This window comes from Fringilla coelebs (genome assembly GCF_963513975.1).
Source record: "Fringilla coelebs genome assembly, chromosome: 6".
Lineage (NCBI taxonomy): Eukaryota > Metazoa > Chordata > Aves > Passeriformes > Fringillidae > Fringilla > Fringilla coelebs.
This window is the reverse complement of record NC_140034.1, coordinates 8244501-8388679: the sequence shown is the minus strand read 5'-3', so window position 1 is coordinate 8388679 and position 144179 is coordinate 8244501. Positions and strand designations below refer to the sequence as shown.

The 144179-nt window shown below is 43.9% G+C and overlaps 1 protein-coding gene across 1 annotated transcript; it reads right to left on the bottom strand.

Annotated features, from left to right (window-relative positions):
- Positions 1 to 56880: 56880 nt before the first annotated feature.
- On the bottom strand, positions 56881 to 125206 carry JAG2 (jagged canonical Notch ligand 2; the record flags this gene model as incomplete). The annotated part of the gene is made up of 26 exons (XM_084208034.1): positions 56881 to 59158; positions 61975 to 62131; positions 63151 to 63282; positions 63722 to 63967; positions 65158 to 65273; positions 65475 to 65588; positions 67806 to 67891; positions 68731 to 68758; positions 69385 to 69501; positions 70449 to 70562; positions 70938 to 71051; positions 72074 to 72187; positions 72749 to 72913; positions 73180 to 73330; positions 75687 to 75860; positions 76135 to 76181; positions 76702 to 76815; positions 77376 to 77489; positions 78332 to 78445; positions 80354 to 80473; positions 80860 to 80990; positions 91566 to 91626; positions 92585 to 92839; positions 99342 to 99396; positions 124264 to 124587; positions 124862 to 125206. 26 exons carry the CDS (start codon positions 125204 to 125206, stop codon positions 58686 to 58688), a joined length of 3981 nt encoding a protein of 1326 aa, XP_084064160.1. The 3' UTR covers positions 56881 to 58685.
- Positions 125207 to 144179: the final 18973 nt, after the last annotated feature.

Here is a 144179-nt window from a genome sequence, read left to right as displayed (position 1 = left end):
AAAAAACCCAAACCCAAAAAACTCCCATGCACAGAAAATGCCCATGTCCAGCCAAGGCAGCATCCTTACCAGTGTTAAAGTCACATTTAAAGCAATAAAACTCCTCACTCTGCCTCTGAAGAAGCAGCAGCAGAAATCTCTGATAAGTGGGAAGGGAGAAGAGTATTTTACATTCTCATGGTTCCTTGGCTCACTCCAGCACTGTTTGATTAACTGGGAGCAAGATTTATGTGCTATAAAGTGCTCTGGGGAGGTTGCTGATGCCAAACCTCTGCACCTGGGTTTTGAAAGCCTCTCTAAAGTTATGAGAATATCTGTATATTCTCATCTAGCAAAAGAAAGCCCCCCTGAAAACCAAATGTAACTACTGCTTTTTGGCAGAACAGCAGAGTGCAATTTCACCTAGGAGGGAGATTTGCAAAGATACTGACAACCGCTAAATGGCCTGGTCCCACAGAAATTTGATGTGAGTGAGCATTTCATGGCCATTTAGCCCTGGGGAGAGGTGTCCCCTTACCCCTGATTAGTTTGGATTCTTCCATAGAAGGAAGATTAAAGGAATATCCCATTAAATTATTTCAGGATTGTTATTGTTCTTCAATTTTAAATTATTCTACCCATGGGATTATTCTAATACAATCCCATGGAAACTTGCTTCAGAAGACAAAGGAGCTCAGTGTCTCTTAATGGTTAGTGGAGTCACATTCTTGTGTGACACCTGCCTCTAATATGATTACTTGGGAATGAGCAGGGCAACCAGGGATGTTATCAGCCTCTCAACTGACTTGGAAATTGATTTTCATCAACTATTGTTTAAAACTATTGTGCTGAGCATTGAAATTGGCCTGTTTTGTGCATAATTATGCTGTGCTGATGATGTTTTCAACCCCTTTTAGAAGCCATCAACAGTCTGCAACATTTGGGTGTTGTGCAGGCTTTGTCTGGAAATGGCATCCAGCCTTCAGGAGACTCTGACCAGGTGGAAGCTGTTCAAGGGGACCTGTTAACACCAATTTCCACCAAGCAAGGTTTCTTTCAGAAATGTGCTTCTGTTTACCACCAGCTGATGCCACACGTGGTCAAAGCCCTCATTTGATTTGATTCTTGTTTCAGGGTTGAACGTTGTGGACTGGGTCGAACTTTACAGCCTGCAAGAGCTGTGGTGGCTTCAGACTATCCATGAACAGGATGGGAGAAGAGAGAAGGTGTCTGCACTTCAACAAAGGTGGAGATGCAGCGAAGCAAAACAGCCTTGAGGAGGGGAAGCTGATGCAGACTGGATGCTCAGACATCAAGATTTTGACAAATCTGGGAGATCAGTGGCCTTGGGCAGAGAGAGGGAAGGGGGGAGATGATACTTTAAATGGAAAAGATGCAGCCCAAGGGATTTCTTTGGTCTCATGCCTCCACACCAATTCAGTGGTGCAACCTTAGTGGCCCATGCCTGGATGGCCACGAAGCACAGCTGGACAGGGCTCTGAGTCTCACCCTCATGCACTCCAGGAGTGAGGGTGACAGCCAAGAAGGTGGTGGTTGGGTGGCAAAATACTGGGAGAGGAAGAGGGTTTGGGGTGTGAGAAGATGCCTTGGGAGGAGTTGAAGTCTTTGAGACTGAGGTGGGAAAAAATTGCTTTTCCAGAATCAGTTGGGGTCTCACTTCTGGCGCACACTGAGGAACCTGCAGTGTTGGAGGCAGTCCCTGCATCATTGCAAGAAAACCTGAAGAGCGACCAGCAGGACTTTTATCTTCCAGCCTTTTTGTGGCTAGGTGCTGCCATTACTTGCTGCTGATCCCTCAGACAGGCAGGCAGCAGTGCCCCCTGCACCTCCCACCTCTGAACTCACGCCAAGCCCTTCAACCACACAAGGTACAAGAACAAAATTTGCATTTAGCCTTTGAAGCAAAAACAGTATCTCCAGGGCTTCACGTGGATTAGGTCATTAGATCTCTCCTGTTGGACAGGAGCTCCCTGAAGGAATGCAAGGAAGTAAGCACTATTTTGCCTTTGAAAGAAGTCAAGACCCATGGATTTAACCCCCACTTGATCATTCCAATTATGCAACCTAGTTCAAATCTAGAGAGGACTCAAGGAAAAGAGAAACTATGGCTCTGTATGCAATCTGAAGACACCCTCAGTTCAAATTAAGTGGTATTTGACTCAACAAGCTGGTCTGCAGGAACCCACACTGCCTGACTTGTTTCTGGGTATCCAGGCTCCCTGGGACTTGATGTTCATGTGAACAATAAGTGCATAAATTATCCAAATGTCAGGCACTTCCTGGCATTTACATGTACTGGATGCCTTGTACTCACTGCTCAGTGAACAGAGCTCCCTGCTGGGTGATGCTGATGCCATTGGAAATGACTGCAGCCATCTCCAGCCTGTTATCTGAAGACCTTGTGGGCACCTCATGTGTCATCTGAAAGCTTTTCCTGGCATGCTGGAGGAGAAAGGCAAGCCAAGTTTACCTGCATTGTCTCCAGACCTTTGCAAGTTCTTCTCACAGGAACAGAGCTACTTGGCAGCAGGATCACAAGTGCTGGTAGACCCCTTGGAAAAAAATCCCTCTTGCCAGCACAGACATCTGCTTTCTTTTCTTTCCAAGGGGGTGCAGAACCCAGAGTTTGTTCAGCAGGTCTGGAGGCATCAGCCATCCTCTTTCTGAGGCTGGAGAAAGACTGATTTTATAAATCTCTTATGGTGCTGCAGGTATACCTCAAGACCAGTTTCACAGATGAGTGGTCCATCTCATTTTGAAATGCAAAATAGGTTACTGTGCATGCAGAAGGACTTTTCCAGCTAAACAAGTAACCAGCTGATATGTTGGAGTGAAACAATCCAACACTCTCCCACAGCCATGAAGTGTGAGGAGCTAAATGAGCTTTAAGAGATTAATCTAGAAAAGAGATATTTCAGATGATGAGTTGATTTAGCCACTAGTGCAGTCTGGGCCTGTGACAATCCTGTTAACATGCTAGCTATAAAAATGCCCCCGCATCCATACCCACATTTATGCATATGTATGTATATTAATCTCCTAATTGGCCTGTAAATGAGATGTTGGTACTATCTAAAAATGAGACATAGCACACAGTAAGAAATGCAAGGATTTTATCTGTGGACTTATTTGCAAAATGTTGACATTTAAATACAATGCACTTCTAATTTTTTTGTAATCTGGATGCCTGGGTGGGGAAAAGTTGTGGTGGTTCTGCTGATGGAGTCCAGCAGCACAGATCAGCAGAGGACCCAACCCATGCAGAACAGTAGAACATCAGTTCCTCCTGTTTCCTTGTGAAAACTGGTGTGATTCCTCTTGCTGATGAAGTGGCAAACCTGTCTTCCAGGATTCCAGCTGGCATGGTGTAAGTCTGCACACTGTTCTCCATTGATGGTAATTTATGGAACTTTAACAAGAGGGAGTTTAACTGGTGCTAGAGAGCTTGATTTCTTGAACCTCAGACTGAATGTATGCAGTGAAGTCTAGCTATAAATAATTCCTGTGCTGTTTTATAAACTATTCTAAGTAGCAAATTTCATCTGTTAAGCTTATTTGCAAATGCTACATGCAGCTAAAGGAAACAAATGAACTGCTGCTGAATTAATTTGCAGCCCATCCAGAAACTTTTTTGCACTTTGTCTGGAAAGTTTCCAGGCAGCAGAGCATCTGGCATGCAAAAAGTGGGTGGCTTCCTAGGAAAGGGGGTTGGCTTTTTTTTTTTTTTTTATTTAATACAATTTGTTTACAAAAATATCCACCTTTGGCCAGATTTAATTCTGCCAACCTGCCTGGAGTAGCCCATTTTGAAGAGAGTGTGTTGGTTCAGACAGGCCTTTGTTATTGATAGGAGGAGATATGAGCCAGTGAGAAGACACAGCCCCTTCCTCTCAATAATCCTCTGAGGGTGAGAAAACCTCCTGGTGGTATCTTCCTCTCTCCTCTGCCACAGATGGGACTAAAACAGCTCCTCTAAATGAAGCACTGAGGTTCTTCATGATCCCTGGGAGGGCAGGAAGACAGTGTGATGGTTTTGGGGGTTGCTGGTGCCTGAAGGTAAGGGAGCTCTCAGTGTGTGCCTCTCACATGGGTGAGCAGGCAGATCTCCATTGGGCTGCAGGCAGCTCCTGTCTAGGCTAGAGCTTTATAAATAATCCCTCTTTTCTAGGAACATGCCCAATTTCTTATATCAGTTGTCCTACTTTGTTTGCAACGAGAGAGAAACAATAAATGGAATTTCTAAAACACTCCTTCTCAAGAAAAAACACTTGTCCCAGAAATGCAGCTACAAAAATTCTCCTTCATGTCTTCTGCACAAGTTTTGTTTTTTTTTTGTTGTTGTTGCATGTCTGGGTCAGGCCCCCCATGGCGTGTGCTGCAGCATGTGCAGGATGTGGCCCAGAGCCCTCCTGCTTCCATGGCCCTGAGCTCATGCTTGTTCCAGCGCTAATAACAACACTGCTAATAGGGATAATGACTGCAGAGCTGGAACAGTGTATCTGATGTTTTCACAGGTGATGTAACTTTTCTTGATATGGAGATGCCTCTCAAACCCCTTCAGCTATACTTTTTATTACACTCCATTTTCTTTTATCTTTTTTTTTTCTAAATACACTTTTGATTCTGGTATAAAAACAGCTGATGCACTTATTGACAGGCAAGTTCCCACAAGCAATTAAATTTTGGGTGCTGACAGTGGTGTCCTATAAATGACATTTCTTTTGAGGGAGGGAGGAAACACAATGAGAAAGAAACTATTTTAACTTTAAAAACAATAACAATAAAAAAATCGAAGTAATTTCCTAGAAGAGAAAATAATTGAGAGCCAAATCACTGCTTTAAGTACAATATGAAGCCTTCATCAGTAGTAAAAACATCTAACAAAATGACTTGAAAACCCTGCAAGGCTGAAGAGACCCTTAGCTGTGGGGCTGGAGGAGGCACTGGAGGGAAGATAGCACACTTGCCAGGTCCTCTCCCAGTGGCAAAGGACACTGTGGTGTTGCTATTGAGGCTGTTTGGAAAAGTTTTAAGCCAAAGTGTGATCTCACTGTGTCTGGAGCAGCCCCACTAACTTAATCTCAAAATGCTACTCCAGACTGTGCTGTGCCTGTGGATGGTGGGAGTTTGGTCTGTTTTCCCTGGAGTCACCCTGCAGGTGTGCCTTCCCCTTCCCTGCAGGAGCAGGTCCTGCAACACGCTGCCTGCTGCTGCTGCAGGAGCGAGGGGAAAATTGCATTGTGATTAATGCCCAAAGTTTTTGTGGATGCTCACAAGACATCACTTTCTGTGACCACAGGAATTCAAAGCTTAGTCAAGCTATTAGATCTGAAATGTTTTCACTGAGTTATTTTGCTTTTGAAAACAGAAACAAAGCAAAATCCTTATTCTTTCATCTGCTCCAAGAAGTATGCTTCTGAAGGAGCTACAGGAGGGTGTAAAACAGAGCAGGTTCCCAGGTTCTCTTCTCATTCCAACCCAGGGGCAATGCTGAAATCACCACTCTGGGGTGTCTCCATGTCATCCTGGGATGAAGGAGAGACAGTTTGAAGCTGCAACCTGCCAAGATGTCCACTGGGAAGGCTGCCCTTGGGTACACACCTCTGAGCCACCTCGGGGACATACCATGGAGCTTTCCAGAGCTCCCAGGGGATGGCACCCTCTGCTTGGCTCCATTGTTAGTGCTTGCAGGAAGCACTGGAGACGGCGTGGGCAGCGTGGGCTGGCACGGGAGGGGAGGCACAGCCACCATGAATGAGGCTGGAAGGTGCCCCAGCACGCCAGGCTTGGGCACGCTGCTGGGCTGGGGCTCCCTGGGAAAATCCATGGCAACATCATAGCAGGATGGACCAAAGCAGCCCCCACCTCGCCTTGGAGAGGGACAGCTAACAGCTTCACTGGGTGCTGTGCCCACCTACCAAAGTTTTGTGCAGCTCATTTGGGGCAGGGCAGCAATCGCAAGGGAAGAGAGGAAGCCACGTCCCTGCCTTGCTGGGGACCCCCTCCCTCGGCCACCGTGCCAGCCCTCAGCAGCATGTGGGTGAGCATTGCTTGGATTTCACCCAGAGCAGCCAAATCTGTGCCCTGAGGGAGCCCATTCCTCCTGCCCCACGTTCCCGTGTTTCTCTGAGTAACCCTGCAGGAATCAGGCACCGCGGTGTCGGCCGAGCTGCCGGCACCACCGGCACCGCGCTGTGCAGGGCCTCTCCCATCACCCAGCAGCCATGGAGAGTGTGTTCCCGCCAGCCAAGAGCGAATACCAGAGGCATGAATCCTGCCCTAACAGCTCAGGGTTTGCAGAGCTAAATTAAAATGATAAAGGGCTGCAAGGCCGGGCAGGCTCGCTGGCACGGGCTGGCGGCAGCGGCGGGGCCATCGGCTGCGCTGGGTTCTCGCCACCGAGGGCTCGGGCCAGGCAAGGGCTGCTCGTGCCCACTCCTCTGCTGCTCCTGGTGCCTTGGGAAGGTGTTAGCTGCCAGGACAGAGAGGGATTCACCCGGTGCTCAGCTCCCACCCTTGCCCGGAGCTTGGCTGAGCAGCTGTGCTGGGTTGAGCCCTGTTTCTGTACACCCGGTTTGGAAGACACACTGCGGTCTGCACCAAGGGACACCACTGGCATTTTCCTCTCCATCTTGCCTTTCTCTTCAACTTTTGATGTTGAAGGTTCAGGCTGGTTTTGTGAAGGGCAAAGCTTTTGGGGATTTGCCTTTTCCCAACACCCACCACTGCACTGGTTGGACGGATTCAGCTCATCCTCCCTTGGTTTAGGAAAGCTTCAAGATCCACCTCTTCCCTTCAATCTAACCCAATTTTGACCCATGCAGAGGTCCTATCCTTACACACTGTGTCTCTGGTCCCCCAGGAGAGACCCTTTCCCTTCCCTTGGCTTCCACAGCCAGAGGCTGTGGAAATTTCATTATTTTCCTACACCCCAACTTAACTGAAATTTGATGGTTTTCCTACACCCCAGCTTAAACTGACAGGTTTCTGCATGTGCAAATACTTTTGTCCACACAAAATTTCCTCAAAGTAGTCCCAAGGATAAGAAACCTTTCTTATCCTTTTTACCTTCTGTTTGTACCTTACCACCAGTGCTCCTCTTCCATCTTTGCCACAAGAGCTCCCCTTCCCTCTTGCCATCCACACCCATTTGTGGGTTTAGGTAATCGGGAGTAAATGCTATGGGAAGCATGTTCATATGGTCAGAATATCCCTGTGATTCCTGAACAACTTCTCTCTTTGCTGCCTGTCTGTAGGAACAAATTCCATTAAAATGCAAGTGGTTTTCAAAGGGCCTGAAGTTTTACTCATTTTGTATTGAGATCCTTTGCTGTTCTTAGAAATTTTTTGCCTTTCCAACATCTAGCAAGATGTAACAGGAGCCACAAAAGCCTAAGATACACACATTTATATTTCCTGGAGCTCACTGGCTGTTGCAGTGCCCTTGAGACATTCTCCTTGCTCTTCCTCCTCAGGGACATAACTGAGCTGCCTCAAGGACAAATATTCCAATTATAGACAAAGCAGGGAGCTCTCAGAGGCAGGTGTTAACATTCAGCTTACTGCTCCAGCTTCTCCAGTGCCTCTTTCAAGGTTTCCAGGCAGCAAATGCAGTCCCCTCTGCTTCCCTTTCTGTCCACAGCTCTTGCTGTGCTCTGAGTTCACATCGCTGTCATCTCCTGGTAAAATGGGAAACATCTGAATGGCACCTCTGCAATAGCAGAGCAGGGATGGAGACATGACAGGTGTGTGGGGCACCCTGAGCTCACAGGAGAGCGTGAGTGGTCACCCCAAAACCCACCACCAGATGAACCAAGGGTAGGGCTGCAAAGCTGATGGCTGAGGGGAGCAGCCAGGGGATTCACTCTTCGTCCCCACTCAGCTGTTGGAGACACCCCTGCCTCACCCACCCCCCTCTGCCACAGAGGACTTTGAATATCATGGATATATCACTTGTACCCACAGGACAGCAGTGGGACCTGTATCAAGCACCCTTGCAATGAATGTCCCATCCTGTATTCTCCTATCCTAAACTAACATTTATCAGTGGAAGAAGGGAGAAAATAACAACGGTGTCAAAGAAGACCAACCTTTTTTTCATGAACCATGGAATCCTGGGGATTAGTTCCTCTGTAATAACTGCTCCTGCAAATAAGTACCAGGTAAAAGCCCCTTTCATTCATTGGTAATATTCTGTCCTGCCATATTTTTCAGTTAACTTTTTCCATCACCGGGGATAGCAGGGTCAGAATTGAATGGACAAAATACCTGACAGGGAATGGGGCATGAGGAAAAACAAATCCCAGTTTTAATGCTGCGACCTCAGGCAAATCTCTTATCTGCCCCACCCTTTATGCTTGCACACTTCACGTGTCTTTTCTGTCCAGACTACAGGTGCTTTGGGACAGACACCATCTCCCAAAATTTGTTTGCAACAATTCCCCTGGGAGGGCAAAGAAGAACATAATAAGTGCTTAGTGTACCATGAAATTATTTAGTAAATAATAGGCAGTTGTGAGTCACTGCCGTGTAACTCCTTGTCTGGTTCTTGGTGAGTATTTTTACACACAACTAAGAGACATAAGGACTTACACCCTATCTTCAAAAGGAGGAACCTAAGGGTCTTGACTCACATGGAGTTAAAAATGCAATGGCTGAGGCAGGCAGATGTCCTGCCTCTCTGGATGGGGAACATGAAGAGGACAGCTGGGACCAGTCCCTGACTTCAGCTGTCCCACTGTGTAGTGGCAACCATGAGTCCTTGAGCTCCCATTACCTAAATCTTCTAAGTCCCTTCTGAAAACAGCTTCATTTCTTGACTTAAAAACTTACTGGTCTTTCGGCACTAAAATATCTGTTTATTTTGTTGGGTTAGGTTTTTTTTATTTTTATTTTGTTGTGTTTGGTTATTTTTTTCTGGCCTCTGAGCAGGATTTTCTCATCTGTATGATATAGTTTCATTATATAAAAAGGTTTGTTGAGGAGCAGCTGTGAATGAGTCTGCAGAGCACTTGAGAAGCATCCAGCTGTGAGGACAGTTTCCTCTGTGGTCACCTTATGAGTGATGTGTCCCACTGCCCCTTCCTTTCTTCACCTGCTGTTCAACTTCATTCAGATTTTGTGATAGCTGGGTGAAAAATATTGGGTAATCCTGGCAAATGCACACCACAGGAAATGAGTTTGTTTTAACCAGGAGCCATTTCCATACCTGATAATGTCGATGGGTATCAAGCTCATGCTGGCAGGTCTCTCCCAGTGCCTGTTTCAGCAGTGCAAGTGAAACTGCTGCCAGGTGGGCTGGTAGCCTGAGGTGGGATAAGGTGGGTTTGTCTTGGTGAACATGAAGATCTGGTAAAGTGTGGCAGCTGGATCAGCCAGATGTTTCACCAGGTTCTGAGGACTGTTTGAAGAGGTGAGATGTGGAACCAGCATGTTCTTTCTCTCATCAAAGAGCTTTGCATGTATCCCCACAGATAAGGGAGAAATCTTAATTGTTTTCATGTGATAATCTTGTCTGACCAATTAAAGCAATGCCCAGATTTTGTGTCTGTGTCAAAATGAGAATGTCTGTGCAATGGTGCCAGCAGGAGGACAAATTAGAAACTGGAAATGCACAGAAACATATGTTTCCCCCAGAATAAACGGGGGATATTCAGAAGGGGGCTGTGTCCAGGAGAAAGCAAGTACTTCATGGGTCAGACCCATTCCTTATCCTCCACGTATCCAAACCAAAGCAGCATCACAATCTGACTGGCAGGGCTCTGCTTCTATGTTGTCACCCCAGAAAAACCTTTTGCAGACAAAACTGGAGGTCCCAGGCCATCAAGTGCCTTTCATTCAGGCAAAAATGGCAGGGCTGTTCATCCTGGGTTCCTGTGCATTCCTCCTGCCACTTCTCCTTAAAAGGCATCACCCACCTGGCCCAGTATGAACATGAACTCAGCAGCCCCACACTCACCCTTGCATAGCAACTGCTGGATAGTGACAGATTTTCAGGGAATTGGTGGTTATCTGATACATAGTTGAGCAGCCACGTTCAAGGCTATAATTGATCCTTGCTCTCTTTTCTTTGTCACAAGCCCACCTGCTAACTGCAGCTCTTTCCATCAGGTTGTCCTCTAAAAAAACCAAGGGATTAATCTTGTGGCATAGCTCAAATTACACAGGAGTTATTTGGCAGAATAATATCTGTGCACTGAGCTAAAGAACCAACCTGGGAGTAAAAAAAGTCAAACAAGGCTGTTCTCTTAACGTTTAAAACCTAGAGAGATGGTGTAACAGGCAATACAGAGGACAGATTTGCATTTTTATTTTCATTTTGAAGGGGTTCTCTTGTGCTGTGACATGTGCTCCGGGCTAATGCTGCTTTACCTTAAACTGCTCCCCTCGGGTGAATTCTAACAGCTCGCAGCTCTCATGTTATTCCAGCTGTAGGCAGAATGTGTGGCACTGTGCTTTTTATTTGAAAAAGAAAGTCACACTGGTGCAAATAAATGAGACTGGAATCACTGATACTATGGATTATTTGCAGCTTGGGAAGTACATGAGGTTGAAAAAATACCTCATTTATGGGCAGGTCACTGTGGAGGTTAAGACCTGAAATGGAGTCATTAGCCATGTTCTATAGCTATGTTTGGTAATGTTTCTTAAATTATTCTTTCTACAGAGATAAAATCACTGCTTTCTTTTCTCCCTTTTCTGGTTTTATGATCACAGAATACATTAACATATATTCATTTTTTTTGCACTTTTATAGTTGCCTTCACATGTTTATGAACACAGATGAATTTAGCACGGAGGCACTTGGACACAGACAATGTTTCACCAGCTTAAAGGTGAGGAAAAAGACCTGGGGGTAAATAGCAGGGAAGCAGAAAGTGGCTGGAGGCAGCTGAGAATGCTAAGGAGAATCCAACATACTTCACAAAACTGCCACCTGGATCTGCTGGTCACCAGCACATGACCCTGAACTCGGACATCAGCACAGGGGAAATTCCTTAGGGAAGAAAGGACCATGGAGGCATGGCCTGGGAGCTGTAATTACTGCTTGACTGCCAGTTCTGCCAAACACTGATGTCAGGACAACAAAATAAAGGGGAAAATCCCCCCTGGCCATGCCTCTGTCTCCCCATGTGCAGAATCTCTCTTTTCACAGACCTCTCTGAGCATCTCAGGGAATTGTCAAAAGGGGAACAAGCCTGCAATAACAGTAACCCATCTACATCACAGGGATAGTGCTTTTAGAAGAAGAAAGTGCTTTTTTTCTGACAGCCCTACCAACAAATTCACTGCCAGAAGAGCTGTTTGTTGTGCAGGAATTGCAAACATTAAAGCCTGACCTCAGCCATGATTACATGGGACACTGCTGCAGTTGATATCACCTCAGCTCATGGCAATTGGGAGGTAAATTAAACCTCTGTTTGCAGAAGGGGCTGTGCATTCATATGCCCCTATAAGTCAGGGCCATATCGATTTTCCAGCTGGGGTAATTTCCAGTTTAATGAATTACTACTAAAGTGAGAAGAAAGAAGGTTTCTCCCACTCATTGCAATCACACAGGGGTGCTGGGGCTCAGCTGGCCAGCCAGAATCTGTGAGATGCTGTTAAACAGAGCAGATCTCCAGTTGTACATGGGACTTCTCCAGATTTTGAGCATTATTGTAGGTCAGCTCCTCTCAGGACAAAGCAGAAAGGTGCAGGGCCTGAAACCCCAGACTGAGCACCTTATCAAACCACCTCCAGTCCACACCTCCCTGCAATGGCTCATGAAAAGGGCTGAACACAGAGATCCTTGGAAGGGGCAGAGTGACTGGACAGGCTTTAGGCAGCAGAGCACCCCCATGGCATCAAAATCCACATGGCATTAATTCCTTTGCTATAATTTGTGAATTATTTGGGGTTTTACCTATTCCCCAGTTCCTCCCTTCCCCCCACCCCCCAAGTTTATGAAGTAATTTATGCATGTGCAGAGAGATTGACATTTAATAGGATGTTGGAAAAATGGAATTAAAAATTTCAGGAAGGAAAATCAGCTGGAAAATTACATTTGATCTTTTAATTGAGACAAATAGGGAGAAATGAAGAGATGTCAAGGGATGATATGGGGCTGACAGGGAAGTGGAGATAGAGGCACTTAAATGTCACATGAAGTTCTACAGATTTGTTTTACTTTGAAAAGAAGAAAATACTGGAACTTTCTTCAAGTTTTAGGTAATTTTCTGATAAATTTAATACCTGGTTTAGCTTTATGGGTTTTTTTGCAGACAATGCACCAGGACTCCAGATAAAATATGTTTCTGATCCATGTGTTGGGTTCCCCTGTTGTCATTGGAACATCTGTCAGATCACAGAACACATCTGCTCCCTGGTCAGTGACAAATCTGCTCATAGCTGCTAGAAGATTGTTCTTGCTTAAAACATTCTCTCACCTTTCATGAAGTATTCAACTACAGGCTGGGGAGGGTTAGAGAAATAATGTCTATATAAACTTTTAATGTCTATATATACTTTTCTGCTTAAAATGCCCTTTTTGCCCTAAATTTGGAATATATGTGAAAAGTTTTGGATTTTCCTAAGTGTAACATTTCCTAAAAAGAAGATGAATCTCCTTTTCTGAGAAGTGGAGAATTTTGATTTTCTACTTTTTTTCCTTTCAAATTACATCATGTCTTTGTTTTATTCCTCCTTTTGTCCTTGTAAGCCCAGTAATATGCAGTTATTGAAAAGTCACAAATGACAGGGCTGGTCACCCTCTTTCTCTCAGATTTAGATGTCCAGTGAAAGCTAAGCTCAGCCTTTTGCTCCTTCCTAGAGAGTGTGGGACAAACTGCCAGCTGGGTCTCCCTCTGCCCTCTGTAAATGGAGCCCAGAAGAGCAGCCTGGGTGAGTACCTGACTCTCAAATGGTTGAAATTGTGTCAGATGATTTGCACCCAGAGAGAGAGAGAGACACAGGCAAACAGATGATTGCAAGAAAGCTGAAAAGAGAATGCAGATTATCACAAAATCTATGTGATGTTGAGTGACAAGTGAGGAACAAAGGGAATTGGAATGAAAAGTAAAAAGGGGAAAGATAAGGAAGAGAATTGCAATTTCAAGTGCTTTAATAGATAAATATCAATAGCTTAAATTATTGATGTTTTTTGGTAAAAAATTCATGATTTCTCACAAGTCTACCTTCGTCATTATAGAATTTGTTTCTAGTTTTTCCCAATTTCTGATATATGTTGCAAAATAAATGAAACCCCTGCATCTACCAAAATAGATTCTGGCATTACTAACAGCTTCCTCTGTGTTTCTCTGCTTCTCCTTTCCAGCTTCAGCTGTTGTCATCTGCCTTCACACACACTTTGTGCTGCTTTCCCTGGTTCCAGATGGCCAGAGAGAAGACAGACAGATATCACAGCCCAGGCACTGTGGAGCAGCCCCAGCAGCCTGGAGAAGAGACAATCCATTTTTCCCTTTCTGGGATCATCCTGTGGTGTGTTTCCTGACTATGCAGGACGTGGTGTAGCTGGTAGACTGGCCCTTATATAAGTGATTATATGGATAAGCCTGTCCAGCTGCTCATTCCTGCAGCATGGAGTGTGGCCCTCTGTTCTTCCATCTTCCCAGAACTTCTCTCCAGGGCGCACAATGCAAGCCCTCCATTTTCAACCATTCTGGCTGGTGACAGGATGGCCTCAGTGTTGTTTTCTTCTCCAAAAATAGGTAAAAAATATTTGTGTTGGAGGGTCATCTCATGGGGCCCAATAAAGACCTACTCCCAATACTATGGAGCATGGACACAGTCAGTTTTTGTCATTTGGGGCCCATGTCTCATCACTCTCAGAGCCAAGCTTTTCTTCCCAATGTCTATTCTGAACCTGCCCTCTGTTAGTTTCAAGCCATTGTCCCTTGTCCTATCACAAGAGACCCTGTAGAAGTCCCTCTCCAGCCTTCTTAGGCGCTGTAAGGCTGCTGTCAATGTTACCACTGCTGCACTGGTTCCCATTCTTGGTTTTTCTAAGGCTGTAGTAGATTTTCAGGAAGTTGCATCATTTGAAAGGGTCACTGGATGAAAGGTTCAACTTGTAAATGCATATTCAAATCAGGAAGACTAAGTGCAAAGCAGGCCCCTAGACCTGTAAGGGAAATGTGAGTAGGATATGCATGATTTCAGGCTGCAACAAAAAATCCAGTCTCTATCAGCATTATGACTTGCCATCCTTCATAGTACTATGAATTTGGAAGCTGAAAGAAAAATAGGGAACTTTGGAAGTTCTCTAGTAGCTATTACGGGAAGTGGTATAGCTGTACTCAAATAAATGTGTCCCACTTCCAACATTCTAATATATTTTGTCATTTTTCTGGAAGAGGCGAGAGAATATAATGGAAATTAGGTTTCATTTTCCATTATTCATTTCTAGCAGTTCTAGTAATATCTGCAGAAAACCTGCTAATCCCAGCTACACACCCACAGGGAGACTCATATTAGAAGCATGTCTTAAAATATTTCCAGCCAGCCCACAGGTTATATTAGCATTATGATACCTCCTACAGATGCTAAGACTGGGCACATTGGGGTAGTCCTGGAACAAGCATATGCTGAGAAATGGTGCTTGTGCCACACCACTGGCAGACCCAGTGCCCAGGAGAGAGTAAAGGCGGGCAAGGATTAAGAAGCAGTGCCCAAGCTGGAGTCAGACTCCTTAGAGTTGAAGATAAAATCCAATTCTAAATGCACTTCTCCTCTGGCGTACTGGGCCAAGTTGCCTACTCTCTTACATTCATAAATGCTTTACGTCAGTCAGCCATAAAGAGCTTTACCCATATCTTCTTCCCTTTGAAATGGATATAAACCCAAATACCAGTGGATCCCTGCAAAGGCTCTTTGGCCATTTCTGCTGCCTTTGTAACTTCTGATGTCCCGCTGAGATCAGCCATGACCAATCTGATTTGGTGCTAACATGTAGCGTTGCCATGACTCTTCCTCTTGCAAACTCTTTTCTTCTTTTCCCAAAGTCAAATATGGAAAAGCTGTGACAGCAGCATGAGCAAAAGGATATTGGAAATAATCCTCTTCATTCAGCCTGCATGCAAGATTTAGTGGTGCAGTAGCATTGCAAGGATGATTTCCACGCATCTGATAACACTGTGACACCCTATAATAAAACATATACCTTCTGTTTCATTTTATCCATTTAAGCCCTTTGAGCAACCAGCAGTTGTTGAGTTCCCCACTCCTGCTATTAATAGTCGGGGCAGACCACTCTGCCTACTTAGATTTATTACATTTTAACTAATCTTGATTGAAGTCTTCGCATGTAAGGGCTCCAGGGCAGTCACTCACCAGGGTTACGCACAACACATACACACAGTTTGCCCTGAAATTAGCTCATTAGATGTCACATAATAACCATTTAATGTGAAAAAAGCAGGTTTAGGTTTCCCCTTTTTCATCTGAAACCAGGACAAGTAAACAGAAGGATCCCTTCTTTCACCATGATGGATGTATTCTGGACTTTTACCCATGCAAAAATCCCTCTGAAGTATGTGGGGAGATTTCCCTGAGCAGGGAAACTTGTGCAACTCCACAAGTTTTGCCTGCACTGGGTAGCCATGATTCAAAAGATATCACACACAGGGAAGCAGAGAAATTCCTCCCCATATTTTTTGCTGAATATTTTCTATGATTGATTTTATGTTGTGGGATTTGTTAATGACATGTGAAAGCCTGCTCAGGGGAAAATTTGTGGTGGAGTTTCTCAGCTGCAAGATGAGATTGAACAAGCCCTATGTACATATTGTACAATGATGATGAAAAGGGTGATGCTTTCCCCATGGCAAAGGGGATTTGGAGGCTGCCACGTCCCTCTGTCCCTCCTTCCTCCCCCAGGACAGCACGAGCAAGCTGAGTGCCTGGTTGGGAAAGGACACCTGAAGACACACTGAACATTTTGCTTTAAATGCACCTTTGTAGTTCCTGTAGACAAAATATCTTGTTGAATGTTCATGTTTCAGTTTCTATTACTCCAGTAAAAACTCATTCATGCTAATTTTCTAGGTGATATATCAGTTTTAGATGTTTTTCTGAGAAGCATCCAAAACCTGAAAGTAAAATAAAATAAAATTAAAAAAAAATAAAATACTTCCCATTCTGGGCAGGAACATCAACACTGTTAGATTCAACCTACTACAAGTGTTTCCAGGAACTGAATTTGCTGGTGAACAAGCAACACACCAACAATGCACCCTGACTGCTCACAGCCCTCTCTTGGTGACCTAGGCAACCTTAGGAGCTCCTGCCCCAGCAGAATAGACTGCCAGCCTTTAAAATCCCTCAAGATGCAGCTTATTGTGCCTGAAGTTGATTTTCTCTGGATGCCTGCTGCAACTGGTGCTGGGGGAAGGCATAGATGCAGTGGCATCGAGGCTGGGTCAGTAAATGCTCCAATTGCAAGGATAGGATAAATCTCTTGGGTTTTTAAAGACTGGCTTCAAAGTGCAGCTGGTGATCTGCAGCTCAGGCAGGGCAGTGGGTTTGTCCCAGCTGAGAGTTTTCTGGGCAAGTTGCAGTGGGTATGGAGAAATTGCACAGTGCAGGGAGGTGCAGCAGCGGGGCCAGAGGCAGTCAGCTCCTGGAAAAGGCACTGTACAGGAAAGCTGATGGGTTCAGAGCACATGGAGCTTCCTGACCACACACAAACCTCCTCCACCTCTTGTGCACAGCAGGTATGAGGCATCCAGGGTGCATTTAATGCATTCACCACGTGCTGCATGTACAGCCTGAAGGTGACCAAGGCCAGATCCTGGGATTTGAGGGTGCTGTCAGCACTCTGCAGGCTCCTGTGAGAGAGTGCATGTGAACTGCAGAGACCTTCCCATGCTCCCGGGAGCTGTGAAGAAACTTGGCTATTGCCAAAATTCTGCATTTTGGGGAAGGGCAGCAAGAGGCTGATAAGAAACTCTTTTCTTGAGAGTTTAGCAAAAATCCCAGGGGGAATGATAACCAGGGAGGGGATTGTTCTGTCTGAGGTTTGGCAATGAGTTTTGGGTCAAAACAAAACTCATTGGTTTGACTTTCAACCCATAAAGCCCTCCTACTGTGTGGGGCCAGGACAGAGGTGACAAGTTGTTTCCTCTCACTTTCTGCCTCTGGCACACTGGGGTTTCTGACTTTTCACTGGAAATTTTTTAGGTGTTGGGCATAGCCCTGATCCTGCACTGCATGGTGCTGACATGCAGACACAACACTGGAGAGCTGAGTGATGCTCACAGGATTGGTGGGGCTGGACTGGATGGCCCTAAAGGTCTTCCCACCCTGCTTGGGTGGTATCTTCTTCTTTGAACAACTGCTTTGACCCACAGGCTGAAGGATGATCATTCATGCTGCTCTGATGTGGGAAACAGGTAGAAAATTCATCCTTTTACTGATCTTTCTGTCCCTGGTTGTGCCTCTGCCTGCCTGGTCAGAGAAGGAGCCTTTCATGTAGAGCTGGTAACAGGTGGGATTTGTTGTCAAGAACAAAGGGAGATGTGGGAGTCAGTGTTAGGTGTGGAAAGGTGATGTGGACATTGCTTCAATGCTTGCATGGATGCTTTAAATAGAGCAAACTCTGTGTTTCAGTGATGTCTGCTGGGAGTAGCACAGTGTTTGGTTTGTGACACTGGCACACACCACACATAGCTAAAGGGACCTCTGCATACCCACTTGAATCATAAAAACATCAGCTGCAGGGGATTTGCATCTAATGTCTTTCTTGGCACAAACAGGACTTCCCCACCCCCAGCATCCAAATAATCCATCCCCTATCAGCTTTTGCCATAATATGTAATGCAGATCAGCATTCCCATCAGGGAAACCTGAACACTTTTATAAGCAATTTCATAAAGAGATGCTTCTCGGTGCCCACATAAAGCAGAATGTGGAACAAGAGAGACAACACAGTGATGAATCCATCCATCCACTGGCAGCAATATATTTGGGAAATTTTATGTCTTTTTCTGTCTCACCTATTGCAAAACTCTGTATCTTATCAGTTGCTCTAGACAGTATCCAGATTTCCTTTGTAAATAATTTTTAATTCACAGCCATCACTTTGTGACTGTTAATGACACTATTCACAAGATATTTTTACAGTTACCAGCAGCTTGATATATTCCAGTGAAAAAAATAGTCGAGCAGCCAAGCAAAGCACAAAGATTAAAACATTGTTTTAAGGCTGTTGAGACACAACAGGAATGGAAGAAGGTTTTGGTGGAGAAAGAGAGAAATCTCAGTTGACATTTTGGAGCAAAGGCCTGAGCCATGACTGTGATTTCTGCTGTTTTCTGGCAGCTGGGAAACCCTCTCCTTTTCCCAGGGTGCAGATTTTCCTTAAACATTGTGACTGCAGTGTGTTTTCCCAGGGTTTTGCATAGAAGGCAGGAGCCCATGGAGCAGTGCAGGGGAGGCATCTGTTGTTGCTGCACCTCTTCCCCAGCTGATGGGGTGCCCTGGTGTGGGATGGAGAACTTACCCCCATCCCAGCCTGCAGGGCTTCTCAGCAGTGCTGAACCCACAGGAAAACCAGACCTTGCCAAGGCTTGAGTGCAACAAAAGCCCTCCCTGAAGTTCATTCCTCAGCATGAAGTTGGCCATAGTAAGGAAATGTGTGTGGGAGAGCAGGCAGGGAAGGGAAGCATAGCTGTGAGGAAGGGGAGAGGCTGGGATGGAATATCCATGACCATCAAAAGCCTGAAGGAAAAGCTCCAGGGGTAAGCAGTGGGTACTGGGGCAGGACTGAATCCTCCAAAGGCTGGGGGAAGGCTTTTGCAATCCAGGAGAAAGAGCAATCAAGACCTGGCAGAAGTGTTTGTTCAAACTGTACTTTGATGCTGCTGTGGCCAAAGTACATTGAAAAGAAAAACCCTGTTTAAAAGAAAATAAAGAGCTTAACAGACCATATCAATTATATAATGACAATACTTATAAAACCATCTGCTGGTCTCTGAATCCTCACTTCGTCATGAGCAATTGCTTGGTGCATTTTACTTTCTAAAGAGCAAGAAGTTTCCTGCAGAAAGCAAACTCAGAGCTGCTTCCTGGGAGAAGCTTCTGTGAAGTGAAGCAACGTCCCAGTTGTTGAAACCCCTGCTGGAAGCCAGCACATCAAGGAAAAAGAACATTTCACTCAGCTTTTCCTCCTGGGAAACATTTTGGAGGAAACCTTCACCATGAAGCCGGAGCGTGCCCCCAGCTCTGGCCCACTCTTTTTAAACGTCACCCCAGGCTTTGCAGCAGGCTTGGGTAGGCTCAGCCAAGCTTGGCATGACAGGAATTCCTTAAAAAATGATCTGCATGCTCCCCTTGAGCCTCCTCATGCTTGTGCTCCCCCCGCCCTGGGGAGGCAGGAGGACTTTGTGAGGCTGCCGTGGTCCAGACAGATTCGAAGCAGCCCCACAGGGGTGATTGATGGGCACTGTGGTGGTGAGAGCACTGAAAATAATCCCAACACATGTTTCCCAGCACCTGGCAGCCAACCAGAAGACAGCACTAGCATTTCCTAAATACTGGAAAAATGACTGTCACTGCAGATGCCTCACTAAATATAACCTGGGTGATGTGGCAGCCTGTGAAAGGCTGGAGAGGGGCAGCTACCCAGGACATGGTACAGCTCTGGTCCCATCTGAGCCCCGTCTGCCATCCCTGCACTGAAGATCTCCAGCACTGCTTGTGGAACAGGCTTTGAAGCCACAGACCTGGTGGGGAAGTGTCACTCAAGGTGTAGGTGCCAATAAGATCCTGGAAATTAGAAATACAGAGCTCTCTGAGCAAAGCAGGCTCTTGCTGTCCATGGGTGGGAGAGGTGATTTAGGATGTCTGTCCATGTTTTGGTGTCTCTGGGAGGGGCTTTTCCTCCAGTGAGGCCAGGCACTCAGGACCATGGGATCCTTCATGGTGCCTGCATAGGAGCCAGGCAAGGCTCTACATGTAGCACCCAGCTGAGAGCTGGGCAGCTTGCACACCTAAAATTTCCTGGCTCTTGTGAGTGTTTTCACAGAGCAAAGTGCTACCCAGAGGTGAACCACAGTGTTTAATTTTTAAAGGAGGTGGGGATAATCCTCCTCAGTGAGCCCCTGTCCCCTTTGCCCCCTGGCCTCACCACAAGGATTACTTTTCCAGCAGAGTCCAGTGGTTCCTCAGGTGACTGCCAAGCATCAGTGCTGTATTGTGTTACAGGACAAGCCAAGGGGTAGTGCTGCCAGAGTTTGCTTTAGCAGCTTGCTGGGCCACCAGATGCATCCAAACACATGGTTCTGACTCTGATACCTGGGTCTCATTTTCCCAATCTGGCTTTTGTAGGAGACAATAGAGTTGAGGGGACCTCTTGGGTCATTCGTGAAATCTGGGCTCTGGGACAAGCCCTGGTCAAGGTGTTTCATGTTCTGAGACTCAGAAGTATCACTTTAACAGTCAAAATGTTAAATAACATGTCAAGGAGAAGAGTTTGTTTGCAGAAACTTCATTTGCTCTCCAGCCTGCTATCATCCTCCAGCAAGAAATGTCAGCCCTGGGCAGCTCAGCTGCAGACACCACCCTAAGGATCTGTGTCATGAACCCTACCAGGTGAGAGCAGAAATCAGAATTTTAAATTAATGTGTTTTTTTTTTTTTTTTTGCTGCTTACTCCCTCCATGGGACTCAGGAGGGACAAGAAAGGTGGTGAGGTGAGCCTTCCAGTCTGGGAGCACAGGAAGCCCCAGTAAGGAGGAGTTTCTAGCCAAGAGGTGAAACACTGGGTGAGGCTGCAGAACAAGGTGGTCACTGCAAAATATTCCATCTGCCTTCATCTACCTCACAGGAGCAATGGGGCACTGAAAGCATCCTGACCCTGCTTGCACCTGACTTACTCGGGTTGTTCCCCTGTTACCTGTGCTTAAAGGTAACATGTCATGACATCCTTCTGGAGATGTGCTGGCAGTGTTCTAACATGTGGAAAATGCTACAAACAAGGAAAAAAATCTTAAAGTATTTTCCTGGTTTTGTACTCTAGGAAATTATGAAAATATCTTTGGCCTCAGTTTAATTTCAGCAATGCAGAAGGAACATCTCAGTGGGAGATTTGTTTTTCTGGATTTGGCCTTGTCACAGAATCACAGAATCTGAGCTGTGTGAAGCTGCAAGTCACCTTTTCACAGCTCTTATTAATGAGAAGAATTTAAAAAAAAAAAAAGAAAAAAGACCAGAATAGAATGAAAATGTAAACTTTGTCCTTTCTAAATGTTTGTAGAGTGCCTGCTAGAGCAAGCTCAGGGATCCTGAAAACTTAACATCAGACAGTTAACAAAGGAAGGCAAGTGCAGAAGTCCATCTCAAATCCAAATTATCCTCCTGGCAGAGGATAATTTTGGATATCATTATCTGAAGCTGCCATCTTTTAGATGCAGCTCCCCATATGCAGCTCCGACCACTCTTTGGAAATTCTCACTTGTCCCTTTTAATAAATGATTCAGGCTTCAGCCCATAGAGATGAACAATTAATTTCCCACCCAAGGGGATGTGGTTTGAGGCTTGCAGGTGTTCTCTCTAACAGGAGCTGTCATAGGAACGGTTCCTACAGCAGAGTAGGCAAACAAACGGATATAGAACACAGTCCTGCAAAGGACAGCTGCTGAGAAAAGCTGTAAGGGCAGAAGTGTCATTTAAACAAAAATAGCTAATTTGGGATCTCCTGTACAGGATCCTTACGAGTTGCCAGTGTTTGACCATATTTGAGCATATGGTGATGGCTGATCCATTTTTGTCTCCAGCATTATCTGTACAACCCAGAATGCTGCGTGTGAATTTTTTGATGCAATGAAATGGGCAGAAGCAATCTCAATACAGGGATGTGCAGCTTCATAAGCACCTCCTGAACTTTTGGATTTCCTTTTTTGCCGTGTGCTTCCCTCCAGCCTGGCTGTCTGTGCCCACCTGTTGCCTCTGCTCTTATGTTTCAATTGTAAGTGCTTTGGGATGGGAAGGGTTATCTTCATGGGGGACACTTGTGCAGGGTCTTAAAGCACTGACCTTATATGTAATGGTCTCCCATAGCACTGTGGGAAGATTTGGGAGCTTTCTGGGTTGATAAACCTGAAAAGCTCTGTCTGTAGGTATGCAGGAAGCCCTGTGCTCACGCACAGGGGCAGACTGCCTGGTGTGGCATTTTGTGACCCCTGGAAGATGGGAAGCCTTGAGGTGTGAGCAGCAGGCATGGAGCTGGATGTGAGGGCTGCTGAGCCACCTGCATCCCAGCTGGGGGAAGGGACACATCCTATCCACAGTGCCATCTCCTGCCTGTCCCAGGGCTCAGCTGTGTGTCCATCCCTGGAGCTTGGTGTGGTGCTCCTGGGCAGGGTCTCATGGTGTGGGGCAGCAAGGGGCTGTGGTGTATGGAGGCAGCAGCTCCTGATCCACTGGGGAGAGTGGGGCTTTTGGGAGTGAAGAAGTCAGCTGAATTGCGAGTGATGGTATTCTGTCCTCTTCCCAGCATTCAGTAGGGTAAGGCCCTTCCCAACATTCAGAGGCAAGGCCCTCTCAGGGCCACACTCACATTTGTCCTGCCATCCTCCACCTCATCTCCTGCCAGTCTGCGTCCTGCAGAGCCGTTTGTGTTTCACACCCCTGTTTAGGGCATGGGGTGGAGTTGGACTCGATCCTTGGAGGTCCCTTTCAACTCAGGAGACTCTATGGTGGAGCAGTGAGCACAGAAATGGGTTCCTCAGCCCACCTTTCTGGTTCCTCCCTGCCCCCTGCACAGCTGTCCTGCAGGCAATGGAAACAAAAGTCTCCTGGCAAATCAGCTGATCTGGGACTTCATCACTGCAAATCTCATATCCTATAAGATTTCCCAGGATTTCCCTTCCCTCACTTCAGTATGCTTAAGGATGTTCTCAGGTGGTTTTGGGGAGCAAACCTCCATGGCTGAGACTCACAGCTCTGGATCCCTGCAGTGGGATGCTGGCTCCTGAGAGGCATCAGACGGCATGAAGCAAAATCAGCAGACAAAAAAGCTCCCTTTATCTTCACACTCATCCTCTTTATGAAGGCCCATTCTGTGTCTTCCCTTGCATTCAGGTTTTAGTAAAGTTAACAGGCACCTCAGGAGCCATTAGGATTTTAATATTCTTCCATTTTCCTAATTGTTTGCTTCCCAGTGCCTTCTCTTCCTGCCAGGAGATGGAAATGTTCCTCGCCTAGAGCCAGATTCCTCCAGCTCCCTGACTAATTTCCCTACAAATTTTGCAGCCAAAGCAGTTGGCTGGTAGACCTGTTCAACACTTGTACCTAGGGTGAACTTCATCTCCCTAGCTCCAGGTTCCTCCTTCTATCCGGTTACCATCTAACCTGCTGTTGTCTTTTTAGAGTCAATGGCATTAAGAAGGATCTATCTCATGCTGAAATAGGTGCCCAAAATAATTCCAGCCATCCTTTAATCTGTGTTACATGGCTGTGGAGGGAGCTCTGGTAAGACAGCAGTGGTGTGAACATCTAAAATACTGTGAGGTGGATCCTACTCTCATGTCACAATCACAAGCACTCTCATGTTCTCTGGTAATTAAAACTGCTTAAAAGGAACATAAGGATTTATGGAAAATCCCCAGCTGCATTAAGAAAAGTCATCAAAGGACCTGTCTTCTTTCTCATTGGTCTGATTGAAGAGTTCCCATTTCCTCATAATTCCAAACATCCTCTTGAACCTCCCAGTTCCACGGGCAGCCTCAAGAAATTTATGGAGTGTCTGTGCCCATTTTCTGGGAATATGCACACAGATGGTTATCTTATCTGTAATGAAGTATCCCTTTCTCTAGCAGAACTGCAGGTTTGGATGCCTTAAACAGCAGCTGTTGAGGTCTGTAGCCATGAATTCAGGGCAGGCTGATGAGCTGTACCTGTGCTTTGCACACCCATGTCCACACCAGGACAAACACAGGCAAAAAGGGCATCAAAGGGTCTCAGAATGCTTTGGGTTGAAAGGAACCTTAAAGTTTATCCAGCTCCAACCCCCTGCCATGGGCAGAGACACCTTCCACCAGACCAGATTGCTCAAAACCCCATCCAGCCTGGCCTTGAGCACTTCCATGGATGAGGCAGCCGCAGTTTCTTTGGGTAGCCTGTGCCAGTGCTCACTGCCCTCACAGTAAAGAGTTTCTTTCTAATATCTAATACAAAAACCTGTCCTCTGTCAGCTTAAGGCCATTCTCCCTCGTCCCCTTTTCCTACCACTCCATATCCAGTTTCTCCTGAAAGCCTCCAGGTGGGGAGGAGACAAAACTTCACTTCAGTCGTGAATCCTGCATTTTCAGTCTTCTCAGTGTCTATAAAACCTTGTAGAGTGGGACTTTGGCACATGTTAAAAGTCAGCTACCTAGTGAACCTCCCTCCTGAATAAGACACTAAACACAGGGCCCTTTGAATGGAGCATTAGTGTTTATTTTAAGTCTTCAGGTTATGCTCTTCCTATATGGCTGTCCAGAGAATTGGAGACTGTGAGTCTGCAGATGCACATGTGCACAGACACACAACTGGACCCCAAACTACCAATTACAGCACCAAAAAAGAAAGTTTGATATCTGCTAAGACACCCAGATGAAGACGAAAAAAAAAAAAAAAAAGAAAAGAAAATTTTAAAAAAGGAGAAAAGAAAAGAAAAAAAAAAAGGAAAAAAAAGTAGGCACAGAAGTGGCCAGAGAACTGCCCAGAAATAATAAGTGAAGTTTTTAAGCTAAGTTTGAAGACTAGCTGCAACTTGCCACACAGGAAAAAACAGAAGACAAAAGCACCATTATGCTTTCTTAAAAATGTAAGAGTACAGCACACACATTCCCTGACAAGGTCATTAAACATGGGTTCAGAGACCCACAGCAGCATATGCTGGGTACAATGGGTGTTTACTCTCTGACTGAGCGAGGTGCTGGTATGCATAGGGGTTACTGTCACCTGAAGAATATAATTTTTGGCCCCATGTGGATCATAACTGCTTGGTTTGGTTAGTGCACAGAAATGCAGCTAAACCCTCCCCTTCAGATATCTAATTTGTTTGGAATGACAGGCATGTCCTGACTAAAAATTAATTCTGCCAGGTGATATAACTTGTTTGAATTCGCAGGAATTTGCCATTTGGAAAAAGGAAAAAGGAAAGACATTTAATTAGGGATGGAGCTAAAGCAGCTAATTTGATCTTTCTATGGAAAAAAAAAAAAAAACAACTAAATTACAGGTTAAATATGAAGACTGTGTGCTCTGGGTGAAGCATGCTCCCTGCTTGAAGGTATGCTTTGATGAGGCTTCTCCAGCTAAGAAACGCAGCACACATTTCTGTGAAGCAATAACTTTATCTTGCTGTTTGTTGTCTTCCTGCCTCTGACTCTGAGCAGATGGCCCAGCCATGCCAGGTGTTTATCCAGGGGGCTTCACTCTGGCACTGGGTTCTTTGTGGCATGTGGCACAGCACCCACAAGGAGGGGAAAGGCAAAGCTCCAGAGCTTCCCACCCCATGCACTGGCTCAGCTCAGCCTGTCCCCTCTCCTTCCCAGGGGAAGGAGACTCCCTACTCCCCTGTCTTTTCCCTGGAGCTGGGCAATCTCTTTTACCCAGAGTGTTTTATCACCCCAAAACCCTGTGGCACAGCTCCTGTGACAGAAGTGGTGTGTGGGGAGTTGGAGGCAAGTGGGCACAGTGCCACCATGGTCAGGGCTGGCCCAAGCTTGGCCATGACCCCACTGCCCACAGCTTTGCTGTGCCCTGGAGAGCCCCAGGACAGCCTTGAAGGAGCATCTGTGTTTGCCACATCCTCAAGGATATCTCAGCCCCTGCTCAGGTGCAGAATGAGCCTTGCAGATTGGTTTGACCTCCTGCCCACAGAAACCCAGGCAAATTTCCTGTTGACTTCCAGCACCTCAGATCATTCATAGCACCAAGGACATATCCCAGCAGCAATGGCTTTTGGGCTTCTTCCTCCTCAGGGAGGGCTAGGACTCCATCGCTCCTTCTGCTTCCCCTGGGAAACCCAGTCCAGGAGCATGATTCAAGAGAGCTTCGTCACCCGCCACATCACAGTGCTTCAAATGCAGATGGCCTCAGACTCACTTCCCCTGGCCATGACAAGATGGTCTAGACCACTAAAACCACATTTTCTGGAAGTAGATTCTCAGATGGAGTCACTTCCTGACAGGGCTCTTTGTCTTTTATCAGGAGGAGAGAAATCAGAAAAAAAAGCTAATTATTTACTGGAGGGAGATTTTTTGTTTAAATCTTTTCTCTTTTCTTATTAGTGTCCTTCCAGTTTATTACTCATCTGTGGCTTTTTTACAAGTTGTCTTTCAGGTGAGGCGCAGTGAAGCGGTGTTACATTCCATACATGTAGGGGCTTAGCTGCAGTTTCATTGTGTATTCAACCCTGTAATTAAGACTCAGATGGAAGACTTTATGCCTCTAAAGCAAAGAAATTCTAGGTTTCTTGGCAAAACATTTGGCTGAGTACATAGAGAGCACCTTAAGTACTTAAATGGTCTCTACGTGAGGAAACCTGATGCCAGAAATGATGTACCTTAAAGGCAAGCTGTTGGGAAAAGGCAAACAAACCAGTGCTAAAATGCTTGATGTCTCAAGGTACACTCTTCCTGAGTATTATTTTTTTCTTGGAAGATGCTCTGTGAGAGGAATTGTATTCTCAACAATGACTTGTTGCTGGCAGCGGGTTGATGTGAGCCACATAAGGTGTGGGAGTCAGCAAAAAGCACCCAGCTGGTTCTCAATAAATTATGAGGGACTCGACCGTCGCCTTCAAGCAAATCAATACAGGGCTGTTGTGGAGTGCCAAGAGCAGGAACACTCCATGGGAGGCAGCCAGCATCTTCCTCAGGGCATGTCCATGCATGGCTGCAGTGCCTGGTCCCTTCAAAGGGGAAGGAGGAGGGCCATGGGACTGCAGGATGAGCTGCATGGCAGGGTGGGTGTTTCAGACAGTGTGGGGTGTTGGCACAGGAGGGCTTTACCCAGAGAAAACCCCCGCAGGGAAAAGGGTAAATGTGTCTCCTTCAGCCTAAAGTTCTGTACGGGACAGCCAAGGGCTGTGCTCCTGCCTGGGGATGGGCTGGGGCAGTCCCAGGGGGGAGGAGATGCTCTATATACAGTGGTGTTTTCCACCTGGGCGTGCACTCATCATCTTGCCCTGCCTCTTCTCTCTGTGTGCCACCCTGCAGCCCTCCTGCCTCCCCCAGGGCCTGCTGATGGGCAAACTGCTGGAAGAAAGGCTTTGGAGATGGGGGTCAGCAGAGCAGCCCTGTGACCCACCTCTCCAATTAACCTGCTCTTTTGTTTGTTGTCTCCTGCTGGAAGACAATGCCACTCAGTGCAGACTGAGAAGCTGGAATTGTTAGGTGGAAAGAAGGACACAGTCATTGGACTCAGGAGTATCACCCACCTTGTGCTCAGACTCCTAGGTAGAGCAACATGGGCTCACAGCCTTAGAAGCCACCACTGAGCTAATAAAAGGCAGCAAGAATATTAATGCTAACAGTAATGGTGTCTGGTTCACACAGATCTTCCAGCAGTTGGTCTCAAAATACTACAAAAAGGGATCAATAACTTTTTTTAATAGATGGAGAAACAGTGACACAGAGCAGTGACCTTGTCACTGTCATCCAGCTGGCTGCCACAGAGCCAAAAGCAGAATTAAATTCTTAGCCCATGCTTTCCTCAGCCTAAAACTAACTCAGCTTTGCCAATTTGACTTTTCACAGTGCCATTCTAAAATCTGGCAGAGAAAGGTCCATGTATCCTCTACTCACCTCCCCTGTGTTTGGAGCCTATAAAATGCTAAATGAAACAGCAAAACCAGAGCAATAAAGATTTCTATCAATGGGGACCTCCCACTGCACAAGGAATGTATTTAGTTTGACCTTCAAAAGTAAGCATTTTGTCAAAAGTTTGCCCGAGTTTTTTAGGGTGCTTTCAAGGAGATGGTCTGCATATCAGATGAGCCAGAATTTTTTGGGATGTGCAAATTACAACAGTTTTTTGGGGTTTTTTTTTGTTATTAGGCATCAGAGTAAATAAGTATAAGCCTTACATGGAGCATCTTGTTGGGGCATACAATGTATATGCTCCAGGGCACAAATATTTTACACACCCTCCCCTTTGATTTTTTTTTTTAATGGAATATGCAAATCATGCATGTTTCAGCTGGGATTGTCTCTCTTTGATCTGACTGTTCTCCATCCTGGAAATTCTCACAGCAGGGATAAACTGAACTGAGCTGTGCAGCTACAGCGAATTTCACTCTGTACTTTCTCCAAGCCTGTTGGGAGCAGCAAACTCACTGCAGAGACCTTGGAGGGTGGCAAGAGGTTCAAAATAAAGTCTCTGCGAAGGAAAGGCCAGGGAGCACTGCTCCAGGCCATTGCAAGGGATGAGCCAAAGGGCTTGGATACCATCCATGTGAGGATTCATCAACAAATGGGACAGTCACATGACAAAAAGCCATGATTTCCTTTGAATTGCAATACCTGTTGGCAGCATGAGGTGGTAGAGGCACTGATAGGAGGTCAGGATGTGTGGAGAGCAGCATTTGACTCTCCTGCCTAAGCCAAGACCTACACCAGTCAAATCCCTGTCAGCACCTGCTCTTACAAGTGTGTTATGTTAATGGCTCAGTTTGCTGCCTTTGCCCAGCACAATTGGCCCCACAGGGTCTTAAAAATAATTCAGGGTGTGAACTGTCCCATGACAGCACCTTCAGGTGTCCTGCTAAGCAGGGCAGGAGCTGCTCCATCCGCAAGTGAGTCACAGGAAAATGGTTTTAGGAAGCACAGCAGGGGAAAAGGCTGGGGTGAGAGCCACCTGCACCCAGCCAGGAGGGCAAGGCAGGGCTGCAGAGGAGAGGTCAGCTGGAGCAAGGAGCAGTGCCTTGGCTACGCTGTGAAAACAGCTCCCGCCAGGGCTTGAATTACCGCCTTTGTGCAAACACCGCTCGCCACCGCCACCAGCTCCCGTCTGATGGAGCAGATAGGGCTGAAAGGAAAACAGAACAGCAGAGAAAGCAACATATGGTGATAGGGGTGGGTTTGCTGGGTGAAACCTGCTCCTGCTCCCGCTGCAGCCAGGGGAAGTTCTGCCTCTGACCACAGCGACAGCAAAAGTGGAGCTCTGGGGACTGGACTGGACTGGAGGGGTGTTTTGGCACACAGGGAAATGTGTGATGAAGGGACATATCCATGGCCAGGATGACCACCCAGCTGTATTCCAGGCTGTGCTGCAGTGAAACAAGAAGGAATTTAGAAGTTTTCAGAGATAACCATTTGAGTTGTTTGCAGAAAAAAACTACTTATAGTGGGGAAACGAGGGAGGGAGGGAAGGAGGAAGGGAAGGAGGGAGGATGCCCTTCCTGAATTTGGAAAGCATTCCTGTTTATTTCTGCTTGCCTGTGGGGGAGAGGGAAGCTCAATGAATCATCCCAGCCACATAAAGAGCACAACTAAGATTTTACCTGAGCACGAAGAAAGCTTTTTCATGCCTCATAAAGGCTTATTGATTTGTCCTTTTCTATTTATGTGCCTCTGCACTTCCAGGAGCACAAGTGGAAAGAAAACATCCCTGAAAAAACTCACAACGCTATTAGCAGAGGTCTGACCCTCAGCCCCTTGACAGAGATGTTGCCTCCAGCAATGGGTTTGGTCCATCCTCTGCTACAAAAACAAACCAGCCCTGTCATGTGGAGTCCCTGGCGTGTGGAGCCCCTGGCCTGCAGCAGTGTCCTGTGCTCCCCACTGTCTCTCCCTTGCACACATTTGCCTGTCAGGCAAGTGCAGGACACTGCCAGGGGTCAGCTGGGGGGTAGCCAAGAGTTTGGCCTGCAATGTCTTGGGGCTTATCAATGGGCTGTTGTTCAGCTTGGGATTCCTGAGCTCCTTAGTCACATCTTTGCAGGTAACTATAAATCACCTTCTGCAGAACCTGGGGTTTTGCAATACTTGGCCCTTTGCAATTTTGTCTCTTCTGCAAATAACGAGAGGGGCCATTTTTGCTCTGCTTCAGACAGGCCTTCCAGTTACAGGCTCTGGATTCAAAAAAATTAGTTGGGCTGATTCTGCTTCCTTGCTGAAATTATTAAATTTCATTAAAAGCAGCTAGAAATACATTAAGTTTCTCTATGCTCTTGTTTTTCCATATAAGGAATAGTTGCCAGTGGGCTGGAAAATTGGCAAAAGCATCCATAAAAACATCACTAAACAGGCTCAGAGAAAGACTGGGATGAGGTTGCATACCTGCCCAAAAGTACATGCCTGGTCCAGGCCTTTCCCCTCAGGTGGGCTCAGTGGGGTTGCTGCTTGAAGCCCTCCTGAAGCCCCCAGTGCTGTGACACTGATCAGTGCTGCAGAAGCTGGTGACTTTTGGGGTGTCCCTTTCACCCCACATCAGATCCCATCCACCTCTCTGGGTCATGGAGTTCCGGAGGGCCAACCCTGCATCCATATCCTTTGTACTTCACACTGTGCAGTTTCACAGGGCAGCAGCTTGGCTGGGAACAGGGCTGCACAGCTAAATGTTTGTCCCAGGCAGTTTCAGCAGATGGTTTAGGAGTGCTGTGGCCATGGTAGGGCTCTGCCAGGGACAGGGGCCCTGCCCCCATTCCCACGTGTGCTTTGGGACCAAGGGGATGTACTGACCAACCATGGTGTCCAGCAGCCTTGGGTGACAGCAGTGCCACCCCATGTCTGTGGGGTTTGGCTCTGGGGCAGCTCATCCAATGGCAAAGTATTCCCACTCCCTCAGCACTGAGCAAATTAGGACAGAAACAAGTGTATTGGGTAAAGTAAATTTAACATTTACTGCCTCATTTTTCACCCAAGCTCCTTCCCTGTCTACAAATTGGCTAAAACCACGGAAAAACCCCACGCTACTGCAGCAAACCATCAGCATGGCTGTCATGTCTCTGTGCCTGCTCTGCCCTGCCCGTGGGAGCAGCTGCCGCATCGGCTGCCGAGGCTGCTCGGGGCTGGATTTATTTTTAAATTTATTTTTTATTACGGGGATAGTTTTGACTTTTCCACTTTTCAGGTTCACTCACCCTCTCGTCGGTGTCTCTCCCTCTCTGAGCTCACTTAATAATGCATGACAAGGGCTCGCTCTGCCGCAGCAGCAATAATGCAGCGCGTCCCCGCTCCGTGCGGGGTCGGGTTTCTGCCGCTCGGGAATTCGACAGATGGAAAAGCTGGGATTCTTTCCATGGCCCTCCTGCCTCCCAGGCCCCCAGGATAGCAGAAGATTATCGAGGGCATATCCCAGCACTGTCACAGGCATGGGAGAGGGAGGACCTATGGCGAGGGTGGTAGGGAGGAAGAGGGGGTATGAGTCATTATTTTAATGAAACTGGTGAAGATGAGAACCTTTCCTATGCTTGGGAAGGCAGTGCACTCATAATCATATTGCTAATTAAATCAGTTTGGCTTCCTTAAACTGATTTTCTTTCACTCTCATGACTCAACTAATTTAAAAACTCAGACACAAGGCCTCCTCACCTACGTCCCCAAAATGATGCTGGTGTTTCCTTTCCTTTGTTTTTCTTTCATCATATCAGAAGCAGTCCTCTCTTCCAAGGGAGTGTGAAGATGATGTACAATGCCTCAGCCTGCAGGGATGAGGCCAATAGTAGAAGCTCTAGTGCTTCTGCAGAGCACTGTGCTGCCACCCCTGAGTCACTGCTGCTTTTAGATATCCACTTGTAGAGATGCAGGGACTGGTCCATATGATCAGGTTCTTCCCCTGTCTATGCAGGGGATGCTGCTTTCACATCAGCCCTTTTTGTACCAGTTGCCCCACAGGTGCCAGCCTGATGCAGTAGAGGAGGAAAAGGAATTTCAGAAGCTGGTCTGGTGGTAGAGCAATGTGTACCTTATTTCCCAACCTGTAATCTGTGTTGACTGGGAGAGCTAGGATCTTCAGGTGATCAAAGACAGGACAGAAAAAGGTGGATTAGGAAAAGCAAAAATGAACATGAGGTCACTGAAAAGAGGAGCAACTGGGAGGATGTCACAGCCAAAGCTAAAAAAGATCAAAAAGACAGCTCATTTGAACAGGCTTGTCATACAAAAACAAAGCACTAATGGTAATTTTCTGCGTCATATATCTTTGTTTCTTTACACTGAGAAGTATGGGTGGGAGCAGCAGCATGCACAGAGCAGGGATATTGGGATTTAAGGATAAAGTGTCAGCACATGCTTGAGTATGCACAGGTGAGGCCATCCTGAAACATGGGTTGAAACCACACTCATCCTTCAGCCCTGAGGCTGCCTCCCATCACCTCTCACATTCCCTGACATTGGGGCATGATGGTTTCTGACTTCAGCTCCAAACCTTTGTATATGGGGAGAGACCTGGGCTTCTTTGTCCCCAGAAGTCATCTTTCCTTCCAAAAAACCAAAATCCCAGCTACCTTCTGGATTTCATCCCAGATTGAATAGCTGCTTGTTTCAGCAAGAGTCATCTGCACAGTAACAAAAATATTCATTTCAGAGCTGGAAACATTGCAAAAGCCAAAGCTGGTTAATACTTTATGGTTATGTCAGCTGGCTGAAGCAGTCTCACCAAAATAACGTTGCTGACAGAAATGACTGCTGGGATGTAGAAACACCAGTGGGTCAGAGAGTGTGGAGTTTTGGGGACCATTCCGCTGCTTCTGCAGCTGCTTTCAGTGGAGAAAGTGTTGACCAGGAGCCCATTACTCAATGACATGAAGTGCCAGTGCCTACCTGGGATGCCCAGTTATGGCTGAGTGAGCACGAGGACAGCAGGTTGCTGCCTAGGCTGGGTGCATTCCCTCAGCCTTCTGCAGCTGCAGCTCACATTTTACCACCTAATTCTGCCCCACACAGCAACAAACCTGCTGAACATGGGACTTAGACACATTCAGAGTGTGAATTCATTCATTTTTGTCTTGGCCAGGACATGCACGACGTTCTGGCAGCCGTGGGAGCTGAGCAAGCAGGAGCAGGAGCAGTAATGCTGTGGACACTGGCATAGCCATGGTGCTCCATGTCAAGCAAAGCTGGGAGGGGAAGGAGGATACGTGCTAAACTTTTGCATCCTCAGGTCCCAGTCAGTGCTCGGGGTGGCAGGAGGATGTGGTGTGGCACAGCAGAGCTGCTTCAGTGCCTCTGGCGTGAGAGGGACAGCTGGCTGCTGGCAGGGACATCAGCATGGGCACGCTGACCCTCCCCTCAGCTTGGGGGACGAGGGGCAGGGTGTAACGTGGAACATCAGGCAGCCATATCATTTGACTTTATCCCTTTATGAGGCCACTTTGTGGTCTCTGTCAATCCTGGATGACAAGACGTGTAGATGGAAGCCAGCATTTGCGCCGTGTCTCAGTTTGCCTGCTCCAGCCAGGCTTAAAGCGCCTTGAGAGCAGGGACAGAGACAGGTCCTGCACCAAAATATGTCACTGCTGGCTGACGCAATCCAGGCAAGAGACAAGGGGACTTAAGACAGCTCATGAAAAATATGCCATGAGACTCTCCTTTAAACCTTGCCTTCAGGCTTTTGGACTTAAAAATAACACACACACCGTTGGCCATTTATGTTTAGCTCACTGGGGGCTTTCTTTCCTGCAGGAATGCAAGGATTAGATGGTCTGCTCCGCTTGGGCAGTGACTCCAGCAGCTCCCACGACGTGATCATGTTCTTCTCTCCTAAAGCCCGGGCTGGATTGGCAGCAGCGGTGCAACAGCAGATGCATGAATGAGATTCCAGCGCTCCCAGCCCCGGCCCGGCGGGAAGGAGGGCACGGCCGGGCAGGGCAGGCCCCGGGCCGGCCTGGAGCAGGGCCTGCGGGCCGAGGGACGGCTCCGAGAGGAATGGGGGTGACAGTCAGGCCTGTTTGGTAGGCAACAACCCCTCCTGATTGCAATGGCCCCGTTTCTGAGGGTCAGAGCCAGCTGAAATGGGGACGGGTTGCCAGCAGGTTTCAGAGCACTGAAGGGGGAATGATGGCAGGAAGCGGCTGCGGAGTTTTGTTAATCAGGGCAGGGTTAGATAGGCAGGTCTGATTAACAGGATGCAGCGAAATCATCGGAGTAGAGAGTGGAACGCTGGCTGGAATATTGGCTGTGGCTGGGGGATGCTGGGGGCTCATAAACCTCAGTTTGCCCTCGGAGGTGAGCTCTCTTCAATTCATCAAAACAGTAAAACAAGAAATGGGCCCAGTGCTGGCTCCGCTCCGGTTTCCTTTAAGCACTTTTTTGGTCATGTAACAATTTGGGGGCTGTGGGGAAAATAGAAATAAAAGAGGAGTTTCACTAGGAGAGGCCTAGAATGAGCATCCACACAACTTAAGAGCAGGTTTACATCTCAGAGCACACCTGCATCGCAGCAGAAGACAGCTTGGTCACAGGGAGACACACTTGTGTTTCCATCCCTCAGATGGAAAAAGATGAGTGATGGAGCAGAGTACCAGAGCAAGCCTGACTTGCCTGGAGATTGTCTTGCAAATACAGGGAGGCAAATCTGGTTCAGAAGGAATTTCCTTACCAGGGACAGCGAGGTTGGACCAGGTGCTGGCTGCCATGGTGTTGATGTGCTGTCCCTGGGTGGTACCAGCCCTCTGTCCTCCCTCAGGAGCAGTCCAGCCATCCAGCCAGAGGGATGGGGCAGCAGGCACCGCTGAGCTCTGGGCTGTGCCCTTCAGAAAATGATTCACAGAGGAGCTGGGGAAGTGGTTTAAGCCCAGATAACACTTCCCCATTCCCACCACATCAGCTCAGGGAATCAGCGCTGCCGAGATTGCCATGACTTTCTCCTGCAATTTCAGGCCTTCCTAGTGCCTCCTTCTTATGTCAGCTCACCCATTTTGTGGTCTAGTCAAAACTCCTTCACACTAGTGCCTCTTAACACATTTCACCTCCAACAGAGGTAAGAGGTGCTGCTGTTCCTTTGGGTCACAGGCCTCCTAAGGCACTACTTTTGTAGGCTCTGCCACAGTATCACTGCTACACATGGAGAATAGCCTCCTCCAGCTCACTGGGCTGCTTTGAGATAAGCAGCCTTCCTCCAAACTGCCCCAGCCTCCTGTGATCTTTATGGAGCAATTTGTTATGTCAAGTGTAGGGTATAGCATGGGACATCAGGGCAGTGGTCCTTAAAAGCTGCTTGTTGGAGAAGGAGCACTTTGAGAAGGTGAACACTTTGAGAGGTGAGAGGAGCACATAGCTCAGATGTCAAATGCGGTGCTGAAGAAGTGTTTGGTGATGAAATAAAGATTGGTAAACTCTGTTGTGGTGGCTGGTTTGAGAGATCAAGTATTGCCTTCAGGCTAACTGTAAAAATGTGGAGAATCTAAAGGCACATGGGGATGGCAAAAGAGAAAAGTGGTGGATGATCATTCATACCAATCTAATAATGCTGGAAATAATTTGAAACAAATTAGAGGTGGAAAACAAAGAGGGAAAAAAAAAAAAGACAGGAAAGAGCAACTTGTAGGTATTGCTAATAATTCTTGTCCTGTATGAGAGAAAAAATTTCCTTGTGGATAATTGGACTCCCCAGCCAAGTAAGAATGTGTAATTGTAATTCATGTGGAGAAGAAATTGTTGGTTGTCATCATTAGTGAAAATATATTAGTACGGGATGTTCTGATGAGGGCCTTCTGTGGTCAAGTAAACATGCCTGCAAGGCTTAGCAATAGTCCCTTCCTTTGAGGGAGCACTTAATTACATCTAGAGAGATCTATTGCACCTTCCAACATGATAAATTACCATTGCTAAGCTTCTGACACGAGAGTTGCTTATCTGCTGAGCAGTGGTAGGGATCAGGAAACTTGGCAGGTGGTTCCTCAGTAAAACAGAAATCATTGCCACCATCTGAGTCTTTCCTTAATGTGTTTTACTTCCACACTGCTCCTCATCTCCTGGGTCTGAGCTGGCCAAATGACACACACAATTTTCTTCTCTTCTGACCTCCCAGCCCCTTGCCAAGGTGCAATTCCCAAGAGACAAAACACCAGGAGAAGGTCTACCACAATTGCTGACCCAGCTCTCGGGATGCAAGGAGGTACCTCACCCAGCAGGTGTTCACAGGACTAAGCAACCCATGGGGATTCATGAAAAACCTGTGTTCAAACATTTCACCTCAGGACAGCTGCAGAAGGGTTTACCAGAGAACTTTCACTGCTTCTGAGGGGGAGAGATTGTCTCTGCCTCATGAGTCCCTTGCAGAAGTTGGCTTGAAGAACAGCAGAAACCCCTGGTGATCCCTCTGTATGCAAATTAGCTCTTCATGGGGAAAAAAACCAACTTCAGGGTATTTTTTCTGGTCATCTTTCTGACTTGCCAGGTGTTAGCCAGCGGTCCCTACTAAAACATTCCTGGGGAGCCCTTGGGGTGGCATTATTCAGGCAGGCCAGGAAGAGTTCAGAGGAGGAAACCAGCTCTCCCATGCAAATGAGCCCTCTGAGATAGCTAGAAAGCTTTTTCTTGTGGGCTTTGCTAAATACCATGGTCTAACAGGCCCCTGTGTGCTCCTTTGTCCTACCTGCACGTGCTGGATGCACACCCTGGCATGACATGGTGCTGTTTGTCCAGGCTGAAGCTTGGGCACCAAGAAAAGAAACAGCTCAGACTCACTGGGCCTGTGAATCAAGAGGTTCATAAACCACTTTCAGCTGTACACTGAGTCACATGGGCATGGGTCTTGTTTGGGCTGCTTTTGCCTTGGTTTCATAAAGTCATAAAATCATTAAAGTTGGGAAAAACTTTTAAGATCATCAAGTTCAACCATTAATCCAGCACTGATAAGGCCACCACTAAAATATCCCCAGCTCCACATATACATGTATTCTAAATTCCTTCTGGGATGGTGACTCCATCACTTCCCTGGGCAGCCTGTTCCAATGCTTGAGTTTCCTCAAAGTGAAGAAATTTTCCCTAATATCCAATCTAAACCACCACTGTGCAATTTTGAGGCCATGTCCTCTCACTCTATCACTTGTTAAAAGGGAGAGGAGACTCTCCCCCTATCTATAACCTTTCAGGTAGTTGTAAAGAGCAATAAGCTCCCCCTTTAGCCTTCTTTTCTTCAGGTGGAACAACCCCAGATTCCACAGCTGCTCCTCATCAGACTTGTGCTCCAAGTTTCCCACTGCCTTAGACCTGATGGCTTCACTGCCATATAGACATGATAAGGATCCCATGGTAAGTGTCTGTGTGATTACTTGAATATACAACAGTGGCACAAGAGGTCTGCTCTTAAAATCAGACCTGTTTCCTTCAAGTAACTGAACAGAAAAAACCAGAGAGGCACAGTCCTGAGCAGGTCTGGAGCTCTCTGCTTCAGTCTGCTGCTGGGACAGCAGCTAAGCATGCTATGTAGTACTGGAAACCCTCATGATCACTTAAAAGGAAAGTGATAATTTCCCTCAGTGGCTCGAGGGAAATCAGGCAGGTGAATCCCTGTGAGTGAGGTCCTAATTCATCAAAGTCTTTCCCCACAGGTCAGCATAAGTTCTACCCTAAAATTCCAATATCAGCTTGATAATGATGTGTCTAATGTTGAGTAAGAGCATTTTCCCAGCTCAGTACCCATGCAAAGGACAGTCCATCTCTGAGAACTCCCCAGCTTGCTAGTCCTGACTCATCAGGGACTGCAGTGACAGAGCTTGATCCAGTTTGCCAGACAGTTTTTTTCCCCTGGCAGCCAAGCCAACAAAGCCCACAGCACACATGCAAAGCTGCAGAGAGCTTTTCTGGACTAGGTGGTCAGGCCAGAGTGGTTTGGAGCTATTTGGGGTGTGCTGGAACCATCCCAATGGTGCAGTCAGGGCATCCCTGGAGGAGCTGGGGAGAGCTGGTGGAGTGAAGAACATTTGTATTGCTGTGAGCCTCAGCTCCCCTGTGGCACCCAACTGCAAACTGCTGCCAGGCACAGAGAAACTGCTGCTGTGTAATCTTAGTTGCTTTTTGTCATACTTTCCACATTGGTTCACATCCTGTTCTCTTTTCACTATAGCTCTCCTCTCCCTGTCTCTTCCAAGCCTGATGCCCTGCCAGGATATTTCCCCTGGAAATCTCCCTGCCTGAGTCCCTGAGCCTGCACGCTGCCCGGGATGAGGGTACACCGTGACGTTTATTTGCCACAGGGCATCAGGGCTTGCAGCTCTGGTTTGCTCCTGCTTGCCTGCACATTCCCTCCTGGGATAACAGTATTGTCTCAAGGAGTGGCTGTTGTAGGTATGGGATCAGGAAACTTGTTTGGTCATGCTGTAATCAGAGCAGGAACTCTCTTATCTGCTCTTATCACGCAGCGCTGCTGTGCAGCTTCCCCAGCACAGCGGATCCTTGGGGACCCTGCCAGCGTGGGACCAGGGACTCCAGCATCACTACCCAGAAAGGGATCAGGCTCTCCTCCCTGTGCTGACAGCTGTGTTCTGCTTTGCTGAGGATCCCATGAAAGCGTGGAGAGAAGGCATCAGTGCAGGGAAAATCCTGTGCATTCATTGGAGTTCCAAATCTGAGGCCAGCTGCTCCCTTCAAGAAGCACAACATACAAAAACTGGACCTGATCATGTTGTAAACCCCAGGGAAGGGGGTTTTGGCTACCCATGAGCCTGACCAGGGAGCATCACCACACCTTGGCATGAGGCACTTTAGAGAGCACTCATCAGCCAGGACCTGCTTGTGTTGCCTTATCCTTCAGCTAGCCTTCCTGTGCTCATGTCGCCTGCTGAGGAGTGAGCTCGGAGAAAGCTGAGACAGAGTTTTGGACTGTTTGAGAGATCCAAGATAAGATACAAACTTCACCACAGTGTTTTCTACCCCTCCAAATCCTGCCTGGTGCTGCCTACCCAATTTCTGATCAGGAGTGAAGTGCCCAGGTCTGCTCTGTATTCAGCCCTTGTCACAGGGGGTGGCCTGTTCCAGTCAGTGGCAACCAGGAGCAGCTAATTAACCCTGGCCATATTTGAAATAATTGCCATTTAAAACAGAGGCACACCAAGCTGGTTAATGCATACCCCACTTTGTCAGTTGTCTCCTGGTTCTCCTGGGCAGCCGGGGTTTGGTGGTGCTTCATCTGGACCTCTCCTTTTCCATCTGGAGGGCTTGTGAAGGTGGAAACTCCCACTCTGAGATATGCCCAGTGCTTCCCTGCTGTCAGCTCCATGCATGTGTGACATGATGAGGCAAGAAAATGAAACAGGAGTGGGAACTTCTGATGGCATTTGAGCAGAAAGAGAGGTTGGTCTTTAGAAACTCTGGGTTCAGGCTTGTTTCTGCACTGCCTCTTCAGAGGAAATGTTTCCAGATTTTTCCAAGCCTCTTAGAAAAAAAGCTGTTGAGCTCAGCAAATGTATTTCAGTGGTTTGCCTCAGACCTTTCTCATCGGGAAAATGCAGTGATATTCAAAAATACAGGGACAAGCCAGCAGTTGCAAGCTTTGTGCTGGGTCCAAGTATGGGTGAACTGACCCAGGACTATTGCTGTCACAGCACCAATTTCATCTTCCTCCCTTCCTCCCCGGGGCTGCTGTGCCTGACAGCATCTTTAAGGACCTCCCCCAAATCCGAGAACAAACAGTTTTCCATCATGCGAGGACTGCTGTGATTTATTGCAGAATAACCTATTGAAAATGGGTGGAAGAACTGTCAGGGTGGGGAGAGGGGGGTCACAGCGTCCTGGACAGGGACTGAAAACAAATGGGGCAGGAGGTTTTAGTGCAGAGCTGGGACATTGGAACAGTACAGATGCAAGGAATAAGCCTTAGGTTCTGCAAAGCAAACTGCTGGCTTCAGGTTTGGGCTGCAGGATTGAATCCAGTAAGGCAAGTGAAATGTTGCAGAGGAGCAGGCAAAGACTGCCATGGAAAGGAAAGCACCACTGCTTGTTTGCCCTCCTGTCAGTGTGCTGCAAGGAGCATCAACAGCTAAGCTGCATCTCATGGGCTGGTCCTGACTCTGAGGCATTTCCAGCATCCACAGGTCCCTCTTGTCTATTATTTTACAATAAATCACAGCAGTTCTTCCCCTGGAAACTCTCTGTTTGTTCTTGGATTTAGGGGCAGAGGCACGCTGGGGGCTGCCAGGCTGAGATTGAATGTGTTTGCACAGTGCCTCCCCTTGTGGGATTGAATCCCTGTCAGCCCAGTGATGGATGCACTGCTGAGCCAGTGTATCTGATAACCACAATCATTAACCAAGTTGTTGGAGGGTCAGGGGTTGGAGGGCCAAACACCATCCCTGCTCCAGCTTTTATAAGATTCCTTTGAGGCATTGTGTGGGAGCACAAACCATGTGGGCAGGGAAAGCCACTGCCAAGCCCTGCCATGGTGGTTGAGCCACAGGGGGACATGGTGAGCTAGGGACAAGCTGTTTGCACAAAGATGGGGAGAAAATTTCACGGCTTAGGTCACTCAGGCACTGGGTCTGCCCTGTCTTGGGGAATGAATGCAGGGTTTCTCCCCACGCACATCTTCATTTGCCTTTCCTTTCTGCAGAAGGAGAAAGGGCACTGTGGTTGAACTGGCTTCCACTCCTCTTCTTCAGTGCCCTCCCCCTCCTCCTTCTCTGGAAAAGGTCATTCATGGGCCTCTCTCCTCGCTTCATCAGGGCCTCCCTGCAATTTCTTTCTCTCACACACATGCCCAGGATCTTTTCTGGAGAATTGCCCTCCATTGACTTACATCTGATGCACAAACACGTGCAGAGCCCAGGGAGGCAGTTACTTTCCCAGGCAGATGTCTCCAAGTGTTAAAAAAATAATCAGCTGCAAGCTGGGATGCTCCCATTCATCCTGGAGGGCAAACTGCAGCGGAAAGAAAGGGATGTGACTGTCCCCTGGCTCTTTATGGAGGGTCTGTTTCTTAAGAGGCTATTGAACCAGATTCAATGCACCACTGAGGCATCTAAGAGGGGATTTAGGGACTTAAAATTTGCCTGTGGGCACCAATACATACTTAGTGAACAAATGGCTGGGATCCTGAAAAGGTTATCAGGCTGACAAAAGAGGGGGAAGAAGCAATCAACTTGCATTGTGGCAGAAAAGAGAGAATGAGAATAGGACAATATGGCAGCAGGATACTCAGGTGGGCCCAAGACTGAGAGAAAAAACCCTGTGATGAAATTCCTGAGCAGAGACATGTGCTGCCCAGCAGCTTTGGGAAATACACTGGAAAAAGTGGAGAGGGAAAATGTGTGATATTAAGTACATCCACTTCAGTGACTAAAAATACTTTTGCTCATTCTTCAGTGTCACAAGAAGACATTTTTGTCATAGCTTATTTAGACAGCTGCCTGCAAATAATCAGGTTGAGTCCTAATCTGTCAGTAACATAAAAAAAAAAAAAAAGGCAAAGGAAAAGAAAATGCCATTCCTTAAATAAATTCAAACTTTCTGTGGGAACATGTAGCTTTCATCCAAAAGTGACTTTGCAGGAAGTTGCACTGGCATTTTCTTGCCAAGGTCAAGATATTATCTTGATTATCAAGAAGAGCCTTCTTTTTCTTTTTTTTTTTGAAACAACTTTTCATTAATTTTTAATGCATGTTCTATTACAAACAGCAGTGTACTTCAGAAAACACTAAGCCTGGAATAAGGAGCATTGATTGTATTGATGGAAAATGTTCTTCTGACATCTGAAGTCCCACTTGTACCTTTCCAAGGAGATTTCAAACTTCTTTTTTTTTTTTAACTATGCTTTAGTTTGGAAACAATATTTCAAACTCAGGTAGGTTTGAAAACCAAGTAAATTTGTGTCCCTCTACATCACCAGCATAGGAAATTCTTGTCCTGTATAATTTTACTCACTTCTCTCACAGACCTGTGAAATGTGTCATCACCAGCTCTGCTGCCAGACAGAGGGACAAGGAGTGACAGAGCTGGCAGAAGCCACTTATGGGCTGGGGGAATGGGAAAGCCTGAGAGAAAAAAACAAGCACCACCCACCCCCTTCATGGACATTCTTAAACTGAAAAGCCACAAGTTTCCAAACGGAGGACACAGAGCTCTTGTCCCTGCTGCAAATCTGTGCATCCATGAGATTTATCATCAATATGATTGCAGAGAGAACTCCTTGGGGAATATGTGTGAGAAGAGTGGAAGGCAGCAGGGTGCAGCATCCCTTGGTGAGGGGGGTGCTGCAGGCAGCACCTTCTCCAAGTTCTCTCCAAACAGTGCCCCAAACAGGCTGTTTGTGGTCTGAGCTCTGGCTCAAGAGGGCTGTGCTACAGATCTGTGGCTGTATTAACCCTGCTGCTTGGTGACCTCTGACAGGAGACAACCTGGCTGCCATCCCTGGGGAGGTGCGGGCAGAAATGGAAGCAGGAGATGGCTGGAGAGCGAGCCAGGGGATATCAATTTTCATGGCACAACATTATAGGGAGAAAAAAACTCCTGAAAAGCACAATATTCAGAAGTACTTTTCTTCAGCTGCTCCTGGAGTGGCTGCACTCCCAGAAATGTCAGACAGGCACTGGGAAACCTCACTGCAGGCTGATCAGCACAGTCACAAATTGGAAGGAAGGAGACTGCAGAGAGGTTAACAGCTGAAGGGCCAGTGCAGGCACATAGGGAGGATCAGATTAGAGGGGATCCAAATTCTTGGGCCATGGAACACCTGCCAGACAGGTTCTCTCATTTGCACCTCCAAAATCTGAGGGCTTTCCATGAATACAGCATCTGCAACCCACAATGTTTGTGGAAAGCAATGCCCATGCCCAGGGCTGGCCCACACCAGCAGCACAGAGCTGAGGTGCTGGGCATGCTCTGAGGTCAAAGGCAGGTTGGACATCCCTCCCTCACATGTCTCCAGACCCAAACACCAGCCCAGGCCTAGAGAGCAAGCCTGGGAATGTTTCTCTGTACGGGCAGACGCCAAGCAGGTGCTCTCAGAAGTTCTCATTACCTCTCCATCAAGAGCTCAGCTTCTGGACAGAATGGGGAAGGCAGAAGAAAGGAGCTGCACTAAAAGCTGGCCATATGCAGTAAGTTTTTAACACATGTTTCTCTCCTGTGCCTTTCTGTCCTGCACAGAGAGTCCCTTAGCCCTGACTCGACAGCTGGATGGTGTCCCACTGCCACTGCAGATGTGTGGGCTCCAAACCCTCTGCACTTGACTCCCCATTTGGGAAACCACCCTGAGGTCACTTGCGAAAGTTGGCACCCAGAGGTTTCAAAACTGTCTGACTCAGAGGTGCAGGAGCTGCTGCCACGAGCTTGGTTTGTGAGAATACCACACACAACATCTCTGACGTGAGAGCTGATCAATGCCACCCAGGCCATGGCTGAAGTGCTTGCTGAATCACCTCTCTCCTTTACCCAAGATAGGTATTTTTTTATTATTTATTACTCATAAGGAAGACAATTTTGTCATGTTTGTAAGCCATGGGCTGCTCTGTGGCATCCAAACTGCTTTGCAGGAGAAGGCTTCTTGGTCTCCTGTTTGGATTGAAAGTAACAAATATTAAATGTTTCTTCTTCTGAAGGCCAAAGGATTCACAGCAAGGTAAGTGTGAGTATTCCTGTGCAAAGGCTTTATATTTTAAAGGAGGAATGATGTGGCAACCCAACGGACCCCATACAATGCCCCCTTTCAGCGACACTATTTGGTGGATTGGTGGATGAAATGGTGAAATGTTCTTCACTGGAGTCAGCCAGCTGTGGGCAGAGGATTCTTAAATTGTCACCTGAGACCCAATACTGCACAGATGGAAACAAAACACTTCCAACCAAGCTAATAATTTCCAGGAAGGAATTTGTTTGGTGAATGTGAGCAAGGTCTCAGAATTCCTTGGAGTTATTGACTATGGCCTTGCGTTTTTCTTGGCAAGTTGTGGGTGGAGAGATTTGTTGGGGCATTTTCTTTTTTTGATTTTTTTTGTTTGTTTGTTTGTTTATTGTCAGAATCTCATCATTCTGATGAGAAATGTGGCCTAAGTTTCAACTGAATAAAACTTCTCAAAGGGCCTGCAGTGACACAGGACTTTCTGTAGCAGGAAGGACAATGCAGTGAGGATCAATAATTGTGTCCAGGGAATAGAAATGGGAGAAGAACTGAGCTGCTAATTGTTCTGTCCTAGTAGATACCAGTAGCTGGCCAGGGAGCAAGGGGGCTTTTCTCCCTGCCCCTGGTGCAAAGCACCAGTGTTCCTGGCTCTTCTCCACCCTAGGCAAAGCCAAAAGCACAGTGAGGTGAGTGCAGCACTTGGGTTTTGCTTGGGATGGAGAGGAGCTGAAAGGTGTCTGCCCACTCTGCACACCAGATTGAACACAGAATGAAGATTGCAGGGGAGGTTCCTTTGGTGTTGAGCTAAGAAGCACATGGAAAGGAAACCTCTTTCTCCAGTGAGCAGTGCTGGCTCTCAAGTCCTACATCTTGAACTTTCTCACCCCAGTCTTCTCCCAGAGATTTAGGCCCTCAAAGCACTGATTTAACTGGGCACAAATTGTCAGATTCTAGATGGAGAGACGTTCCTCAGGTGCTGTTGGTGTTTTTATCCTTTTCCTTTTTAATGGCATTAGAAAAGCCCTTACACTAATGCTTAGAGCCTGCTCCACCTCAGTGTTGAGTCAATACTCCTCCTTCCAGCATGGACTCAAAACACCACAGACTGCTCCCCACAGCACTGTCATCAAACCTGTCCTGGCTGGTCAGGGATAACGTCTGAGATGCCAACTCCCATATCCAGAGCAGTGCTGGGCCCTGAGTTGTTTCTCTGCCCCCATGTTGTATTTTCATCACATTTATCAAGTCATGCCATCTCTCAACAGCACACGGGTATTTTGTCAGGTTCCACATAGATAAAAAACTATCTTTTCTTTCCATCTTTTAAAACCCGTTGTTTGTTCTTTATTCATTTCCTTTTGCTGATTTAATCTGCTGCAGAAATGAGCCGTTGCATGGTGGCTCCTCTGAGCTCCTGGAGGAACCCTGCACTTGGGCACCATCCGACAGAAACCATCAGCTCCTTGTCCAGGGTGGCCACCTCCCCTGGAGATGTTTGCCCAGCACCTGCTGCCCATAGGAGGGTGCAATCCCAAAGTTTGGTGACAGGTCTGAGGAAAGGATGAACCATCCTGAGTTTTGGAAATCATTTGTATGAGACCAGGTTTCTGATGGTGATTGGCAGGGATATATGCTATCCATCATGGACGTAAGAGGCAGGGGAGAAAGGGAGATCTTACAGGCTCAGAGCCTCCTTAATTTTAGCAAAGAGGACTGAGAAACAGCCTCATATATATGCTTTGAAGAGGTGAATATATTCAGCTCTTCTGGGGTCTGCAACATTACCAAGGCAGAGAAGGAGAAGGATTTTTGAACCAGAAGGAAAGCACATGAGTGAACAATGGTGATGACCAGTTTGTGGGACAAAGAGAAAGAGGTGCTCCATCTCCCACTGGCTTCAGAACAACATGAGCTTCAGTGAAACAAGCTACTGGGTTCGAGTGACTGAGCTCAGTGATGTGTGTAAATCCAGATTTAGCAATCCCTCTGGCCATAAACACTATGACCCTGCTGGTTCTCACAGTTTACCAGTGGGAAAAGGCCGAATTTGGTAAACTCAGACATTCATGTCACGTGCTATATTTATACAAACCAGTGCAGCTCTCTCCTTGTAGGGGAGCAGCCCTGTCCCCATGTGGCAGCAGTCACTCATCAAAGGCCAGCAGCAAAGTCTGGGATGAGGGGACAATCTCTGGGAGCATGGCTGGAAGCTGTCCACAGCTGTCTGGTTGTAGTGCTGTGCTGGCATCCCAGACTGGCCTCTCCACTCCCAAGGAAGCCCAGAGGCTGAGGGAGGGTTTTTTGTGCTCCCAGAAAGGCACTTGCAAGAGGCCCAGTGTTGGCAGCATCCTGGAGCACCCAGCCAGGAGCCTAACACAGAGGGCAGTGCTGTTTCTGAAGACAGTAGATAAACAGCATTCACATGGCTGTGACCAGATCTGATGTTGTTCTGCTTCATCTCACATTCATATAAAAGCAGTTCTTAGAAAACCCAGAGAGACCTAAGCTTTACCAGCCCACTGATCCCCGAAATAACAAAAAAAATCCAAATGAGGTAAAACCCAGCAAGAAATATAAACTTTGTAACTCCCTAAACCCACTTTGATTCCAGACTGTTGCTCTTGCAAGACAGAAGAGAATTTCCAGGTTTTGTCTGGAATTCAGGTTCACCTCCCGTGCAGGAGTCCCGGGCACCAGCCTCTCTCTATTCCCTGCAGGTAATACATGTGTGCAGCCAGAAATGCTGCTAACTCACCTGAGCTTCAGCACTAGTTTTTTGTGAGACTCATGGTATTAACCAGGCCTCCTCTGAAAGGATCTTGAATGTGGAGGGTAATGCAGGAGCAGTGTGAAACCCACCGGGGAGAGTAACCAGAGCAGCAGCATCGCTAGGGCCATGGAGATAAGGGGCAGCTCTCACACCACAGCTGATGAGTGACATGATTTCCAGCCCTTTCAATGCCTTGAAGTGTTTTCCTCCTTGACTCAAACTAGAAGTACCACAACTTAAAAACAATGTCCCCTTGGAGGGAAAAAAAAAAAAAAAAAGAAAAAGCGGCAATTTTTCCTTCTATTTTTAAGTCTCCCTTTACCACAATAGCTCCAATATTTCACTCCTGACTCAAAGGCAAGGTCCGAGGGAGCAGGATATGCTGTAGGGTATCTCTCTTGCCACACTATTCGTGTTATTTTCAAGTTCCTCTCTGCAGGGTTGATCTTGGCAGCAGATCACAGCGCCGGCGCAGCACAATGTAAACTGGAGCCATTGTTACTCCATCTCCTGCTCCTCATCTCTGCAACAACACTTCCCCACACGCCTCCCTGCAAATCGTGCATGTCCCGTCCTGCTTCCCACCCCCCTCCAAAGTCCATTAGGCTGCTGCAGTTCAGCTATTCATCCAGCCCCCTCGGAGGCACTGAAATAAAGTGGTTTCTCTTTGCTAGCTGACATGGGGCAGGGTTTTGAGAGCTGGTCTCAGTGACAGCAGTGCTGGGCTGCCCAATGTTTCATGTCATGTGCACCAAGCAGGCAGAAGAGGGTGGTAGGGAAGAGGGCAGCTGTCAAAATGGCCTTAAATTGCTTCATTTTCTTCCATCACCTGCTGAAGGCACAGTTGTGGGTCTGGTACGGAGCTGAGGAGGTGACCCCTCTGCACGGGATCAGCCTGAGGAGCGTACCAGGGCTTGGATCCATACAGCCAGGTGGCTTTGCCTGGTGGAGCCAGAGCTGAGGATGAGCTGCAATAACAGAGAGCTCAGGGCCTCAATCTTCATCACTGGGGACTGCTAAATGCCAGCTGTTTCTGGCGCTTTTCCTTACAACTTTGAGGCCCTGATATACATAAATATGATGTAAATACGTGTGTGCATCTGTGCTCACTCTGCCGACAGCACTGCACAGAATCAGCATGATGCTGAACCTCATCTGACCCACGTTGCTTCATGTGGGTGCTTGATACCCTGGCCCCAACAGCTGCAGCAGGAGGAGGCTCCACCAGCAAAGCCAGCCTCATCCCCAGGGAGCTCCTGACAGCCACACTCTGCCCACACTCTGCCCAGGCTGCTGGGGATGGCACCCAAGATGGGCTAGGAGCAGCGATAAAAGTGACATCCATGGGAGCTCACCGCCAACTTCAGTGAAACAGGATCAAGCCTTCAGTCACTTGGCAACCTGCTTTATCAACCTGAACTTGTATCTCTCTCTGCTGCTGTTTTTCCAAGGGCTATTCATGGTTCAAAGCTGTAGACAATGCTGTTCCTTTCTTCACTCACTGCCACCTAGTTATCTCTGGCAGAGTGTGACTCTGGAGAGAAGCAATTTGAGAGAGGAAATACATGGGAGATGGAAATAGCATGGAAGATACAACAAGGACTTGACTTTCTTGTTTCTATCTTATTCAAGATTATGTTTCCTGACTGAATCCCTGAAGACATTCGAGTTGTTCTAAAAATTATGAAAGGAACAAAAGAAATCTTTTCATGCACATTGCAGAGAATCCAGAATGATTCTGCTGATTTCCAAAGCGTAGAAGTGGGAAATTGGGGTTGACATTTGGCCCTTGGCTAAAGAATGAACTATAGGGAAGGCCCAGGGGCCTGGAGGAAACAAATGTGTGTCCCAATCAGATACATACATGGGAACATTTTTTTTCAGCATCCCAGTCCATAGCTCTTTGGAAAATTCATCTTGGTCTCTGCAAACATTCCATTTCATAAAAATTCAGTAAGTGGACAAAAAGTTATAGAAAGGGAAAATTCTGCATATAGTACCATGACAGGACAGGGTTTTGTTGAAAGAGATGACTGATGAAACCCAAACCCATAGGTTTCAAACCTTGGGTATGCTCCTGTTCCTTGGAAAATTGCTGGATCAGCTCATCTGCACAGTGAAGAAGTTTGTCTTCTCATCCTGGGCTTACCCTGAGTTTCCTAACTTTACACCAGAATTTGGCTCAGGAGCTCTCACACATTTCATTCATGTAAAGGTGCAGTAAAACAAGTGCACACACCCAATACAATATTTATAGCAAGTGTTTTGCAATCTGGACAAAACTTTCCTTGAAAGACTAAAGTTATGCTCCCATGGGTGAATCTGATCAGATTGATTTGATATTCTGAAAAAAGGTATATGTAGACATCAGTTATGTGATAAGTTTGCAATGAATTGACAAAATTAATGAAGAATGAACAAAATTTTAAAAAAAGTACAGGAAAGTTTTAAAAACAATAACCTTGAGGAAAAAAAATTAAAATCCTATTTTTCCCTACTTAGCTGACCTGCAGAAATTAAGGCTAAAAGGTCACATACAGCCCAGTGGGATGGTGCAGTGACTCTGCTTGGAACAGTTCCCTGAGGATGGAGGGTGCTCAGGGAAGCATCCCATGGGCAGAGCTCCTGCCCTGCCCCATCTCCTGGGACACCTGCACTGGCCAGGACACTGAGGTACAAAGTGGCACTAGGACATGAACTTATCTCCTCCATACCACTGGGGTTGTGTGTTGGAAAGCCTCACTGAGTAGCTCTGGAGGGATCCAGAGCTGCCAAAATGCCCAAACTGAAACTTTCTGTCTGTTTTAATCCAATCCAGCATGACTGCAAAGCTTTTTCCTGCCTGATCCCAAATGGATTTTCAGGCAGAGAAATTTATGAGAAGTAAACAGCTAGAGTTAAATAAACACTTGCAGGCCTCTGGCTATCCTGGCAGGGACTTAAAAAAAAAAAAAAAAGAAACCTGACAGCAAATATTAGCAACAGATTTTTAACAGGTGGAGGAATTATCGTACGTATCTAGGAAAGAAAACAAAACAGGCACTCCTAAATCACCAGTGCTGATTTAAACATGAGCTTTTAAATATAGTGTGTGAGCAGCAAATGAGTTCTAATTGAGGAGAGCTTGTAAACAAACAACAGCTTTCATCTGCAGCATCACATACAGGCCCTGTGCTGGGGCTGGACCTTGCTGCCACAGCCCAGGCCTGGCAGTGCAGAGGGGAATGAGCTCTGATCTCCTTAAGGAATGCCAAGGCATCCTGGAGCAGTGAGGAACAACAAACCTGGGCTCACACTTCTCAAGGTCTGGATGGGCAAAAGGAGCAGTGCCAGCTCAGTGAACCAGGTGCGCACCAGGATCCGGGCACTGCTCCTCATCCAGCTGCTGCAGGGACCCAGAACAGCATTTGGGAGCAGTCAGCCTGCCATGAGGGTCACTTTTTAAAGCCACCTCTGAGAGACCTCATTTGTCTTGCAATAAGAGAAGTGAGGGCCATTTCCAGCAGCTGCGTGGGCATCTGATCCGTGCCACAGTCGCTCATCATCTCTCTGCTCCGCTTCAAGGTCTGTCCAGCACCATGAAGAGTCTGAGGAGCAATCTGGGAGCTGCACAAGGGAGGGGACGTGGCCAGGAGCAAGCCTGTGAGAGGCAGCTGGGGCTGTGGTCAGAAAGGAAAGGTCTGCTGCAGCAAAGCATGCACAGTTAATGCTCAGCCTGTGATGCAAGAGCAGGGGAGATGCAGCATGTCAGGAAACATCCACACAGTGCAGATACAATCAGGCTGAAAACACACAGAGCATGCCAAGGAAGTAACCTTGAATGTCTGCTGGTATTTTTCTCCGGAAAGCAACAACAGGATATTGCAAAGGGACAGAAGCATGGACGTGGTTGCCAGTTCTTACCAAGATACTAAATTACCTGCCCTGGAAATGAGCATGAAAGAGAAAAGTGTTTATGCCCAGTCCCTGACCAGGGCTCCTTAAAAGGCCACTTGTAGCAGTGCCCCACTGAGCTGTCACAGCCAGCTGGAGGTTTTGACAGCAGGGTGGTCACACTCAGCATTAGAGCTCAGCCTTTCCACTAGGTGTGCAAGGAACAGGCCTTGCAAAGTGCTCCCATTGGAAGAGGGATGTCCTGCACCAGACACACTGTGTGTGGCAGGCATCTGCTGCTGCGAAGAAGCAGCTAGCTTTATTCAGATTTTATTTCTATAAGTTTTATTCTCTCTCTGCTCTGAAAAACAATTAATCGCTCAGATGAGCTGTACCAGAAACTGGCAAATCAAAGCCACCCTTGTTTTGAAAACACATTGCCCACAAACCCCAGATTAGCACCGTGCCCCACAGCAGGAGAAACACAAACCCCAGCAGAATATAGCACCCGCAGCTCCCAGCCCTTAGTACCCAAATTTAGGCATGCAGATAGAGCAGCTGAACCCCGAGCCTTGCTGGGACCCATATAGACCACCAGAGTCAATGGGAGCAGCAGGTGCTTGGGAACACTGCGAATCAAAGCACTCCTTTGGGGCACTAAATATAGAGCAAAATCCAAACAGCCAGGCTGGAAAATGTCTGCCATGTGCTCCCTGCTCTGCCCTGTGCTGGGGGTCCCACACACCCAAGCTGCTCCTCACCATGCCCCTAGAAGGTGCTGGGTGTCTGCTCCCACCACCCCTGCCCATTAACAGGTTTTTATCCGGGGTGACATGGTGCAAAGAGGGTTCTCCTCCTCACTTTTTCAGAGGATATTGCTGCACTTGAGATAACCTCACTGGTTTATCTGCACTGAAAGTCATGTCAGCAGACTGCCAGAACCTCCCCGGGGACCTGCCCTGTCCTGGGGCCTTGGGGCCATGCACGAGGGCTGTCTCTGTGCCACCATGCCAGGGAGCCTCACCAGGCTGAGGGTGGCATCCAGGCACATCCCAGTGGCCCAGGGAGCCCAGGCAGCAGCAGAGCTCTTCACTGTTGATTTTTTTTTCTCTTCTTTCTTTTTTTAGTTATCATTTAATTAAAATGAATGGAACAGAAACAGAGAGGAGAGCCTGCTGATCCACACTCACCTTTTAACTTGCCCAAGTGTTCAACTCCAGCAGTTTTACCTCCCATTGAGAAGCTGCTGCACTCACCATTTCTGTTTTCTTTCGGGAGGTGGAGATGAGAAAATGCTGCAGCCATTGAGCCTGCAGTGCCCTGTGGAGTGACAGCCCTGCCTGGGGGAGTTTTAGCCCCACAGAGCAGTTCAGGGATATCAGCTCAGCCAGAAAAAGGGTGGCTTGGCACATTCCCTGCACAGGCTGACTGGGGGTTCACTGAGCAGAGAGCACTGAGCAGCTCTTTCTCTCAGCCCTTTGCACCTCCTTGTAAGTAACACATGGAGGATCTTGGAGTGGAGCCCAGTCGTGCAGACATACATCAGTGAGGGGACCACCAAAGAGGGAAGCACTTCGATAAGCCACATGGCAAAAGGAGAAACAGATACAAACTGTCCCATAATTTCTAACCCACAAAGAGGTCAGGCCCTGGGCCCACAGCTAAAAAAGGTACAAAAGAGGGACAATCCCCTTCTTCCCAACAGCTATCATGCACTGTTTTGAAATGATGCTACACCTACATGTTTATTTGAAAAGAGATACACAAAACTAATTTTGAGCTGCTTTTTGCAGCACTTACAGATATCAGGACCTAGAAAAGCCCTGCCAAAGGATTTCTTCTGCTCCTAAAACAATGAGCTGTCTGAAGCACATGGGTAAGCTTTTCATAAGAGGCAGCCCAGTGATGAACCAGAACTGATGCTCTCTGATAGATAATGATGGGGAGAAGCCTCCTGAGCTGCTCTCCTCACAGCTTGAGCAGCCACATGTCTGCCCAGGGCTGGGCACAGGGCAATGGCCCCCAGCCACCCACCCCTCCCTCCTCCCTGCTGCCTCTCCAGCAGCAAAACACACGTGGTGGTGCTGCAGCAGTGACGTGGCCCTTTAGGCCTCACCTTGAAGGGTGCAGGGCTGTGGGTTCACCACTCTGGGGACAGGCTGTGCCAGCTGTGACTTGTGGCACAGCTCTTCAGCAGCAGAGCAATTGAAGAGGGATGCACCAGTGCAATACCTATGTAACCCTCACCTCTAGATCTTACTGATGTAGCATTCCCCAAAACACAGTCTTCTTCCACACTCGCTGATGCCCACATCCTTTTCAGCCTCCTGGCTGCTGGGAAGGCTGCAGGGCTTGTTCCTGTACTGCCTAGTGTGCACAAATTCTTCTCATTGGCATATCCACCCACTCCAGCCCTGCCCCAAATAAACAGGATCAAAATTCCCAGGCCTACTGTGGACCCCCACACTCCAGTGCTGCAGACAGACAGGGTAGAGTGAGCTTCTCGAGGGATCCCAGACTCACAACAGTGGGATTCAGACAGCTTTGCTCTAACAAGAACCAGGAGCATGCAGAGCCAAGGCATCAAACAACCACCTCTTCTTCCTCATCAGTCTTGAAGCCAACATGGGTCAAAAAGAAACCAGTGCAACAGGGATGGTCAAGAAAGGATCTGAACAGAGTATAAAACAGTGCTGGCCTTTGTGGGGTGCCCACATATCAAATACTGGTCAGTTTGGTCAACCTGACACCAAAGGGACAGAGAATAATTTGGAAGGGCGCAAAGGTCATATAGGAAAACCAGCTGGAGACCTGAACAGGCCTGCAAGTGGAAAGAGAAAAGACTGTGAGATTGAACTCCAAAACTTATGGAGAAAGTGGTGTCTAAACCCCAAATGTTGTAGAGGTGGAGAGGGAACAACTGCTTGCTGTTTTTACATCACCTTATTGAGGAGCAGGTTCACAAGAAACAGAATGAAATGCTTTTCCACCCTGTTCATGGTGCAGTTGTTGAACTCATTGCCACATGATAAAAAAACATAAAAAGGATGATATGATGCTACAGAGGAGAGGTGCCTATCAAGTATGACCCTAAACTGCTGACTGAAAGATCTGAATGGGTGTGAGAAGGGCTCATGCTGCAATTTGCTGCTGTCCTGCACTTTCTGTCAGCATCTTCCACCAGCCACTGCAGGACAGAGGATGCTACAGTAGATGGACCTTTGATCTGCACCAGTTCAGCTGTTGGCTGAGCACCTTCCACCCACAGGTGGGGCTTCATTAATGAGCAGGTGGGGTTATGCCCAGAGTTATGCCTGCAGGCAGATGGCCAAGCCTTCAAAGGGCCTTCTGGAGGCCGCTGCCACAGCACTTTCCAAACCTGCTCCGCAGCTCCCTGCCCAACCTCCTTCCACAGCCTATCAGCACAGCAAATCTGCCGGAGGGAGAAGTCCCCTCCAACCCAAGCCTCCTTCAGATGGGTGGGAGAAAAGATAGGATAGCTGCTGAGAAAGACCCACAGGTTAACAAGTCTCTCCCTACCCAACAGGGCTGAAGGATTTGCATTTGGCCGGCTGGCTGGTTCTTCTTTTTGCCAGAATATGTGAAAGCAACAGCCTCTCTTGGGAACCCAAAGGTCAGAAAACATCATGTCTCCCTAATCATGGTCTTGCATCCTTACAGAATGTCACATTTACACCTGCAAAGTGATCCTTCTGCCTTATCCACCACTGGAAACCAAGAAATCTTAGTTTGACTTCAGCAAAGCACATTCATTCCTTGTGTCTCAGTGGTTATAAAGAGTAATATGGAAAGAGTACATTAATATGAGTGAAAACATGACATCTCCTCAATATTGCATAAGTTTTCCATGGTTTTTTTGCCATCTAGAAAAAAATCTGAAGCAGCTTTGTTGCCAGGGGAAAAAAATTAAATAGAGCTTTTCTTCTGAGCTTCTAAAGACTGGCTCATTGGTCCCTCAAGGTAGTTGATTTATGTACTCCTTTCATAAAGACAGTGCAAAATATCCTTTGAGAAGGATTTCTACAAAATCATGCTGGATGTCTGCAGAAAAGCCCAGATTATGAACTTTGAAGAAAGACAGGTGGGTCTCTGTTCAGCTCATTTGTAATGTACACTGCCCTGTGCATTGTCTCTGTACTGTTTCTTCTTGCTCTAGAAATAGTAAATATAATATAAAAAGGAGATTCATATAAACCATCCAGATTTCCTAGATGGATGCAATCTAGCTTTTCCAAGGGAAAAGGTGACCCAATGAACCATGAAACTTAATGATTCTCATAAAAACCCCAAACCTTCTGATTTAGGAATATAACCTATGACATTCATTTATAAACTTTTGATTGCAAGCACATGTTTATAATCAAGTGGTTGAAGAAGAGACATTTTTGCACTTAGACTAAGTCCCTGTCACACTGAAAAAATATACAGAGCATCATGTATACAGAGCAAAAGCAGAGTTCCACATATTCATACAGAAACAAAGATGGACTTGGGAAGGATTTAGTCATCTCTTAAGGGGACCTTTTGTTCCTTTACTGTTTTATAAACCCATCCTTTACCTCACCACCTGTGATGAAATAAGAACACAGGGCTAGTCAGGGACTGCTTTGCAGCACTGAACAGAGCAAGTCAGAGAGTCACATAATTATTTCACAGCAAGAGCAATATTCCAAGCCTGATACAAGCACCAGCCTTGGTGCTGAGAACAGAGGAAGAGCAAAGACAACTCTACTCCCCCCATGCACAAGAAACCTCCTAAAGGTCACTACTAGACTGCCCAGGACAGCTCACAAGCTACTTGAACTGTTCTTCAGGCTCATCCTTTCTCCAGTGCATCCAAAGCACTAGGACACCCAGCACCCAATAAAAATGGAAGAGTTCAATTCAGTCACACATATCATCTCTCTAACACAAATCCCTCTGCAAATTTGTTACATGCTAACCCCATCCCCTTTTGTCCAAGTTTCCTCATATCTAGAACTGCAACTGATATCTTCTGCAGCTTTAAAGGCAGTGACTGAAATGCCTTTCAACCCTTAGCTTATTTTTGAAAAGGTATGGGCAGAGTGAGTTATTTTGCTGAATACATTAGCTTGCCATCCAAGCACAGTCTGATCTGAAGAGTAATAATTACTTGGCCTGCTGGAGAACAAATCAGACAACAGCAAATGGCCAAAAAAAAAAAAAAATTGAGCTCAGCAGGTGTTTCAGGTTAACATCAGGTCTTGGAAACAGCATCAGGGAAGAAAAATTAACCCAGAACTACTCATGGTTTAGAAAAATCACAAGAGTCCATTTATTAGTGTGCCTCATTATGTTCTTCTTGTAACAGAAAGGATTCTGGCAGCACCATAATGCTTAGCACATGTGCATCAGCAAGAAGTTGAGATGCAGGAGCAACATCTGTAAAAATAAATCAAGATGAAACAAAACTACTGAATAAGGTGAGATGAGGCATGTGGAGACATACAAGTAATTTAAGAGCAGCATAGAAATAAGATCTGCATAAAATTGATCAAGGTTAATTTGTGGAAGTCAGAAAGTTTACTTTTTGTTTATCCTCCTAAACTTATTAATCTTGTTTCACGTATCTCAGTGTACATAACTCACTCATCACATGAAGGAGGCATCAAATCATTCTTGGTTTTGGCACAGAAAAAACACTACAAAATTGAACATTTGCCTGTGTTTTTTTTTGTGAATCCACAGAGAAACAACTCCTGGACATAGGATCAGTCCCTTCTCCAAGTGGGTGATGACCACTGATGTGCCCCCTTGATGCTTCAGCACTGGGAAGAAGCAGAATTGGCACCTTTGGGAGCAGTCAGCCAGCTCATCACGAAATGACAGAACAGCAGTGACATTATTCCAAACATATATAAACCTATTATTTCTTCTTTAGAGAAAGGTAACAGAATTAGATTTTGAGGACTGACTCAGCTGAGAGTTGTTTCTGTCATGATGAAGACAAGCAAATACTCCAAGAAAAAACAAAAAGCAGCTGTATGATGAATGGAACAAAACCTCTGCTAGAATCTAGAATTCTGCCTAGGAAGCTGATAGCTACTATGAAAAATTCAACTTTTATATTCCATTTTATTACAGGAATTCATCTTTTACTATGTAAAATATCATATACAAAGGAACTGTTAAAGAAACAGAATAGACCTCAACTGAGATTGGAGGATGACATGTAAAAGCTCTGTATGGCTGCAGAAGAGTAGAGAAAAGTATTACTTCAGAGTGAAGAGAGGTATTACTTCAAAATCCAACTTAGTTGGGAAAGGACACCTCCTCAGGCCCCTGCATGCTCAGCCAGCCCTCTTCTCACGCCAGGAAGCCAAGCTCTGCTCAGACACGGATTCACTGAGCAGCCAGGAGGAAGGAGAACCACTGCAGAACAGGCACGTGGAACACACAGAACATCCTGAGCTGGAGGGTGCCCACAGGGATCATCCAGTCCAACTGCTGGCAGCTAAACACAGCCCTGGTGCTCTGCAGGGAGAGCTGGAGGTGTCCCTAAGGCCCAGGGGACAGGACAGCACCTCCTCTGCAGGCTGCCCGTGGCTCAGGAAGCGCTGGCGCTCGGTGCTGCACGCTCGGGATACGGGAAGCACCGGGAATGAAACCTGGACTTTTACTCCTCCTCTCTTTAGCCTGGCCACATGTGAGGTCCAAGAGCTTAGAAAGCAAACAACAATCTGAAGTATCTTACACACAATGAGGGAATCATTTTATTAGATTATGGAAGACAGCAGCATTACAGTACAAAAAGTTACAAGAGTAGCAGAAAAAAAGTGTTTTTGGTTTAAATACTCAGGATTATACTGGGGAACATGAGAAGGATAGTACCCTTTTCTAAACTAACTCCTAACCAGGTTATCAAAATAAGTTTTGAATATTTAGCACAAGTAAAAAAGTTACAACAAACATCATTATAAAATGCTTTAATAAATAGTTTCTTTTCTGAAAGGCTTTTTTTTTTTAAGAACATGTCAAAAAAATGTACTAAAACAGATGATCCTGCAAAGCAAATTCTGCATTCCTGTATAAAATAACTGGTTTCAAAACATTCATGTTTACATTGTTCGTGGGCCAGAGTTTACACTCTCAGACATCCGTTCCTCTCAGTGGTAGGGTAACTAGGTGTATGTAGTGTTATGCTTCTTCAGTAATTAAAATAAACTTATAGTCTGCCCAGTTAACAGCAATTATAAAAGCCTTAAAAAAAAAAAAAAAGCATAAGCCTTCCATAACATTTAACCATTTCTACTGAGGTACTCCCATCCTCTGAGCTTGCCAGCCTTTTTCCTTTAGAGCGAAAGATGAATAAAGCACAACAGAAACAAGACTGAGGAAAATATTGTTCCCTTCATTAGGCCTGTATTTAAACGCAAAAAAAGTAATACCACATGTAATTAACATATTCACAAAAGAAAAAACAATGCCTCTCTATGTTGGTACTGTACAGTAGATGCACCCGTTAGTGTTCTTGAGATGGGCTGAACATGGGGATAAACAAACATTTCTGGATCTATTTACACGTAAGTGGTTATGCTCCTATGTAAATACAAATGACCAACAGATTCCTAACATTGATTGTATTAACATCATTTTCTAATCTGGACATAATACCAAAAAAAAGTCTTATAAACTGCCATAGAACCTCCTTTTTCTGCAACATAAATTAAAAGGAATGACATGTAAAAAAAAAAAAAAGACCAAAATATTTAACTTATTAAATCAAATATACAGAGTGATTCATTTAATATGTACATATTTACAAAAAAGCACTTTCACTATTAGAAAATAAACTGTGTCAGTTGGGGAACGTAGAGTTCTCACAATTTTACTATATTGATATGGCAGTCTTTGACAGTTGCTATAGAAAAAGTTTAATCTCAAGGCACTTGTCACATGCTTCAATACTGCAATTCTAAAGTAATTCAACAGAAATAAAAAGGCCACTTTTAAACCACAGTTGAAAGATCTCTATAATTTTTTTTTGTTCCTATTACAAAGTGTGTAAGGCAAATTTGGAAAAAATCTTACAGAAGCTACTAACGTAACAAGTGCAGTGAGCTGCCATTAATAGAGATTCAAAGTCAAGAAAGCAGTTTAAAGTTCACACAATTTCCTCAACCAGGAGGTTTTAAAGCCACCATTAAATTAGAGCAAGTAATAAAAAGAAATACATTCTGTAAACAGTGTACAGTCTTTTGTAATAAACTTTACACATATTGAAAATACAACCTCTCCTCTGCCACACAGCGAGTGTATTATAAGTAAACTTTACAAAAATAGCAACTATCAAAGATTACTCATTTTTTTCATCTGACAGTCATTGAATAATTTATACAAGGCTAAAGAAACAAAATAAATTTTATTTATTATTTTTATTTATTTTTTTTACGCAAAATAAAGAAACTATGAACATTTGACTCCAGATATTTTTAGTCCTTGATGCAAAGTGGAGATGTCAATCTTTCCCCTCCCCAGCAGGCGCAGTAGTCTGCCTACATCCCAAATACAGGTTAGTCTCTACTGCCTTCAAAGTTTGATGCGTTCACATTTTTTACAGATCTGTTGTCCATTTTGCCTATTTGGTGGGATTTCTTTACTGGACTGCTCTCTGATGTGTCAGACACCTTTGTCGGCAAAGGCTTTGCGAGTTTGTGAGAGAGGAATTTGTCCATTTCCTCATCTCTTTCCTCCTCTTCATCCTCCTCTTCCTCATACTCTACATACTCCTCCACTGCATCACAAGTTCTCTTTTGAGGAGATATGAAGTTCTTGCATTCATAACGAATGTCTTTGTTACTGTAAGATCTGTCTATAGGATTTCTTATGGGATTTAAAGGTGCCCACTGGTTATTGGCACCCTCTTCTCTGGGAGGACGGCTTCTCTCTCTCTCTTTTCTTCTCTTCCGAGTCCACCACACGCAGATGATGATACAAGTCAGCCACACAATGCTAAATACCGCACAAAGAATTGGAACCAAATAATCTGGAGGGCAAATGGAAAGAAATAAAGTCTCATGTTAACAGAACAAGATATATAGCACTGGACATTTGCAAGAGAAGGAACCATCTTGACTACAGGTGATCCCCTGAACCATTTTTAGGAGAAAGGAAGTAAGATATTTTTACAGCACAATAACTGCCTGAACACACCAGGTCCATTTGAAAGTGCTCTTTACTAGTTTAGTTTTACATGATTAATGATGAGGGAGGAAAGCTACATTTGAGATCTTTTGTTCCCTCCAATAGAGAAACTGGTTTTGTAAAGTAGCATCTTTCTCTAGCATCTACGCAAAGTTGGCCAAGGAAACATGAGTAATCCTGCTAATTTCTCCTAAGAGAACCCTTATCCTAGCAGGAGGCAGACAATGGAGTACTGTGCACCTAGAAGTACTGGCACCTGCATTTATCATCAGAAAGAACAGCCCTTTACCATCAGACATTTATGTATCAATGATCTCCAAAAACATCCAGATTAGGGCTAAGTAACCAAATTGGTCAAGAATTCTTCAGCAAGTTCCTGTTCTACCTCAGGATGAAATACCAGAATATTTGCCCTAGGGAGAAGAGTCTTCACTGCTCAATGAACAAACAATGGTTGTTGAGGCAATTGCTTTTCTCCACTCTCTCAATCCAGATCTCACTATAGTGTTCTCCCAACAGACAAATTATTTCTCTAGGAAAATATTTCTGGAAATTTTATGTGTATTTGGACTTCTTCTGCCCCTCCTCCTCAAGAGCTGTACAGCTAGGAGAGAATAACAGCTTTTTTCTGTTCTTAGTAGGCAAAAATTCACACATGGTAAGGGGCAGCAATAGATGATGTGCTTTGTTTTTATAGAGAGCAAAAGGAGTGTTCAACAGCTCTGCAGACAAATGCTGTCAACCCACCACTCAAATGCCTGATCCAAACAAAAACTCCCTCAGCAGTTTTACGACATCTGCTTACAGAATAACCTGGAATTGACTATACAAAAACAACCAATGTTTCAACACCACAGTCCTTCCCTCCAATGTCCAAGTGTCTTCTGAGCACATTCTTACGTGGAATGTGACACATTCTCAAACGTTTCCCTTTTGGTACAGGAAGGTGAGTACACTGCCAACATGGCTGGCCTCAAGGGATCTCAAAATTGTATTTTAACAGTTATGGGAAGGATTGCACTCACATGAGTAACTGCTATTCTCTCCTGATTTTTCATAAGCAACCTAACATTAAATCATGAATGGGAGAAATACTTCAAAGAAAAAGGAGCTCTTCATAACAGCTTCTCCAAGATTAGAATACAAAGCTTGCGTTCTCACTGCTATCACATCTATTATTTCATCATATAACCATGGATCCAAGTTCACTTAGTAACAGGTTCTTTATACAGAATTTTTGGCATACGGATTCCAAATTCAGACTACTTTTTCTTAAAGCTAGAGGAAGTCAATGGAGCATCTAAATTATCAGCTCCACCTAGACACTTGAGCACCCACAGAGATGAGATTCTTAACACACAGGGCTCTCAGGCACATTTTCTGATAGGTTTTCAACCAATTAAGGGGCAGCAGTAAAACAAAAAAAAATCCCAAACCAGGTTACAGTTTGCTTCATAACAGCTCCACTTAAGAACTAAGAGCCAGTAGTCAATACTGAACACCCATATTAAAATGAGGAGTCTGGAAACCATTTTGCAAGCGAACCCAAATTAAATCACTATTTTGGGAGACTCTTTAAATCTTATTGAGGTGGGAGGCAAAGTAATCTGCAGCCCTTTAGCCCTAGAATTTAATAAGCAATCAGAAAAGCCAGAGGGCTGAGGCATGCCAAAATCCCAGCTCAAATCCTTATCTTCTACACAACTGCTGTTTAAGGCAAGCACACTCCTTCAGGAGAGCTGAGGAAACAGCGCATTTGCCAAGAGTTTAACAGATGAAAGGCATTTCCTAGAAGGAAAATGCAAGGGAAGTGGAACCAGGCAATCTCCTAATTGTTTAGACTATTGATGGAAGATCTTCCAGAAGATTATGTTTGGGGTGGTCTAGGAAAAAGTTGGGAGAGCCTCCCACCATTGTAAGATTTTCACTCTGGGGCTTGGTTGAACTTGAGCCTACCAGCGATCTTCCACAAGCCCATCTCCTGCCTCCCCCAGGCAGGAACACAGGCATGCAAAACCTCCACTCACTCAGTTTGGCACAGCTCTTGGAGATAAAGGTCTACAATCACACCATATCCTCTTAAAGAGGAATGAATGCTACATTTCAAGCCAGCTGTGCACTAGTGAGAAACACATGTTGAAAAAGAGAGCAAAATTTTACATCATGGCCAAGTAATGGAAGAAACTAGACATCTTTAACTCTTGTTAAGGTAAATAAATAGCACACGAGCACTTCAGAAGAGATTGGTATCACACCACACCTTCTCTCTCCCTGCATTTTCATTTCCTCACAGCCTCAGCGCAGCAGCATCAAGGGCTGAGGCTGGTTTAAGGTTAATGTAGGAGAACTGGACAGGCTTGGAACTGCACACAACAACTGTGGATCTTATGAAAGGTGCGCTTGGGCTGGAGAGCTGGGCTGGAAGTCAGAGCCAAAACCGTGGCAAGAGTATCTGGGCACATCATCTTAGGGATGAGGTTAAGTTTAAACTAGCACACAAGCACAGAATCTTGATCTCAAAGCCGCTTTCTCTTCAGTTAGTAACAGCAACTAAAAACACAACCCAGTGGATCATTTTATCCAATGTGTACAGAAAGAGAAGTCTGACAGCAGGGGAATAAAATCACACCACAGAGGAGGTGTGCACTGGAACCTTACCTGATGATGAATTCCCAACAACGATGGTCTCAACTTTGACTTCAGTTACTGCCAGCATGACCGTGCTGTTCTGTCGCTTGGTGATGGCATTTACTATTGTGTTAGCAGCGTTCTGAATGAGGCTGTTATCTTGTTCATCTCGGTGTGGGACAAAGGACTAAAGGGAGTGAAGGGGGAAAGCAAGAAGTTATTGCAGTCACCTAACCATGGAAGTGTACTTTTTAAATCCAGCAACATGTTAATTGAGTTCACTCAGTTGAATTTGCCTGACAGTAGCTACAAACATTTCTCTAAAAGCTTACCCCAGCAACAGCAGGGCTGGCTCTACCCAAACTGCAGATGCAGTGTCAGACTTGGTGGGTAGCACACCTACTTGCTAATTTAACATACCTCAAAGCATAGGCAGTGACTTCCATGTTACTTAAACTGATGAGCTAAACTTAGTCATAGTTTGGAGCAGTTCAAGACATGTGGATTATCTAGATAGAAGCTTGGACTAATAACAGTCTGCTCTATTTATACCATACACTCTGGTCCCTGCATCGTGGCTCTGCATGCTCTTTACAGTACTAGCAGAGACAGACAGTCCAGCTTCAGCCTGGATGAACATTTACCATAAAGATTAACTCTTTCTTGAAAACTAAGCTATACACATGCATGGAGGAATTGAGCTGTAAATGCATCTAAAATAAGTCTTTAGTTCATTAGGGCAACAGTTACTTTCATCTACTTAACTTGCACCTTCTTCCTCTTCTCACTTAGTACCCTGTGTTTAAACAACATCCCTGAAGCAGCCATACATACACTAAATGCACAGCAAAAACCTCTTCACAAGAAAAGTCCAGTCACCTGTAACCATAACTCCTTACTGAGAAGGTCAAGAGCCCAAGATTTCTGACAGAACAAGTAGGCACCTGTTCACTAATTTGGGCTGAACTGGTCTTTACAGTAATTCATCATGAGCTTGTAGTAGCCATCTGTCATTAACAAAACCTGCAGTTTCAGCTCTCTGGCAGTGTAGGAAATTGTGAAATCACAAAATTGCTTTGCAGACAAGACTAGGCCACAGGTTGGTCCACCTGCATTCAAGTGAAACAAGCTTGAACAACTTCTTTCCCAGCAAAAACTAATAAAGTAACATATTTGTATATATATACACACACAACTCATACTTACAATAGCAACTTCCACTGCATTCTCTGTGGAGTAAGATGGATCACACAATATTATCAGAGTTCTGTCCCTAGAAACAGTCCTAGTAGCTGGCAAATACCGGATTTCAGAACAGATATTTTCTGTTGTAGTGCCCTGTTAGAAGCAAGGGAGATTGTGTCATTTTAGTTCAAGTAAAAAACAGCATGTAAAAATAAGGATCTTCATCAGTTCTTAGCAACTGCAAGAACTCTGAAGGCAAAAAAGAGGGGAGCAAGAAAGAGCAGAAAAGTGAAGCACAGGGTTTTGGAATGAAGGGCAAAAAACTGAGTTTGCATGATTATGTTAGTACAGTCTGAGCCATCTTGAAATGCAAATAGCTCTTCAAGACTCAAGAAGACAAAATATTCAGTACAAACCCAAATTTTGCCACACCCTTTAGATAAAGCTCAATTAAAAACAACAGGAGTCTAGTAATAAAATTTCCAAGCTAATAATAGCAAGGAGTCATACTAGAAACCTTAATCTTGCATGCTGTGACATAGAATAGATCCCTATATATATTGCCACACTTCATTAAGAATTCCATTCTCACCTGGGGGACTTTGTCTCCATTAAAAATTAAAGTAATTCTAGCACAGTCATTGTCCAAGTACCCAGAATTAGGCAGACACTTGATATTGATAGGCAGAGGTTCAGAGGCACTGCATTCTCCCCAGTCTGTGCAGGGTGGCTGAAAGCATTTCATATACTTCTCCTGGCATTCTTGACCCATGGGACACTGGTTATTGGAATTATCCCAGTATTTGTGTAACAGACAAGGCTTTTTTCCACACCACACCTGGGAATTAAAAAGAATGAAGCACTGTTACAAGTAGTTGCTCTCATGCATCAAATCCAAATAAACAATTCACACAGAAAAATCTGTCTTTTGATACTGCTGTATTTCTGCTAGCAGATGGATCTGCTCTTCCACAAAATGAGGACATTTAGTACAGACACAAGAGTAAAAATCTGTGCAAAGATAATCTGAGACACTATTGATTGGTCATATCTCCTTAAAGTTTATAGATTTGCCCCACTTAACTGAGTTATACAGAAATTTAAGTGTTTATTTTAATCTAGTCCTCTAGGCTTCTACAATATAGAAAGAGCAATATCGCCACAAAGAATAATTTTCTTTGATATTCATAACTGAGACCCTGCCAGAGAATGCAGAATATGTTAAGAGCTGATTCACACTGGTGATAAGCACAACCACTCCAACCATGCTCCCAAAAGGTAACAGTTTGCTGGTACCCACAAATTACTGGGGTGCAGCAATTTCCAAACACAGCTCCACTCCAGGAACTGGACTTGGATGATCTTTGGGGATCCCTTCAAACTCAAGATATTCTACAATTCCACAAAGCCTTTAAGATCCTACATAGTAGTATACAGCTACTAGGAACTTAGGGATTTCTTAAAGCACAATTGTCAGCAAGAAAGTGCAAGTGTTCCAGTACACATGGAAGATACCGAATACCACACGTGGATGAGTTGAATTTAAGGCACATGTTCAATCTGCATTTAGGTCTTTCTTTTCCTCAATCACAAAACCACCAGGATCTAGTCCACAATAAATATACAAAGGTTGAAAGCTGTTAATTCATAAAGCTACTGAAGAACAGCACAAAAAGGCAGTAATACCCAGCAAAAAATTTCTTCCTACATGTCCTTAGTCAATGGAACTCACTCAATTTCACAGAATTAAGAGTTCTAAAAGTGTTTGCAAAGCTTCAGCAGTGTGATTTAGTTACCCTTTATTCTAACTCATATTTTATTTTCTGCAACAAGTGGTCTAGAGAGCCTGTTCTAGCAGGTTGACAGCAGGACAGTAACTTATGCATTAAAGAAAATCCGTAACTACTTTTACAGGAAGCTACTTAAAAAAAAAAAAGAATTTAGAGGAGACAAAGACTAACTGGTGCAGGAAGAACAATGAGTTTGTTTCAGCCACAGGAATTTAAGAAAACAGGCCAAAATGCCAACCTTGGTGCAGTCAATACGTCCATCCAAACAGTGGCAGCTGTTGCACTCCTGTTCCCATCGGCTGCCATGGGGAAAGGTCATTCCTTTAAGCCAGCAAGGCTTTCCAATTCCAATCACTAAAGGAAAAAAGAAACCAAACAAAAAGCACATTCAGACACTTCACCTCTTCAAGTTATATAACAAATACTAGACAAATTTAAATTAAAAATATTAGCTACTGTTCCTTACATATCAGACTACTGTATATAAACTTTATACTGACTACACTGTGCCCTGCTGTGTTTTGGGTAAAAGGCTGATAGAAGATATCAGAATACCTTCTTGGCATCTAGGACCAATTCTTCCAGGGGGACAAGTGCATCGGTATCCATTTATTTCATCTATACAGGTGGCACCATACCCACAAGGAGAAGACTGGCATTCATCAATATCTGGACAGAAAACAGGTAAAACTCAGTGAGAAGGAGAAAGGGCATTATAATAAATAATTTACTGAGGTGTAATCTAACAGTATCTACTTTCGTTAAAAGCAAAGGAGAGTGTGGCTACAGAATTAATCTTGTAATTAAACAGTTCTGCCATTTCAGCAATACCCTGCAACAGATTTCTCATAATTGCAGCCTAATTGAAGTTCTGGTAATCAAAACAGCAGTCATATGCTGACTCATCTCACAGAGCAGAGGTGTTGGACAGCTGAAGGTGTTAATGCCTTGTCCACATTCAGCTACAGAACAAGTCCCACATCCTGTTCTGGCACTAATCTCAGACATTTAGGCTTCACACAAAAGCATGTGTTTTCATGAAGTTATCAGAGTGCAAGAGCTGAACAATGACCTTGCTCAACAATGCTCAAAGAAGTGACTTGCTGCAATACAAGTGACCAAAAGGCAGACGAGTACCAGTTGAGTTTGTAACACATTTGATGAGCATTAATAATCTTGAAATCATGAGTAGATTAATTTAATACATGGACACTTAGGATAAAAGCCTCTTTAAAAAAACCTTCAAAGATTCAGAGGCTTAGCCACAGAAACCAATGGAAAAAGGCAGGGAAGCATGGTCCTTTCAGATGGACAGCAACGTGTCATCTGTTATCCTGGGAAGCGACCAATACTGATTTATGCAACAGAAACCAGCTCATCAAGTTGTGAGCCGCAGGCACCAACTGCTTCATTTTCAACCAGAAACGTCTCTCTTCCAAAGCATCTTTTGAAAGCTTTCTTCCATTGAGTATGAATGCCCTTTCCAACCCCAGAGAAAGCTGTTTAAACACCAGTTCTTGTCTGATACATGGTATCAGCTCATTTCAAAGTACAGAACTCTGAAAATGAACATGAAAAATGGCAGCAGTGAGACTGTTACACTTGTAGGCAATGCAAAGCAATCCAACAGATATGGAAGGGCTTTTGGTTCTATTTTAACTTCCTTCAAAAGTGATCTAAACATCTAAGATCTTCTAACTAAGATCTAAACTTTAACAGGGTTCCATTACTCTTTCCTCCTGTCTTCACACTATGTAAGTTTAAGATTCTCCAGCTTCTGTATGCTGAAAAAGGTGATTTAACTCTGTTTCTGAATCAGCCACAAAAGGCATTTTTTTTCCAGAGTTACTCCTTCCATCTTTACCAGTCTAAACAAGTAAAAAATGTCTACAGCTCCATTACAAATGCACAGTATTTATATTTGTGACATCCTAGCCTTGAGGGGAAGAGGAGCAGACAAGGAGAATTCAATATCCCTTTCTGGGTATCTGGATCTATACACACAATGCCTGGTTTTGTACTGAGACACCACTAAGCTGATGCTTCCACAAGTGCTGCCCTCCAACCAGAAGAGCTGGCTGGTTTCCTCTATGCCAGAATGAGGATGAAGCCTCAACTTGAAAGCACATCACCATACTGATGGAGTGGAAGGAGCAAGCCCAGAAGCCTTGAGGCTACAGAAGATTCAAAGTCTGATCTTCCAAAGCCGAGAGTAAAAATAAGGTATTTATCCATTCAAGTTAAAATGGTAAAATTCCTTTAAAAAGACAGAACCAAAACAATCCAAAAAACCAAACAAAGAACAAAAACCCCCCACCAGCTTGTTCCACAACATTTCAAAATACTTTTAGGGTCTGTTTTTCTCCTTCTTTTTGGCCTCTACTCTTTTGAATAATTGCAGTGTAACAGGTTTGTTTTCTAGCTTTGAAAGACCTTTAACATACTTCTGTTATTCATGTGCCAGCACTACACTCAGTGTTTTTGTTTCCATTTGGAATGTCTCAGTGCATTTTGTTTTCTTTCATTAAGTGGAACACATTCAGATACATGTCATCTTTACCAACAAGATATTTATCAACACAGAAATATTTTAAACTTAAGCTTCTATGAAGCCAGCAGCCCAGAAACATCAGAATTATCCAAGAAAATCCAGCAATCAAGTCTTTAAGCATGATTTAAGCCAACTCATTTCAGTGCCATTTAATGAAATGAGTTAACAGTCCCTAACCTGCTGTTATTTACAAGGTATCAATGCCTGGCTAACAGGTGGCTTCTGGTTCATTGTTTGGAATTCAGTTGAGCTAATGTAAAAAGGGTCACCAGGTGTTCTTTCCAATTTGTGCAGAGTGGTACAACCATCCAGGTCTTTACCATGCAGGTACTTACTGATTCTGCAGTCAGGACCAGCAAAGCCAGGGGCGCACTCACATCGGAACCAGTTCACTCCATCAACACAGATCCCTCCGTTGTAACTGGGAATAAAAAAGGGTGCTTAACAAGCCATCCACATTGCTTCATTAAAGGTCAATTAAAGCTTTGTTAACTAAAGCTTCTGCTGCTCTTTAGGGGGACAATTTATTTCTATCAAGAGCAAAAGCATAATGCTAGATAAAGATTGCTTAGCAAGTCAGCAGCTGAACAGCAACATCCTACAGATACATGAGGAAGCACATCCACAGAACTTAAGGAGGTAGAACAGCACTTTCAAGGGAATACAAACAAAGCCCAAGGTTTTCCAAACTTGTTTTTTTAATACATGAAGCACAGATGATGGCTTCAGAGTGGACAACTGAGAAAGATAAGGCAGATTGTTTCATCCACATCAGTTTTTTCTGTCTTCAACTATAAATATCAGCCTCTGTTTTAAAATATTCCCCTTTTTATCTCCCAAAAATTCAGTTTTGTTTTTTAAACATAGTAATTGGTCCAACAGGACATTTTTATATTATTTAAAATTATTTACTGTAACAGGTTTTGATTTCTCATTTTTTACTCTATCCAATTACAAATGCTTCAAAATATTATCATATGTGATTCACTTCACATCACTGTAATTTACTGGTCAGTTCCACCATGGAGACTACACTAAAATACTTTTTATTTGTTCATACATAAATCAAGATTGTTTTGTGGTCTTTGGTGCTGTCAAGGAATATGGCACGGCAAAAAAAAAAATGGTTATAAGATACTTTACAGAGGCTGGCTTCAATTATTTTACAGTAAAATCAGTTCCAATCTGTAATGCAAATCCATATTACTGTGCTCACTTGTATTTTCACAATAGGTACAGGACTGGAGTTTGTGTGCTTACCATGGATGAGGGTTGCAGTCATTGGTGTCTAGAAAAAAGAATATTGGCTAGTGTAAATAGTGGCACAATTTATTTTCTAAAATATAAACACTATAGTTCAGAAGCCACTATATTTGATAAGAAATATACAGTACTGAATTTTTTTTCCACACTTGAAAAAAAAGTTCAATTATCAGTAAGCAGCATAGAAACAGAACTTGAATTAAAAATTTCCCTCCCACTCCCAAAGTTACACCTTGGGGGAAAAAATAAATCAAGGTTGCAGGCTTTACTCCACCTAGCCAATTCAGTGTCTTGGTATGTCAAAGTAGTTAACTGCTATACTCAGAGAAAACAGCTTATACACTACTGCCTGCCTTCATTATTAAAATTATTATTTCTGTGAGTATTTTTCCTGTACTGCACATGTTTCCAAAATTGTATTTTTATAGAAGGCCCAGAGTCTTATCTTGGCAGAGACTGGATGCAAAAAGCAGCACAACAAACTCTTCATTCATTACTCGAGCATCGTCTTCTTTACCTACCTCCCACTCTGAATGATTCAGATATTTTGGCACATGAACCCCATAAACTTGCTTTTTTTCAGTTAAAGCTCTCTGCCAGACACTCCCAATATCCCAGGGGGATGCAGGGGAAGAAAGAGAAAAGCCTTACTCTGTGTGCATGTGCGTCCTTCCCATCCTTCCTTGCAGATACACGAGAAGGAATCCCCGCTGCCAACGCACGTTCCACCATTCATGCAAGGGTTCAGAATACAGCTGCTGTTTTTAGCTTTGAAAACAGAAAAAGTGTTTATTAGCCCAGAAAACAAAGAGTACCTATCATCTGGGTATGTCAGCATCACAATCCTAAACAGCATTTAAGTCAACAGTTAAAAACTTACAAAATACAAAAAAAAATCTCCAGAAATAATCACATGACAGTCTGTCACCCACCTTCACCATGGTCCCAATTCAATTGTTAACTGAACCATGGCATTTTAATAAAAAGGAATTACCTCCTTTCTGCCCCATTTGTGTAAGTATTCTTCAAGTACTGCTAAATTATTACTTTGGCAGTGAGTTACCCAGGCCATGAGGTGTTCTTTGCAATAAAATACAAGCATTTAAAGCTCCTGTTTTGGTTAAAAGCTGCAATTGCATCTAAAAAGCAGAAAAACTCTACTAAATTATCTTCATTCAACTTCCCGAACTTCGTAATGGAAGTTTTATTTTCAGAAAGATGCACCACAGATACTACAATCAGTCTCCAAAGGGAAAAAAACCAAAATCAAGTAGTTCCCTACAGCAGGCATTAACTCTGCAAATCCCCCAGGAAGAACCTCCTAATTTCATTTTTCCTGGGTATGCCTGCTCATACACCTCATGGATCACAAACCTTGTGACTCTGCAAGCCAAGCAGGAGACTAAATTTCCAGGAAAACCTTTACACAGGGCCTCTAAAGACCAATAGAAAAATGAAGATACAAGTACAGGTTTTAGAAAACTGCTTAAGAGAGAAGCTATAGAAAAGGCAATATAAGCCAGAGGAGAACAGCTTCCTAAAAATCAGTATCATGTCAGGTGAGTGGAAGAAATTATTTAAATTTTAGTCACCACCCAACTGGAACAGCTTTGAACTGGCCAGCCAGAACAGTGTGTCTGTTTACTAAACAGTTGATTATTTAAGCCCTTCTCTGCTTCTTCTAGCTTCATGTGTAGACAATTTTAAAAGCTTACCAGTGTTGCAAGTACTTCCTATCCACTCTGGAGGACATGAGCAGCGGAATGTGTCTCCATCATCATAGCATGTCCCACCATTACTGCAAGTGTTTGCATCACACTGGTATTCACCTACACACCACAACAAGGCAGTTTTAATTTCCATTGGTCTTGCTGAATGTTAGAAACAGGTACTTTTTAATCACAAAATTAAAGAGACTCTGTATTTAAATGCGCCAGTAATCAGAAACACATTGTTCCATTTGCTGTATTACAATAAACAACCCAAAGAATGGAATCTAAGGACATCTCTCACGAAACTGTTTCACTACATGAAGGAATACATTTTTTAAATGTTCCATTTTGTGACTGGGAAACTGGAAGGGGTAAGGAAAGTGCACCTATTTTTTCACTGTGATTGTTTTATTTTAAATTTCAGGAACTCCAGTCCCATGAGAAGAAAATAAATCTTTGGGTACTCTAAAGATCAAAGCAAGGAACACTTACGTGAGTGACAAGTTTTGCCTTTCCAGTCATTCTTGCACTCACAATAGAAGTCATTTACCAAGTCAATGCATCGGCCACCGTTGTGACATGGGTTAGGAGAACAGTCATTGAAATCTAAAAAAAAGTTATTCAAATTAGATGATCCAGCCCAGCCAAGGCCATGATAAAACAGAAAAAAAAACTCTTTATAAAGAAAATACATTTTGTACCACCTAGGAAGATAGCAATCCTCATTATTATGAGGTTATCTTTACACAAGCAAGGAAAATATTCTAATTTAATACAGAACAACATGAATTATGACTTTCTGACAGCTTAGAAGGAGCATTCAGTATGGCTTCTCAGTAAAGCACCAAAGTAGCTTTGTTTTTACAAACAGCTGTATTCTGAACTTCAGAAATAGCTTTCTAGTAGGGACCATAATGTCCCGAAAAGGAGCCCCAGCACAGGACATTCTGGGAGATGAGAGAGACAGTTAAGGCTCCCTTGTTCTGTTCTGTTGTAAAATCCAGATTTACAGCCATTAGAGGTGGCTTAACCACATACATACGTATGTGCACACATTAAACATACTTAGACAATTATGGATTTTAGAGAAAGCTCCTCTCACTTGAGACAAACATTTTAATAGGGGGAACATAACTATTCCAGAACAAACTTCATCTAGACCACACAAAAGGCTCTTCTGACAGCAATAGCTGCCAAAAGCTGCTCACAATGTATTTCACATCTTAATTGATGCATGTCCTGTAATAAGTCTCAGCAAGTCCTTGCCATCATGTTTTAGAACAGGCTTCATTCAGAGCAGAAAAAGAAACAACTGCAGTTTCCTCTGAGGTGTCTTAACCACGAACTGGCCTAGTTCACTTCCTGGCCAACCCTCTTGCTTATCCCCAGGACAAAAAGTTTTCTCCTCCCGAAATAAATGCTGAACTATACCAAAGAATCAGATTCTGCTCCTATTAAAGGAGCTGAGGCTTTTACAGCAGCTACCTGAAGTTATTTCTGAAAACACTTCTGTAAATAAGACTCAATTATAGGACAGAGAAGCTACCCCGTTATTAAGCACATACCAACCATCTTTGTTACAACAAGGCTGCATCATTTGGCCCTGCAACACTGAGCAGTATACTCACTTGTGTCACAGAGCTCTCCTTCCCAGCCACTTGAACAGAAACATCTAAATGAATCAACTTCATCAATACATGTCCCACCATTCTTGCAAGGTTTCCCAAGACAGTCATTGATATCTGCAACAAAAAGTCAACAATTATTGCTCAAGGTTGTTTTCACCTACACAGAAGAGTGATCTACACTTATGCCTCTAGGAAAAGCAGCACGAAGTTATTACTGCATTTGTACATGCAAAGGAAAAGCTCAAACATCTGTTTTCAAGCCTGGTAGGGTTTCTGGCTGTACTGTCTCTCATGTAGCACGTCAAGTCAAACCAGAGCATTACACTTACCTGGCAAGAATATCCAGGGGTTTAAAAACACCCAAACCAGCAATACAAGTTCCCTCTTTGTGTTCTCATGTTGGAGAAATCTGTGGCTTGTAAGATTGTGCATAAAGGTAGTGGCTACAGACACATTTACACTGAAGCTGGACTAAAACCAGTTTTCTATCACAGAGGAAGTGTAAACCACTACACAAAGCCTGCTACCAGAAGAAACTATTTCAAGCAGTACATCTGAAACAGCACCTTATGCAACTTTACTGAAATCTAAATGTCTTATTTTTTGTTGCAAAGCTTCATAACTTGAAAATAAATTTAGAGCAAAAAGAATAATCTTTTACAAGCCCCTACTTACTTTCATGACAGTATGTTCCAGTAAAACCTCTGTCACAGGCACAAGTGAAATTCCCTCCTGGCTGACTAATGCACCGTCCATGAGGCCCACAAACATTGGACGAAATGAAACGGATTCCTTCTTGGGTAGCATTAGTGAAGACTTCTATTGTACAGCTGTCTATTACTGCAAAGGAAGTGAAGTCTTTAGACTAATGATCAGATTTTACTTTTAAAAGAAGTTTTACAAAGAATTAAAACTAAACATGATTTTATGTTAGCTATAAGTTACCATCTAGAACTTCATAAATTAGGAGTACTTCCTCTCACTGCCTCACTGTTTTATGAAGTCCAAGTGAGTACAATAAAAACATTTCTGCATTATACTATTCCCCAAAATGCCTTTTTTAAATGTACTACCATCAAGACAGATTTATGGACAACAGCAGGTACCTTTACAAGAATTGTTCTTGCAGTGGTCCTTGAGATGAGAACAATTTTTTCCATCATAGTCATCAGGGCAGGCACAGTAATAATCTCCTCCCAGATCATAACATTTAGCCCCATTCTGGCAAGGGTTAGGTTCACAGAAATCAATATCCATCTGTAAGAGAGACCACAGTTAGCAGCAGCTGCTTCATTTCCCAGGAGTAAGCAGCATTATCTGCTTTGCCAGAGACACAGATGAAGCTAATGTACAAGGAACCTCAAGTTTTAAGGTTTATGAATCATAAATATTGCATTCCACCCTGCAAGACAGAGAAACTTCAGCTTACTTTAGTCTATCCTAATACAAAGCATTTCTGACACTGCTAAAAAAAATACTCCTTTGGAGGAGGTTGAATAAGCACATCTACAATAACTCAGTGAATAATTACTTAAGCCATTAGGAGACACCTTACTGCAACTTCTCTGGATCATTATAAGTCACTTCTCTGTCCTTCACACCCACACACCAAGTGCCACAAGGCAAGTAAAATACCAGTGGCACTTGTCAGCTTTCTGTCTGCAAGGGACCTAAAATACACAGAACCTGAACAAAATCCCATCCCCTAGAGCAAATTCTCTTCCCATCTCAATTAACACATAGAACTTATTATAAAACCACACAGCTTGGAAGGGACCTCTAGAGGTCAGCTACTCCCCACCTCCTGCTCAAAGTAGGTCTAGTTAGACCCAGCTTCTCAGGACCTTGTTTTAAAAAATACCATCACCACACCAATTTACACGAGATGCACTTTGAACTCTGACCATCTGATCCAGAGAGCAAAATTTAAACCTCACCTTCATTATACAACGTTTAACATAGACATTGCTGTGACAAAATTCTGCTGCTTTCTGCTTTAGACTGACACACAAGATCAGTGATTTGTGAAGCCCTAAATTGGTCTCAAAATCCACAAAGCAGCCTCAAAAGGAATATTTTTACATCACAGTATCTTTCCTCCAAATTATTTTTCTTAAAGATTGCTTTTCTCCCCTCCAGTCAGTTTTGCCTTCTTCACATCTCTCTTGGGAGAAAGCTAATTTCATGTCTGTAAAGTTGAAAAGCTAAGTCCAATAGAGGTTTTAATCCCTATTTTTAGCAGTTCAGTAGCTGAATAGGAGAAAAATGCTAAACTAGCCAAAGGAGAAGGAACACAAATGGTGTTAAGTATTTAATTCAGAGGAGCACATACAATTCCAGTCACAACAGAAAATTTTTAGCAAACCATTTCGTGCTCTCACACAGAACATTCAAAGCAAGCTATAAAAAAATAGCTATGGTCTGAGAAAGATTCTCAGATCTCCTCTATCAGATGTCTCCATTTGTTTCCTTCCATTAGTGTAAATTTCCCCTTCCCAATGCAAGTTCAGTAGCTGGTACTTTAGCATCTGGAATCAATGGTAGATATTTCCTGCAGCACACAAGGCAAGCAGCCAACTCCCCCTATTATTCAAGCACATTTGCTAAAACTTTAATTACACAGTATTGTATGAATCAGCCCAAAGTAGAGCACTGAAGTTATGATCCTTATGCACAAACAGTTCATGAGCTATTAGGTACTGCACCAGTTTGATTAAACTGGTTGGTATCTGCAGTCCTTTTAAATTTTGACTAAAATGAGGGCACTACTTCTTTAAGGATGCAAATAACATAGAATTAAATTAGTTCAGTGTTTAAGAGAGATCACTCCAATATCCTCTACAAAAAAAATTCTGGAGCAAATCCAACAAAATTCTAGCCTAGTGCCTCCACTTGATACTAAGCATAACATCCAGATGAATTTGACTATCAGCAAAAGTCAGAAAGTGAATACTTAATGCAAAATAATTTTCCACTGAAAAGCCTAATGTCCTCCCTAGAAAAGAGGAACATCTTACCATGAAATACATCAGGAATTACCACTAAGACTTCAATATTTCAGATCTGAGTCCTTAAGCACTAGAACTCCATGTTCCTAAAATGATCTCAGACAAAGTTCTGAGAGCCAATACTTGTCTATCTGCCTGCCTTTAGCAATTATGTTAATCATCACCATTATATATAATACAAATAATTGATATATAATTACTCTACTCCTACCAATAGCAGTAGGATTAGTTGAAGGGTAATTTAATTATGTGCCTCAGCGTTATTAGGATGAGAACCTAAAGCACTCCAGTGTAACAAAAGGACAAAGGTCCTGAAAATTGCAAAAGAAAACATTTCAAGCTTAAGGAATACTTGCAGCCTTAAACCCTTAGGAAGGCTAACATCTGTATACAACAACTTGCAGTTTTATCAGGCTGCAAATTCAAGTGTTCCAGCTACTATGACAGCGCTACACAACAAATTTGCTTATTCAGAGTATCAGGTAACAGCTACGACAGGCAGTGACGCTCCAGCCTTGGGTTACTCCCATTTAAACCCAGAGATATATTTCTTTCAGGAATTCAGTCCATGACAAGCACTGCAGCAATGTCTGCACTGCCCTCACCTCACAGAAGACTCCTGAGAATCCCTGGGAACACAGGCAAGTGAATCCATTCACCAAGTCTTTGCAGCGGCCCCCGTTCTGGCAGGGATTGCTCTCACACTCGTTGGTTTCTATCTCACAGTTTTTTCCTGTGAAACCACGAGGGCACAAGCAGTGGTAACCGTTCACTTCATCCTTCGCAGAGCAGGGAAAAGAAGCAAAAGCAGAAGGATTTGTTTATTGACAAAATTGCACACAGAGATTCAAGTTATTTCTGTATTCTGGATTTGCAGACAGCAGTAGCACCACAGAATTTTACTTTGTGAAATGGGTGCAAGAGTCTGGAAGTACAGTGTTACATTTTTAACATTTGAACTCATTTAACCAAACTGTAATTGCAAACTATAAAACTCATAATCAGTCAGACAAAGATTAATTTTCAACATGGAATGTAATGAACAAGAGTTACCTTACAAGTCCCTCCATGCTGGCACTGTCCGTGACAGTCATTTATATCTATGGATAAAAACATGCAAAGCATTAGAATTCAGACTGCAAGACTAAGCTGAAAAGTATAGGTTTAGCATAAAAATGGAGAGCAAGTGATTTTCAAAAAGGTTTTTTTCTAGATGTTTCAATGGAAAGGAAGGATTCTTGATGTCTTAAAAGACGCCTAATTTTAAAAAATAACCAATAGAAAATAACATTCTATATTTCTAATACAGTGTACTAAAAATGAGATATCAATATCAGTTAATTTCATAGCTAACATTTTAGGTTAAAAGTATTTTATATTGAATCAGTACATATCATTTAGAAACATGTAGGAGTCAAGCGATTCATTAAAGTGTACAGCTAAGATCACTTTAATACCAATTACCTTTCAAAATAAATTTTCAAACAGTATTTTTAATTTACATCGCTAGAAGTTAGAAAAATCCTGACAACAGGTGTTTTTTTCTTGTCAAGTATGTATACTATCACTTTTTTTTAAAGAACATCCTACTGTCAACATACATACTAAAGAAATACTAACTGATATGACAATTTACTCCTGTCCATCCTGGAATGCAGTCACAGTAATATCCACCAATGAGATTTTTGCAAGAGTAAGCATTAACACAGGGTTTCCCCTCACACTCATTAGCATCTGTGAAAGAAGAGAAAATAAAGAATAGAATAAAGTACAAACCCAGAAACAGATTACCACAGCACCAAGCAAAGTGTCCATGCAATCCCAGCATCAGAAGCTAATATTAAACATTGGTAGGGCACTAAAACCATTTACATACCACAGGATTTTAATGCACACTTGCCTATAGTAGCACATGCATGTTATCTTACTCTTCCCTTGGCCAAAACTCAAAAAGGCAATTTGTTAGTCAGGGAAAATCCCTCTCTGGCCTCCACAAGCTTAGTCACTGTTCTGCCACCATGGAAAAGGAGTTACCATCACCAATGCTGCATTTTGCAACAGAAAAGTTATGGGGCATTCTAAAAGAACTATTTTAAGTAAGCTTAAGTTGGGGCTTAAGTAGTTACAGATCCCCTTGAAACTTCTGGCTTTGAGATCTGCTAAAGAGGAGCTAAGATACTAGTAACAACACACATATTCAACATTATCCTCAATAAAAACCATGCCAGAAACACACAGGTGTTCATTGTTTAGGAATAATCTCCAGTGGTCTCCAAAGCTTTAGAATTACTTACCAAGCTGGCAAGTTGCTCCAATCCACTGCTGTGGACAAATACACTCAAATGCATTGACACCATCAATGCAGGTCCCTCCCTGAGCACAGGGGTTCGAGGCACACTCGTCAATATCTGCAAAGGCAAAGGGGGACTCCATCACACGGCCTAAAGCTTGGCTTAACAGGTTCTGCTTCAAAGCTAGTTTGAGATGAAGGGGGACAATGTGTAAACAAGCCTAGGCACAGACTAACATTGCTAACCTAATTTTTTACTTAGGATTTCTCACATTTTTGTGACAGGGAAGATCAGCAAACAAGAATCAGGTAACCTAATAACCTACCTATGATTTGCATGTTCATTGAAAGTTATGTCCCTAGATTGTGACACATATTTAGCCAGTTTGGGTTCTGTGGTTATGAATTTTCAGGGGGTTTTGGTTTGGTTTTTGGGGTTTTTTTTTTTGAGGACAGTTGCTGTTTGAAAACAGGTAAGCCACCTGTGTTCCAAATCACAGGCAACACACAAACCTATTACAGTCCCACAATACATTTCAACCACTTCCCTGTCCTCAGAACCAGACACTTAAGCACTTAAGTGTGCAAATCTACTTTTCTGCTATTAAAGAAGGGGAGAACCTTTGACCTTCACATTTCTATTTCTCAAAATGAAACCATTCTGTATTTTGCTTCAGAGTGGCCGAGTCAGGAATTGACAAACAAGCTTTGGCAACAGGGCATTTCTTTGGATATGGTCCAGCTATGCTTCTGATAACTTTTTGATAACAAATCTCATCTGCATTGAGTCAATACTGTGGGCTGCACAGAACCCTCCTCTTTTCACTCTGCCAACGCTCAGCCGTTAAAAGACAGGGAAAGTAAAAGACTACCACCAAATTCCAAACCCACAGAGCATGTTATCACCAAGCATCAACCCTTCCAACCCAACAGGTCAGTCACCAGCAAAACCATACCCACCAATAGCACATGTTGGTCCACTCCACCCCGACGGGCAGTGACACTTGAAGCCTGATGAAATTTCGTGACAAATTCCACCATTAGCACAGGGATTAGATACACAAGCATGCTCAGCTGGGGAGAAAGAAGGAAAGAAATTCTTGCTCAATACTCTTGCAGTACCAATTAAGGAGAGCTTGAAGTTAAAAGTTGCATTGGGTAAAAGTAACCAAGAGAAATAACAGTGGGGAGATACGACTACAGAAGTTTGGAGCCTTCCTCTCCCCCCTGCAAAGAGTTAAGATTCCCAGGAGGAAAATGAAGCAGGATTCCACTGAAGATATATCATCCTTCCCACCTAATGACTAGAAAGCCTAAGCACAGACAGCTCACTCTATTTCAATTCCAGCAAAGTTCCCCACTAACACTCTGCTTCCAGCCATGCACTTCCACCTCCAGAGCATTTCTTTTAAATTCAGTGAGAAAAAACAGACATGCTGTATGCAGAGGTCTGAGTTGTAGCAGTTTAAGGTCTGTTTAGCTTCATTCTAGCACCGCTCCTTGCAAACAGCAGGGAACAGAGGTGCTCACAGGCAGTGATGCTCCTTGTCACTCCATGTAGGGCTGTAACAGTACAGAGGCTGCACAAAACCATCAGGTTGAGGAGGGACAAGCTTTTTGTAATTTCTTTTTGGTAACCTCCCCTCTCAGAAGCCAAGGAAGCTTTTTAGTACCAGTACCTAAAGCAGCTCACACACCAACCTACTGTTAAAAATCACTGTAGATCTCAGCAAGTATATGGCTCCCTTTTTCACTGCCTTCTCACTGAAAAGACAAGCTACTCCCCCACAGTTTTCAGGGCAAGGTATGGCAAGATTTCCTCCATTTTAGCCTAAACTTTACATGACGTTCTACCAAGCTGAAGCAAAATTTAAGTTTTGATGGTATCTTTAATACCACATAGAGCCTTAGGAAGTTCAAAGATCTGCATCCTGATTAACTCCAAAATCCTTCTGCTGATAATAGTTTAGTGAACTTAAGGCCAAGCAGTGAAGTGGGAAAAAAAAAGTTTGTTTCCACCTAAAATTTTAACTATCAAGGAACAGCAAAACTCATAGTGAGAAGCTGTGAATATCACATTTCAAAAAAGGATTAAACAATGCATCATGACAAAGAAAAAGAGCATCCAACTAACCACTATACAAAGCAAAATATGAAAGAACTAGAAACTGCACACTGTCCATTTACCTCCAAAGTGAGAATAACCAAAAAGTCTCCAGAGACCAAAACTGTGCCTAGAACATGAACATTTTGGTCTTTGTGTAACACATCCACAGATATAAAAAAGCAACATGCTATCTTTGTATGTGGTTGAGAGAGGAAGCAGTTTTTCAAGACACGAATCTGTTAGACTGAAGGCAAAGCCATACTTCATCACAAATGTGGTTTAAATGCTCTCCTCCATTTTGCCAATAGGCACAAAGAAGACACTTTTTGTTCTGACTGCTCAAAGTGACTCTGTAAGAGAGTTTGAGCACATTTCCATAATAGTTAACATTTCATTATTAATCCAAATATATTAGAAGTCCCGCATTAAAAGATTAAGTTTCAGTTGATTAAAAAGGATAGTCAACACATTCAGACAACTCAAAATGGGGCCAAAGCCCCACATCAGAGTAGAAACTGAAGTGTCCATCACTTCCACCTTTCTTAGTCCCCAACTTGGAAAAGATGCATGCTTGCCAGTAAGCCAGAAGACAAGAAAATGGGCAGCAGGGAGTAAGGCAGCAGGGAAAGCCATATGTCTAACCTATTTCATAAGACTACAGCCCAACTGCTTATTTGGATTAAGGAAGAGAAGTTAAAGGGAAGAAATAGTCTCAGTCTTATCTAAAGGGAAACTGGTGCAGCATTTCTGTTGTCTTTGGTGATTTTTTGAACAGCCAGGCTCTGGCCCCAGAAAGGAGAGCTGGAGCACACCCCCAGTGAAATGCAGAAGTGCTAAGGCAGGTGCAGGACTCCCAGGAGAGGTGTCCCCAGTACCGATTTCGCAGTTCTTGCCCGAGTAGCCGTCGGGGCAGGCGCAGCGATACTCGTCCGGCTCGGTGTTCATGCAGGTGCCGCCGTTCAGGCACGGGTGGTGATTCCCACAGTAATTCAGATCTGCACAGAGAAAAGGCCCAGTCAGCAGGGAACACAGATCACACCATTTCAATCCCTACTCAGACACACAGATGTCTTTCTGGCTCGAACATCCTTCACCCACATCATCCCCATATTCCAGTGGCTAGCCTGTGATCTGGTAACTATCCACAGAACAGGGAAGAATGAACAAGAGACAATTGCAGGAGTTAGAAGAGTCAGGACAATTCCAAGCCTTTTGTCTTGAACTTCCTATACTTCTGATGCCTAGGCACCATCTGCCACACAAGAATTAAGGCACAGAAACACTCGGGTAGTTGCACACTAGCAGAAGAGAAAAGGGGTTAATGAGTTATCAGTTAATCATGCAACTTAACTTATTTTTCCTGTACATTAATGTTAAGTACCTTTGTTACAGAGCAGGCCACCCCAGTTGGTTTCACAATTACACTGCCATGGTTCATTACAGCTCCCATGAGCACAGCCTGGGTAGCGGACACACTCATCACAGAACTGTCCTTGCCAACCATAATGACACCTAAGATGTAAGTTCACATGTTAAAAGTTAGCAACATGATGCTTCATGATCAGCATTACATGTATTTACAACACTACACTTACCGTTCTCAAGAACAAGGCCAACCGTTCAATGTGCAACAGATAACAAAACTTTATCCTGTTTAGGAGGGACACAACTAGTCCTGTTGAACATCCTTTATGGGAACTCATCCTGCTCAAATGTGTTACACACAACGGCAACAAACACCACCAAGCACTACGCGTTATGAGAACTGGACATGAATTAGTTGTTCTTTCACAAGAAGTCCCATCTTCACAATCATTTCACACTAGGACAAAACTTGTGATTGATACAAGAAAGCTGAAAGCAATTTTCAGGAGACTGCTGGCTTACTGCATTGAGCACCACTGAGTTTTTCTGTGAAGAGAGATTTCAAGATAATAGCCAATTTTCTCTAGAGTGCTACAGCCTTAAAAGACCAGGGCAGCCAGCAAGGCAGCAGTCTTGATAATTTTCTCAATGCCTGGTTTCTCAAGAAAACCAGATTTTTCACAGATTTATTCCATTATCTACTCAGTGTTCTCTACTGGCACTATGGAAAAAGTACTCTTTGGAGAAAGGAGGAGTGAGAATAGAAACAAAAGCCATTATTAATTCATTTGGTTTAGAGTTAAATTTTGCCCCCAAGATTTCTTCTGAGACCAGTATCTTTACGTTAATCTGTATCAGAACTCCACTAAAAGAAGCCACTGTTTATGCTACATGGAAGCATTAAAACCTGAACTAATAAGGGGGGGTGATTTTTTAAAAACACATTTATATTTCACACATATTTTAAGTACCAAGAAATAGTAAGCTTGCTCTTTTGGGCCAACAAAAGAAACGTTCTGTCTGTTAAGAGTATATTTCTTACAGAGAATTCAAAAAACGTACTAGCAACAAAGATCACACTGAATGAGAGTAGGGCACATGCACAACAGTGCAGCCCTATCGCCTAGAGGAAAAAAAACATTAGAAATGAAACTACATTTTTTAGATTTGACACTACCATTCTATTATCCACGTGATCTAATAAGTATAAAAGAGCAGAAAAGTCTTTGGGGGGGCAGTGAGAGAGGACAAGGAAGAGGTATAAATGAGGAGTCATGGTTCCTTGTGAATCAATCCCCTTCCACTGTTTCAGTAATCTGGACCAATCCCCAGAGGAGCAGAACAAGCTGTGCTTACTGTTTACATTGGCAGTAAGGAATCTAGATGCAGAATGTCTGCAAGACCATTCTTTTCATACAAGTTCTAGAACTACTTTGAGCTCCTGTCCCAGAACTTGCTCCAGACCTGAAAAGCTCCAAGATCTCCAAGGAGAGCTTCAGCTGAGAACCCAGCTCAGAGGCCTCAACTGCTCCTCGGAGCAGGGCTGGCAGAAGCCTGGAGAACACTCATATTTTAGAAGCCTGTTTCTTTGGCTGCAGCAGCAGCAAGAGGAAACAAATACTGCTCTTGCTAAATTTGATCTCTTCCTTCCTCCTCAAGGACAGAAAAATCTTTTCAGAGGATGGTAATAATAAAAAAAGCATTGCAACTTACTTTACTGGCCCCAACCCAAAACTTCATCCATGCCAAACCTGGCACTACTGCCAGTGATTCACCATGACTATCCCAACCAGAGCCAACTCCCCACCCACATACAACAAGCATTTTCAAGAGCTGAAAGTCTGCATTACAAAGCAAATAATCACAGTAACTCAATTTATTCTCCATAGCCCATGGATAACAAGTTTCTTTGTTTGACACTGCAGTGGTGCTTAGGAGTGCAAAGAAAAATACAGCCACCTTCTAGAACTTGAAGGCATCTTAAGCACCTACTTGAGTTTGTAGGTATGCTTGGTGACATTAAAATTACTTCAGCAGAAAAAAAGTTGCTGCTTTTTCATGATATTCAACACAGTCAAAGTTTACTGTTAAAGTTACCACCATGCCTGAGGGAAATAATTTCTGGAGGCTAAAAGCAGTCCAAAAGAACACAGTGTTTACAAGTCAAAAGGTTACTATGTGGTAAGCTGATCAGCCTTCAGTTTACAAGGAAGAGTAAATTAGGATTTCCTCTTGAACAGGAAGTCTGGTCGCATCCTACATTAACAGGTGCTAGAGCAGCGTTAATTCCACTTCCTTCTGAAAAGATAATGCTGATATGGATCTCAGCCTACCCTGAGAGCAAGATGGGATCAATAAAGGTAAACCAACCCAGAAATGGGTATGTTCTATGTCATTTATGGGTATGGATATGTCATTTATGACAAAAATATCAAGGAAAAAAAAACAAAGATGAAAATGATTAATGATGCACTACGAGAAGTCCAAATGGTACAAACACAAATTCAACATCTTTTAGGGAAAAAAACCCAAAAAATTCAAACCAGAATTCCTTTTCAAGTACCAACTACTTGTGCAAAAGCCAAAAGGAAACAGTGCAGCTAATAGTGGGCTAAAGTTACTTCTTCTGTTCCCTCCAATCCCAGTCGAGAATCAACTAAATAGCAATTCTAAATTTTTCACATCTGACAAAATAAGAAAGCCAAATATAGAGAATCTATAAGGATTCTCATTGTTCAACAGACAAAGAAAATTCTTATTGGAATCAAGATTCTACTTCCTTTGTCCTTCCCCTCTGCTGACTTCATCAGCTCAAAGTTGTCTTCACAATCCAGCACACGCAAAACAAAATCAGACCTGGCTTAATCTTGGCCCTTGCTGGGTTATTAGCAGTACAAAGAAGCTACCATAAATAGATTGTTACAGTTTAGTAACTTCCTGATGGAAGGCTGAAGCACAGGCAACTGCTCCCAGACTAAAGCATCCCCTTGGGTCACAACTAACACACACTGTAATAGGGAGAGAAGAACAATTGTTGGTTATCTTGAAACCAGCAATTTGGAGAACAGATCTGGTAATTCTACAGGCACACTTCACAGCTTCCATTTTCCTTAGATGAGAGTCTGGTGGCAATAGAAAAGGGAGAATTCAAACAAAAGGCTAGAGGTGGGGGTGGCAGGAGTTAACATTAGCAAAAATTCTAGACAACCCTTCAATCATCAGATTAGAAAAACTGCAACTGTGCACAAAAAATACTACTGTCATTGTCAAGCAAAAAAAGCCACAATTCAGCTCAGTGGGGCTTCAAACAGCTAAATTTCAGGATGAAGGACTTTCTACAGTAAATTTCAGGGCATTTAAAGAGGTAAATTTAACATCAGGAAATCCTACAAAAGCACTCATCACTACACACAGTTCAAAGTCAGAACTTTGAACGCACAATTCAGTCATATGTGTACTCAGAGGCAGGGGAGAATGGGGGAGAAAAAGCATGAAACAGAACATTTGGGGTTTTTATTTTTCCTGGGGTCATTCAAAACCAAAACTTATCAAGTCTAATAGAAGATTTTTCTATAGAAATATGCTCTCCTTATGTTCTTCTGAAAGAGATACAATTAAGGAAAAAGCTGACAGTGGCCTTTGCTTTCCTCTGAGGAAGTTTGCTATAATTATTTAGTAAGAGCTAGGTTGGAAACTGAACATTTCCAAATCAGATGGAACTAACTAGATGGGTCTAACTAGACCTCCTTGGGCAAAGAGGAGACTAGATGACCCAGAAAATGTTGACAAGACTCCATAAATTTATGTCAAATCCTACAGTGGCAATTACAGAAGTGATGTGGAAAGGTGAAGAGATGTACTCAGATCCTGATGGTCTGTGAACCATGGCCCCTCAGCACCTTGAATTATTAACTCCTCCTTATCCAAAAGGAGGATGCCTCTGCCACCACAGCAGAACGTCAGGGCGCCCTCAATGGCCCGCTTAAACTCAGCTCTTGTGTACAATCTTCATGGTTTATTCTCCTGGTTATTTGAGAGTCCTGATCCTTCTGTGCAGAAAAACTTTGCATTGAACACCTCTAGTGACCAATCTATGCTGGTTAACCTTTAAAAAAAAAAAGCTCTGCAATTCATGAGAATGAGCGGATACCTAAATTAATTCTGTTCCACACCTACTTACAGAGCTTTGTCAGCACCTCATGTATAAATACACCTAAACCACCAAACTGAAGTCTATTCCTGAAGTCAATGCAAGAATGTGGGGCCTAAAAATAAATTTTGAAAAATCTTAGGGAAGATGCAGGCAATGTGGTTCAAACCTTTAAATATCACAGGTTACACCTCAGTGATATATTGCTCATCATACAAAGAGTGAAGATAATATCATTCTGAGGTATTCTTACACCTTTTTATAAGCAGACTTTTTGGAAGGAGCCTCTCCCAATCATGTTTCAAGTGGAAGCTGGGGCCAAAACACTCAATACAGGAAAACAAAGCAAAACAGTGACATTAAGAGCAGAAGCAAAATGCATCATTCAGGGGTGGGGGAGAAATAACCCTCTTAAATAGAAAACCACTAAATTTTCTAGTGACGTGAACAGGATGGTGTTGCATAGGCCAGAACAATAGCTTTATATTAGTTATTTACTTAAAATAACCATAAGAAAGTCTGTTTAAACTTTTAGGGGATTACTTGTTGCACAGCAGGCAGCAATATTGCCCAGCTGTTAGATCCTACAACTCTGAGCATCTGGATTCAATGCTAATAAAGCAGCACAGTACTCATTCACTAACACTTGTCACAGAAACACTTTGCCCACTTTCCTACCTTCGAAATAGGCAAGATAATTTTGTGAATAGCAAAGGAAAACATACTCATTAATGAGCTCAAAGAATTTAATTACCTGAAAGCTTATTATCTTTTCCTCTCACTCCCAGCACTCTTATCACACCAAAAGATACAAACCCTTCCCCACAAACATTTTTCTCCTCTAATAAAGGAAGTTATTGAAAGTTAAAAGTCTCACTCCAGTACTATGTAGAGTTTTGAGAACAAGTTAAAGAGGGGATGGTACAAAAGTTTTTAGCCAAAACATTGCTCAGTTTACTTACATAAGTGGCTCAAAGGGTGTGCCTGTATTTGCATTAGTTCACACCAGGAACATGCTTTTTACGTGAACTGCCTGATCATTCCTGTTGATGGTGTGTTAGTTCACATCACAGAGCTGTTTTGGAACAAAGGAATTGGATTCCTCTTAGGTTAAACTAAGGCAACATCAGACAATGTATGCCAGGAGCACACCCAATGTGTTCCAGCTGCAAGCAGGCATTCAGGCCACAGGAACAGACTCGAGAGGCTAAAATTTGAAGTCCTGAAGTGTTTGGAGTGTGATATTAAGTTCTCTGCACTGCTTTGATCTACTGTTCTAGCTCAGCTGCACTCCCCACACTGCTGTAGACACAAGTTCAAGCACTACATGTTTTTACTTCCTGCACACCCACTCACATCTCCTGGATGCAGATCCACCTTTAGGATATGTTCTATACCCTGCAACCCACTCATGCAGAGCATGCCTCAGTTCCTTGACCAGTAAAGAAGCAAAACATGAGATTCTTTGTCTAACTTAAGGTGTCTACTTGTGAAAGGCTTGCCAACATTCCCTAGGGGCTCACCACTAGGACATAAAAAATATAATAAAAGCACACTGGTTGCAACAACAGGCAAGAGAACTCAACATGAGGAAAGACACAGAAATGGTAAGAATTTTACAAGACCATTGAGACCTGAAGCTGTGATAGGATATCTTACGCTAAAGAGGAGACAGGAGATGTCCCAGTCATGGCACCAAGTGCATTCCTGCAGGGCCAAACAGCAGCCTCACACTTTTTAGGGATCATGGGCAGCCCAGCAGTGCTGGAATTGAGTTGGTCAGATGCCAAAGCAGCTAAGCACACTGCCCAAACAAAGTTTTTTCCTCGTTTATTGCTCAGAGTAGCCTATGAGATTTCTAATAATTCCATTCTGGAACACCTGTGAAAGATCCCCACCTCTTACTTTCTCCCAATTTTTAGAAGCTGGAATTTTATTTCCTTCTTTCAGTTCTATAGTAGCTTTTGCTAGTCCTCTACAGTCTTTCAATAACAACCCCTTTTGAAAAGCCTCACAAGATCACTTTATACCCAAGGATGTATTTACAAGAATCCAGCCTCTGTTTTTTTTAATAAAAAGTTTTGACAGAGTTCTCCAGTTGACGTTAAACATGTTATCCACCCAACCATCACAAACCACAAGTGAGACATCAGTGATATTGGATAACCTCTAAGAAGTCCAAGATTTAACAAAGACTCTCTACAACACTTTTTACACCACAAATACTCCAGGTAGTCGTAGCTTATTTTGCAGCTCCAGCTTTTCTGCATCTCTAAAGAAAGTACTGGATAACAGTTGAGCAGGGTGTGCCCCATAAAGTGACACATGAAGGGAACAAAACCACTTGGGAGATGCCCACAACCCTTGCAGGCACTGCAGGACTGCTGAAGGGGAATACAAGGACTACAAAAGGCATGGCACTGGACAGAAAGCTTGAGAAATCTTTGCCCCATGGAAAAAGTTAAGGTACATGTTCAAACAAAACCAAACAAAATCACCAAAACTGTAAAACTAACACTGTCATATATAGTTCTAGAACAAGTCAGTTCACAAAGCACACAAACCTTAATTTATATTAAAAGTTCTTTTAAAAATAGCACCCTTGCTTTGCCCACCTTGCACAGAATTCACATTAGAATACTATTAATGATCACATTTGGAATCCATTTCAGTTAGTCTGCACACTAAATAAATTTTCCTATCAGTTGTGGAACGTAAGACTGGCATTCCCCAGGACAAAACCTAGCTCTTACCACGGCTGCAGAACACAAGCTGAGCAGTGTTAGGGATTCAGCTCCTCTTGTTTTGTTTTTAGATGAGAAACCAACATTTAAACACAATGAGAAATGTAGAAAGACTTCTGAAAATACCACATCCTGGCAGGGCTATGACAATGTAAGCCAGATATGAGTCCTATCTGGACCTCAACCAAAGCCATACCACTCTGGATAACAAGGAAGTGAAAGATTGAGCTGTTAAGCCTAGTGACAGTTTATGAGTGGTACCAAACATACCCAGGTCAGCAGTTTTAATCAAGGAAAGAGACTGTCACTGGTGCTTTCTTTACATTCAACTCTGCTAATTTCATGAGGTCATTGAACCCAAGCCAGATATGAGCCATTAGATCAAACTTCATTCTCCTCTAGACAGCTTAATGGGATTTAACAAAGTACTTTAAATGATGCAAAAACATATAAAGAGTACCAACATCAAGGCTCTGCAATGTTGTCTTTGATAATCCCTCCTACTTCTTTGGCCTGGTGAAGCCAATTAAAAAAAAGACCATTTATCCTGCCACTACAGACCAAAGTTTATTGTCTTTATGCACTGTGGGTAAAAACTGGTTTGTTTTCTCTTTAGGATGGTGGCATTTTTCCATCCTAGCAAGACTCAGCTAAGTTGCTTTTGCTTACCTCAAGGTATTTTTTTGTCTCTATTCAGGAAATTTAAATTTTTACTGAATTGCCTCCACAATGACAAAAGCACATTACCTAGACCCAGCCACACCACAAAGTCATTTCCTACATCAGGTCATTTTGAGATATCTGGTCATCCCTACTTACTTTCCATTTTGATGGAAACTGAGCAGAATAAATGGAACAACATCTCAACACTGTAACTTTCTCAAAGCATATGGGTGCATGGACTTGACCAACAGATGATGCACACTAAAAGCAGTGACATAGCCTCTATTAGCAGTCTGAGGTCATTTAGCTACTTCTGATTTTAGTGTAACTTTTAATCCAAGAACAGCTCTAAATTACATTGGAACATAAAAGATGGAGGATAGATCTCTTGAGACCTTGGTTGAAGCCTTGGAACCGCTAAGGTACCTCCACGTTCATGCAAGTTGAAGATGGAAGCCATTTCCCAGCTTTTCTATTTACTAAGAGCACTGCAAATTTTGGCACCAGCTGGTTCCCAACTACCTCACACCCATATTTTTTCTCACATTTTCATTTTCTTTCTGAATTAAAAAAGGACATTGTTTTCACCTGTTAAATTACAGTGGCAGCTGTCCAGAAACCAGGATGAAGGAATCTAGATTAAAATTCAATAGCACCAAACATAGCAGTTTCTTTTAAATAACAGCTTCCTTTGTACTGCTAAAGATAAAGGTCATGTCTGTAAGCCTTGTTTATTTTTAGGCCAGCATCATTTTTCTACAGAAAGTATTATCCATTTTGGTTAAAAGCAACATTTCTAATATATTCTAATAACTATGACAGAGCAGAATTTAAAGGCACAATTTAAAGCCCACGTGTGAACACACTCAAGCTACCAAATCATCATTAAAGAGATAGCTAAGAACTTTCTGCCATATTACAAGGAGTGGCCACACAGAGAAAACCCACTGCTCTCCTTCAGCTGATCACAGATCTGCCTTGAGCAGACAGGCATCAAGAAACAAGGTAAACGGCACACAATAATCCACTATTCCTTCCCTCAGTACTTTCTTTCAGGTGTGAGAATCACCCACCACAATAGTGAGATACCTGGACAGAGTTCTGCAGTAGATTCAGGGTTATTTTTGTGGGCTCAGTTTAGCTGGGTGGGTTGCAAGGGAACACCTGGATTTACAACCCCAAATGCTTCTTCACATCAGCTCCAGGCTGCAAGGAAAGGCTTTGCCATGTGAGATCACCTATTGATAGCCCCTTGAAAAGGTAACAGCACCCAGCCTCTGAGCTTGAAAGGTTTTATATCCCCTTCTTGAAACCTCCCTCCTCCTCTCCTGCTTCTGCCTTCTCAGATACAGCTGGTATCACAGAGAAATGGAAGTTAAAAAGGAAACTGAACCAACCCCTGCCACCCACCCACCCCATCAAAAAAAAAACCAACCCAACCAAAGGTACTGCTTTGTATTTGTTTAAATCTGTTTCTTTAACATATTTAGTCAAAGATTTCTTGCATTTAAAAAGCAAATATTCACAGGCTCCTAGGAAGCTACTTTGACACATACAGCACACCAGAACCCCTTACATGAATCAAAATTCATTAAAACACTCTCTCCAGGGGAACAAATGCATTCTTGGAAGGCTCAAGGGAAGGAGTGTTTCTTCTTCAGGCAGAAAGGATACTGGCCCAGGTCTCAGCAACAATCTCTACTTGCAACAAAAAATGCCCAACAGCAGTACAAGCACAATACAAAAATCATAAGGAAGATACTTAGTGATATGGAAAAATCACTAATAACTTTTTATATAAATATTTTTTCAGAAAAAGGAAGCCATTATTTAAATACCCTCCTTGAAAAAAAAAATTAAGGAATTTTTATAGCTTGAGAAGTGAAGCTACACACAAACTGAAGTGCTGCACTTGAAATTTACAGTTCTCAGTCAGACCACAGGGCTACAACACAACAAACCTTCCAAGAAGTCAGCAGCATCTGATGGAAGTTTCAGGGCAGTAAGAAACCATTCTGTGCTGCAATGATTTCAGGTTTGCTTTGTAATCTGCCATGCCCCAGTGTTAAAAACATGAGGCTCTGCAGCAGGATGGGACTTGTCTGCAAGTCACCTACCACAGTTCATGAACTGGCATCTCAACCCCAGCTCAACTCTAAGCCCAGCTAAGCTGGACTATCTGCATCCCATTTCTGCCACTTCTGTGGAGGCTGCAGTAGTCAGAAGGATGAAGCCAAATTGCCTTAAACTGTCACAGCTTGTCACAAAGTGGTATTTGTCAGCTCTCAGGGGCTCTGGCAGCCACAGCTCAGTTTCACATCATTCCAATCAAGTAGATTCAACACAACTCAATAAGGAAGCACCATGTGAATCCACCCTTACAATGGTGCATACCACTCTGACCACAAATAAACTCAACAATTTACACAGGATCCCAAACTCACAAGTGGACCTGTCCCATTTCTTCAACAGCCAGTGCAAAAATAACACCCACTTCCCCTTGACCTACTACATTGAATGCCTGAACCTTTACAGGAAAACAATCAACTGCCCTTGCTATCACAGTCTACTTCAGCTGCATCACAAAGTTAAGGGAACATTTCACTCTGTTCTCTCACATTTAAGGACCAAAAATATTTACCTGGGGTAGAAAGTCTAGGCTGGGGTTGCTACTCTATTGCTATTATTACCAAAACACTTTTTCTTGGAACAGCAAAATTTACTATATTTTAGTCATCAAAATGTATATTGAGTGCTCTAGGATGGTGAGCATTTGCTCATCTCACAGTTCAAAGACAAAGCTTTCCCTTTCCATTTGAGAGAAACAAATATATAGAGATTAAAACTGCTAAATATTTTGAAAATAATAAAAATATTGATTTTATCATTCAATGAAGGCACAGTTCTGAACTACATGAAGCAAATCTGTTTAGTCCTATATAGGCAAAAAATAGCATCACAAAACAGTTCAGAGTAGATGCAGTTCTTAGACACATGACATCTACCTCAAATCCATTTCCATCCATGTTCTTGTACAGAATTTTTCCATTTTAAAGTAGACTTACTGGAAAGTAGGAATATACATTAAGGATACTTGAGAGATCAGTGCTTCTTCCCCCCACACCCCAACAAAAAAAAAAAGGATACTCAAGCATGCAGACTTACTTGCATTCCCCAGGTACACTGCAGCCCCCATGGAGCAAATTACATCCTTGTTTACACACAGCTGTAGACACAAAAAGATTTGGGCATCAGTCTGGGCAGCCAGGTATCCATTAGTGCAGCAGCAATCTGGAGCTCCTCAGGCAGGGCTCCTGACATTTAGCCTGTCTGTTATGCGGGCAAAGCAGTTTGCCTTCTGCCATGTTCCAATAGTTGTTCCTTCCAGACAGTTATTTCACAGAACACAGCACCATTACAGCCAAAATGCTTTGCAGCAGGAGTGTCAGCACTCAAACTTTTATGAAATGCAGTTGTTTTTAAAACCTGGTACAAGACTGGTATTATGCTGGATATCCCAAACTTTTAGTGATATGTGACCTTGAGTAAGCTGTAAGAACAGTCCTTCCCATCAATAACAAGTTTTTTACTCAAAAAGAACAGAAGACAAAACCAAAAACCCTCAGTAGAAAGAAGATTATATCAAATAATTTTAGGACTAATTACTGAAGGCAAAATGCAGAGAGATTTGATTGATTGGTACATTAAAAGACATGACTACACTTGAATTTCTGTTCCCATTAAGAGCTATCAAAAAGCTTTCAGATTTGCTCACTTTTCACTTAAAATTATTTCATTTGCAGAAACAGTGTAATGGGTGCATTTTTACAGCATTGAAGTCTACTGTGGAAGTGATGATATCACTTCAATAAAATCTTACATTAACAGATGTAATGCATCATTTTGCTTTGAAAGAACACCACCATTGAATAAAGTCAATTAGTAAGTAAAAGGATGTTTCCCTGAATACTAGATTTGTTCAGGTATGTTCAGAGTATATACCAGAAGCAACACTGTATCCTGTGCTCCACTCCAAGGATGTTTAATTTAAAGATTTGTATTGAAAGGATAAAGCCTGCAAGTCCTAAAATTAATAAACTACAGCAGTGACACCACAGAAATACCTACTGCAGTTTAACCTATCCTACATACACCAGGGCTAATCCAAGACAAAGGAAACATACCTTGTTTGCATTCTTCTCCCATCCAACCTTCCATGCAGGCTTTGTTTCCATTTTGATCACAAGTGTAGTGACCAACAAAGTCATCTCGAGGGCCACAGAACTTGTTGCACAGAGCACTGTAGTAATTTTCATCACATTTCACCCTTATTTGCACTTCAAAGTGGGCAACAGGACCATTAATCTGTAGGGTCTTCCATCGATCTTCTGGGTTGATCATGCCAGCATGTGCCACTCGCTCTATTAACAAGTTTTCACCTTTTTGGAAAAAGAAAAGTAAATTCAACAGGGGGTTAAGTTTGATGGCACACAAGGACATATGGAATCCAATCAGAAGTACTCAACTGGTTAAGGGAAAACCAAGTAAAGAAAATGTTAAGGTGATAAAGATCTACTGTATAACTGAATTTTCCTTTGCCTTGCAAAGTTCATTACAGGAAGGCCAATTTAAAAAAGTGTCCCAAAGGAAATATTAAGAAACCCTGGAACATAATCCATAGGAAATAGCTTATTTTTCAAGGCAGCCAAACATACCACACCCACATGCTGACAACTAGCAGCTTTATCTTGATCTGAGGCTCTTCTTGCCTCCTTTGTGTTCTTATAAAATTGCAAGATCTGCATAATTTCATAGCTGAGATAAAATTCTCTGCTGAGAGTTTAATTTAAAAAATAAAGCAAAACAATATATTCAATTTGCTGCAAAATTACTGAGCAATAGTGAATGCTCCTGTAGGCTTGCATTATATACATAAACTAGCTTGTTTCCATTTCATTATTCATTCTAAAATAAAGGCAAAATATTAACAATCATTCCATAGAACACTAGACACCTAGTGTTTGACATTTTGAGATGAAATAAACAAGAAAACCCAGAACTGTCAAGGGCCATTCTCAGCTCTGTATCCTCCTTATCCTCACCCCCAGGGGAACTCCTGATAACTGTGATCCTGATAACTGTGTTGCAGCACACTCTGTGAGCATCCTGCCTTGTCCCCCTGGAAAGCAGCAGCTCTGCTACTGCCAGGCTCCACTCACTGAGGCCAAACCTGCACAAAGAATTACACATCCAAGGGGAAAAGAGGATTCTGGGCTGTAACATTATAGAAACTGCCAACACTAAGTATTTTCATTGACATAAATATCCTTTTTGCATCTTTATCCATGTAATTCTTTGTATAGAGGCTTCAATACCAGGAGGTGAGACAATTAGAGCCAGTACAATGAAATTATAAAATTGCTTCAGCAAATATTGAGAATAAGCAAAGCTCAGTGTGGGGGGGTATGGACAGACAGTGAGCAACCCCAATGGCAGGACTTTTCTAATAGGTTCACCCTTCAAATCTGGTACCACCCTGCTGTACAGCTTTTCTAGGTGACTGCAGGTTGCATCTGGAACTACAAACGCTGCTCAAGGATGAGAAAAAGGTACAGAAGCTTCACTTGAACATATTCATTTCATACACATTTATGAAATAGCTGTACTATTGCCAGCTCAGAGCTTCAGCACCCATTTTCTTTAAACAAAGATTCTGTAAAGTACATGTTAAAAGAAATGAGTAATCAAAAACTTGCACACAGCAAGAGGCTGAGATGATAGTGAGACAAAGCCTGAAGTTCAAATTATTAATAATACAGAACAAGCCAAGCTGGTAGCAAGCAATACTAAGCTACCACCCTTAGCAAACTCATTTTTACCTACCCAGTTGCTTTCTAGAACTCATTAACCTCATACGTTTAGAAAACAAACCCCAAGGAGCAACTGTTTCTCAACCAGAACATTACTGCCAGTTTAGAGGAATCCTGTGCATTTCTTAGCAAAGTGTTTTCAGCTGCTCCAATATTAAGATAAAAGAACAGTTACAGAAGTATCAGGATCTCCAAAGTATCTTCCTCTCTTGGCATCTTCTTCCAAGCTTGCTTCTATAAAAATGTTTCCTCTTGAAATTAAAAAAAACTGAACTTAAAAAGAATCCCTTTTAACAAAGAATTAAAAGGTACTCCAGTTTTTAAGATCTCACAGCACATCTATGCTTTATAATTAAAAGTGGTACTGCCATGTAAGAGCTGTAAGTCATGCTGGCTTCGACTAGACTGCATAAAACATTTTACGGCTGGCCAAGACACACTGAAGGCTATCCCTCTTCTTTAACTCTCATTCCTGTGCATAAGATGCTGTGTCATCCAGCAGCATGTGCAAGATAGAAAAGGCTGCCTGCATTTTATTTTTGACCAACAGAATATTTATCACACAGTCACCATTGAAAGTTTAATGATTATATAGAATCACAGAATTTTTTAGGTTGGAAAAGACCTTTAAGGTCATCAAAGCCCAACCATTAACCTAGCACTGCTAAGGCCACCACTAATCCATGTCCCCAAGTGCCACATCCACATGTCTTTCAAATACCCCCAAGGATGGTGACACTACCACTTCCCTAGACAGATCTCAGCATCCTTTCATAATCTTATTTTCCCCTAACGAATATTGAAAAACTTAGGGAAAACATGCTGAATCACTGGATGGTCAAGGAAAATTGAACAAATAGCAAATATACATTACAGAACTGCTTTCCTGCTATAAAAGTAACATGGGCTCCTTATAAACAGCTGCAGCAGCCACTGCTGTCAAAGTGTTCCCTCAAAGTACATCAGATGGACTGAAGAACAGGTCCTGAGAGTAAAGGAGTGGCTCATATAATAAAATTCATATCAGGCATCTTCAGGCTAATGGAGATCCATCAGACCCAGTTAACTGGAACAAGCATTACAGCTACTGCAAATATACCTATGCAGAACAGACCTGTTGGTACCAGGGGTCAAGAACAGGGGAAATAACCCAAGAGTGCTCTTTTTATCTTTTTGAACACTCAAACTTTATCTTCACAAGCTCCTCTGAAAAGGAATGTATTCAGAGCCTTAAGGGTTTTTCATCAAGCTTGTATCAGTATAAGTAGGGTTTAATAGCCTAAATAAGCAAGCCAAATAATTTACCCTGAGCCACAAAAGGCACGAGGGAAGCAGCTCCAAGTCATTTCATTTCTAATACTAAATTCTTAAGTACCAGAGTAAATACAAGAGTTGTGTTTAACTTCAAATTTAACACTGATCTTAGGTAGGAAGGTGCATCTTCCAGAGAGATCTGTAAACACAGGGAGGAATGTGTTTGTCAAGGTTTCTCCTTCCTCCCCCACAATACCAAAGCATGTCTGAAGAGATTCAGCCTCTCACCTGTTTTGATGAGACAAGTTTGCTCCCTGCATCTGACTTTGCACCAGGGGTTCACACTTACTACTTTTAGCCTTCAGTAAAGGCATAACTGGATTTCTCTGCTCAAAAAAGCATCATTCATTACTCACACTTACATACACAAACAGCCCCCAAGCAATTTCCTTAGGTTATCTACAAGCCTCTCTAGAAAAGCAGGCAGTGGTACAGATGTTTGCATAAAAGGAGAGGATACCTAAAAGGTAGCTCTTTAATTAAATGCTCCCAGAGTATCTAATTTTTGGAAGAGAAAGCCTTACCTGAAGAGTATTTAACTGTGGAATATACAAATAAGAACACTGCCCATCAGCACCCCAACCCTCTGTCAGACATTCCCAACAGGGCTGTACAAAAGGTAATGCTGGCAGATGTTTGTACGGGAACACAGTGACATCACATGAACTTCACACCCAAAGGAGCAGGAGGTGCCCATCTCAGGAAGCACATTCTCTTCAGCAACATCTTTTGAGCACTATGGACAGATGAGTCTCCCACAGATTAATGGGAAGGAGGAAAGCAACCACTGCATGCCTGCAGCAGACAGAGTCAAATGGAAAGTTACTTCCCACATGAAGATGCCAACTTGCTTTGTCAAGGCAGGGCTGAGTTGGGCATTGCCAAAAGCTCTGCTGAAGTCTGCCAAGTCAAGTGACTTACCTGGAAAGTGGAACTGCTGTGACAGATGACAGTGAGCAGGCCCTCTGCAGGGACTTTGTAACTAAGCCAGTTTCCTCTCCCCCTCTTCCACCCTCCCAAAGCAAACAAGTGGTAACACTACACTGCCACAAGCTTACCCCCGAGCCAACCCTGCTGCACACAGGAGGAGAAAAACACACCAGCAGTTCAGGAACTGGGGGTGAAAGACCCTCCAGGAATTTGTGCAGGGGAAACATTTGCTGTGGCAGACTTGCTCTTGAGATGGCACTTCACAGGTCAGCTCTGAGTCCCCCTGCCTTCACTGAGTGCAAGAAGAATGCAGGATGCTTGAACACAGGGAGGGAACAATGACAAATGCTCTAGAACCTTCAAGTTGTTCACTGGAAGCCTCTCTTTCTAGGTTTTAGGAGAGGTTTTCTGTTTGCTTGTTGTCTTGTTTGGGTTTTGTTGTTTATTTTTGTTGTTGCTGTTGTTTTGGTTTTTAATATCTACTTTATAGAGTCCAAGCTGGAACACAGACCCTACTTTTAACTTTCAGCATTACTCACTCCCATTAAAGGAAAGCAAAACCTGCCTCTAGAACTAATTAATCAGCTTATAAACAGACTCTGGCAATTACTCTGATTAATCTATCTTACAGTAGCAACAGAAGATACATGTAACCTGATTCCCCAGATCAGCACAGCACTCAGGATTGACAGGGAGTTAAGCTTTCCACAGACATACATTTCACCCCTCCAGGACCAGACGTGGCCTTTTCTCTGGAGGAGCTGCTGTATTTCCTTTCCTCTTCTCTAAAATGTGAATTTTTACTGATCTGTGCCTGTTTGGCAGTTGAGTGGTGCTTGCAAAAATACATCTTTGAATTGAAGCATCTTTGCGTCTCAACAGATTCACAAGGCAAAACCTACTGGAGGACTCACTGTCAAGATCCCTCAAAAAAACAGAAAACCTTCAGCATTAAGGAGTTCTTCCAAGGAATCTTATATGCAAATCTAAATTGAAGCACAGCAAAGCAACACATCTCTATCACAGAACCAGAAAACAGACTACAGAAACATTAAACCAAGACAAGCACTTAGCTAGTCTTCTGCCAAATTACAGACCAAGAAAGCCTTCCTAAATTCACCTGACAAGCCTTCAAGCTTTCAGCTGCAATACAACTTTGCAGTACCTCTCTCTGGCAGCCTAAATTAAAGGGAAGTTCACTTTCCATCAGCAGTTTCTCATAGAGCTAAACTGTAATCTGACACTTGTATACTCTCCCACAGTTCATAGAAACTGTTAATTTAAGGAGATGGCACACTGGGCCTCCAGAAAACACTCTATATCCTGTTGGCCTCAAGTTCAGGGGGAAAAAAAAAAAGAATGCAAGTAAAGAGATTTGTTAGAGCTTGTTAAACTAAAAAGCATAACAAAGACCTAACATAAGCGTGAGATGACTGTCTTCTTATCAAGTGTATTAAAAAAAATCTGGGGTTTAAAGCTACAGATTTGCAAGAGGATTCAGCAAATTCTAAGAAATAAACAGAAAGTTACAATACTATTATTTATTACAAAGCTCATTAAAAAATGAAATCTAGCATTTGAATGCATACAGATGATTTACAGGATAGGCTGTCTCTTCACGTTCAGTCCTTTCTACAACATCTCATGAGCTGATTTGCCCTCTGTAGCAAGGACGTGAATATTCTAATATTTGCTGCCTCTAGATAAATTATTCCCAAGCTGTAAGCCATTTAAATTAATTAACATCACATAGTATATTTTAAACAAAGTATTCAAGAGGATTCCTCCAATCTGTTACTGTGTAGGATATCTAAACTTATTCAAGATTTGGGCTTACTCTGCTCAGCACATGAGATCTTATTTTGAATACCACACCCAGATTTAGGAAGTGCCATTCAAGAAGGCTGTGGACAAACTCAACTAAAGAGTTGCAGTAACATTAATAAAAGATGTAAAGAAAACACAGCCAATAGAAAAAGGCTAAAGGAGCTGTTAAACAATACAAGCTTAACTCTCAGAGAAGAAGGGTCCAGGTAGCAGTTAAACTAAAAACTCATCATTACTGATACAGAATCTGATGATGACTTGGAACATAAATAACCTCTTCACTATTTTAATGTTCAAACACTTACCTTCCCCTACATTGATCCCAACTGAAATGAAACAGTCCATCAATAACCACAATGCAAGCCTGAGGTTCATTTTTATCTAGTAGCCAGAAGTATTGGTTATTTTAGGACATATTTGTAAACCTTTTACAAAGAGTAGGTTCAGGCTGGAGTCCTGCTTTAGCAGCATTATGGCAATCAGCACCTTGATATGATTTTGAAGTATTTATAAAATAATCTTGCTTTCACTTCAGATCACTGAGAATTAGCATTTACAGACTGAAAAACATGAAGTATGCTTTCCTTATGGAGAGCAAGAATGTTTAATTGCTCACATGATCATGCAAATTATTACATAGTGTGATCACAAGAAGACTGAGGAGAATTTGAAGTGCAACTCTACAGATTCTGTTCCTTTTTCTAAAAAAATAAAGGGTCTAGCATGATCTGTAAACATTTTTTAGCGCTAATTATCAGGAGTCATTGTAATTACACCCTTTCATTATAATTGTCCATTCTTTTTCCTATACAGCAATAATTTTTCACAGTTCCTAACCCAATACTCACTGTTTGGATTTGTACATGACCTTTACTCAGACAACAGCTTTGCCTACAGCTGATCTGGAAAGGTGGCTGATTGCAGCAGGATATAATTTTTCCCCCCTCCCCACACACACAGCAAGAATAAGTACAAACTCCAGCTTTATATAAATACTCACCAGCTTTTGTATCATTATCCCAATCCCATGCTTCTAATATTAATGTAAACGACCTCTGAAAAAAAACAAGACACCAATTAGATAGTAATAAAAAACTTAGGACAAACTGATTTGAAATAAGCAGATATTACTGCTACAAGAAAGCCAACTGAAAGCAGTAGCAAATTTCACTTCTCTGATGTCATGTGAAAGCCCTTGAAAGCATCTTCTCAAAAGCATGAAATATAACAGCATTAAAAATTGTGGGACAAGCCATGCTACCAGCAAAACAGAAACATTCCATGCATACACACACATATTGAGGACTGAATTATCATTACTCTCCTCCCACTGCATCTAATTCTCAGCTTTGCTTAGCCACAGAAATCCTTTTCAGAAGCAGCCCTAAAAGGTTTAAATGAAATGAGGTTCTGAACTTGGGAAACAGCTGGGATATTTAAGACTTAAACAACCGAACCACCTTCCCTAAAATGGCATGAGAGCAATCCTTTAGAAAGCACATGAAAGATAAGTCTGCACCAGATCTGTTTTACAGAAAAACATATCTAAAGAAGAAATACACAAGTCAGTCTACATCTATCAAAAATTTAGACTTCTTTCTCATGAAAGGGTAGCAAAAAACCAGAACTACAAAAGACACAGCAGAAACAATTATTACAACAAGCACACCTGGCACTGTACTTTTCCCTGAGGAAAGAAAAAACCCATGATTTCAGACAGTTCCTAAATGATTTAGAAAAAACAAAGAAGCCTTCACTTCACTAAACCAAAGCTTCAGGCATTTCCTTGGTTTATGATCAAAAATATAGGACAGACGTTAATATTCAAATACTAAACTTATTTAGAAAAAAGTTATGCATACAGGTAATTTTTAACTGCTTTGAGTTGAACAAGAATAGCTGTCAAACCATTCAGCTTTGATAGTTTCCAAGTGCTACAAGTAACATTGAGAGCCTCACATACATTCAAAATCAAGGAAAAACCATCAAGAAAAGAAAAGAGTTATTGCACCACTACCCTGAAGTCCTCCTATACACCTCTTCATGCAGAGCCAAGCCCTGATGTGTGCACACTAATAATCTATAAATCCCCATGGGTATGGGGGCATTCAGCCAAGAAATTGCAAGGACCCTCTTTGGAAAAGGATTATGTAAGGATTCAGCCATCTTTCACAGGGTCATTAGGACTATTTTACTGTTAAGTCAAGAGATGTGTGTTTTTATTTTGAGATAGCTCCTTAAGTGCTTTACACACCCCTCAACTCCACACCAAGGAGAGTTGATCATAACTCTGAAACCTCCCCATTTTAGAACAGCAGCAACAATAGGATCAGTGCAGCTCCCCAAGCAGAAGGGCTCTTGTTTGAGGTCTTCCATGACTACAGCAGAATCATTCTACTCAGAAATGTACTTGAGTGCTTATTTTCCTACTGCTCAGTCACATTAACATACAAATCACAACTCAGCCTTTGAAAAGAAGTCTTTCTACCGTGTTTTCAGACATATACTAGGGAAGATGATTTTACATCACTGAAAGAGAAACTGATTTAGTGGTGACTACCTAGATTAGACTAAAGAAAGGAAGGAGAAAGGGATCTCAGCAGTGACCATCCTGGACAGAGACTTGATACTTGAGCTTGAACTGCCCTTGGAAATGGACAACTGAGAGAAATCAGCTGAGAAAGCAAAGGGCTCTGCCTCTGAGGCATGACAGCACAGCTCAACTCCATCTAACTTTTAAAGACAAACATTAGTGCAGCATTTTAGTAGCTTCACCCTCCAACTCCCTGCACTCCCCAGTCCCAGCACTTAGGGAAGCTGATGGGATTCTACTGTACTCTGAAAACTACCTGCAACCCCCTGTTGCTAACTGCTACCTGAAAAAAACACCCACACATTGAATAGTTGAAAAAATAAGTAAAGAAGTTCTAGATAATACTGCCCTAACATTATCTTCTGGCATGTCTCCTTATTTTGTATTACAATTATTAACTAATTCAGGCAGAATTCTGCCAATCAGTGCAAGGTCTAAAGTTATCCATACATTCCACTTTTAACTACGTACCTTCTAACATATCCCTTAGTTTTCCTGTGTTCCATTGATTTGTATTAGAAGTATAGACCAGTGCCCAAGTGCTTCCAGATGTCCACTTACATAAGGGCTTTCCTACTGCAAATTGGCTGTTCCATCTGCCTGCCCACAAGATGCAGCAAAAAATTTAAGATGGACTTGCTGTCTTAGGAAACAGACCAGTCATCTATGCTTTCCCATCATACCATTTGAAAGCAGATTTGTATCTGTGCTCAGGATGCTAAGGAATCTTCATGGGTAAAGAGTTCCATGCAATGCACTGTTCCAGCATGATCGTGCTGGACAGTGTAAATGAGGATAAATAAGCATTTTAAGATGCTTAAAACAAGAAATCCCACAGCTCTGGTGGCAAACTTCATGGTCTAAGTTGGCATAGTCTCTGGAGCAGAAAATACTGCTTTATGATCTTATAAAAATTTAACAGCACATTATGAGCAGTTATGGCTCTGGTGCAGAGCTGCTCCTCCAAAATGTGGAGGAGCTCACACAGCTCATGCTGCCTCCTCGTGGCTCTGCAAGCCCCAGGTCCCACAGGCCCAGTCCCCAGCATTTGCTTCAACCATCCTCCCACTGGCCAAGAACCACAGCCCATCTGTAATGAGTTTAAAGAACTACACAGCAAAGACAAGACAAAGCCTTTTAAATCCTTTCACTTCCCTGTGTCTACTTCTATGGGTGACCAGGCTGGCACTTGGCTGTTCACACATGAGCAAACATTTGGAGCATAACCTTTCAGGAAGGCTTGCAGTCCCAGTTGCAGGAGATTAAAGATGTTAATCAAATGACATTACACAGTATTGATAGACAAATGCGTATTTATTGTCAGTTTCAGCTGGGACAGTTCTCAGTTGAACAACTTCTACTCTCTGCTGAGTTACACAGCCACCCTTTAAAAGCCCCAGCCACAGCAAGAACGCAACTGTAAAACTGATTTTTATGGGTATTTTACCCCTAGAGAAGATAGTTAAGGTTACCAACCCAACCTGTCACCCTTCCTCATCTCCAGCTGGCCAATAACTTGAAAGAGGAATTCCTCCCTGTGGTAGTGCAATGGATCATCACATAACTACTGCACCTCAAAAGAGAAAACCAGTCCTTAACCCACTTGTTCAAAAAACACTACCACATGTCTTGCCTACTACCACATGTACCAAGTCTTGCACTAGATCTGCTTACATGTCTTTGAATTTTGCACTTCAATGTAAAATGACAGCTGAAAACTTACAAAAAAGCATCTGTGTTACTAAATATGTTCATAATATGCAGTACTGAGAGCTTCCCAGTTATGGCTCAATTATCAGAAACACATTTACCTACCAAAATGATTTATTAGTGGAAATTGTAACATCCACACACTCATCCTGAGTATAACCTTACCTAATAACCAGAGTAAGGACTGAAGCTTAATAACACTAATGGATATAAATTTTAAAGGATATTTTCAGCTTCACACTGGCCATACTCATTTTATGAAAGCTCTACCATCAGCTGACATTAGTCACATCTGCACTCTTCAACAGAAAGTCTTAACACAGACTAACCAACACATCCACTGACACCAGCTGCAAGTAATTCCTCTATAGCAGAGACCTTGACACCTGACATCTTTTTTAAATTGTGCTTACAGAAATCAGCAACTGAACTTGCATTAATTTAGCTCTTGTCCAGAACCCAAGGAGTAACTATACAGCAAATATTTAACCCCTCACATCATCCAACAGTGTCCTGGCTTTTTGATGTATCTTTAACATGAACAGACTCACTTGAAAGTTATTTAAGAACATGTTCTCCACAGAGATTGCTGATGTGTGCTCAAGTTCATGCATAAATCTAACAAAACACACTGCACAAGTATCCTAAAAATGTGACAATCATGAGCCTGACACATAATACACACACATACCACCACACCTTCTGCTTTAACTTGCACACAACTCTTGCTGTAGGCTAATAGAACAGCAGGACATGCATGTTCCAGTCAGCTCTTCTCTAGACAAAAAGCTTTGTGAAGTATTATCTGTTGTTCATTTCAACCAGTACTAGCAAAATATTTGGAAAATATTGTTAAAGTGAGCATGGCACAGATTTGAGGGGGAGGGGATGGGGGTATGGAACATACAGCCCTGGAAACAGACTTGATTCTAGCAACTCTGGTCATTAGGTTTATTTTTTGAAAGAATTAAATACACAACATTTATGTATTTAATTTGTGCTCATCACCTCAAAACTCAGAAGATGTTAAGGCTACAAGTCAGAAGAGCACAGCTTATGCAAGAGCCACTTCGTAGGAGTTAACTAAACAGATATGCCAAGTAGCTTGGAAAGATACAAATTAAGTCTGTTGATCCTGGTGATGCTGCCTCAGTTGTGTTTTTTTTTTCCTCAGGATTGGTGTTGACACAAGCAACTTCAAAGCATTATTCCTCTGTTTACACTAAACAAAACACTCCCCATACTACCCCAGAGACCTCCTTTCTGGGGAGGGGGGAAACAAGACCTGTAATATTGGTTTGGCACTGTCTTTTCATGAACTGTTACTATCACCTTGGTATCTGCAAATCAGCATTCAAAAGCTAGGGGTTTTTTTCTGGCAAACCAGTCATGTCAGAATTTTCATCCCAAGACAGATGATCGATCTGATGACAGCATTTTCAGTCAGGTATAGAACTTAAAGTCTTCAACCCACAGTCTGAAAAATGCCAAAGGTGAAGCATGAGCTGAAATCAATACCTGAAGATTTTCACATCAATAACATTCTATTGTGACTTTTATGATAACAGGCAAAAAGTTATTAATTTCACATGAATAAAAGGACTGATTGGATTGTCTACACAGAAGAAAATGTTTTAAGAATCAGCTATGAAGCAGAGAAAAGTGTTGCTCCTAAACAAATCACAAGCCCACTTTATTTTCCCATACTACAGTCCCACAGTAAATGCAGGATCTCATCTTCAGTAAATACTGTTTCTTTTAAAACCTCAATCAAGCCCAGGAAACATTTGTACTCAAACATTTCAACTGTCCAAACACTGGATAGCACAGTCTTACTGTAGGTTAATTTTTGTAACTTCTGGAACAAACCACCACCAATATTTCTTGCAGCCAAGTCCACTAACTCTTGATCAGTACAGTCAATTCTCGCACTTGCTTTCATAAGAAACTTTGAGCCAAGTGAGACAAGCACAGGTCTAGGGGCTTTGCCCCCCTCTTTTTTTGTTTCAGGACCTCTCCCCCTCCCCCAGGCAGTCTGCTTGCCATGGAAAAAGCTGACTTCAAGGCAAGCATATTCCATTTCCTTCCCCAGGAACTCTGCAGCAAGTTCATACAACTTCCTCATGAATAACCCAGAGGTGGAAAGTGAATAAGGAAAAAATTAAGATTCTGAGAAGATCTAGGACTCATAGTCAATACAAATTTAAGGGCAGACAGTTTGCAGGTTTATCTTTTAGAAACAGACATTATAAAGCCATAATAGAGACCTTTACTGAAGGAGTAAATCATCCCCATTTGGGGGAACATGGGGATTGGGGGCAGGGACAGGGTAGAGGGCTTTTTCTGAAACTTGAAGGATATTTTAGCCACTTGCATGCAAAAAGCTTGTCTGCTGAATTCAGAGACCATCCACCACGCAAAATCAGAAAGATGACCATCCTCTACATTTTCATTTTTAATTTAAGGAGTGAGCATAGTGAGTTCTAAACAAAAGCTTTCCCTTTGGAAACCAAACAACCCCATTTTATTAGGAGTGGAAAGCTGGGTTAGAGTCCTGCAAACATCAGCAGCAGATAGCAGAAAGCAGTTGAGCAAGTTCAAATTTTCTACTTAAGAGCAATTACTGCAGTTATACTCTTCTTGGCCCAGTCACAGAAGCAAGATGATGTTTACAAACTCTGGAGCCCTACTGTTGTGTGAGGGGAACTCTTTGTGAATTAGCCCCACCTGACAATCTTTAGGAAGTCTGCAAAACCAGGGAGGGGTAAGAGGGGTATTTTTTGCTATGGTTAACAGACAACAGGCTGATATCTCCTCCTACATGAGTGAACCCTCATTCCACTCCTCCACCAAACTAAGCAAAGCCTAAGCTGGAGGGGTGTGTATGTGTGTGTGCATGTGGGGGTGGCAGAGGGAAATCTAGACTATTAAGATCATTTCATTGCAAAAAGAGCACAAATAAAAACAACAGGTGAATAAGAGTCAGTCCTGGAGTTAATATATCAAATTTAACACCCAGGTAGAGACTCACTTCAGGTAAAGAAAATTACCCAGCAACTAGGTGGAGGAATCCTATCAACAACCAGCTGCATGCATCTGAAAGATAAAACACCTTGAAGGAGGAACTCAAAGGGGTATTACAACACCTATTTGGCAGTGCCTAGTGTTTTACAAAACAGGAGCAGTGTGCTTCTCTCCAGGGTGATCAAGCCACCAGGATCCTGACATATCTTACCAGAGAACACATTTGTAGTAAGATCTTCAGAAGTCTGAAGATAGTCTGATCCTCCTGCAGTGGCAGAATGCAGCAGGAGTTTCCCGGTGTGAAAGGGTTTTTATAGATCATGGAACAGCAAACATTTTGGCTGTGGAGCTCTTAAAATCATCCAAAGTCACAGGCTAGCTTTGGCTAATGCCTGTAGGAAACAGAACTATTTTCACAAAAGCCCAAAATGCCATGACAGACTGGAGCTGCGCAAGGCAGGATGTTAATACAGTCACCTCAGAGCACATAAAAGTGAAGTGAGAGCCCTCAGGAGGATCCATCTACATATGAGAGCTAAACCATGGGAACAAAGACTCCACAACTTTCTTGTAACTTCGCACTGTAGACAGAAACTCAAAGCACATCTCAGCCAAGTCAACCTTGTGACAAATGGCAAGTCAGAGATCGCACATTTGGTTCAGCACTGGCCCTGACCTCTGATAGCACCTGTCAGACAGCTGCTGCAGCCAGGGCAGCAGCATCCCTGAGGAAAAAGGAAACAGGCACCCCAGGAACAGTTTTCACAGCACCAGAAACAAGTAATCAGCTTCTCATTTAAAAAACCTGCAGGAGATGTGACCAGGCAGCAGTCACGTGAGGATTTCATCTGAAGAAGAGCTCATCTGCTGACTTCTCTCAGCTCCTAGAAGAGCCCCTCCCTATTTTAAAGCAGAGCCTTTCACCATTACACACATAGCAGTAATGTTAGTCCAAGGGAACAGCAGTAATGCTTGCCTCTGCTTTTTATAGCTGTCTGCTGTTCATCCCCACCCTATCCATCCCCCTTCCCCTGATTCCAGCATGTACACATCTCTGCTGTGTTCAGGGAGATTAAGTTCCAACTGTGAAGTCCAAGCTGCCAACTGTGGCCACTTAAATTTCAGCAAACACCATAGGATTGACTTAGAAATCATAGTTTTCCATATACTTTCAGAACAACAACAAAAAAATCAATGAAAACTCAGCTACTCAGAACTCCCATGATAACTTCCCTGTCTTGAGATTTTCCAGCAAGAAACAAGAATATCAATGTTTAATACCAATCTATGCTATAAGCTGTCAGTTTTCCTGAAACACTGCTATTTTACTGCAAATGTCTTCTGCCTATGCCATTTCTAGGCACCTTCTCTGACACAAGTCTCAACAAAAGTATTTGCTTATAAAACGAATCAATACATCAAAGAGGAAAGATTAATTTTTTCCCAACTGAATAAGCAAGTTTAATTCTTTTAAAAAATTAATTTCATCTTAGATGAATGACCAGTAACTTTATTCTAGTTACTAGAACAATGACATTCTAGGTGGTCTTTAAAAAATTTCTTATTCTTATCTCTTTCCATGGTATTCTTCAGAATTCTTTGTTGAATTCTGTTGCAGTAGGAGTACAGCATTGCAAATCCTATTTTAACTTCCAACCTTGTTGAATGTAAACTAATTTTCATAGAGCCCATCGCAACCCTGGGTTAATGACACCTGTGACCTTGTTCTTCTGTGCAAATGTGTACTGATAAGCAAGGTTTCACTAAAGAGATCTTTTGATAACCATAACCAGCTACTCCTTCAATCCACCAAAGCCATGCAGCTTCTCCCAGCTAAGCGAGTTCCCTTCACAAACTCAAGTTCTTTGATCACAATAAGAGATCTGCCTCCCACTCTTTCCATGTCTTGACTACTTAATATTTAGAAGCCTGTTGAAAAGAGCACCCTTGATAGGAAAAGAAGTTAGAGAAAAACAAAAATCTTCCAGGAGAGGGACTGTAGAAATCAAAGGTCCAGAGACATACAGGAAGAAGTAATAAAGAATCAAGTTATCTCCATGAGAGAAATGAAAGAATTGGCCAAAACTCCTCAGCCTGGAAAAGACAACACGAGTATGTGACCAAAGCCTAAATGCTTCAGCAGGCCCTAGGAATGGGTCAGGAGTAGATCATTTATTTCCCATGGTCTTGGCAAGAACGAAAAGGCAAGAAAGGAAGCTAACAGGAGTCATGGCCAGAAGCAAGGAAGTCACAGAAGATGGCATTTTAGGCAAAACTTGCCAAAATGTTACAGAGGTGGCCCAAGGAAAAAGTGGTTTTAAGAGTTTTGTGGGTCCAAGGGCAAACTGGCACAAATACTTCAGAGAGACCAACCACAACTATTTCTGGAGGCTCTCATGTTAAAAACAAAGCTAGGGACAAAATCAAGCAGTTTTCTATATTCTTGTCCTTAACCTCCTATGAACATTTGTTTACATTCCCTGAACTCCAGTTCCAGTACAGGCATGGTTCAGAAGCAAGTATTTCACTTTTTCTGATGGCTGACATTAAAACAAGACAGTGCTAAAATTAATAAAACAATTGCACTGTGGAACCTTGCACACCTGCCTGAGCCATTACCATCCATCCCAGGATAATCAAAATTGTGACCAAGCAGTGTTTGAGGGAGAAAAGGAAGCCAGGAGAAACAAAGCACAATTCTAAATCAAATGTATAATTTTACCTTAGAACTTCTATTTGAAAACTATGACAGGAAAAGACATAACTGAAAAATCTAATCAAGATTCTCCTTTCTGCAACACTGAAGTGTCACATGAAATAGAACAAATGCAGAAATCACCAACCCATGCATGCTATTCAGTCAGGTACCTGCTGCAGTGAATGCAACAAATGCTATTCAGATAAAAAAGATGAGCTGAGCTAAATCTACTAACTGGGAGATCTCATTATTTAGAATAAAGGTTTAGAGGACTGTAGGCTTCTGAAACTTCCCCTGAGGAAAAGGTAATCCAGACAGGCTTTTAATAGTGATTAAGTCAGGTGACACAAAGCAGAACATACTGTCATTCAAGGCAAGACAACAGAAATGCTCAAATACAGCAAGCACTTATTTCACTTGATGAAGATTGACAAGTGTCAAGTGAAATACAAAGCTTAATAATTTTATAGCAATTTTTCACACAAAAATTCATCAGCACATTTGTGACAAAAATCCTGGTTTAACTAAAAGAAAAAACCACTACTTGTTTTGGACAAGACTAGTAAACCAAGGTTTACACAGAAAAATAACTGAAATAATTTCACAATTCCTCTCCAAACTTTAGCTATTCTATTTACACTAGCCAAAACCAGCCCTTACTGGCTTCCATGTGGCACAGATGAAAGCTAGTGCTATTCCTAATTAACCTTCCTCCACTAAGAAAGTGATTCTGCACCCTCTACGTGTGTCACTGAGCCAAGTGTCACACCAGCCACACATGTTATTCCATACCAGCTGAAGAGTAAGCAAGAAATACTTCCCCCATTAAAAGCTGGGCCTCAGCCACTCAGGAACAGCCTAAGGAACAAAACAGTACATCTTTATTCTCCAGGGAGAATTAGGGGAAGAATAGACTAGGAAAGGCAAAGATTAGTTTAGCATGACTGGCACAGAAGCTGTGAAGGCAAGAGCATCTGTGACAGTCTGGAAATAACAGCTAAAAATTGTTAGGACTCGAAAGGGAATAAAAAGTAAAAATCACTCACAGACTTGCTACAGGACTTCCCCTGCTTGATTGAACCACCCCAAATGCAACACTACTCTCCCTAAAACACAACTTAAAAGCACACATGGAATCCTTGTCATTACACAAGCTCCCACAAACTACTGGAGGAATCAGTCTCTCCTGAGCAAACCAGGTTAATTAGCTAGATTTCCAAAAGATGCTTCTAGGCACTCTGCATGGACCCCTGTAGTACTCCTGATAAATGGAAACAGTAGATACATCCTTCTAGCCATTTGGGTGGGCCTCAATATCTGTGTGCCTGACAGCTGCTACAGGCTCAGCCCAGGCCTCAGACAACACAAATTTGGAATTTGAACAAAGATCAGAATCCTTAGTGACCTAAGGAAACACATTTTAGACCAAAATAAACAGGAGTAGAGAAGCAGGAATTAAGACATCACAGGCCTTCTGAAGCCATACCTATATACAGGTAAACCAACTGCTGGTAATGTTTTTCATTTGAACTTTTTCACACTCCCCAGTAAGGAGAAAAATCCCTTTAAAGTTTTTGTCAGTAAGCACATAATACCTTCTCCTGCAGGTCTTCAACAAGTCCTGAGAAAAGAGTTCCAGAAACTCAATAGCCTTTGAAACCTCTGTGAAACTGCTTTTCTCCCAGGTAAAGGAAGCCCAACTCACCAATTCTACTCCAACATCCAACAAAAAACATGGCAAAAGCATCTTGGAACTGATCCTCAGATCTGCTGGGCAGAAGCCTAGCATGCCATAAAAAGCTTTAGACACATGGAAAACAGCCTCAAGAATAGGAGAGCTTGTCCCAGCAGCCTGGGCACAGCAATGCTCTGTTTATACATGGCCACTGTGAAAGAAAAATCAACACCATAGAGAAGAATGACATGTACACAAGGTAAAATCCACCTGAAAATAGTCTTAAAAAACAGTCTTAAACCACCCTGCTCATCACTTTGCTTTGCTTCAAGTAGTTGATAAGAGCCAATGATGAGCACAGAATACAAACCAGCTACATAAGAATCATTAGTCATTCTTCCTACAGGCACAGCTCCCCTCTGCTAATTTACCCAAGTTATCTATATACACTAAGCCTTTGTGTAGTCTGATTCAAAGTTAACAAATATTTGGGTAGCCTTTGATATGGGTGCTACTGTGCCTGTCCCAGTGAGGTTTCTCAAAAGTATATTGGAATATAAAATAGCATTAGCAAGATATTCTTCTACACCTTAGAAGAAATTAAGTAGTAGAGAGGCCAGCCAATTACCAGCACTATTTTAAGTATAACAGCTACCAACCAGAGCAATAGGATTTGGTATGGAACACTACAACCATATAAAAGGATGAGACAGCATCCTAATAGCTTGTCAAACAAATATCACAGTTTGCATTTTGCCTCTCTCAAACAGGAGAGCCTAGTTAACAACCCCCAGCTGCATTTCTCTTTTTGAGAGTTCTAGAGCAAAAGTAGCAGGAAGGACAATGAAATCAACCCCGTGTGCATCAATCCTGAAAGCACATTTGAATCTTAAATAACAGCCTTCCATCCTATTCAGGGAGAACACAAGGTATTGATTTTTGAGATTAGAAATGAAATCAGAAATTATACACAAGATTGGAGGAGTGGCAATTCCAGTAGATGTTTCTTTGCTAGTATCCAGTTTTAGTGGATCAAAAAGAAAAAAAAAATCAGAATCCACTAGTTTAGATAGAGGATCATAGGATTAATTATCAACACACATTTTGTCCAATCATTATGTTACAGAAAATAATCCAGCTACATCCTAAAATACTTTCATGACTTCACAGCTTATAAACTCCAGTCCATTCCACCATACCTGGAGCTGGCACTGGGAGTTTCCAGAAATCCACAGTTAATCCAATAGCAAAGAACAAAAGAAAGTATTGATGAATTTAGGGAACAGAGAAAAAAAGACTTTTAGATAAAGAGACGTGTACAAGTACACTACCAAGCAGACACTTGGGGACCATCTGAACATCACCCTATTAGATTTAAGAGGAAGCTTTCAGCCTTGCTACCACCTTTGAACTGTTTCAGACAAACTTGATATTAACCAAGTATCCATGTCCTACTACTTTCCTAAAGTTTTGGAAGAAGTCCAAGATAAATTAAGCCCATTATACACACACTTTCTTGTTGCATTAATGAAAGCATAGCTAGATTGCCTCTTTTGAAGTGTATGTAACCACCATGAAGACCCATTAATGGTTAGTGCAAGACTTGTTTTATGCTAATATTTAGAATTCAAAGATGAACTAGTAATTAATACTGCTCTTCCCCTCCCCTCTGCACTCCATGTGGCATGGATATTAGTGTCCTCTGGGCACTTGAAGCCATGCATCATTATAATTTCAACTTGAAGTCAAGAGGGAATTAAACTAACTATGTAATAACATACTTTAATTATTGTTCTAAACACAGAACACCTGCATGCACTCTTTTGTATTGGAAATATGCATACTAAGAAGGTAAGCAAATATATTAAAAAAAAAACAGATATGCCCCCAAGTTCTATGTATGCAAAGACCCCAGGAAGACAGAGTAGTGTTTTAATCTTAATCCTTTTAAATAATGTTAGCTGCTGATAGCAATGCAATCTTTCCTTTCATTTTTGAAAAAGCAAATGCCCACAAAACCAATTCCAGCTAATGAGCTCTAGATGTCTTGCCTTTGGAAGAGGAGAGGCACACACTCAACCACTGTTCCCAAGGGAGCAGAGACTGTGGCACTGTTTTTCTAAGTCCTCCTCAATTCCCTCATCAGTCCTATCCAACTGAGTCACCTCTAGAGCTCCTTGGGCAGCAGGAGCCCCAGCTGAAAGGGGACACCAAACAAAGACTCCACTGGCCACAGCGATGGCAGCAGGTGATGGCTCAAACCCCCATGCAACTCTAAACAAAATCCATTCTTTTCCTCCCTTGGCTTTGGTTCTGAGCACAGGTATCACCACAGGCCTTCTCAACAATAAGAAACACAAATATTGTGTTTCTGTTTATCTCTGTTTTATTGCTACATTGAGTCACACAACAGCTTCAGTCAATTTGAACTTCCCATTTCCACAAGAGTCTTATCAAACAGAGTGTAGACATGCTCATGGCTAGTAACAGAAGTGTCATTAATGCAAAAAAAAGGGACAACACACCTAAGCTGTCCTTCATTTCAGCCCCCAGCAAAACACCAGCTCAGTTTTCAACTTCTACACATGCTAAAGAGGCTGGCAGGGAAGCAATCAGAAATAAACCACCTTATTTTAGTTCTCTATAAATTTACAGGAATAAGTTGAGCAGAAGAATAAGAGTCACCACTCTAAGAGTGGGTGCAAGTTCTTTCATGTAGATCAACACACAGAGGAACTTGAATAAAGGATTAAACAGGGATTATGCACACAGTTAAATATACCTGGAAGAGCCAGAGTTTAGCTGTGAAAAATCTAAGTTTATAAACACATTTCTGAAACAAATGCTTCAATCACACCCCAGCAGCAGGACCAAATCTTCTGAGCAGTGCTTGGTGGCTACAGTAAATCTTTATCACATTTGCAGCATCAACCACTATACTGGATTTAATTACTATTAAAAATTGCTTACAGCAGCAAAGAAACACAGCATAAAATAGCATATGTAGCCCACCATTCCAAGCTATTTGAATATACAACAACCAAGACATGATCAATCCCAACAAAGCGGTATCAGAACTCAATATCCAATCTTCTCTTCCAGATTCATGTAAACTGGAGGGGATCTAATATAGCTTTATGTTATTACAAATCAGACAAAAACCACAAATGGGAACACTTTTGGAAGGAAAACTTTGTAACAACTGTAGAAAAGTACATGAAGTAGCCCTTGAAAGTAAGCACAAGCCCTGAAAATTTACTCTAAGCATGTAAATTCAGAACACTTTTTTCCCCTTCTCCTCCCACTAACATGGATCTCAAAGCTATGAAAGGGAGATTATGTCAGCAAGTCTTCAAATTTATTTCATTGCTGACCTCCAGTTACTCCTCTGGTGGGTAACAATGTTACAGCTTTCCTCATAAGCATGAGTATCAATAGAGAACACAACAAAGCCATGGAAAGTAGGCCAACATTAAAAAAAGCCAGAGTAATTTTGTAAGTCCAAAGCTGGAGCCATAAATCAAAAATATGTCCCAGTGACTACTTTACAGTTTCAGCACTTCATTTGCCACTGATTCCCTGCTGCTCCAACTTTCTCCAGATTCCTTGGCAAGCTGAAGATTCACAGAGTACCAAATCTTTAAAATCCATCCTAATGGCTTAAGGACAAACAAATTATCACTGGGAGCAAGCTGCCACAAGCCAAAACTATCTTTCCTGTCAGCCAAAGCTTATTTTGTTTACCTTACATTTGCAGTGATCTGGGAGTAGATATAAGCAGCTTGAGAAGCTCTGGTGATACACAACAGTTTGTACTTCTGCCTGAGCCCTGTGACAATTAACATTCTGACAGCCCTAAGACCAAGTCCAGGACACACAGCATTAGATAAAGGGAATCTGAATTCTGGAAATTAACCTCTGAAGAATTGCCACCAGCTGGGTTTGGGCAACCACTTTACCTTCACCTCTTCCAGAACAAGAGATGTGTGGTTTATAGCTTGGTAGTCTCCCCACAACCCTGAAGTTATCACAGCTCAACAGCAAGCATCAGTAAGCACTGCAGGAGCACTGAATATCTGACAGCCAACACCTTACACGTCTGTGCAAGCCCAAACACTTCATTTTCCCTACTTCCTTCCCATCCTCACTTTCTGATAGGAGAAAGCACCAGTAGGTGTGGATGAATAATGGAAAAATACTGTTCTACAAAGGTACCCAACAGCCAAACACAACACTAAAATAATTCTGGGCCTATATATAAACATATGATTTAAACAACAGTTTCTAACCAACACAGGGGTGCAATCAGGTCACTGTGGTGTGCAAAAACCAGTCACTACTGAGGGACAGCAGATGTAAATACCTGCCCTTAACAGTCTAAGTAAGCATGGACTGACTTTTAGACTTTGCTGATTACATGTACCCAGTTACAGTAGAAAATCCATGCTGTGATACAAGGAAAATCATGTCATTGTACCATAAGAGAGTCAGAACTACCAAAATCACCACTATTAAAAAAACAAGGAACAGTAACTAAAACTATTAAGCAGTAGCACAGGTTACCAGACAAGTGCTGTTAAAATTGTCCTCAGTCACTAGAAAGTACACTAAATAGTACCAAAAATTGCACACCCTAAAAAGCTTCTACTTCAGTAGATTAACTGAAGATCAATAATTAAGCTATTTAAATATTTCTCAACTTACTGCTTAAAGCATATGTCAATCAAGTCTTCCAAGTATGAACAAGTTCCCTAATTAGATCTTAAGTTCTCCAGCTGGAATCCAGGACCTATTACATTAAAAGTGTAGATTCTCTCTTTACAAAGTAGACTGTTGAACTTTGCAATGCTATAAACAGCATCATACATATTCAGGAAAAAGAAAAAAAGGCAAGAAAAAAGGAAAGAATCCTATTTGATGCTTTATTTAACTGTTAGCTCATACAATAATTCTCCCCAAGCTCCATGAAGGGGTAAGGATATTTTTTTACCTAACATAGGATACTGTATCAGTATTAAGATTCACTAAGAGTCTGAAAATATAAAATTTATACAGTTTGAATGTTATATGCTTAAAGTTATTTAAGATGGTATGTTCACAGTACTAGAAACTACTGGAGAGACTAGAGACACAGTGGACTATGTGGAATTAGAAGCACTGTAACAATAATTTAAATGTTATAATAATCAAATTGCAACATACTAAACAAAGCCCAGCAGAAAACATCCTGCTGGGAGCAAGATATCTATAATCAGGACTTTCAAGCCCAAAGCAGGATGTAAACAGATTGCAATTTGTGTACTAATACTCCAGCCTTATCTCAGATTTAAAAATTTAAACCCAACCGAAAAAAAAAAACCAACTTCAGAGAATGAGCACCTGTGCATCTGTCCTAGGGGCATATAATTGGTTACTCAAGGACTATTAGGCTGTTTCTTAGCAACCTCTGCAAGCTCTAATCAAGTAAGACTAAGATTGTCATTTAGCCTTGAAATGCCTTGCCCCTTCCATCTAATGTAGCTTTCTACTGAGGAGCAAACAGTCCTTGCAACCACAGATAAAATCCAGGCTTACTACATGATTCAGAGCTCTTGTTATCAGAAGATCCTTATGTTAAATATGATTTTTTACACTTTGCATTTAGCATCTGAAACAGTAATAATAAAATAAACATTTAATTTTTCTCCTTTATATACAAACTAAAGGCTAGTTACAACTATGAAGATGGTTTAACAAATGAGCATAAGGTATAGCTCAACTCTTAAACAAGATTTTATAACTGTGAATCATTCCCCAAATATAATACAGGAAAAATAGTTAATAGCAAAAGCAGTGGTAGTGACATTTCAGGTAAATAGCAAGCATTTCTCTCAGAGCTGAATAGCATTTAAGTCATTGGTGATGCTGAAATGTGTCTACTATGTTGCACACACTGGACTTCTAAAATTAACTATCCTCAAGCAGAGCCTGGCCATCAGACCAGAAAAAAAATTAAAAAAGCAAAACATTGGAGGCATCAAAAAAGAAACTCATCTGTTCAGTCCTAGTCTAGCATTGCTCCTTGTCTGCAGAATCAATGGGCACATGACAGACTGCTGAAGACAGCACTCATCATTTATACAGAGTACTTTTTCCTGTACAGTAAGCAAAAGAGTGGTTACACCACGGATGGCCACCCCTCCCTGACTCGAGGTGATCTACACCAGAGCCATCACAGCATTCTCCTCAGCTCTGTCCCTCCCAACAGGTCTCCTCAGGTGCACAGAGGGGAAGGAGCAGCTCCCAGGGGGCCCCACCACTCCATAGGAGGCAGGAGGTCAGTGGGGTCTAACATGAACAGGCAGATATGCTCTCACCTACCCACACTGGTTCATGCCCCAGCCCTGGGAGCAGGGCCAGGATGGGTGGTCAGGCTACACCTCTACCTCCTGCTCCTGTGAACAGCTCCAAGCACTGAATGGACAGCACATGACTGCCAGCAGTCACCTCTGACCGGAGACTGACCCATTTTAGACACCCACTGACCAAAGCCACAGCAGATTTCTAGCAAAAAGCCCATCAGAGGTTTAGCACAGTGCAGGAGAGGGAGGGAATGGTGGAATTACTGCCAAGGAACAGCAGGAACTCTCCTTCAGGTAAGCAAATGGATAAGCATCAAGGAGTGAGAAGCACTGCCAGTATACCCTTACTCCTCAATCCCTGAAGCAGCCTCTCTCCTTCCCAACTGATGCTCTCAAGCTCCTTCCAGATCAGATAATTACAGCAGCTAGAACTGCAGAGGAACAAGGGAAAGCAAATGGGTGTGCTGGCAGAAAAGGCAGAAGCACTTTCTGATGATGTCTCCACTTCAGGTTGAGCAGCTCTGAAACAGAGCAGGCAACACAAGCAGGACCTACACAGAGTTGACAAAACACTGGGCCTGTTTTCAGAAGAGCAGGGAGGGAAGCTTTCTGGCACACAGCAACCTAAAGCTCCTGCAGATGAGTAAGTATACAGTGTGATCATAGCTGCTTTATGAACTTAGGGGAGTTTTAAAGTACACTCATAGCATGTATTTCAGAGCCAACACAAAGCAACACCTAGAAGAAAAACAAGTAAAGGAGTCAGACTACACAAAAAAAGATGAATTCCACTTATCTCACCTACGTGAAGTGACTCAAAGGCATTTCTCAACAGAGCTGACCCACAGGGGACAAAAGTAATTTTCAAAGTTAAAAAACAAAATCATGATTTACCTTACACATCTGTCTCAAATCTCCCTTCATACAAGAAAAGCTTTGAGACAAAAATACATATTAATATACTGAAAATTCACGAGACCATTTCTGACATTTTCTAAATCCAGAAAATGTAGTTGTTCCACATTATTAATTGTTTGACAGAAGCTTAATTTTTTGCAGCTTTTGTACTGAAAAACAGTGAACCTGCAGTAGTTCCCAAAGCAAGCTGCATTTGCACAAGAAATACAAGCAGTAGCCTCAAACATAGAAGGAGCTTCTGCCACACAAAGCCCCTCAACATCTACACTCACACTTGAGCCTCACAGATCACTCAAGCCACCTAAAATACAGTGGGAACACAGTCTAATTAGGCCAAATATCACAAGCCTGATGTAACACAAACCAGTTACAGTTTCATCCCAACTACGTTCAAAATAAACCTGATTATTTAAAGATTAAAGCTACAAGTGGTCATGTCTCCAGCAAATCTTTCCTATGCAGATTTTTTTTTAATTCAGAAAACAGCATTTGGAACATCTTTAAACAGCCCAGACACAAAGCCTCTACTGCACTGCAGTGAATCAAACATGCTGTGCTTCTACCTCACATCCTCTCGTGTAAGAGTAATCCTGACTACTTTAATACCTATTCCATTTTCAGTCAAAGATTTAATGCCCACACCAGCTGTGTGGCTAGGAGTGTAGCATTTCACAGATAGGCTGGCTGGAGCACCTTCTGGAATAAAGATTAGAAAGCTGACAAGAGGTGTACAAGCACACTGTCAGTGGCTGGGAGGTGAGTGACTTCGTCTGCAAGTTTTGACTTCAGCCTCAGTGTTTCCAATAAATAAGCACATGTTTATTTAAGGAAACTTTCAAGGAGTATAAATAGAAGTGTTCTTTACTATCTGACCATCTCTGTGACATTCAAAAAACCCCCAGAACTTCAAGGTATAAAGTTTAAATAGCTAGCAGAATACTGTCCTTTGAGGCATATTTATTTCACAGACATAAGAAATTCTAGATTTAGTGACATGAATGCATGGAAGATTAAGAGTGCAAAGAGCACTTCTGCTTAAAATTAGAAGACAGATTTCCTATAGTTACATGAAACTTAAGTCTTTAGACTTTCTATTCTGGGCAAGCTGCAAATAGTTGCTGGCACACACAGCATGCCAATAATAAATCCCTTTTTCAAAGAGTGGTTCTGAAGTGGTCACCATTAAGGCCTTGGTTCTTTTTTAGAGGTGACACCTGCAGCTGCTATTGAAATCAACTGGAGTTGTCACTTCCCAGCATTGCTGAAGTCACTCTCTAAAACATCATCCCATTATCTTCCTTTACGAAAGAGCAAAACAAAACCTGAAAACTACCTTTTGCATTGACACTTGTCACTTGAGACCAAAGGGATATAATTTTTATAATAAACCATTTCCTCAACCTTTTGTTTCTGATCAAAAAGGCTTCAAGGCAAATGCAGTACTGAGCAGGTGAAAGCATATAAATTCCATTATCTACCTCCCCAAAAGCAGGGAAACATGGATCCATGTTTTCTGATTCACAGTGTATTTGTTCATGATTTGCAAAAAGCAGGGGAAGGCTTTATGAGCACAAGGACTTCAGGTGTTTTGGCAAAATATTAAATATTTTAGCATGGCAGTTCCACAGGAGTCCCAGAGTCTGCTGACAATCCCACCAGACAGAGGCAGTAAGCATGCACCAAGTTTGGGGAGGGAAAGTCATAGCAGAGCCTTCCACCTGGGGAAAAAAGGCTACTGGTAAATAAGACATTAAACATTTATGTAGATCATCAACATACAGCTATCAACTAGATTCTTTTTTCCATCCCGATTTCCTGAGCTAACAAGGTGCAATGCATGTTCATCACAACCAGGTGAATTTTACATTTTGGCATAAGGTCTTGCTCTCACTTCTTATTCCCTGCCCTCAGGTCTTGCTTGGAACTGTGCATTTGCAAGCAGCTTCCTTAAGAAGGAGTTTCAATGGAGCTAAGAACAACTAATTACGGGTAAAGCTTGCTGTGTGTCTCTCCTGATTGTAATCTTTTTCAGAAGAAAAAAACATACCTACTGTTCCTCTGGTACAGCCATGCACAAGTTTTTCCAGTGCTAAAGGGCCTAACTTTAACCTGCCTAATTTAAGCATATCTGTCCCAATGGGTTGTCACCCAAGATGACAGGATGCATGTTTACTCTGTCAGGGAGGAGAGAGTAATCTAATCCAGGATATTTTCATTACAAAGCCTCAAGATCCTGATCAGAGAGCACTGATGGCTGTGTTGAGACAGGAGGTAGACCAACTGTGGGTCTACCAGCCAAACAAAAATAGACAACAGCATTTCCTACAGCCAGGCTATCTAGTTCCCTAGGCACCAAGGATCCCAGATAATGAGCTTGAAGGCTAGATGTCTTCCAGGGCCCTAACCACCTTCATCTCTCAAATTAAAAGCACTGGGAGAGCTGGATGCAGAGTCCTACAGTTAAGCAGACAACATGAGAAAGTGACAGGCAGAATGCTGTACCCATTAGGCAATAAAAGCTGCAAGGTCAAGTATTCCTGCTCAGGTTTTGGCAGGGGAAGGGGTAGGTTGCTTTCTAAGAAATTTAACATTTACCGCTGCAGCCAAGCTACCCTCTTAACAGCTTTACATATTTGATGGTTCACACTCCTGTGAATGTTTTAGATCAAAACTGAACCCCTCCAGGTATTTGGATCCCACACATGGACTGCACAGAGATGAAACTCACACACAGCCTGGACATAAAAATTATTGCCATTTTTTATATACCTGAGAGTTAATATTACTTCCAAAAGTTACAGAGTGGTGCTACAGGCACACCCTAAATAGGAAAAACCACTAAGACAGTGCCTAAAAAAATAAATCAATTAGTTGACTAATCCTAGCAGGGAAGGCACCCTTTATCCAAGCAATTTGCAAGGGCTGCCTGAACCTCTACCACCTCTCCTTCAGATTGGTTACAGAGTCCTAGCTAAGCAGCAAGGAAAAGGAGAGATGAAAATTCTTGTTTCTTTATCTCCAAGACCCTGAACACCAACGTTCACCTGGGGAGTTCAGAGTATACAGTACTCATGGGTGTGCTATCAGTCACAGCAGGATCTCAAAAACAGAGGGGCTGAGAGGAGCCAATGATGCATACTGTAATACATGATTTCAGCATCCTCAACTAGTCAGAACAATTCCTCTATATGACTAATTAACTGAAGTCATGGATGCCATACCAACATTTACGGTACAGGAAAAACTCTGAATTCCCTGAGGGAAAGAACAGGGTGGAGGGAGAAACCACACACAACTCCATTTCATGGCATCTTGCAAAGGAGTACAAGAAATGGTTCCACATAACCCATCCCACAGAACAACCAACTTTAAAACACCATCTTCAGAAGCAACCTTCAATTAACCCCAAATCTAAAATTCTGCCAATGGCTACTGATAAATATTAATGTGCCAGGTATCTGTGAAGCTTCAGTGTCTGAACAAACAGCTTTGTGCTAGGGAAAAAAAAAATGCTCAAGACTAACAAGCCTAAACTGTAACTGATCAGAATCAACTTCAAAGCTACTTGAATTCTTCTGTCTTCTTTGTTTTAAAGTTGCACATAAATTTTAATTGCATCATTTGTTTGTTAACAATCTCAAACAAGCATTAAGCTTCAAGTTTTACAGCAGGAGGCAAAGAAAAAAATGTGAGGTAGGTGGGTGAAGAAGACAGCTGTATTGTTCTAGCTGTTCCTCAGCCTCTCCCACTGCCAGATTTCTGTGGATGATGTATCCCAAGGTAGCAATTTTAAGAACTTTCTGGCAGTATCCCAAGCTCCCTCTTGCAAATCAGAGATCAGACTAATGATATTAAAAAAAAGGACAGGAAATAGGAATAAGCTGGATAACTGACACTGTTTCAAACACTGGAAGTCGCTGAACTCTGGTACTGCAGCTTTACAGAAGAGACAGTTGTCCAAACTGAAAAATTTTACCTCATAAAATTAAAAAGGAAAAAAAAATCAGTAAAACAAAACAAATCGCTTTTCAAGAAATTACTTGCTTTGCAGCTACTGCTAGCTGGGGACACTCTAGTATCACACAGACTTTAAGAAACTCCCTCCCACCCTGAGCAATTTATACATTACTGCATTAGTGTCTAAGTGAGGGAGTTACTACTCAGGTGAGGTTCACCAAAAACTCTGCATATACTCATGTTAGTTTTCTTTACCATGAAGCTTAAAATTTTAAGCTAGAACTACTGAAATAAATCCTCTTCTCACTGCCAACACCAAAGCAAATTTGTTTCATAAGTGAAGGACACAATTTCCAATGCTCTTTACTCTTGCTCCTTCCCATCTTATTAAAGAAACAGTAACTTCAATACTGTTGTACAGCAAAAATAAAAGTCATAGGGAAAGACTATGCCCGTATTGTTGTTTCTCAGTTGCAAGCTTGAATAGAGAAAGATTATTTGAGAGTAATTTAGAAATTACCCCAGGGAGTTGAAACATAACCCAGGAACTCAATCTACTTCAAAACCCCTCGTGATAAACTAGCACTACAATTAAGCCTCTCCTTGCAAAGCCTACACAGCTTATGCACATCTCTGACAAAGATGCTGTCTTCCCCATCAACACACTGAAGACAGAGTTCAAGATCTAACTACAACATACAGGAGGGACTTCTTTCCATAGGTGTATGCACAGACTGTTGTAAGTAAAACTACGCCACAGCTTATTTTTAGAACCCAGGGTGGGCTGGGAGAGTATTCAGTAAACCGTCCAAAAATCAGCTAACCACCCACTAGACTGCAGTGGCACTGTTTAAATAAATTACAGCCCACTCTGCAACAGCTGCAGGGAAAAAATGGTGGAAAAAAGAAACACCCTGAGTATTTGAATTCCCTCAAAATGCTGGAGCCAACTGTACAAGAAACAGCAGCAGAAAGGGCAGTGTGGGCCGGGGACACTGCATTAATTCACCTGCAAGAGGCAGGTCAAACAGGCCTTACTTAGGACTGGGTGAGCACAGAACAATATCCGGCAGCTGCAAGGTAAGAATGTGCTTATTCCAACAGAGAAAAATTCAAAGAAGGCTGGGCTTAGGGACCTGCAGTGCAAGGATTATCAAACTCTCCTTGTGTTTCAAGTAGCAATACTAGAAACTGGCAAAATAAAAGCGTGAGTTAAATTACCTTTACTTCCTCATGCAGATAACACACAAAGCTTGAGGTGCTAACGTTACTGAAATCTCCTACTGAAGAGTTTACGATTTCATCAAGTCTCTATTAAACGGCCAATAAAGAGGAGAACGAATCTTAATTTTCTCTTTGATCTCATAACTTAAGAACACAGTTCTAAATACCCTGGTTTATGGTATCGACTATACCCATTAACAGGAACATTTCCAAGTTCAAGAGGGCACAGGACCAGCAAAGGCCATCAAAACACCCCAACCTGGCAACCAGAACTTAAATGCCTCTGCATGGAAAAATTTATCAGTTGTGCCTTTTTTGTTTTTAAACATTTAACTGCAGCAAACTCAATCAGTCCTAAATTTGCGGGGCATGAGCATCAGAGGTTGGAGGGTCCCTGGTAGCACAGAAAGTGAAGTGATTTATGTAGAGTGGCTTCCTTCAGCTTGAAATGCAATGAAGCATTTTTGTCCCTAACCCTTCCTAGCAGGCATACTCCAAGTAACTGAGATGCCGTCAGCTACAGTCTGAGCGGTCAGCAAGGGCCATTTCATCTGTTAGTCACCAGGTGCCAAACGCAATCCGCAGGTACCCAGGCTTCCGATACGCATCTCCCCACCGAGCTGGGGCACTGCACCATCCCCATTCCTCAGCACCTCGCAACTTGCCAGCTTCCACCCCGTGGCCCACTTGGAAGGGCTGAGGGCAACAGCTGTGAAACTCCTTGCAGGATCCTACCTGCCTGCAGCCGGGCAGGGAGCCCAGCCTTCCCTCCCTCCTGCCGCTCCCCAGCGCCGGGCACTGTCCGCACCCGGCACCCCCAAAAGCAGAAGGATGCATCCAGGCTCCAGGGACAGCACGAGCACTGCCTGCAGCCCCCGCTGATGCCCCATCCCTGGAAGCGTTCCAAGCCAGGCTGGACGGGGCTTTGAGCAACCCGGGCTAGCAGAAGCTGTCCCTGCGCACGGCAGTGGGGCTGGAACGAGATGGTCCCTAGGGTCCCTTCCAACCCGCACCGTTCCGTCCCTAGGGTCCCTTCCAACCCGCACCGTTCTGCGTGCGGCGCACAAGGCGGCGGGGCCTGAGGGGACAGCGCACTGCGGGGGCGCAACGCTGAAAGCCCCGAGCCGCGGGGCGGAAGGCAGGGCGGAGCGGGGGCGGCCGCGGGGTCCTGCACAGGCGGGCACACCGACCCCGGCAGGCCGGCCGGCGGTGTCCGGGGTCGAGGCGGGCCCGGAGCGGGCGCTGCGGGCGCTGTCGGGGCCGCGGGCCCGGCCCAGGTGCGAGGGCCCCGCCCCGCGCAGGTGCCGGGACCCCCCGGCGCGCGCCCCGCCCCGCCCCGGCACGCGCCCCGGCCCGCGCGCTGCGCCCGCCGGCAGCGCCCCCTGCCGGGGCAGCCCCGCGCCGAGCCCAGCCAGCCGCGGCCGCGCCGTCGGGCTCCGCTGCGCGGGCGGGGACGGGGGGGGTGCTCCCCGTTATTGTGATTTTCCTGCTTTCAGCCTCTCCGGGCCCGGCCACCACCGGACGCGGCTCCACCCGCAGCCAGCCCAGAGCTCCCGCAGCACCCACCGCCCGCGGTGGCTCCCGCCGCGCAGCCGCCCCCGCTCCCCGCGCCGCCGGCCGTGCCCCGCAGCCCCGGGAAGCGGCGGCCGCGCCCAAGGCAGCGCCCCGGCAGCTGGCCCCGCTCAATAACGGGGGAGCGGGAGCGGCACCGACGGGAGCGGACGCGGGGGGAACGCCACACAAAAAAAAAGGCTGATAACGAGAGCGCGATTAAAAACCTACCGGCCACGCGAACTGGAAGGGAATAACAATCCTGCCCGTCTCGGGAGTTCTGCCTTGGTGGGAGTATTTGTTGCTGTTCAAATAGAAAATATTTCCACCGAGAACGGGGGTAGATCCGAATCCGTAGTTGCAGGGTCCGACCGGGGTGATCTTGGCCTGATATTCCTTGAGGCAGACTTTCACGTAAGTGTCGCACTCGTCCCGGGAGCAGTCCAGGTTCTCGGGGCTTTTCATGCCATCGCAGCATTCCCCATTGAACAACTCGCCGTTTACATTCCGCACCGAGTTAAGCTGCAGCTCGAAATAGCCCGTGGACCGGGACACCTAAAAATAAAAACCGAAGGGGAGACAGCCTCGTTACTACCGCGGCCGGGGGCAGCACCAGCAGCGCGGTGCTGCGGGTCCCCGGCTCCCCGCGACAACTTTCGCCGGCCACGGGTTTAACCCCGCCGCGGTAATACACATATGTGTACGTATACATACATATACGTACATAGATATAAATACGAATAAGAAAGAGCAAGGTGCAAAGGGAGCAGGGAGAAGGCAGCCGCGGCGCCCCGCGGCCGGAGCGCAGCCCCCCGCGCCCCGTCCCTACCTGCACGCAGGAGGCGAGGAGCAGCGCCAGGCCGAGCGCGGCGGCGCGGGGGACCCGGCTCGGCCAGCCGGCGCCCCGCATGCCTCCTGCTCCCGCTGCTGCTCCGCGCCGCCGCCTCAGAGGAGCCCGCCGAGCCCACCGGCCACGGACCGGCGGCCGCTCGCGGCATGGGCGGTGGGGGAGCCGCCCGCAGCGCGCCGGGGGGCGCAGGGCATGGGCTGCCGGCGGGGCCGCCCGGAGCGCTCCGCCGCCGCTCCCCTCCCGCGGGCTCCGCTCGCCCTCTGTGCGCCTCGGCTCCGCGGACACCCAACAAGTAGGTGCCGGAGTGACAGCTTCATTACCCATTCGCCGCCGCGGCCGCCGCCTTCATATTAATGAGGGGGACGGCCCGGCCCCGCGGCCGGCGGGTGGGGCCAGCGCCGCTCCCGCCGCGGCTCTTAAAGGGCGGCGGGCGGCTCTCGCTCCGCCCTGACCGCAGCGGGGTCCGCCAGGTGGTGGAGGGGGATGAGAGATGCGGGACACCCGCGGGCGCGGAGGAGCGCGGGTGGGGGCGGACACCCAGCCCACGGTGTTGGAGGAATAGCCACGGGATGCGTAGAGGAGGCGTGGGGTGGGTGCACCTCTGCTTGTGAGGGAGTAGGCGATGTGTGCGCCCACGTTCGTGTGGAACTGCCCAGGGAGTGTGCAGACAGGCATGGAAGGGCAGACGCAGCCAGGGAATGCTTGGGGTGGGAGTACCCCAATAATGCAGGAATTGGCACTCCTGTGCAGGAGTGCTTGGGGGGAATTGCTTACAGCTGTGCAGGAGTGCTCAGGGTGGGGTCACCAACAGCTCTAAAGGAGTGCTCAAGTAGAGATCACCTACAGCTGTGGAGGAGTGCTCAGGGGGGATCACCTACAGCTGTGGAGGAGTGCTCAGGGTGATCACCTACAGCTGTGGAGGAACAGTGTGCGCTCAGTCACGGGTGACGACAATGGTTGGCTGTGCCTCCAGTCATATAGGTGCATGGTATGTGCAGATGTAGCCATGGAGGAGAACAGAGCATGGGATCATCCGTGCTAGTGAAAGAACATGCACGGTGTGCGTAGCCACAGCTGTGGAGGAGTGTGTGGGGTGGACACACCCACCGGTGGTTCCAGAGGAACACTGGGGCTGACACCCACGGTCCCAGAGGAGTGTGTGGGGTGCACGCACCCACAGCTGTGGAGAACTACATATGGCTGTGGCATAGTGCATGGGGTGTGCGCTCCCACCCTCATGGCGAGGCACAAAGGGTGTGTGAACCCACAGCCCCGCAGGAGCTCACACGGGAGGGCTTGCAGAGTGACATGTGCGGCACACAGAACAGATGGCCAAGTGGTGGATCATGTCCTCCTCCAGTGGTGGCTCAAGCAAATATGAGGGTAACTGCGCGGAGATTTCTCCTTTAGTTTAAGCACCCTGTGATTTTGATCCCCGCTGACAACTATGAAAGCTATACATACGACAACTGCATGCTATGGATACAGTATCAAAGCCCAGATCTGCATTTAGGACCTAAGTTTTCCTGCTGTTTCTCTCCCTTCCCCCTCTCCCCGTTTAACTCTTTCGTACTGATCATCCACTGGAGTGGACAATTGGAGAACAAACAGCTCAGAAATCAAAGGGCTGTCAAGTTCCCGTGCAGAAAAGCTTTCAGAGAGCCTCCTCCTGCCTTTTCAGCGCCCCGCTGCCCCCGTCCCTCCAGCAGCCAGCCGGCACGCTGCTCCTCTGCTATTCATGGCCAGCGTGCAGCTGCAGCTACTCTCCTAGGCTGACACAGCAGCAGCTGCTATGTGTGTGCCAGCTGGCTAGCCGCTCTCCAAAATCCTCTTGTCCGCCCCGCTCCCCTTGCTTTCCTGCTTCCCCACCTACAGACCTGCTTCTCCTTCCCCACCACGTCTCCCACTTGCCACAATCTGCTCCAGTTTCCTATCTTCCCCACTGTCCTGAGCCTACCCCTCTGCTGTCCTGGTTCACCTTACTTGCTCTCTAGGAAGCATCCCTTACTTTCCCTCTCATCCCTCTGGAGCTCAAACAGGAGCTCTCTGAAGTGGAGAGGTGAATATTGCTTTTAATTATTTTATGTGTCCTCTCTTTGAAACTGTGCCTCCCAAGATAACTGCATTCAAGCATTTTTTTGGTTAAGATAACCTCTGGGATAACCACCTTTAGAAGGCGGCAGGGGGAAAGTGGGGAGAGCTGAGGGAGGGTTGTTATGCTGGCTTGAAGTCTCCTATTAAAGTTGCTGCATTTTGTTAATCAGAAACTCCACTGAGCCCATGTTCTTTGCCCAGCTGAGCTGCTTGCTGGCTTCCAAATGGACAGGCAAATGCTTTTTAGTTTTTTAATTACTCTTTCTGGTGGCTGAAAAGAAGGAGTTTCTTAGATGAACTTTCTGCCTAAAGATTATTTTGTGGTGGATGGCAGCCAAAATATTTTGCAAGACAGGTATTTTGTTTGCATGTATCATGATAAACAAACATAAAACCTCACAATCTACCTTCAGCACTATGTGGTCAATATGCCTGTGGAGGAAGACATATATTTTTATCACTGAGCTAAGCAAATGTAATAGAGAAGAAAGATGATCCAGTAGTTACAGCATATGCTCAGTCTCTACAGAGCCAAGCTCGGTTACCTGCTGTATCACAGAATTTCTTTGTTACCTTGAGCACACTGTGTGCTCTTTTTTTGCTTTGGTTTTGCCTTTGTAAATATTCCACAGTACTCAGAAACTCTGGTGCCATTTTAAAATGCCTTCTCTCACTGTAACCTGACTTCACAGGAGCAGACAGGGAAGGTGCAGCTATTTCCATCCATTCTCTCTGCTTGGGGAAATTTTCATTTTATTCTTCTCGGTGCTGCAGCCCCGTTTTCAGCCTGAACTCCTTAGTTCTCTTGCTGTGGTTATTATTTTTTGAGTGCTGTGGAACGTCACTCTATTTTCCTTCAGGTATGGAAAGCTGTTTCATTACGGTTACGCACAGACAGTGATGGTTTTTAGGTACTGCTGCAAGAATATTTCTTAGCAAATGAACTTTGAGCTTTTGAAAAAGCCTTGCCAGATCAGGAGGTGAATGCTGAGCACGGTTAGGAGGGGACATCCCTTGCAGCTTGGACAATGTGCATCAGATGACCTGTGTGTGTGACCAGCCCTGGAGGAGGGCAGTCCAGCCTCTGGAACTGTCCCTCCCTTCTCACCGGGGCTGCCTCCTTCTAGCTTTTGGAGAGAGATGAAGTTAGGTGCCTTGGTCATTTCCAGGCCACCAAACTCCTGCATCCAGGAGTGCAGTGGCAGGATTTGCCCCTTTTCCTCCAGCATTTCCCGGGCTCTGGGCCCCTGCTGCAGGACAGCTCCCAGGACCGGGCTTCCCCTGCTGAGAGCGAGCCCGCGGGAGGCGGCTGGCTCCATAACTCATTCCCAATCAGCTGCACGCTCCCAGGCCTGCTCGAGGCCCCGGCTGCCAAGTGTAAGCAAGTGTCTCCTCTTACACACACACCTGCAGCCCAGGCTGCTGTCACCCAACCCGCCGCCTCCCTCGGCCATCCTGCATCTGGCTGCACCCTGCGCCAGCAGCCATCCTTTTTCCAGTGGGTGAGGCCAAGGCCTTTCCTTCCCCTCTGCGGGGTCATTGTCCCCTCACCTTCTCCAGAGAAGGGTCCCTGTGCCTTTGTGCTGGGTCATGGGGCTGTTCGTGCAGTCCCATGCGTGCAGACACCTGCCCAGGGCTCAGGGGGAGTTGATATAAATTTCCCTGTGCTGAGCACGAGCTTTGAGGTGCTGTTCTTTTGCTCCCTCCTCACTGAAACAACGGCTGCCAAGATCCAGATTAAAAAGACAAATATCTTTGCTTGCTGCTCCTTCTTTTTTCTCTGGCAATTCCTGATGATGGTAGCAAGTGAGAACCAGGGGCTGTGCATGACAGAGGGGTGAAAGTAAGGCTGAGGACACTCATGGTTGACTTTAACAGGAGTTTGAGCATGCAGCCAGCAGTTACTCATCCTGCACAGGGGACAGGACTGGAGAACATCGGTCCCTCTGGCAGGGGAGGGATGCACTCATCACCAGCCCCAGGCAGGGTGGAGTCCCAGCATCCCACACCTCCTCCTTCCCAGCCCTCTGGGCCAGGATTTTAGCTTTTGTGCTCTAGATGTGCACTTGTACTAAGGTTATGCCTGCATGCAAAGCCTTTGGAAGTACGCTCATTAAATAATTTACATAAAATATCCCTGGAGGATCTCAGCAGCTAGGAAGTGGTGGGGTTTATCCATGTGCCTTCGAGGTACAGGAATGCCATTTATCTGTATGCATATGGATATGGACATACATCTCACTTACCCAGAATGTCTCCACTTGGGAAAGTAAAAGGCAAGAAGATCACTTTGGATGCTATCCATTTAAAAATTGGCAGGGTAGGAGTTAACCCTCCCTTTCTGGCCAGAAAGGCTACAGCTGCCTGTCCTTGAGAGCAAGGCATTGCAGGACAGAACCAGCTGTGAAGAATTAATTTCTCTCCTTCCTTTTCCATGTGAAGCCTTGTGTGTCAGGGTTAAGGATATGGATGGAGAATACTGCTAAGGGACAGAGGTAGAGGATAACTAGCAGAGAAGAATTTTATTTTTCTAATCTTTGTGTAACTTGATTGGAGCAAAGTATTTTGAGTTTTGCTCTGGGCTTGGCAGACAAAGACATGTCTTGTCCCTTGACTTTGAAGACTCCTGTTGGGTTTGTATGTCTTGTGTAATGTCATTAATAAAGGTGTACATGCATGTGCTTGCTCTTCATGGAAACAAACCAGATCTAAACTGCAAAGATGTTGATTTAAAATATTATCCAGTATAAGCCCTGGGAGTGGTTTCTCTTAGTTAGGATTGAACTGCCTGCACAGCCCAAGAGAAGACCAGGTGGAGAAGGCATAAGGTAGTGCTTATATTTGTCTTCCTTCATGACTACTACTAGGAAAGCAAAGTTATGCCTGATGGAAGTTGTGCCAGGAAAGGAGCTGAGATCTTGGCAGCACCCTTTTCTATTTCAGTGGTTGCCCAGCTCTGATCTGGCATTGGTCTCTGTGGGCTTTAGAGCAGAAAAGAGGTGGTTTCCTATCATTTTAACTTTGCAGCCTGGTGTGCTTTCTACTTTTGGGGCCTGGTCTTCTGCCAGCAGAAGCATATGCTGAGTCTGGCCCAAGAAGACAGTTGGACACAGTTTGTGCAGCTCTGGTTACTAAAGGCCAGCAACATTGATAAAGTGAAGGAGAACCATTGAGCACAGCCTTTGAAAGTTACTCCCAACTCATCACCACCTGTGTGTGAGCCCTGCTTTAAACAGGAACACCTGGGGTGAGGGTGGAGGTGTTAACTGGTCACTTGGGAAAAAAAAAATTAGAAAACCAGCTCACTCACTTGTGAGAAATAATCCATTCTCATAAAAGTGAAGTTCTTGCTCTCCTAGTGGTTTATTTTCATTGTGGACTTTCAGAAAACAGCCCATCAGAGATACCTTTTCCAAACTGGCTGAACCATGCTGTGTGCTGTGTCTGCTACCCACACCCAGCCTTTGCTCCTCAGGTTCACTGCAGCCATCCTCAAAGAAATACCTGCCCACGGCTTTCCTGGTGCATTAATCACAGAGAGCAAGGTCAGAAGGGATATCCAGAGACTGTCTAGTTTATCCCATTCCACAAGGAAGGAAAACCAGTGCCTATTTCTTGCCTAACAGATGATTAAAAGACATCCTCAGATAGAAATTTCTTAGCTGTAATAGCCTATTCTAATGGTTAACCATCAGAAAATGCATGCTGCTGCATTACTACCTTTTGATCCCACTTCTTGACCTTTCTGCAATGGATGTGGAGCTCAGCAAATTTCCTTCCTCTCTGTGGCTACCCTTTATGCATTTGAAGACTAGTGTTGTGCCTCTCTCTGATGTCTCTTTTCTAGAATTGAAAAGAAATTTTTTGGGGGTCTTAGATGATGACCCTTCATCATTTGTGGTCCTATTGTGTAATTGTGGTCCATTTGTGTAATCTCTCTGCCCTGGATCCTCAATTAACTTAAAATCCAGTGCCCCAGACAGGACACAGAGCTCCAGTGAGATTTTTGCAGCACTGGATGAGATGAGAGGAACACATCCCAGACCAGGCAGAAATCACTTCTGTCTGTACATGCCACATGCTGCTTGCTTAAATAATTTTTTTCCTTCTTTTTTTTTTCTTGCAACAGCACAGTGTTGTTGACTTCAGTTTGGTTTGCCATACATTGAGCATCTTTTTAGTCTTGGAGCTTTAGGGAAAATATCTAGGTGATCTAATGAATTTGTGTTAGCCATTACTCAATTCCTTGTTATTTTCCAGATGTTTAAACAACATTTCCTTATTCCAGTTTTCTCTGGAAATTCCCATAGTGTTGGCTTGGGCCATATTCTTAAGCTCCTCCCTTTTCCAAAAGGAGTTATGTCTCACTTCTGCAGTATTCTGACACCTTGTCTCTGTGGGATCCCAGAGAGCTGTTAACAGCCATGAGATTGCTTTAACAAGCAGTCTAAGCACATTAGATTTAATCAAGGCAAGTATTCCTTGCTTATTCTTTCTTTCTTCTAGACTGAGATGTTCTCCTGACATCTATGGCACCATCTGTGCAAACTGTTTGGGTACAAGTGGTCTTTTTACTGAAAGCTGTGGTGAAGAAGGCAGGTGCTTTTCTTGCCTGTTGGATAGTTTTTCTGATAGAAGGCCTTTATGTGCCTGATAATGTATTTTATGTTTTCTTGATGTGCTCTTGAACCTGTTGATTGTATTTCTTCTTTCATCTTGATTTTTCTTGTTTGGTCCCTACATTTTCAGCCTATACATTTACATTCCCATGCCAGTGAATCTCTTTTCCATTTTCTGAATAAACCATTTCTTTCTTTACAGGTCAATTAAGTGGTCATGTTTTAAGAAAATAGTTTTGTTTCTTACAAAAGCTGTTTTCCCTGCTCTGCTGGGATTGTTTGAATTGATGCCCTTACCATTGTTTCTTTAAGGTTCTGCAAACTTTCCTGAATTCTCTTTTCTCTGAGACTTATTATCAGTACTGTGAGGTTTTTGAAATATGGTTTCTGGAAGTCCATTGTATTTATTTTGCTGTTTTCCTTTTTTCCTTTCCTATGGCTTGTGAACTATGTTGTTTCATGGTCATTTTCACTTAAGCTGCATTCCTCTTGCATGATATAAGTGGTTCCTCTCTTCGGTCAAACTTAGTTCTCATTTTGATTATGTATCAAGATTTTAATCTCTTTTTATTTATTCCTTAAGCTGTTTGTATGACTCCATCAGGTGATCCCTTATCCTCTTCAGCAGCCCTCCAATGATATTCTAATGAGTAATGGTATTTCCCCTCATTTATAATGGCTCTGCCCAAGTACTTGATGCTTGTATTTACCTGCTCACTTCTGAAATCAGTCCTTGTGGATCCTGGTTTCATTAACCCAGCAGGTCAGGGCACAGAGATGCTCTTCCTTTCTTGCATTCCATGCTAGCTCTGATCACCAGCTCTTTTTCTTGGAACATCCATCCAGGTTCAAGCAAGCCCAAAACCACCTGCACAGCCATGCATTCATTTCCAGGAATAGAGTTATAAGTAGCTGATGCCACTCGTGACCAAAATAGCTAGTGCTTTATTCATGGAAGGAATTTTCCCTTCCTCCTTTAATCCATGAATTAGCCTGACCAGTGCTAAGAAAACCACTCTGGATAGGCTGAGTCTAGACAACTGCCAAGACACTAGATCTCTGATTCCCGTGGAAAAATCATAGGAAATTACCCAAGATGCAGCTAGCAGTTTAGCTAATTGAAACCTAATCTAGATTTAGACTAAGTCACTGGCATCTTTGACCTGTTGTGGGACCAGGGAGATCTGACACCCCTCTCCTGTGTCTGGACCACTTGTCAGAGCAGAAGCTCCCACTGACCAGAAGGTGCTGTTTTCCTGCTAAGAGGCAGAATTCAGGAAAATGCAATAAGATGTTTGTGTTTGTGGAAAGGACATATTTAGGGAAGAAAGCAGACATCTATCTATGCAATAAATTGCAGTGATGTAATGTTCTGTGGTGTATTTACATAGATAGAATGGTAATTTTCTCTTCATACAAAGGCAGTCCTTTCTCCACGTTAGCCATGTGGCTGGGTTTGACCAGCTCACCCCTTGTTAAACCTAAATGTGATTAAGATGGAGATTATGGTAGATGAGGGAATAAAAAAGATGAGTTATTTAAAATTATGATTCCATCTTCTTTGAGAGCATCCTACTCACTGTCAGTAGAGCAGGGTTCATGCACTCCTCACTGATATTAGGCTCTTTCCCAGCAGCTGATAACGTTCATTATTTCTGATGACCTGGAAAACCTACCCAGCACTGAAGGAGGAGGAATTACTTTTTGTTAGCCTCCTCTGTCATTAGAGACAATTTGTGGTAAAGCAGTCAGACCTAAGGAAATGCAGATCTGTACCTGGCACTGCTGAACATGACTTGGGGATGTCCCAGTGTGAGCATCCTGCCAGTCCAACCTCAGCAGCAGAGAGACACAAAAAAAGCTCTTCCAGTGTAAAGATCTGCACTTGCACTGTGTTAGTGCACTTACACAGTGACCCCGATTTAAATAAGGGAAACAAAACCAAAAACAACAACAACAACAACAACAAAAAAACCAAAACAAAAAAAAAAAAAAGAAAAGGACAATTGCTTTCTTATCAACAACACTTTTAGAATTTTTTCCAGTTATTAATGAATTTATTTGAATTGCTCTTCAATGTGCAATGTAATTTGATTACATATTCATTCAATCCTCTGTTTCTCTCACTGACACCTCCAGCCATTTATGTTTTGCAAAATAAACTTTATAAAAGTTTTGGTTTTAATTTTCTTTTTCTTTTCTTTTAAAGTTCTTCTTTTTCGATCTTCTCTATGGCTGAGATTGTCAGAGAAGGGATTGTCCTTATCATAGCTCTTAAGCTAAAATAGTTGTGCCCCTGTCTGCATTAACACTGGGATCTCAGTCAGTCTCTGTTCCCTTCAGCCAGTCCCTTCCAGCACTTTCCATATGAAGGTGATGTGCAGGAGCAGACCTCAAGCTTGCAGAAGACAGCTCAATTCATCCACTGGGATGGATCAGATTGCCATTCACAATTCATTTATTTATGCCCCAATTAACCATTCAAATAAATTTTTTTATCACTCCTAGTTAAAAGCACACATAAATGGAGCTTCCTCTTCTGAACAGGAAACTTTGCTCCAAAACAGAATTCCTTCTTCCTGAAGCCAGGCAAAATAACCAAGAGGGGTGAGAGATGATTCATCTAGCAGCACTCTCCATCAAAAACTGTAGCTAAAACAAGATTACTAAGAAGAAGAGTGCTATTAAAGGAGGAAACTGCTGCTGTAATTTTGTTAAGGAACACGAGATTATTTAAAAGCCTTTTAAAAAGTGTGTTTGTTCCGGGAGAGGAGGGGGGAGGGAGGATTTTAGAGGAAGGGAGAATGATTATTAGTCTTTCTTGCCTATAAAATTCATGCTGCTTCCCTTGCCCTAGCCAGGGATTTCAGGAGCCATTGTAAGTCATTACTCCAGCCCTAATGAACAGGGGATAACTTGCACCTTAGCTTTGCAGAGGCTGAAAGCATAGGAAAGAAAGGTTGTGAGCTGTAGAGGATTTGCTGCACTGTACTGCATGTAATTACAGGTTAAGATTTTGTTTCCAGCTGTATTTGCTCCTGGTGGTGACAATCCCTGGAATACTCACACAACAGCAGTCTCATATTGTTCAGAGTTGCTTTATAAAACTCTCAGAGCCATGAACAAGTGAGCCTCAAAACCTGTGCCTCACTTCCCTCACCCATAACCAGGTTTGCACCTGCTCAGCACACAAGCAGTGATGAAGCAGGGAGTGAAACAGGCTGCCACCACTTCCAGCAGCCTCTGCTGTGTTGTTCTCAGCAAACTGGACAGCACACACATGGCAGTGCAGTGACCCCATACCAGGGGCTGCAGGGGCAGCACCCCAGAGCTGTAGGAGCAGAGATTGGGGTGATTCTGTGGGGATGATGTGCTGCTGGCTGCACACCTTAGCCAGGGACTGCTGCTGGATTTGGTCTGTCTGTGGTGCACAGGGTGTGCTACCAAGCAAAGCCAGCACAACTGTTCCTGGGATTGAGGGCCAAACCTTAGCCTGGGAAGTTGGAGATTCTATTCTGCTTTTGAAAGTGGCTTCTTTGCATACCAAATGGGCATACTGTAAGTATTACTGAGAGAACTAGGAAGAGGATTTGTGCAGATGCAGATCACTGGCCAGGAGTTACATATAGTCTCTCTAAAATGGGATTCTGCATAGAGAAAGATGAGGGACTGAAGGGATGCATTAAACCAGGTACTGCAGCCATACGAAAAGCATTTTGTGTACAGTGTCAACTTGCAGCTAGAGCTGTGCATTTTTATCAGGTTTTCAAGGTCAGACAGGAACTTGGTGGTCAGGATCTGGTCTGACCTCAACTGGTTTTCAGGCTTTCATTCTGCTTGCTTTTATTAAAAGAGAGGCTCTGCAGCAGGGCTCCCCAGGATTAGATCAGGACAGGCTGCTCACGGGGCAGAATGTGGCTCAGGGGATGCCAAAAATATTGAGAAAACACTGCTGAGCAGCAGAAAACTCCAGGAGCCAGCATGGGTTGTGTCTATGCATTTCTCCCTGGCAAGGGAAGAGTGCTGTGGAACAGAGCTGATACCTGTTTGTTCATTGTAAATGAATGGCATGTTTTAAATGCAGAGCTCCACTGGGTGGAATGGCATAAAACTTTGTGATGTGTCAGGATGGGGGGCTTGGAGGAACTGTGGCAATTCTGGACTTCAAAAGAGAAATGTTACACAAAGGAACTTCAGGGAGGTTTCAATAATGAACAATTTTGAATTAAAAAATTGCCTTTATGCTGGAAAAAAGAAGTTCAGGATGTGGCTTGTTTTCTGTGGTTAATCCCTTCTAAATATTTAAGGAAGAAAAAAAAGAGGGAATGGAAATAGTGCTTTGTTTAAAAATAGGATCAGAGGTTCTCCTAAACACATGAAGGAATACTTCAACATATTGTACCCTGGGATCCTTCCCCTCAAACAGGCTCACCCTACTCAATGCATCCTGGAAGAGTCAAAAATGAGCTTGCATTTTTTAAATCTACATCTAGGATTTGTTAGCCTTCGAATTTGGGTTCAGCCCTCAAAGCATGTGTCTAAAGCATATGCCACCCACAAGCCATGTTGTCCTTATGCAAAGAAATGAGGAGACAGACCTGCTGTCACTGAAATGTGCAAAATTACCTGGGGCTGGAGAGAGACCCTCCAGCTGGGGCACCAGACCCTTTGTACACCTGGCACAGCCTCCCCTCACTGCCCTGCCCTGTGAAACCTCCCTCTGCAGGCCAGCAATGTGCCCAATGCCTCTGAAACCCTGGATCCATCCAGCATGGACCAAAACACAGAGCTGGCTGCACGCCTGAATGCAGGGGGTTGTGGTGTATTGTGTCTTTGCATACATTTCCAGGGAAAACATATTACACCTAGCTTCGGATGCCAAACTTCTCCAATTATGAGAGAGCAGTAATTCACCAAGGAGTAAGTATTCCTTCAATTTCCTTTCCTTGGAAATGTTACTGAGAATCTGTTCTGAATGGAGGCAGATGAAAAATGCTACATGTTAATGCATATTCTGGGTTAGCTGTCTTTGTTAAATTAGAATGAATGCTGCTCATTTCCCATCTGGTCCTCTTTGACATTACTTCCAGAATATATTCACAGCTCTTATTTGTACAGTACAAATGGCTGGCTGTAGTACCAACTTTACCTTTTATAGGCTGCTAAAATGTTGGTGCCAGATCGCAAAATAACGTTCTACTTCTAGGAAGCATCTGTGGGCATTGCTTGCTCCAACAGCTTTCTTTTTTTCTTCCTCTTATTTTCTTTAAGTGTAACCATGTATGTGAAGTGAGTTTGTTGTCAAACCAAGTGAAAGTTGACGGCTTGACAGCCCCAGAGCCTGCAATCTTCCTGGAGCAGCAAGGATGCAGCAGGCAGATCAAGCAAAGTGCTATCAGCCCTCTCATCTCTTCTGCACAGCCTTCCCCGAGGGCTGAAAGCAAAGATATTTCTCCATCTGCAGCTGCTGGTTGGTGCCTTTGCTGACTGCTGTGGCCAGGGATTTTGTGCTCTGGATCCCTGCATGCTCCGGGTTGCCCTGAAAAATACCAACACAACGGCAACTGAGCAGCTCTGAGCCAGCGCTGAATCCGGCGCTGCTGACCTGAGCTGGTTTTCTGATTATCTTCCCTAATCTTCCCATCCATGAGTGTTTGTTTCTGGCAGTTTCCTTAGCAGGCTCCCTGTTCCAGCAGCCTCCGCCCCTGCCCTTCTGTGTGTTTCAGACCTACCTTGGTAAACAGAGTGTTGTGATCCGAAACGCCCACGTTTTTCTGCCTGGAGTGACCAAGGGCTGCAGCGTCGCGCTGGGAATTCTCACCATAGCAACTACCAGCATTGACAGAATTTGGTACTCATTAAATGGGCTGTTTGTTTACCTCTCGGGCAGCCAGAGTCGACTACAACCAGAGCTGAAACACTGCCAGCTCAACAATGCTGGGCTGCCATCGTAACTTCACGTGTGGCACACATAATTACTGTGTTCTGTAAGTGAAACAGATACGGGAAGCCTGTGTGGGATGGGAGTGTTGAAGACGCAGGGTGACATGGTATTATTATCAGAAGATCAGCAAGCGTGCTTGTCAGACACTGCTACGTGCTCTCGATGGATCCAGCAAAAAGTGAGTCCTGAGTCACATCCCCCTGACAGATGAGCTAATTGATCATTCACAGAGGTCAGTACATGGACTTACCAAGCAGCAAATGCACGGGGGGAATAAATTATTGGTACTCCAGCAGAAAATCCTGAAGCTTGCAGATAGAGGCTCAGTGCCCAGCCTCTCAGGGATCAAATGTGTGGGAGTGGTTTTTAAGATGGTTGTTGACACCCAAAATGTAGAACCACCTAACAGTGCAAAAGAGACTTACAGAAAATATATCCCATTGTCTTGCAGCCATTTCAGTTCCAGCAGTGTGGCATCTGCCAGCCTCTGGGCAAGCCTGTGCTTCCAGTGGGGCATCACCTGCTGCAGAGCTGTTGTCTGCTCTTCAGCAAGAGATACTGGTGATAAAAATAAGTGGAAGCACCACAGCTGAACCTCATCTCCCATCACAGAGCTTCCTGGCCACCATGTGTCTTTGTTGGGGTGATGGCTTTCAGCACCTTCACAGGGTGCCCAGCAGTACCCACCACTGCTCAAGCAGGAGCAGGCTGATGCTCAGCCTTAGCACAAGATCTCCAAGCTGTGGCGATCTGTGGGTCACCATACCAGGTGTTATACCCTATCACAAAACCTTCAGGCAGCCCTGTAAAATCAGCTAATGCATTCTCAGCACAGCCAAATCCACGGATGAGCACATGTAGGCATGGCCAGAGCATGGACTGGGAGCATTGCATACTGAGCATCCAGCATGCCATGGCACACAGCTGAAGTTTCTGTCCAGCACATGAATGCATTGGCCACTCTTCTACATCCCCTGAATGCCTCCAGTCTGCATAGAATTGCTGCTTGCCCCTGCCTGCTGCCAGAGCACCACTGAGGTTTGGGATGTTGCTGGCAGTGAGGACCCCAGTCCAGGCAGCAGCTGCAGTGCATGGCTGTAAGATGCTGAAAGAGGAAAGAGAATCCTAGAGCACACTCTCATTTGGCATTCCCTTTAAAAGGGCCCAGGACTGCTGCTTGGGTCCCTGCCCCAGGTGGGCAGGGGGCAGGAGGTAGACTGAAGTCACTTTCTGCAGTCACCTAATTAGAGCACTTCAGAAGAGGGACAGGTCCAAACACCATCCCCTCTGCCCCTTAGGGAGCACAATAGGTGTCCGGTCACACTGGCATGCTCAGGACTTCATGCAGGCAGGGGCTTGTAGGAAGGGAGGGCAAAGAGGAGAAATACCTCTGAGACAAAGGTGAGCCTGGGAGCCAGCCCCCATAGCTCTGCTGACTGCAAAAGGCTGAGGATTCTGCATGCTGTTATTAACACTTTTCCTCAGGTCATACCTTGAACTAACCTTTCTCCCTTCCTTAGGCAGTAATTTTTGCCTTTCTTTCCCCCTAACCTTATCACCTTGTAGACAGTCCTCACTACTATGCAGGTGCTACCCCTTCTTTTCACTTACCTTGAGTAATTAACAAAATTAAACTCCATAAGCTGTGCTCAAATATACCTAGACTGGAACTGCTCCTTCTTTTCCAAACCCAAAGAAGGGATTTTAGAGCTCTAAACTTGCCTGTTTTCTCTAACCATGTGAATTTGTCTGATGAAGATCACTATACTTCCACACAACCCTGGCCTTGTTTAATGGCAGGGAGAAGAAAGCCCTGTGCTCTTGTCCCTGTTCCCCCAAATCTTTCCACATCTGTTCAATTTTAAAAGCAGAGGGCTTTCCTTAGGGGTGTCTCGAACATAGGGCTGGAGAGTTATTTCCTCTCCCCACCTCCTGGCAACAAAGTTAGTTTTGTTTTGGCATCAGTGGGAGAAGGGATAGGGAACCCCATTTCATCCCAGCCTGGTGTGGATGGCCTCCTGGGGACTCTCAGTGAGTTTGGCTCCTCATCTGAGTGTGCCAGGGGGGCAGCCAGGGAGTCTGATCCCCACAGCTGGCTCCTCCCTGTCCAAAGCAGCAAGGAGAGATCCCAGAAGGCAGTGGGGGATAAATTACACTGCAGCAATGGCTTCAGCTACCAGGCCGTTGGGAAGGCTTGTGCAGGCTGAGCCACCACAACTGTGCTGCCACCATGCAGGGGACAGCTCTGAGCCCTGCTGGTCTCACCCAGACCCAGACTTTGATGTAGAAGGTACCACTGTGATTCACTTGGGCATCACAGCCCCTCACAGCTTCAGTATTCCCTGGATGCTCGACTTTAGCTGGCATAGATATCATTTTCTAAGGTGCCAAACTCTCCTCACTCCCTCTGCAATGAAACAACAGCAGAAGCATCGAACTAAAGCCTCCAGTTTGGACAGAGAATGGGGATAGCAGCAGCAGCATGCCCAGAGGGGAGGGGAGAGGAAAGGTTATGGCTCTGCTTTGAAAGGACAAGGATGGAGTGCAGTGAAGGCATGAGGATTAAGCAAATGCTAATGGTGAGCAGGTGAATGGGTGATCAGATCAGAGGGAGGGCTGCAGGCCCTTGCATGTGGGGACAGGCAGAATTGTGGGGCAGCTGCTGGCCACGGGGCTCTTCCTGGGGCTGCTGCTGCCTCTCACAGCAGTGCTGCTGTGCCTGTCTGCAGGCTGCTCATGGCAGATTGCTCTGTGCTGCTCTTGTTCCTGCCCTACCACTTATTATGAGCAGGCACGTTGCACATTTCAAAGTATTTTTTTCTACTGACTATGATATAAGCAAGAGTATGACAAAATGTGGTCATGAATATTTCAGGGTGATCATAGGAAGACCTTCAACAGCTAAAATTTCTTCAGTGTCAGACATTTGGTGGGGCTTGAAGATACAGAGGTGTTAAAAGATGGTTCCCTGCCATTCAGATCTGCAAGGAGAGGGGTGATGGCATGTGTCAGGCTCTGATGGAATGGTAATTTCCCAGTTTCCCAGGAGACCTTTCAGTCATCCTTATGTGGAGCTTCCTCAATACAGGGGAAAATTGCAGTCCCTTAGAAATTCATCCCATGGGCAAAGGAGACTTGGAAGTTATATCTTTGCTCAACAAATAAGCAATATGCAAAATTATTAAATTAAACTGGAAAAAATTATGTGTCATGGTTTAATGCAGAACAATTAGATTTTGTACATTACTTAGCTGAGAGGGAAGATATTTTTCCACTGAAGTATTTCTTTCTGCTTTCCAATGTCTATGATTTCTCATGAGCAGCAATTCTTTAACTGCACTTCCAAACACTGAGGGGAGCAACTGAGGACATTGTGGAATTGAACACTGGAAGGAAACCAGAAGACTTTTTTTCTCAATCCATAGGGGTGTCTCAACCTGAGTCTTTGCTGAACTCAAACCATCTCCAAACACCAGCAGTTGTTTCTGGTTATTGTCTTAGAATAACACCAATGGCTTTCCTGGGGCCCTGTTCACAGCAGAGACTGCTTTGGATTTCTCCAGGGGGAGGGAATGACCCAACTTGGTGCATATTAACCCTACTAGACCCTTCCTCCCTGGCCCCTGTGCTGGGCTGCCAGACATCGGGAGCTGAGCTTCTCCCCTCCTGTGCCCTGAGCTGTGGGACTGTGGGCACATCCAGCTGCCCACTTGGAATATGCTCCTTCCCACTGGGAAGCTGCATGTCTGTGTTTTGGGGCTAAATTGAAGCTGGGCTTCACAGGCAGCTAAGCACAAACCAGACCTGAACCCCCAAATTTATCTGGGTTCAAATACCTGGGAGTCAACTGCTGGGAATGAGACAATAAGTTGCTTTGTTTCCCATTCCTGACTCATCCTCTTTTACTGCCTCGCATTTTCAGCAATGAATGAGTCCAACTGCCAGTTTGGAGAATTATTTTTGTGGCAGAGCATGCCTGATGGAAGAGACAACCATTGCTATCCATTTCCATTAGCAGCCTGTCAATAGAAATTAAATTACACGAATAAGGCACTATCAGTGCCAACATCACTGCAGGAAAACATTAATTAATCCTCATTTACATTAGTCAGTGCTACCATCAAATAGACTCTTCTGTTGCTACCAAAGACATTTCCACAAATGATTGTTGCTGTCTGATAAAACAGATTCACAGAACCTCACTGACTCACTTGTTGGGCACTCGCCATCACATTCGGGGTCTGAAGGAAGCAAATGCTTTGTGGGATCCTATTCAAAGCCCAGGTTTGACATTAGGCCTTCCAGTCATATGCAAACCAACACAGACACCAAAGAGGCTGGCTTTGGGCTGTAAAGAAAATAAATCCCCGACTAACTTATAATACTCACAGCAAATTTATTTTTGTGAGGAGTTCAAGATGTGCCCGTCACCAGTGTAAATAAACATCCCTGAGGGTCTGATGATCTTCCAGAGGGGGCTGCACAATAGAGGGAAGATGGAGGGGACTGATCCTTGCCTTCTGGCTCATGGAGGAAGGATGAAAAGCTAAATTCCTTTCTGAAAGAACATTTAAGTCAGACGTGCCCCATTTAAACCACAGGATGTCTTTACTTTTGACTTTTTGGGCCCTGCTGAAATTCAGATTTTCAAACAGGCTCTGCCTTCACTGCAGGCTGAAGGAACAGACATCTGAACTCCAGTGCCCTCTGAGGGGCTCCAAGGCTGGCTCTGCAGCCAATCCCCACCTGCCAGCCTTCTGTCCCAGCAAAAGAGAGCAAGGAGCAGTGCTGCACCAGGAGAGCTGTCTTTTGCACACACCTTGTGGGAGATAAAGAAAACATGGTGAGATTCTCAGCTGGGGCTGGAGAAGTGACAAGAGTGTGGCCATAAAGAGTCATCATTACCCCAAAGACTTCTCCCTAAAGCTCTCACCACTCCATCCACCCATTGAGCTGGCACACCTGACTTCACCACCAAACACTGACATGGGTCTGTAGCATAAGCAATGCAAACCCTTGGCTTCCCTCTGGGGTCCTCCTGGGAAGGCAGGGTCTGCAAGCTGGGATGGTTCAAAAAGCATTTTGGAGAGGTACTGTGCTTGATTTGGGATTGTTTCCAGATCTGAATACTGGACACAGCAATAGTTTCACTATTTTCCAAGTCCTCCCATGACTGTGGAGGAAGCACTGTGTCCTGATGGAGCAGATTCCTGCTCCAAAAGCTGTGCGTGTGTTGGCTCAGGCTGAGCCACACACAAAGTAGAGCTGGTCACCACAGTTGCCTCTGCCTGTGGTGGAAACCAGAAATTATGACAGCAGTCCTGGTGGCAAAAAACAGAGGGATGAAGAAGGATGAGTGAGTAAGAAGCAAAAAAAAAAAAAAAACAAACCAGAACATCTCAAAATAATGGCAATAACTTTCTAAGTAAGTTGCACTGCAGGGCAACTTACTTAGAAAGTTGCTTTGCTGGCTACTGAGGTGACTGTGTTTCAGCATCACAAATATGTTATTCTGCTTTGCTGCAGGAGACAAAATGGCCTAATGGAGGTGGGAATGGGTGGAAATGAAAATTATAATAAGCAGCAGCTTTTGCCAAGAGATAAGAAATGCCATTAGCAGCTCTTCTCTGTGGCAGACTGCTGGGTCATGGGTGCTGCTCCTCCTCCCTGAGCATTCAGGAGAGCATTTTCCCCAGCCTCCAGCACTGCCAGGGACCTGCTTGGAAGCACAGACCTGCAAATTCACGTCTCCACTGGAGAACTATGCACTTGTGCTCGGGGTCTTTCTTTTGACCCATGTGCAAAAGTAGCACTTGTACAGGCCTATATGCTGAAAAGCATATTTTGAGCTAATAATGGTGAATAGAGAAATAACAGAAAAATCAGCCTGAAATCTGTGGGTTATGGTAGGTTTTGAAATCCTTTTCAGTGCTTTGACTATATAGCATCTGGCACAAACTGCTGGTTACTGTAATAAGTCTTTAAATCTACTTTAAGTGCCCTTCCACTTCTTTTCTTCCTTTTATAAGGCTTGTGTTCAGCATTCAAATGATTATATAGGGATGTATTAAGCAATAAACAGTAGAGTCCAGATAAAAAAGCTTATCTGAGACAAAGCTAAGGCAGTATCCACACAGCCAGTGCATGCATAGGCAAAAGCAAGAACAGGAAATGTAGGATGCACCTCAGGAACACAGAACACGAAAGCAAAATATACCCCATAACCCTCCTGAGATTTAGAGTGAGGAAGTGGAGATGTAAACAGCATCTACATCTTGGTCCTGTTCCAGCATGAGCAGTCCTGGGAGGACAGGGATGGGCAGCAGTTCCCACCCTGGGTAGGAGATGCTGAAATGGGGCTTTGAGGCCCTGCAGGTCCATGGGGGGGCTGCCTCCTGCAGAGCCCAGCCTGGCCTGGATGTGGGCGTGCAGGCATCAACCTCCTGCTCCATCTTCCTCTCATCCCTCCATCTATGGGGAGGGAGTGTTTTGGTGCATGTTCCCCTGACCCTGATGCCTGAAAAGGTCTCTGTGGGAGATAATGGTGAGCAGCCCTTGAAGAAAGCTGAGTTAAATCTGAGTCACAGTGATTGCTTGAAACGTGCTCCCCAGTCACCTGCTGCCTTGTACCAAGTGCCAG